The sequence below is a fragment of the Chelmon rostratus genome, chromosome 12, assembly GCF_017976325.1.
Source record: "Chelmon rostratus isolate fCheRos1 chromosome 12, fCheRos1.pri, whole genome shotgun sequence".
Classification (NCBI taxonomy): domain Eukaryota; kingdom Metazoa; phylum Chordata; class Actinopteri; order Chaetodontiformes; family Chaetodontidae; genus Chelmon; species Chelmon rostratus.
The window spans coordinates 25,479,056-25,623,234 of NC_055669.1; the positions used below are offsets into that span (position 1 = coordinate 25,479,056).

The 144,179-nt window shown below is 44.8% G+C and overlaps 2 protein-coding genes across 2 annotated transcripts in view; one reads left to right on the forward strand and one right to left on the reverse strand.

Annotated features, from left to right (window-relative positions):
- The first annotated feature begins 7,173 nt into the window (after nucleotides 1-7,173).
- On the forward strand, nucleotides 7,174-121,254 carry efr3a (EFR3 homolog A (S. cerevisiae)). Its single transcript, XM_041948763.1, has 24 exons — nucleotides 7,174-7,280; nucleotides 7,551-7,677; nucleotides 49,503-49,579; nucleotides 52,659-52,786; nucleotides 54,488-54,638; nucleotides 62,913-63,034; nucleotides 67,063-67,212; nucleotides 79,428-79,568; nucleotides 91,674-91,752; nucleotides 92,824-92,959; nucleotides 95,334-95,501; nucleotides 95,692-95,806; nucleotides 97,981-98,032; nucleotides 100,147-100,319; nucleotides 100,530-100,605; nucleotides 102,767-102,928; nucleotides 105,452-105,583; nucleotides 105,808-105,875; nucleotides 107,577-107,704; nucleotides 112,911-112,996; nucleotides 113,847-113,895; nucleotides 114,356-114,459; nucleotides 114,558-114,607; nucleotides 115,370-121,254. The coding sequence occupies exons 2-24, from the start codon at nucleotides 7,668-7,670 to the stop codon at nucleotides 115,473-115,475; spliced, it is 2,463 nt and encodes an 820-aa protein (XP_041804697.1). The 5' UTR covers nucleotides 7,174-7,280; nucleotides 7,551-7,667; the 3' UTR covers nucleotides 115,476-121,254.
- Nucleotides 121,255-141,686: 20,432 nt separating this feature from the next.
- LOC121615588 (HERV-H LTR-associating protein 1) overlaps nucleotides 141,687-144,179 on the reverse strand; it is a 16,056-nt gene continuing 13,563 nt past the window's right edge. The window contains exons 13-14 of the mRNA XM_041949975.1: nucleotides 144,135-144,179; nucleotides 141,687-141,730 (exon numbers count right to left, since the gene is read on the reverse strand). The exon at nucleotides 144,135-144,179 is cut by the window's right edge and continues 38 nt beyond it. Coding sequence (XP_041805909.1) covers nucleotides 141,687-141,730; nucleotides 144,135-144,179 — 89 coding nt within the window. The remainder of the gene's footprint in view (nucleotides 141,731-144,134) is intronic.

A 144,179-nucleotide genomic window follows, 5' to 3' on the forward strand; every position in this document is an offset into this window, starting at 1 on the left:
TCAACCCCCTCTGCTCTTCACACCCACTGTCTCCTCCATCTATTAAAACTGGGTGCAGCTTCACTCCTGAAGTGATGAAATAAGGACTGATCATTCATAGAGTTGATCTACAGGTTTGACCGGTCAAGTCTAGACAGCACTCTGCAGCGATGTCTGACGCCTCTCAACATACATCCATCCAAACACAAACAGCGGGGGGGGTTAGAGACTGAAGGCATAATCACAAACATGAAGTTCATAAGGTTGGCATTACTATCCATACTGTATATGTATATATAGCTGTATATTTTATATATTTATAACTTATACTTCAGCTTTTTTCAGTGGCCTTAAATCTGAAGATTTATCTCCCACCTGTGTCATTTTTAGGGTTTTTCTCTATTTTCTAACAGAGTCTTAACTTAACAAACTTCTTCTTTCTGAGTATTCCCCAGCCCTGAATCCACAAACTACAGCTACAGCTCTACACACACCCCCTTGTGCAAACACATAGAGGTTCAGAAACCTGCTGATTGTAACTGTGGGACCGCTGACCTGTCCATCCAAAGCACCCACCTCCTCCAGGCTGCATGTTAAACATCCATCAGGGCTGATCTGCTGTGTGTTGGAAGCTGAGGACGTTTCAGTGGAGGTTAAACTCCAGTCGTCGCTCCTTTCATGACTCCGCTGCAGGCGTCTGCCTTCCGCCCACACAACCCTTTGAAGTGCAAGCCGAGGCTTTCGACAGCACTTTTCACCTCCACCTCTGGGCGCTGCAGGGAGGACTGCGTGGAGGTGAGAAGGATGCACAAAGTGAGAGCTTGATTGCATCTTATGTGTGCACTTGCAATAAAATACTCGTGTTCCCTTTTATGTGAGGGAGCTGTTTCACAGGTAAACATTCGAAGCAAATATGTGTGCCTGCTTCAGTTTGGATTGTGCAGCACAGGAAGTGTTTTTTCAAAACATGGATGTGCAAAGCACTTTAATAAAAGAGTGAATTGCGGCTCATCAAGTCCTCTCTCTTTCACAACAGTGTAAAGGCAGTTTTATTTACCTGTGCTCTGATTTATGCTCTTTCACAGAGCTTTTCATCCAGTTGAGTGTATTGATATCACAATGACGAGACTGCACATTTCACAGTATTGAACACAGTAACAGATCGATTTTTTTTCAATCCAAAGCAGCTCTCTTATAAACAGATCTTTCTTCCAGCACTTCCAGGCAGTTTTCAGTTTGAAATCTTTCTTCATAACCAAGAATCAGTGTGCAGCTTCAACATTCAGTGAGTGATGAACGCATGAACTGTGTCGCTTAATTACTGGACGCCTGCTTCTGGTCTCCCACTTACAGGAGGTTATAAACCATGTGACCTGAACTGCAGAATGCAAACCTGTTTGTGCTGTAAGTCCAAGCCATTCATTGGCTCCAAACAGCTTTCACTTCCTGTTTTGTGGTTTGCTGCACATAACCTTGACTTTTCTATTAGCTTGTTTGATTTTCTTTCCTTTGTACTGCTTCAACAGGGGGGTTTGTCCACAGTCCTTCCAGAGGCTGTGATTTCCTCTTCTCACCATTGATTTCTTCCTCCTCATTGATTATTTGTGCTTGGCAACGATGCCTCCAGCGAGATGACAACACAGGTTGATCGCTGTTGCCTTCCAGAACCGTCTGGCAGACGTCAGACATTGTTTGACAGCACGCTCCAAAACCACTGCATGTTACATATGGGAGTGTTTTCTGATCTGCTATCACTATAGGCAGGGTTTAATTAAATTTAGGCACAGTACTTAGATATGTTCACAATTACATTATGCAAAGTGTCTGACTATGACATGGGAGATCGCTGCAACACAACACTTTTAATTCTTCTATTATGCTATTTTTACTTCTTATATTTCTTATGACTTGTTCTTAGTTATGCACTTTATCAGTATTACATCTTAAAATCTTATTACTTTTATTTATTACTTACTATTTATTAGTTATTTATTTGTTTATTTTTCCTCTACATTTTTAACTTTCTTAAAGCTTCTAATTCTTATGCATTATACCTGCTTTTATCTTTAATTTATTTGCTTATTTATCTATTTATTTATTTTTTCTGTAGTCTTTTATTTTCTAGCTTCAGTGTTTCCTCATGTGGGGGCCTCCACACTGGGGTGTATGCCCGGTCTGCCCACGGGGGCCGTTGCTTGGAGGCCTCCTGCACCCGAGGGACTTGGGTGGCTCTGCATTAAGTGCGGAGTCTGCCCCTGTCCATCGGCGTCTGGGTGGTCTCTGTGGCGGCGCTCCCGGTGGCCGCAGGCTGTGGTGCTTCCCGGTGTGGATGGCTCCCATAGGTGTTTCCTCACATGGTTCCTCAGTGCCCTGCCATGTCTCAGCACTGTGTGTGTGTGTGTGTGTGTGTGTGAGTGTTTGTGTGAGCGCATGTGTGTATATCTGGAAGTGGGATATTGTCTGTCATATTATGCTTTTATTCTCTCTGTTGTTGTATTCTTTTATCTTGTGAAGCACTTTGTGTTGCATTTTAAATGGATGAAAAGTGCTATATAAATAAAGTTTGATTTGATTTGATTTGAACACTCACACCAACAAGGTCTCTCTTAACCAAACCACAAGCTTCACAGAAGGTCGTTGTTTGTCTCTTGAAGACAGTCCCAGGTTTGGCTCTTGTTAAAACAGCTGTGTTGGGACAAGTCCGCTGCACAGATCACAATGGACAACATTATTAGCACCACATACTGTGAAACTACAGCAGAAATTAGCTTTAGCTCGAGAAGATTCTCCCCAAACTGAGCAAACACCAGTGGAAACAACAGCAGAGTCTGTCCCTGTGGCTAAATGTGACTCCACCTTTCATGAAGTTCCTGTACTGGAAAAGAGAAACGTGGGTTCAAGTGGAAACTCTTCTGTGTCGAGGGATGCTGTGTTGTTTAATTTGCAGATTTCGCTCTTGATCCAAGGGAAGAGAAGCCGTTGGACACCGCTGACACCCTCAGTTTAACTTTGATTTCTGCTCAAACTGCTCATAGCAGCCGATCATCCATAGCCATGAGAAATCTGCGACTGAACGTTTCGTTGGCTTCGCCTGTTGGCTGATTACGCCTGTCAATGTTCTGCCGAGGATCAGCGCACACCGCTGCCTCCTCAAGTGAATGAACATGAGAGCGTTTGCCTTTTCGGTGAGTCAGCAGAATCTCATCTCGAGTCTCAGATGACCAGATGTGAGCTGACGTGATGCGGAGCAGGGAAGCCTGGTTATGGATTTATGCATTTCCTACTCTGCTGTCGATATATCAAAGGAAGATTTCTACTCTTTCATTACATTGCCCGTAATTACCTTCCTGCTGAAAAAGGTTGTAGACCACTAATACCCCAGGATTACAGTCTGTTACTCATGCCCAGAAATAAACATACATACTGGAGGTGCAGAGGCATATTTGTAAAAAAAAAAAAAAAAGAAAAGATTATAAATAACTAATTATTATAAATAGCTATAAATTGGAAAACACTCGTCACAGACCCTTTAGCACTTGCTGCTGGAACGACTTCCCTTCAGACATAAAGGGAAAGGGAGGGGTGAGAAATGCTATAATGCTAATGCTACTGGAAATAGGCTCATTTCCTGTCTGACGAAGAGTTAGATGAGAAGATTAATACCAGTCTCCTTGTTGTGCTAAAATCAGAAAGTTAGCCTAGCTTAGCATAAAGACTGAAAACAGCTACCCTGAATCTCTTAAATAAACTGTAGCTACGTTCACTGTTGTCAGCCAAGAAACAGTTTCATCACATTTCTAAACCTCGAAAGCCCAGACCGTCATTTTCACCATTCTGTGCTAAACAAATGAGACCCAGCATGGTCGTTACTGAGCTTTAGCGGTGTTGGTTGGTGCATTTGTGAACTTTGGACATACCCAGGCTAGCTGTTTCCCCCTGTTTCCAGTCATTATGCTATGCTAAGCTAAATGTCAGCTGGCTCTAGCTTTGAGCACAGACATGAGAGCGTCGTTGATCGTCTGATGTAGCTCTCTCTCTCTCTCTCTCACCTGAGCTGACTTTGCTGTTGGATTTGATTGAATGCATTGATCCACCGACTCTGAGCAGATGTGTCGTACATCTGTCAGTTGTAATGACTCATGTGATGAGCGGATCACAAAATAGGTCCACTCACTGAAAAGGAGATGATTACTGAGCCTTTCTTAAACGCGCTACTGTCTGCGTGTTAGCTGATCACTGATGTTAGTGATGCTGTAAAAAACTAAAAACCTCACAGATTTTACATTCTGCCCCATCAGCCTATCAAACTGTCTGTCACTCCCTAACTCATCATCATCATCATAACACATTTCTACTTCAGCCAGTCAAACTTGGTCATTGGCAGTCACGCAACAGCAGCAAAACCTTTCAAACTGACATTATCTCATTGGTCTGAACTTTGAGTGATCCCTCCGTGTGTTCAGTCCAACCCCTTCATCCCGCTGCGACAGTGAACACATCACATTAGGCTGAGTAAAACACCTTCCTGCTTACATAATATTAATACTAAAAAAAGCCCCTGTGTTCCTGTCTGATGGTTGACTGTGAAGTGTTGCTCACTGCCGTCTGACTGCTAAATCTGTGGATGTTTGGTCGGGAAAGACAACTTGCCTCCCTCCCCTCCAGCTTTATTTTAAGCCTGCGTGCAGATCCACCTCTGTCACTGTACGGTTGTGACATGTGGACGTCCCTGCATTAGAGTAATTACACAAACAGGATCTTAATTTTTTTTAAATTTATTTTGTTGTCAGGCAGGGGTGCCTCTGGCTGCTGTCTGTCATCTGACTCTAACAGACGTTTGGCATGCCATCTGTGGGGCCAAAGCCTTTAATCACCTCTAAGTCCACTGGACGGCCCAGCAAAGGTCCTTAAGAGCTTAAAAAGCACAACCAGCACACTTTCACACACATTTACACACCAGCTCTGAGAGATAAATTTAGCTAAGTTCTGGATAATTATACCATCTGTTTTACACTTTCAGTCTCACTGGTGATCTTAATGACAACATGCTCTCTTGTGCCATCTTTAGTGATGTTGCAGGCCCATGTGTTTTCATCAGTGAACTAATAACTATGTGTACAAGTGTATGAGACAATCCTGTGGATCTAATGAGATTAAATACATCATGAGTGTACAGATTTAGTGTGAGTGGCCTAAACATGGCAGTCGTTTGGGTTTGATCAACCCACTGAACTAGACAGTGGTGAGACAGACAGCTTCCTAACTTCCTCAAATCTGCCATGAAAATCATAACGATGGACCTAATTACTGTATCACAGCAGATCAGTGTGGTAGCAAAGCTCTTTAAGGCAAACAAAGAGACAGCTTGGGTTATACAAAATGGCCAAAGGTATGTGGACAGTCCGCATACCTTAAAATACTTGTGGTCTGTGATGTTTTTTAATGGTTTGGTATGAACTGAATCATTTGGGATATTTTTAATTTTGTTCAAACAAAATGAACAATTGGAAGATGAAACACTGAGCTGTCTGTTTAATGCCTCATATTCTGTGGAAAAAAACAACAAAAATAGTATATAAGGAAAGAAAAGAAAGACCGGTGCACCCAAAAAAAAAAAACCCAATATATTTACATAATAGTCCATCTCACTTGCAAAGATTTCTGCCTCCACCTAATACAATAGAAGTGAGTGGAATTTCCTCTGTACTACTTACAGCATTGAAAACTTACACTGTTCCTGTTATTCTGCATCACTTTCAGCCGTTTTCATTCAGACTTTTTCTCTTAAAGCTGCTGTCACATGAGCCCTGTGTTCAATGAAAGTGGCCCCTGCTCAGCCTTGGGAAAGGATTTCACGGTTCTGATGTGACATCACGATTATAATCACGTCTTTATTTCCACACAGTGCATCAGTGTTTCCATTGGTTGTCGTTATGGAATCACAAAGCGGAACTCTGATCTGCGAGTTCACCACAACACGCCACGAGGCTGAACTAAAAGCAGGAAGTGCATCCTTGGATTTGTCAGCTGAGGGACCCGAGGCCTGATGCGCCAACCAGGACCATGACATCCGCAGTCTGGGTCCAGCCAGGAACCTTTGTTGCATGTCATTCCACACCTCTCTCTCTGTTCCTCACACCCCTCCACTATCACAATGATCCATCCATCCATCCATTTTCTTCCACTTATCCGGGGCCAGGTCGCGGGGGCAGCAGTCTAAGCAGGGATGCTTAGACTTCCTTCTCCCCAGACACTTCCTCCAGCTCTTCCGGGGGGACTGCGAAGCGTTCCCAGGCCAGCTGAGCGACATAGTCCCTCCAACGTGTCCTGGATCTTCCCCGGGGCCTCTTCCTGGTGGGGCATGCCTGGAACACCCTCCCAGGAAGGCGTCCAGGAGGCATCTGGTAAAGATGCCCGAGCCACCTCAGCTGGCTCCTCTCGACATCATCACGATGATGACAAAAGTTTTTTTTTGGTCATTTGGGTAAACTGAATAATAAGATAAGATAAACTTTATTTATCCCCAGCCAGGGAAATTTGGGCATTACAGCAGCATGTGATAGCAGTGGGAAGAAAAATAGCAGCAGAGGTAGAGAACATTAGAAAAAACAAAAAACAAAATAAAAAGTAGACTATATATATATATGTACGTATATATATATACATATATATACGTATATATATACATATATATGTATATACGTATACATATATACATATATATGTATATATATATATAACTATGTAAAAAGTGTGTATTACTTGATAAATGAACGAAAAGAAATACAATATAATCACTGCATATGTGGTTGAATAATAACAATAATCATCATCATCATCATCATCATAACACATTTCCACTTCAGCCAGTCAGACTTGGTCATTGGCAGTCACGCAACAGCAGCAAAACCTTTCAAACTGACATTAAATATAACATACGTGTTTTCACATGTGGAATTTATGAATATATTATATCACATCATGTGGATTTATCACATGAGGGGGTGTTAAACACGTGATAAATCCACACATACTTTAATAAAAATCCAAGTCATATGAAAGTGGATGTGGGTGAAGGTGTCCACTCTCTGCGCCGCACCGGCTCACGGCTCGCCTCGCGCACGCTGCTATAATTAGCGCTCTCGCGGCTCCTCCGGGGTCCCTGCACGTCGAGCGGCAGCGGGGGAGTTTTTGGAGCTGCTCCGCAGCACCACACACTTCCGTGTTGTCTGTCACCGTAAAGCAGGAAGCACTGTAGTAATGTGTAGGAGTTAATCTGCCCTGCTGCTGTTTACCTACAGGTATGTGCACCGGTTCATTCCTGAAATGTCTCACTAATGTCTCCGTGTGTCCCCCGTCAACCCGCCGCCGTGTTTGGACTTTACTGAGACGTTAAGTTAGCTTCTGCGGCTAATTCCTCCGGACAATCAGTGTTTAGCGCAGGGATTGTTCGTTAGAGACACAGCGGGCAGCTTTAGCCCGTTACTGAGGGTTAATACCTGTCTGTTCTGACTCAGACCGGCTGTTTAATGTGTCGTGTGGGCTCATAAACAGGTGACTTCATGTTACAGAGTCGTCATTCCGATGCCAGGTGAAGAGAAGCCGCAGGAGAAGCTACATGACGGCTAACTGACGCAGGACCAATCGGTGCTCAGCGTACGGAGGAACTGCGGTACATTAGCACCAGGATGCCAGCAGGTAAGTTGTGTGTGTGTGTGTGTGTGTGTGTGTGTGAGAGAGAGAGAGAGACAGTGATGTGCGTGTTTTGTTGAAGACATACACGTGAGTGCGCCAGTGTTGCGTTTACTGCCACAGTTCTGGCTAATTGAAACAGGAACACAAGGTTCAAGTTATGAAAAGTGCAGTGAGGCGTTCACTGTCAAAGCTAGTGTGGGGCATTTGTAGGCTTCTGTTGTCCCTGTGACACCTGTAGTCCTGCAACAAAGGGATCAATTAATCATAACAACAGTCTCTTGATCATTGTTTGGTCCTTGAAAATGCAATTACATATTAAAGAAATGTCCTTCATGGTTTAAAGTTAAATGACTTTTTTTGTCTGACTGAGTTCAAATCACAAACGTTCATTTTACTGTCAGAAGACCAAGCAAGCCAACATATGCAAACATCTATAACTCTTTTGACCGATCAGTTGGTCAACTACACCTTTGACCCCTTCATGTACGGTATTTTTCTGTATCTTTTCTGATGTTAAAGATTTTTAAAATGTTAAAGATTTGAATGAAATTAAAAGCAATAGTGCTTAAATGAATAATCTCATAATTGACTCACAGCTTTGATTAGTATTTGTTTGTTATTCATCAAGAAAAAGTGTGAGGATTTTCTTGTTTTATCACTGTTACATCACTGAACTGAATGTATGCCAGTTATTGACTGCTGATCGCACAAAACAACACGTCTGAAGTCATCATTTTAGGGTCTGGGAAATTGTGACGTGACATTCTTCACTCTTTCTGGTGTTTTATAGAGTGAACAATGAATTGATCAGTCAGAAAAATAACAAACTGATTAATGAAAATAATTGTTAAGTGCAGCTGTGGTGCAGCAGTCAGCTAGTTTGTGAAGATGCTGTTGCAGCACCAAGACCCCAAACCACATCAGACAATCCTGATGGAGCTCACTGCTGTGCTGCATTTAGGGGGCGTTGGTGATTTTGTAGTGCTCTACAACTGGGCACAAAACTGTATCGCACAAAAATACTTTCCTGACGCTTCTATTGATCGGTGCCACCGTTTATGAGGAACAAAAGGTCAGAGCTGGCTCAGTGCTTCACTGTCACTTGTCGTCAGACCAGAAGTGTGCAGGTGACATTTACTCACATGCCACGTCTGAGACAATAAAAAGCGTGGGCAGGGTTGTAAACATAAACTACAGGAGACGGCATGGCTAGCAGGCTAACAGCAGCACTTTATAAATTATACAGCTTGTAATCAAAAACTTTATTGTTGTTACGCTGTCCTGGCACCACCTTCACCGCAGCCAAGCTGCAGCCGTCGCTCTCTGCCTCTGTTACATAAACAGGTACATATGTATAAAAATCCCACTTTTGGACCCAGAGATCAGTCCTAACCCCTGTCTCTAATAAGCTGGACATTGGAAAGTCTTGTCTTTGGAAGAAAATTCAGGCGTCTGTACACAGGTGCATGTGCTGTGTACAGTGTCCAGCATTCAGGAGCTCAGTGCTGCGTTTAGGGTCAGCTGTTCAGTGACTGATTCAGAAGTTCTTTGTGAATTAGTAATCTATGTTTTGTCTCTAAATACTCGGTTGTTCTATATTTGTTGTAACCCACCATGCATCAAATCGAACACCTCGTATGAGCAAACGTACTTTTCCAAGAAGACCACATGTGAATTCTCCAGACAGAAACACGCTCTCTGCTCCAGCCCGCCCACCTGTGCAGCATTTCTTTACATTTGAAATCACAGGCGAACACATTTAAATTGACTTTTCATTGCTTTGGAGCAGCTGTTGACATTCTGCATGTACTGCAGCCCGACTGACCTTTCCTTTAATCCTGACCACACACACACACACACACACACACACACACACACACACACACACACACACACACACACACACACACACGTGTTAATGCGGTGTGGTCTGAAAGGCTCTGACTATAACCTGCGCTCAGGCAACATTACTAAAGCGTGGTTTCTCACAGCTCATGCCATTCGTGGGATGTCGTTGAATTTGTGGAGATCTTGTTATCAAATAGTTCTTGATTTAACTCGAGTATTTTCAAACCTGGCTCTTACTCTCTTACCGTTGTTCGTTTGGACTCTTTCTGCCTCCACCTCTGTTGTAAATTTTGGAAATGCGTTTCCAGTAAAACAGTGCGAGCCTCCTAAAGCTTTGTAAATAATCTTCAGTTTTACAGAAAATAATATAGGATGGTTGTGTCTGGGTCCGAATGAAAGGTAGCAGAAATTAGCCCCCAGATTAGCTTTGTAGCTAACTGCAAACATACAGAGATCTACTTTCCAGAGCAACTTGCTTTTATATTTATGTTAAGTATTATTCCAATTGCAGCAGCTCTTGACATTTTGCTTTTCTTGCATGTGTGACAGTGAAACTACTGAAGCCAGCTAGCCACACTAGCTGCGTCACATGCTAGCAACCTGTTGTATGTCTCTTATTTTCTGTCATTAGATAGCAGTTTCCTTTATTCCCATATTACCTGAACACAGCACTGGATGAAACGTCACAGTAGCATAAGAAGAGACAGCGTCATTGAGCAAAGTGACGAGTTTAGATCTTAAACGATCAGTCGGATAATCGATTAGCTGATCGCAGAATTCAGCTTCTGTCTCAGAGATCCCGTCTGACAGCAGTTTTCTTGTCTGTCAGGTGCAGGTGGAGTCAAACCTTTACCTCAATTGTTCATCTTCTCCAGTAATCTAGCACTTTTCCCGCTGTCTGGCTGTCTCTGCAGCGTTGTCAGCTGCGTTGCAGATCCTCTTAACACAATGCAACAGAAGCAGCCTTTCGACGATCAAACGTCGTCTCCATCAGTCCTTCTGTCTTTGTGAGTCCTCTGTCCTGACTCTAACCTCTTTAATCTCGAGCGCACGCCCAGTAGAGCGTAGCGTAAACAAGATGCGAGCCCTCAGAAAGTGTGTTTGTGTGTGTGCCGTCATGTCTGACACTGTTTCTATTTTGGGAGAGTTGGACTTTGGGCGCCCTCGGCGTGCTTCTCCTCCAGCAGCTGCTCTGGCAGGTAACCAGCTGCTGTTTATGGGGAACGATTCTCCCCTAAAAACCCAGTTGGCTGCTCAGACACACAAAGTCGGATGAGGAATCGGCGTCTGTGGCCCCAAAAGTCCCCCCGCGGCCGAGCTCGTTACGTTTCGGAGCAGTCGCTGGCGGTTTGACGTGGCGGTGGAGGAGGTGGAGGTGGTATTTCAGACTGCTGATGCGTCTGAATGTTTTCACTTCGGCATCTGCAGCTTCAAGGACTCTGCAGCCCTGCGGGCCTCGTGTCTGTAATTACTCCCAGTGGCAAACTGCTGATTACATTAGCGGTAATGTGACACCTTCAACATCGATCCCTGATGGGCCAATGCGACGGAGTGAGGCAGTGTGTGTGTGTGTGTGTGTGTGTTTGAATATGTTAGTGTTGTGGAGAGATACGCTGCAGAGAGTATGAATGATCTCCTCTTTGTCCTGCTGCTGGTCTTCACTTGAGTTTCTGATCAGGTCGGAAAAGTCTGGATTCAAATCTGTTTGATGAATATCACTGAATGTTTGTCCGTCGTGATGGAGATGATTACTCACTTCCTCCAGTTAATCAGATTTTTTAAAAAAAATACTTTATTTATAGTTTTTGATTTATAAACAAACATGCCCCGCCACCCCCAAAAATCAAGACTGAAAAAATAGACAATACAAACTGTATACTAACAAAATAATAATAACAATAACAATTATTGAATGAGTACATCTATAAATAAGTAAACATATGCAAACACCTAGGATTTATGTATTACACATATTTATGCCAAACATAGGAAAATAAATACATAAAAAAAAAAAGGGATATTACTCCATTACACATACACGGACAGGGAAACATTTTATGATAGATTCAGGTTTTCAACATATTCAATAAAAGGGCGCCAGGTCACACTAAATTTTCCACAGCAATTAGTCCGACTGTATCTCAGTTTTTCTAGCTGCAACAAAGAGAGCATTTCTTTAGTCCAATTAATCAAAGAGGGGGGTTTATCTGATTTCCACTGAAGGAGAATGAGTCTTCGGGCCATTAGTGAAGCGAAGGCGTTTGCCTTAGCTTGAGATGTAGAAACTGTAATTTCTGGAGGAGGGATCCCAAAGATCGAAATATGTGGGGGTGGGGCAATTGTTTTGCCACTTATACATGAAAGAACCTCAAAAACTTTTTGCCAGAAACTGCTCAAAGACTGACAGTGCCAAAACATACGACCTACAGTAGCTAAACTATGATGACATCTTAAACACAGTTAATCAGATTTTTAATCTGCCTTAGCTCCCTGAATGAAGGCGATTATACCCACCTGTCAGTACACACACTTCTTACACACTTTAAAAACACTTTTTTTTTCTCCAGATGTCACTGAAATGTACTTGAAGGACTTCTCACCTGTGAATGTTTTAACCTGCTGTTGTGTTCACTGTCACTGATACAGTAATGATATGTGAGGAATGGAATGGAATTGGACAAATACTGTCAGGTTTAATGCTGAATCAGGTGTTTCTGTCTGTGTGTGTGTGTCTCTGTGTCTCTGTGTGTGCGTGTTGACAAATGAACTGAACATGTGTCCACTTTCAGTGTTCAGTTATAATAGTTTGACGTTGACGAACCTGTGTTGATTTGGAGAGCTGCTGCTGCTGCTATTAATAATCAACACAGTGTGCGTGTGCGTGTGTGTGTGTGTGTGTATTTTCCATTTCGTAGCTCTCACTCCTGGGTCTGTTGTGGTCTAGAGGCTCTCATTATCCACAAAGTGTTAACCTCCTCAATTAAGTCATTATGTAGGACAGACCCTCACTCTCTCTCTGCTGCTGCTCTGAGCTGAACGAACAGTCAGATAAGCACATGGTTAGATATGCAGAGATAAATGGATGGATGGAAGGATGCCTGCTGGAAAACAGCCTAGGATTTGCAGAGAATAAAAAGCTGTACACTTTCCACTGAAGGTGGACAGAATTGTCTTCATTTTATCCTGAAAGCACTTCTCCATTTCCCAGTGGGACCCCCAGAGTGCACAACTGTATAATTGGCAGTTAAAGTGACACTTTCTGGAACAAAGTGTGAGCTTTTCGCAGCGATCACCCAACCCCTCTGTTTCAAAACAGCCGAGAAAAGCAGCGTTAACCGAGCACTCTCGTCGCCAGCAGTCACCTGAAGTGTGTTTGTTTTCCCCGGGAGTAATGAGGAAAAGGGCTGCGCTCGAGTAGTAATGACAAAATGGTAATTAAAAAGGCAATCAAGAAGTAGTCTTCTTATATGAGTTCAATCAGCAGCACAACAATTACACCGATGAGGACAAAGAGTGGGATATATTCAAGATCAGTGAAGCGTTCGCATCAGCTTACAGAAGTCCAGAAGAGGAAGAACGTTTTTTCTGAGAGGAATGTTTCTGATGTCAGTCACGAGTAAATGTCTGAAAATCTCAAGAAATTCTGAACTCATTGAAACTCTTTATAAATCCAGGAAAACTTGCCTGAGAAGTTTTCTTCAGTATCGCAGTGATGGTACATAGTACATCCACGAGTGCGCTAAGCTAGCTAAGAAGGCCACCGTAGGTTCTCGTAGCTGCGTGGGCTGGCTGTGAAAATAAAAATATGGAAATATGGTGACTGTTTAACAGTCTGCGTTTCCCCTCCTGTGGTTCAAACGAGCAGCTGGCTTTTGGATTTGATTTGCGGTGGTATTGAAGTACAGTTGTTATCTAGAATGCCATTTGGTTAGAAATTCATGGTTTTCCTGTTCCACCTGCTGCTAAAAACCCCTCCCTCAGAGGTTTATTTGCTTTACGTCACATGTGTTGGGATTGCTTTAGATTTCCAGTTTGCTGTGAATGTGATAAATGGATCCGGGCCCCCCGCAGGGAGGTCTCCGTGTCCGATGAGGACTCGGTCGTACAGCATGTGTCTGTATCTCAGATGGATCAGGAGCGTTCGGATGCAGAATGAATCAAAGTCAGTCAAACCCAGCGGGCCTGCATTGTTTTGATGCTCCGCCGCCTGATCGGTTCCTGCGCTCTCAGGACGGTTCCTCCCTCAGTTGTTGGCTGTGATTTGTATGCATAGTGGAAGACGGTTTGTTCTGCAAAGGAGGATTTGGCCTAAATATAACTTCAAAGGAGACGCGCCTCCCTCCGTCGCATCTTTGCAGAGAGAGAAGCTTTTATCTTTGTCTGCTTGTTGTGTGACGCTCGGCTTACTGCTTTTTTTTGCACTTTTTGAAGGATTTTAGTTTTCCTCTGGTCTGTTTTGCAGTCGGATGTTTGCTCGTGTCTCTCAGACAGGTGTCTGAACAGAGGTGTTGAGCAGCAGGACTGTAGCCGAGAAACGGCTGGGCAGGAAATGACAGCTTTACTTCAGTCGACACCCTCCTGTTTCTCACTCAGATGCTAGAAATGACTGTATGTTACAATTAAAAACACACCACCTGAGCAGGTTAACAATTTATTTGTATGCAAATGATGATGAACTCAATGAAAATGGAAGACTTTGATGTTGAAACAAACTAATTTGGGCTCACTGATATACTACATTTAAAGACCTCTTTGAAGAATAGTTAATATGATGCACATGTCACTCATGTTTTCAATATTTCAAAGTTCAATGATAAATACAAGTGTTTGCATGATATAAACAGTGAAATATTTCAATTGGAACATCTAATGTTTAGGAAATATTGATGGCTAAAAGAAGCTCAAGTGCTTCATGGCCAAATGTATCATGGGACCACATCAAAAGGTTCCACACAGATATATAATATCACTACATGTTCGTTTATCTGTGATTGTGAGACTTATGTTACTCCTGGAAATTGCTATCAGACAAAAAACATTCAAAATAACGTATTTTTGTTATAATAATAATAATAATAATAATAATAATAATAATAATAGTTATTATTATTGTTGAAGATTGAAAGTTCATTGTTGACCTGGGAGACAGTGTAGTTGACTAAACAGTTTCAGGCTTCAAGTAGTCGCTGTTCTGCAGCCCCTGAATGCATCACACACTCTTTCTCTCAGATGGACGTTGCCCAGCTGAAATTACAGATGTTCACATTTCCATTTTTCTCTAAGCACTTAAAAGACGTCTCATCCAAGACGAAATCCATTCTTCTCTTTCTCCTCAGCTGCGAAACGTGCATGTATTTCAGGAGGTGGATGACATTTAGCTGATATTCAGCATTTATTAGGAAGCGTGATGTGTCGGTCTAACCTGCTAACCTTTAACAACACTCTCTGAAAAATCATTTAAGAGGAGCAATACTTTGTTCACACTCTGCTTTCTTTAGCTGTTAGTATAAACTATACAACATCTTTGCTTCCTGATTGTGGTGCAGACTCATACATGCTCTCCCACTTCCACCTCTCTTTATAACTACAGCTCCCACAATGCCTTTCATCTCCGTATCATGCTTTAAATGTCTCTTCCTGCAGCTGAATTTTCATGTAGAGAAGCAGAGAGCGGCTGTCCATCTTTGGTGCGAATGTCAGGTCATCCTCCTCTCGCATCGCGGCTTTGTTTTTCAGCCCAGACGCTCGCCGTGCCGCCCCTCCGGCTCTGCGGTCTGGCCTTTTTTGGATGTGAGATGCTGTTTGCTAAGTCTGTGGAAAAGGAGGTCTGAACAGAAGGACCTGAGGGATTCCCACTGGCAGGACGGAGACCCTCAGCTTCTGTGAAAGTTGTTTTTTATTTCCTTTTTGTTCATTTATTGTTTAATTGGATAAAATAGCACCAAAAATATGAGACACAGATGAGGAGGGACTGTGATATTTGATGTTGATTGTCATTTTTCAAGCAAAAAATGCTCCCAAAAAAATGCTCAGCCCCCCATATTTTTATATTTGCTAAGATATTACATGCTTTTTTATATATATTATTGTAAATTACATGCCTTTTTGTCGGACAAACGAGATATTTGAAGAAGTTACCAGGACTCTGTATTTTTGTTGTCTTGACATTTTATAGATTAATGCAGAAAATAATGGGCAGACTGATCGATAAAACAATAGCGTGCAGTGATTATTGTCACTTTAGACTCTGAGTGCACCTCCGTCTCTAAACTGAGTGACCTGGCTGATCACCACAGTGAGCCAATCAAATTCAGCCATTAAAGAACGAAGGCTGCATGTTGCTGTTGTTATGTGGTCCATCCATCCATCCATCCATCCATCCATCCATCCATCCATCCATCTGCTGTTTTCTTTCCTGTGGAGAGTATCTACATTTAGAAATATGAGGTTCAACAGCTTCCATCAGATTTAGTTTAGTAGCCTGAACAATATTTTCTGTCCAGGGGACTAAAGTGCGACTTGTTTCCCTTCAGTTTTGTCAGTAATTGATTTGCGGAGGAAAAGCGAGGTCTTTCTAGATTAAATTCGATTGGCTTGGTGATTGATTGTCGCGTGCTGCTCTAACAGAATAAAAGGTGTAGTACCAGTGGTCTCCAACTCTTCTCAGTTGTGACCCCTTAAAATGAAGGAGTGTGTGGAGACGAGTCAATATTGTCTCATATCTAGTGTTTTTGGATGACAAGCACATGAATGAAATGGAATAAAGGTAACAGGACAGATCCTCAATCCTCAATACATTTCATTTAGCTAGAAAATTTAACAAATCGCAGATTTCACACAAAATATGGACGAGTGGAGGAAAAATATTTTCCTTTTTTGAGCATCCCTGTGATTTCTGTTTGTCCAATGTCTTTTCAGCTCAGACAGACTCTAAAATTAGCATCCGAGCTCTCTGACTAGCGTGTGGCATGATAGTATCTGCTGCAGCCATCTGTGGCCTGCACACACATGCACACGTTTGTATTCTACACTTATGAGGACCCTTTTCGGCACGTTGGTTTCTGCAGCCCCTATAGCTGCAACCACAACCTACGATTTAAAGGCTCTAAAACCAGGTCTTGACTTTTGAACAGCTCTTTGAAGAGGCCAGGATCCAATAAAATGTTCCTGCCTTCAAAACTGAATGTACTCAGTTTGTAAGGGAGCATGTCCCTTCCCCAGTTCAGTATTCTGTTAACACACACCAGCAAACTGTTGTGTTTGGGTCAAAACTGAAACCCTTACTCTGGAAACATAAGACACTGGGAGCATGGGACACTGGGAGCATAGGACACTGGGAGCATGGGACACCTGGAGTATAGGACACTGGGAGCATGGGACACTGGAAGCATGGGACACTAGGAGCATGGGACACCTGGAGCATGGGACACTGGGAGCATGGGACACCTGGAGTATAGGACACTGGGAGCATGGGACACTGGAAGCATGGGACACTAGGAGCATGGGACACCTGGAGCATGGGACACCTGGAGCATGGGACACTGGAAGCATAAGACACTTGGAGCATGGGATACCTGGAGCATGGGACACCTGGAGTATAGGACACTGGGAGCATGGGACACCTGGAGTATAGGACACTGGAAGCATGGGACACTGGAAGCATAAGACACTTGGAGCATGGGATACCTGGAGCATGGGACACCTGGAGTATAGGACACTGGAAGCATGGGACACTGGGAGCATGGGACACCTGGAGTATAGGACACTGGGAGCATGGGACACCTGGAGTATAGGACACTGGAAGCATAAGACCCTGGGAGCATGGGACACTGGGAGCATGGGACACCTGGAGTATAGGACACTGGGAGCATGGGACACCTGGAGTATGGGACACCTGGAGTATGGGACACCTGGAGCATGGGACACCTGGAGTATAGGACACTGGGAGCATGGGACACTGGGAGGGCCCAACTGGGAAACATAGGACCCTTTGTCATGATTCCATTATGTGCCATATACATCTGGGGAAAGCTGGACTCTGGGGACATTTCTAATGTCTCCCTTTCCAAGATTAGTCCTCATGTAGATGGAAGCACAAGTACAAGTACAAATGTACACACACTGAAAAAGATGCATACATAAAAAAAAGATGTTACACAACCACAGAGGCCCACACACATAGATGGAAATAGACACTGCACACACACACACACACACATTAAATTCCTCCAGCAGCAGTCCCTCTCAGTACATCTACATAATTCCTCTCCAATCAGGATGATTAAAACACCTTCAACCCAACACACACACATGAACCCAAACATTCACAGAAAACACTCATTCAAGTCTCTGCAGTTGTACGTGCATGTGTGTGTATCTTTATTTGTGTGTGTGAGTGCTGGGTGTTTTAAGTGTTCCCCCCCATCTCTCTGGGGAGTCTGTACTGAGGAGGTTCTGGGTGTTTTAGCTATTTGGACTCGTCTCTGCAGAGCTGCAGCTTCACCTGCAGCCTTCAGCAGATCTGCTGCAGCTGCTGCTGCTGCTGCTGCCGCCGCCAGCGGCGAGGGAAAACACAAACACTGCAAGGTCAGAGATGAGAGTCAGTGTATGAGGGGGGAGAGAGAGAGAGAGAGTTAGAGAGAGAGAGAGGGTGAAAACAGAGGAAGAGAGAGAGACGGAGGCATCGAGGTCCACCTGGCAGGCCGTCCCCTGCTTCGCCTCCACCAGGATGGATTCAGAAAACAACGAGTCGGGTAGGGTTGTTTTTTAATTTGTGACTGGTCTGCGTTTGTGTGTGCACAGCCTTGCAGGACCCCACTGTGTGTGTGTGTGTGTGTGTGTTTGAGAGGGAGAGAGAGACAGTGACAGAATAAGGGAGGCTAACAGAGTCCAGGTCTGTGTGTCGGTGAACAAGCCTGCATGGCGGCAGCCATTGATCTGTTCTCTCTGTGAACCGTCGAGCCCTCTCATCCCGACTGTCCAGTCAGCTGCCTGGATCTGTTTGACTGACACACCTGGAGACCAATCGCTGAGCCGGCACAGATTTCATGTCGGCATAGCAAGTGAGGGATGGGCCTCGGTGTGATGCTGCTGATTGATGATTTGTAGCCCTTATTATTGTTTTTATGAATTAAAGCTCGTGCTGATTCACTTCAGCTGCTGCGGTGTCTTCAAATCACACATCATTTTAGGCCCTGAAAGTTTCAAATGCCCCCAAATTCATATTGTTTATGATCTATATCTTGAAAAAAGCTTTTATTTTATCCATTTGTGCTTATAGGATGTGCAATATCACATATTTTGTGAGATCAGCCTGGCTGTGCTGCCTTAAGAGCTTTTAAAAATTGTAGGACTTGACTTGTTAACCTTGAGGTCAGGTAAAACACAGTGTTAAAGTTCAGGTGTAGGTGTTTTCTTCAAGTTTAAAGCTGAGATATGTCCTGTAGTGGGGACCAGGAATCAAACATTTGAGGTCTTCACAGGTCTTACCTCCTGTTCCTTTGCTGTGGGCCTCAGGCTGGTGTGTCAGTCTGTCTAGAACTGAAGTGGATCAAAGTGGACTCTGTCAGGTCTGATGCTCTGCTACAATATCTTTGTTTGAAATGACTGGATCCATGTGAACCTTAACCTGCGACATTGCGACAAGTTCTTATTTTTAAGTTCAGGAACTGATTATATTGAGGTTTATACTATACTGAGGTTTGCATCGTTTGATGATTTTTCATTAGAAACAACCAGCCTGAAGTCTCAGCTAACAGCGGTTGTTATAATGTTAACGTACAGCTCAGTCGGCTCCTCGCTGCGTCCTTGCTCCCCCTCATACGACTTTGCTCTGACTGCAAACTAGCAAGCCGACAAATAAAGTGCGGAATATGAAAATATTTCTGCATTTTTAACTGCAGCGTTCCTGAAGATCCTCCGTCAGCTGTTTTCTACATGCAGGCTGTCCACAGGTGAATCTGAGCATGAAGGACTGAGCGGGGCTGTTGGGCTGTTGGGCTGTTTGTGGTCGTCCTTGAGCCTCCGGCTGACAGATGTTTGAGTGGCGGCAGCGCTGATGCACTAGAGGTCGTCTGTTGTCTTTCACGCTCAGTTAAGTCCCTCCCACCCAACCTGCTACCTCACTGCTGTAGACACGCACACACACACACACACGCACACACACACTTCTGCACTTGAGTGGACCCTCATTTAAATGCATGTGTGGCGACTAAATCTAACCTGAGCTATTTTTAACCTGAGTTCTAGTCTTCTGAAGAAGTGAGGACGGGACATAATGTCCAAAAATCCTCACTCAGCATAGAGTTCCAGTTAAGAGCACATGTAGCACACTTACATTCATTTCCTGCAGACTTACCCCAACCTTAACCCGAGTCTTCACCCAGGTTAATGATTTGCATTATGTGGACCTGCGTTTTGTTCCCATCAGGACGGCGAGTGCCCACAATGTGACTGTACACAGATTTATGTCCCCACAACATGAGTAATACATGGCCATGCGCACACACACACATACACACACACACACACACACTCTGCTGCAGCAGCATGCATCCACTTTGACACACAAACACACTGCAGGCAGAGACGCACAAACACTGAGGTCAGAATATCAGCACAGATAAACGGACCCCAGCTGGACATGACAGAGCAGAACAATCAGAGTGATGTTATATCGGCTGAGAAAAAAGGAACATTTCCTCCTCCTCTGGTGGTACGTAGCCATGCAGACGGAGTTTTTATTAGTCCAGATTTAGAGGTACGTCTCGCAGGTCTTTGCCTGCGCCTCAGAGGATGCGGTTCGTTTCATTAACGGTGCTCCAAGCTTCGTCATGGAAAAGTGTTTTGTTTTAAGTTTGAATGAACTGGCCCTGTTTGCCAGGAAACCACCGCTGCACCTGCCTGACAGCTGCACTGTGTTTGACCCCCAACACGTGCACATGTAACCAGGTAGGACGGGGTGATTCTGCAGGATGAATAAACCGTCTCTAAAATGATCCACAGAGCAGCTTCTGTCTTTACCTTGGGGTTTTTGTTTGAGTGGGTCCTGAGGAGGAGACATCAGTGCTGAGAGTATGGCTCAGATGTGATGTTTCTGTCATCTATCAGCTTATCTTTCACCACACCTGCTCATCGATTGGACTTAACTTACTTTAGCTTTTCAGAATTGCTCTGATTGGCTGAGAGGTTCAGTCTGATCAAAGCTGCTTTATTTCTCACCAGCTCTCAGTTTAAATTTTAGCTTTGACGACTGATTCTGGATGTGTTCGTCTTCTAATTTAACCCACCGCTCGCGTGTTGGTGAGTCCTCTGTCCGACTGAAACTACAAACGAGAGCAAAAGTTTATTTCCTGATGAGCGTAGAAACATCATCAGCCCGAGAAATTAAGCCGAACTCAAGAGGGGAAATCACCAGATTGGTCAGTGCAGATGGGATCAAAATTAACAAGTAGCTCAAGTCATAATTACAATTAACCCACTTTCCATGGATAACATGTCCAAATTGGGCTCACCACTAGAATGACTTTCCTTCTTGACCTTTACAACGCAAATGATGCTACAACCACACAAACTCTTGTGCTTCAGGCTGCATTTTGCCTCAGATGTAGGTGAAAAGGGTGTAAGATGGGGTTTTTAAATGGGTTTCATTCAAATAGATAATGTGGCACATGAATAAACAAGTTCAGGTGAAGTTGCATCAAATGTCAATCAGATCGGAGATATTTTGAGTGTCAGACGGACATAATCTTGCTGGTGTTGTGCACTGAAGTGATTCAGGACTCTGCAGATAACAAACCTCGGTTAAAGATGAGCAGACGTTGGCATCGGATCGACCCGTCTTTCACTTTGGGTTTAGGTTTCTCTCTGTGATCTGATGAAATCTGACCCGTCCGAAACCTCTCGGCCAGAAAATGAAATCTGATTTTTGTCCGCAGTGTGAAGAGAGCCTTCTTCCTGCTCTTCTTCTTCTTCTTTCTCCCGGCCTGTGTTGTACATTAACATTTTCAGGCATTTTGCTGACAGTGAGCTTTGATTTATTAGTTTTATCTCAGGTGACTGCGGTAGGTCACATTCAGAGGTGGTAGCGGGACTTTTCGTACTTGTACTTTGAAAGTAATGTTCATGCAGCGTACTTTTCATTCAGTGCCAGTTTGTTTTGGAAGAAACCAGCAAACTGCTCTGTGGAATTTCTCTTGGAAATGTTAAACAGGCTGAAAATCTGTTTGAAAAAGTTGTTGTTGGTGAGACAAAGCTGTTTTTTTGTGCACATTTTGCTGCTTTTCTTCATTTTGCGTGATTGTAAATCAAATATTTTTGAGTTTTTGTGTCTCTGTGCCCTTCTGGCCACAGTCTCTCTTCTGTTTGACTGCTGTGACGTTGGAAATCTCTCTTTTTGACGCTGAACATTTTCACTATTTTTTTTTTTCTCCAGCGTGAGCTCAGTCCAGACCGCCAGAGCCACAAATTACTTTAACGAGATGGGTGGGTGGCCGTTTTGATCTCAGCTTTTTAATTATGAATATTTTAAATCACTGACTTACAGACTAGACTGGTTGAATCGATAATGGCTGACAGCTGCAGACAACGTGTGTGTGTGTGTGTGTGTGTGTGTGTGTGTGTGTGTGTGTGTGTGTGTGTGTGTGTGTGTGTGTGTGTGTGTGTGTGTGTGTGTGTGTGTGTGTGTGTGTGTGTGTGTCCCTCAGCTTCCTCGATGTGATTGGTGGAGCTGCACCATTCAAAATGCTTCCTGATTGGCTGGACTATTCTGAATTGAACTGAATATTAATAGTTTAATACTTTATGATTTCATGCAGTGACGGGTTTTTAACACTGTTAGGTTGGGTTTGATCATCAGGGATTAACTTCTAATATAATGCAATTTACCTATTGATTCTCTTAAAATGAGAAAGCAAGAATAAAATTAGAACATTTTGAGGCCTTTTTTTGAGGAAGTCTGTTTCTTGGCTGGGTGCGACTTCCTGGAGTGTCGCCGCTGGTTGCCTCGAAACCGCTCAGAGCCAACAAACAGAGAGCCAGTAGTTCTGCTTTCACCTTTCACCAAGTTACAGTGAAAAGTTGAAAAAATAGCGTAAGATGAGAGCTTTGGTAAGAACCTGCGCTGCAGCGTTTGTCATCTTCTGCAGTTTTTTGTGTGTTTGCACAGTAATCATTGTTTAATTTAGCAAAAATCCTGAAGGTTTGGGTTTCTTATAGCAGCTGTGGTAGCGGATGCTAATTAGTCTGATACAATAGAAAATAAACCTGAGGAACATGTTTAGTGTTTTCAGAAAGACAGATGAAAGAAATGCTGAATGAAAGATTGCACTGAGTCACAGGAGCTGGTGGAACAGAGGCTGGACAGGAAGTGGTCCAGTACTTAACCCCCTGTAAAAAGATAATTTGTCATTTTTTGTATTGATTAAGCAAGATTGAACATGTTAATTAATGAGCTGTTTCCCCCTGTTTTCTGTCTTTGTGCTAAGCTAAGCTAACCTTCATATTTAGCTCAGACACGTGAGAGGGGTGCCGGTCTTCTCGTCCAGCTCTCTGCCACAAAATGAATGAATTCCCAAAATCTCGCGCTATCTCTCCAACAGTTTGTTAAACCAGGACAGACACTGACGTAACCTTAGAAAGGCCTAAACAGAAGAAGAAAATGAACCCTAGCTATCATGATCAGAATCCACGTTAACCCCACACTTCCTGTGTGTGGACATTAAAGTGGATGGATAACAGGAAGATGAGAGAACCACGCTGACTTTGAGGTCAGATGTGTGTTTTATCATCTGCTCTGCGCTCCTGTTACCTGCTCGGTTTCACACTCTCAGCCTCACAGCGTAGCATATCAAGCCAGAGGCCTGATCTTCTCACATTTCCAAATGAAGTGGGGGTAAATTGAGACCGCCGTGCTTCCCAGAAGACCGAGTTCCTGGACTCTCTTTCTTCGCTGCAGGATTAATTGATACGCCCGTGGCTGAAGTCCTAACGTGATCAGTTTAATTCAGTCTCTGGCAGATCGAGAAGATTTTATTGCTGATAGAGGTTCATTCAGAGGCGGTCCCAGTTAATTGGATTTGCTCTCCGGCTTAAAAGACACAGGACTTCTTTTAAAAGGCTGTTTCTGACTCGAAAGCTGCTCTGCTCATAGACCTCACAGACACATGACTGCAGACGCTGTCAGAGCACCACAGACATGAACATACCATGTAAAGTCCCGTCAGGAAGTATGTCGCTGCTGCTGCTGCTCAGTTCGTTTCATCAGAAAATAACTTTAAAGCCGTTTGGTTGTTCTCAAATGAAAGTAAAAAAAAAAAACAACTAAAAAAGACTGAAATGAGACTACTGCATCGTTATTGATTCTTGTGTTCAATCCCTCATAGCTGCTTCATATATTCCTTCAATTCCAGCACAAACACACCTGATTAAACTTAATAAGGTATTGATCAGCCATTGATTGTGCATGCCAAGATCCTGCAAAGCCATGATAAACAATTGTGCTCATTCCACTAAACATCGATCGCTGATTTTATGATTTATGATACTTGTTTAGTTTGCAGTATTTAATGAGAATGTGTGTTTTTGGTACTTTGACCAGTTGTCACTTTTGAATAGATTCAATGGTGAGTTGTAGTTTTCCAGGGATTAGTCACATCCCTTTAAACAGTTCCTTGTTGTTGTTGTTTTAATAAGCAGGTTATTTTTTGTTAAATTTGCTTTTTTAAATTTTCAAGAGGTGACAACATGGACTTTGGGAACTGGTGATGGCCATTTTTCTCTTTCTTTTTGTCCTCACATTGGGGGGTGGGGGGGCAGACAGGAAGCCAGACACAGGGGGTGAGAAGAGATTGTAACGATCCCATGTGACAGTAAAGATTTTATAGTCGTCTTATAACAAATAATAATACAATAGCAGTAGAAACTGGGCAGATTTTTCCCCAATTCCTTCTTTTAAAATGTATTTATTGATTTATTTACTTTTAATATGTATATTCAGAAAACAAGAGGCCAGTTGTGATTGGCCTGTAGACACAATAACAGTAGGATGGGTGCTGGACCACAGCACACCTGGTCCGGTATAAACCGAGTAGAAGAGCTTGAGCTCCAGACGTCGCGCAGCAGCTAATTAAAGTCCTTCAAACAGGAGCCTTTAGTGCACGGACCTCTTTTCCTACACGGCCTGTGTGTGAATGTGCCAAGTGTCAGTGAATGTTTTTCTTTTCTTTTGTTCTTGAACTCATGTTGCAAAGCCTGAATACATTTTAATGGACCCAGACTGTCTTTTGTTTTGAGCCGTTTGGAGGCAGAAAATGAGCGTCTGTCTCTGGCCGGTCATCCAGAACCGGCTTCCACTAAGTCTACTTTCCATACATGGTCATCAGCTGCAGCTCCAGAGCGTTTGTCTATTAAACGTCACATGTTGGAGACTGATGTTTGCAGTGTTAAATCTGCCTGAGCCCTGAGGCACTTTATTAATCAATGTAAATGTGCAGTAAATCCACGGTTCTCTGATTTAGGCCAAAGGTTTGAATACAGTAGAACCCTGAAGGTGGTCTCCCTTTTTAAGTGTGATGTATGGCTGTTAACACATAAAGCTTGTTCCACAGTAGAGAGCTTTAACTTTTTTAGGCATAAGTAAGATAATTAATGCTTAATCCATCTTTAATTTGTCCATTAATCATTTATGGAAATATGCATGTTCATCCACCTTTTTTTGCTACATGTTCCCCACTTCCTGAACCTCTAGCTAATCACTGGTGCTAGCAAACTGTCATGATGTCAAACAAGCTCTTATAGACGTAGCTACAATCTTACCAAGCAGTAAACAGTTTTTAGGAAATGATCCCAGACTGCAGAGGACTGAGCTTCAGCGCTGACGGTGTGTCTCTGCTCCGTGATGCTCCGACCTGAAGGTACCTCACTGTGCTCGGTAAAGCTGCGTGGCAGGCCGTCATAAATTGTATGGTATATGGTAATTACATGGTCCGTTGCTTCAGTCTACTGCTGGACTTCTCTGCAGCTGCAGTCACGTGAAGTACGTCGTGATGTATGCAGTCTGCCGTCCTGCGCCGAGACGTCAGGTTGTCCTCACTCGCATGTCTCTTGATTTTGATTCTGATCTGTGGCATTTAATATTGATGCAGGCTTCCAATCCAATGCTAATATTATCAGTAGCATAATGAAGCTGCACTCTGCAGGCTTGATGTGCACTAATGTTATTACAGACAATCCAATTTACCTTCTTCGGATCTGCAGCGAGGAAAAAAAATGGCAGATTCGCCGTCAGATTTGCCTGAACATCCACAAGACGTTCACAGGAAGCAGCGCAGCATGTATCAGAGCTGGACTGTCTGCTCGTGCTAACCCAGCATTTCCTGCTCCTGCTTCACATCAATAGCACTTACCTACACCCAGGGAGGGGGCTGCTATTTGAAGCAGTCACAGAAAAACACAATCTGTTTTACACCAGCCAGATGCTGGCTGATGCACCAGATATTGATACCCCAGTTGTTGTTGTTCTGTTGTTTGTCTCAAGGATTTCTGCTCGAGGTGTGTTTGCTGCCCCCTGTTGTTGATACAGGTGTAATTCTGACCCTGCAGTAGTAAAACACACTGCTCTCTGTCACATGTAACCACAGGAGCCATCAGATCAACCACTGCAAGACGTTAGATTATAAATACTCGTGTCATTGCAGCCTAAACTCATTAAGACCCTGCAGATTGATTTCTGTTCAAACGAGTAATTTAGTCGAATGGTCTGAAACATGGGAAAATGCACAGTTGTCCCCCAGAGAGCAGCAAGAACAGGACACACTAGGATTAGATGTCACGGTGGTCTCCTGCAGTACATCCACGTCTGTAGATCAGTTAAACATTCAGAGTGTGCGCTCGCCTCAGTTCCTCCCGGCTTTGTTGCAGTTTCATCGCGAGCTGCTGTTTTCTATCTCCGTTGTGCACCTTTTCCCTCTGCACCTGGAGTGAAAACCGCATCAATCAGCTTCATCGTCAGCTGAACTGAGCATTTTGAACCAGGTTTCCCTCGTTGAATTTCTCCTTCAGACTGCAGCACGTTCGTGGGTGCAGAGCTCGCTCATCGTCACATGGCTGTCTGAGCAGATGTGTTTTTTCAGCACAAGCAAACTCAAGTGGTGTTGCGTAAACAGCACCATATGCCGGAGAACGCTGTAGATCCCTGCCCGCGGTGCCATTTGGCAGTCGGCTTGCTGCCTCATTGACACTTTGAGACTGTCTGTCAAAAGAGGAAGAAAATTCCCCGACTCAAACGTTATTAAACTGGAGTTTTGAGAATTCCTGGTTTCCTGGTGGACCAGAAGGTTTATCAGCTGCTGACGTGACTTTCTGCAAATATCTGTCATCACACTTGAAGATATTTCCGTCATCCACGATAGAATTAAATCTACAAGAAAAATAAAACTGGTCCCATTCAGTTGTTCAGCGATTTGATCCGATCGAGGATTGAATTCTCGCCGTGCTTCCCGGACTCGACGGCATCTCAGTTTTCCCGCTCTTACAGTAAAATCTGTTCATCGGGTCTGGCCTCTGCTTGTAAGAACCATCTCTATGAGTCATATTTCATTCTCAGGTTCTGGATTCAAACAGACTGAGGAGCCAGGAAACCTGCTTCACGGTGATTCTTCTTCTTTGACGGACGCATATCTCAGCACCGAGGGGGAAAGGAGAGCAGGGTTTTGATCCCTTTTCCTTTTGGGGTGTTTTTGATGATCGCAGTGTGGTGCGGCGCCTCCGTCGCTCAGCCTGAACTCCCGTTGTGAGCTGACATGAAATTGAAGGCTTGGCGGACAGACGATGGAAGTGGTCTGTTGATGCCTTTTTCCTGTCAGCGGGGGAGCGGCGGGGTCATCCCTGTTGACTTGGATTGTTTGGAACTGCTCAGACGAGGGACAGAGACGTGAATAAATGCCGGTGAGACTGGCATGGGTCCCCCCCGATCACCATCAGGTAGCTTTATGCAGGGACAGGGGGAAGGTGTCAAGGCGGACATGCTGTTTTCATTCATGCATAGATTGAGTTAGATGGAATATGAATTGAAGGCTGAGGTGATAAATCATCCTCCTCTCAGCCGGTCTCGCTGCTCGTCTCATTACTTGACGGGGGATGATGAAAAGGTGTGTGTAAATCAATACATGCACGACCGTGAATATGCAGCCAGAGGAAGGTGATGTAATTAATCTGAGCTATGCTAGTCACATGGCTCGGGATTGCGTCGCCCGTTGATTGGTCCACATGCTATATTACGACGGCTAACGTGGTAAATTTTGTACCTGCTAAACAGCAGCATGTTAGCATTGTTGCTGTGGGCATGTTAGCACACAGGTGTCAGCAGCCTCACAGAGCTGCTAGCATGGCTTCAGTCAGAACTGACAGCTGTATAAACCAGATAGGAATGATTGTTTTTAGGTAAATCCAGTGAATGAAATACCTGACCAATCAGCATAGTGATGCTTAAATAAATAAAAACAAGGAGATATTAAGTAGATGATGAACTCTGTAGGTGGTGCAGGTTTGCAGGTGTAGAACAGACCTGCTAAAGGTGAATGAGTGAGACGCAGGTCAGTCCCATCAGACGCTTCACATTAAAAATGTTGAGCTTCAGTTTTACTGTGCACCCAGACCACAGTGAAGTCTCTCATAGCTGCAGTCTGCATCACTGTCACTTGTGTCTGTTCTCTTCCTGAGAACCCCCCCCCTCAGCTTCCACAGCAAACACTTCAGAGCAGCTTCGTTATTAGACTGACACCTCTCATCACAGCCAGCGGACGGCACTCTGTCAGCCGGTGATATGAGAGGAGATGCCATTATTTCAGGCTACACACACACACACACACACACACACACACACACACACACACACACACACACACACAGTGGCTTCACAGTGAGTGTGTGAGTCAGATCTGAACTAAACGTGTGTGTGTGTAGGGCCTTAAATTGCTCATGTTGTGGGCATAAATCTGTTTACACAGTCACATTGTGGGGACTCATCTTCCTTATGGGACAAAATGCAGGCCCCCATAATGTAAGTCATTAAATGTTAGGGTGAGGTTCAGGTTAAGGTTAGGGTAAGGGTAAGGGGTAGGGCTAGGCAAGTCGTGGTCATGACGATGATTATTAAATGTAAACTGGTATGGTCAAAAACTTAAATAAAAAGACATGATTTATTAAAAGGCAAAGTAAGGGAAAATTGGAAAAATAGCAAAAAAAAAAAAACCAAACCATCAAACAAACAAAGTATTTTTTGAAAAATTACCAAACAAAAGAGTACAAGTACAAATAGTAAAAAAAAAACCTAAACAAACACTGTAGAAAAGAGTAAAATAGATTTGGTTAAAAAAGGAACTACATTGTGAGAACACACTGTAAAAAATGGTGAAAAACGGTAACATACAAACAGCATGAAAACAAGAACACTGTAAGAAAAGAAGGGTAGAACACAGCAGGATGTTACAGCAAATAAACAGCATGACACAAGATAGAAAAACAGAAATAACAGACACGTTTCTGAACTGAAACAATCAATTCTCCAAACATTTCCATGTTTATTCTTTAAAAATCCAGTGTACGGTATCAGCGGGGAGCTGGAAGTTTCCAGTGTGAGCTCAGAAATAGAGAGAAGCCACCGTGCAGCAGTGAACAGCGCTCCACCCTCCTCCACCCTCCTCCACCCTCCGCCAGGCTCTGATGTTTCCTGGTGAATTACACGGTGGAGCAGTGCTGGAAACTGACGCAGGGTTTGTACGACAGCGATTTAATTAGCAGAGGTCGAGAATCAAACGGCAGATAATCAGTTATTTTGTCTGGGTTATCGGAGACCCGTCAGATTTAATAACTGCGTCTGTGGAGCTCCGCTGCTCTTCGTCTCTTCTGCTCTCCGCTGCGGCGCCGCAATTATCTTTCCTTCAGAGCCGGGAAACTTTGTCGTCATGTCGGTGTCACCGGGTCTCCACAACACTCTGACGCTCTGTGATAGCTCAAGAACCAGGCTGAGTGACGCCGTCTGAGCATCCTGGTGATGTGGCGCCCCCTGTTGGCACACGTTTACCAGCTTCCATTAATGAGGGGTTGTTAATTGGAATGCTGCTAAGTGTATTTGCTCAGTACTGTGTGTAGTACAGTTTTGAGGTACCGGTACGTTCTACTCTTCCTCTCCATCAGTGCTTCCTTTGGGGACCCCTTTTCTGTTCCTGAGTAAACTGAGCACCCCCAACAAAGTGACATATTTTATGGATATTTCATATTAAATTCAAGGCATGAAGTAACAGTGCACGAGCACAGCGGGTGATTTGAAGGATTTTGCAGCAGATTATTTCCTGTGATTATTGCAGTTTTAGGAACTTTATAGACAATTCTCTGTATTATGTTTTCTTTATTTTAACAATCACAAATACTTAGTAGGATCCCTTATTGTTTTCTTCACAGAAATGAATGAAATACTGCTCCTGTATATTTTTATCCTAAACTCACACCAGCAGAAATATGAGGGTGTTCAGTGGGGGGTGGTCAGTCTGTGTCTTGAGAGGATGAAGTGAGATGCTTTGAGAGCAAACCTAAACTTGACGAAGAGGACTCTCCGGCTAAATCCCCTCCCTCCACCTCCCTCCATCGATAAAAGCCTGTGACAGGTAATAGTGTCTCGGCTCTGGATCGGACCACCTCCCCGCCCCCGGACGCCCACCGGCTTCAGTTTTATCAGCTGCCGTCTCTTCTAAGCCCCGCCCCTGAGGGATTGGGGATGGCGATGGGCGAAACACTTTCATTTCTCTTCCTGCTTTGGAAATTCGGGGGATGGTTGGCTCTTATTTGAGAAAATACCCAAGTGTCAATAAATACATGGTTGTTGGATGATGTGTCGTCGGTGGACTCCGGGTTTGTTTAAGGCATCAGACTGATGATCGATGTCCTCGACCTCAAAGATCTGGAGGTGGGGGCTGAACGGGAGGAAGAACAGACTGAATATTGGGCTCATTTGTCACCTTAAAGCCAAACCAGCCACCTTTCTCACCATCTTCATCCTCCCCTCCATCCATCCATCCTTTCCTGTTTCCCTTCCTCCCTTTTATGTCTCCCTACGGGGGATGTTTTCAACCTTCTCCCTTTTTTCTCCTCTCTTTCTCTTTCCTTTTCCCTCTCGCCTTATATTTTTTTCCTTTCCTTCATCACTTTCTTCCCTCCATCTCTTCCTCCTACACTTCATCTGTTCCCATCCTCCCCTCCCTCTCAACATTAATGCTCTCCCCTTTTCCTCCTCCTTTTCTATCCTCTCCACTTCTATGCCTCCTATCCTCCCTCCCATCTTTCCTCCTTGCTCTTTCTCTCCTCACCTCTCCCCTTCTTCCTCCTTCTTTCCGCGGTTGATTTCTCCCTGGCGGTGGCTGTAATTCGCTCAGAGATGGATGGGCCGGCGCTGCAATCATCCCCCTTCCCGCTGCTTTTGATGGATCTCCCGGCTCGGCCGTTGGAGTCGTTCTTCGAGCGCGTCGGTGTTAGCTATCCCTTGATGGCAGGCTGATGAAACAGCCGGCTTGAGAGGGAAGCTTCTGTTTTAATGTGCTTCTAAAGGCTCAATTGTCACTGGATGTGCTCTCGGGGTCCTCATTATAAGCTAGACCTCACTGGTACTGAGTAGGACCCCCGATGTGCAGCCTGAATTCTGAGGGGTTTAGACTCAACAGGTTGCCGGTCCCTGCTGAGTCGTCGTCTCGCCGCTGCTGCAGGTTTTTCGGAAATGCGCCACTTGGTGTTGTTGTGTCCTGATGGGGTTCTGTTGGGTTCGGGTCTGAGGGTCGTGTTGGTCATTCAGGTGGTCTGTGATGTTCTAGGTATCATGTTGAGCTAGTGATGTATTTCAGGCCGCTAGCATCCTTCTCAAAAATGGAGAAACCGTCAAGACCCGGTCGTTGATTTGAAGGTCAAAAGACATAATTTCTGTTCAAACTGAGCTCGATTCTTTCGTACAACCAACAGTCCAACACCGTAAGACTCTTCGTTTACTAGCAGAGAAAAGCATATTTGACATTTTTGCTTGAAAAATTAAAATGGAGCAATCGATTATAATAATAATCCTACAGTAATTTTCTTTTAATCAACTAATCGATTAATCGACTAATCATTGCAGCTCTTGTTTCAACGGCGTTTTAAATGTTCCTATTGCAGCATGAAGCAGATCTTGACCCACAGTGATTACAATGGTTCCCATACAGCAGCAGTAACAGCCCCCAGCTGTTGCGTCCGTCTGTGCTGTCTCATTGATGAGGTTGTCTTTACTGAGTCAGAATCAAGTTTGTCAGCACCCACGGGTCCATGTCGTAGTCGCTCTCAACACACACGCACAGACTGCCAAGAAGAAATACACAGGACATAATAAGGGGCTGGTTCATTGGTTCATTCACCGCCAGGTTCGGCTCCAGCAAACATGCAGCATCATGATCATGTAGTTCAGCTCTTACATATGTTACATATGTTCACCCAGCTGTGAGCGAGCACTCACCGCGTGTTACACCACGACACCACCTGCGCCTCACTTGATAATATTACCTGATATTTAGAGAATAAAAAGTCAAAACATTAACTGTGCTCGCCAAAACAGGATGTTTGAGTATTTTTTTTTTGTTTGTTTAAGTATGACGTGTCGATCTGCTGCTTGATAGGCCAGTTTCAGACAACGGCACAACAGGTGTGTGTTGTTGGTATTTAAATTGAGATGCCAGGCTGCAACAGGTACTCGAAGCAGATCGTCAATATATGTTCTACAGGAATCCTGTGCCTCTATTAAAGGATAAAAGTAAGTCCTTTATCACTGTCCCTAAGAGGTTTTGTCAATAATTTAGCTATAATTCAGCTGTTCTGATGGTCTGACGGGTCGGTGTGAGCACAGCTCATATAATGTATTTGAGCAGACGACTGATCCTGTTGTTTATTATCTAGTGAGGACGGCCTCTCGTCTGCAGAGCCTTCAACGACCTGCAGCGAAGCCAACAGGGACCCGAACGACTAACCAAACAGACCGAAACAGCACTTCTTCTGAACCGTGCGACGTTCACAGTAAAATCTGTGTGCTTTGATATTTTAGCTGTGGTTCAACAGCCATTGTTTTGTTTTTTGTCCAGATCCAGCTGTTTGCAGATCAGTGTCCATTCTTAAATATCTCATATATCACAGTGAACCCGTTCCAAGGCTGTCCAACAGCAAACACCCTAAAAAGCACAACTCCTTTCTGCTTTGGCCATGTTGGAGCTTTTGTCAGGCAGAAACACACTGAAATGCATGTCCAAATAAAAGGTTTTCAGTCTGCTGTTCGAAGAGTCTCCGTAAACTACTGTCCTTTAGTCCGAACTTGAATCCTTCAACTAAAACTGACATTTCCTCTCCCTCCTTTCTTTGAATGTTTAGGATTTCACACAATCTTTAGAAGAACAATGGTCCATTTTGTTTCTAATTAGTCTTTGTGCAGTTATTTTAATTCATTGTGCTCATGGTGGTTTTGAATGAACACAGCAGGTAAAAGAAAGAATCCTTTTGTCTGTTTACAAGATTTAAGATGTGCGTCAACATCTCATACCTTCCCACCTCAAGCATTTCCATGGAGCTTGAGTTTCTCGTGACACCCTCCTCCTCCTCCTCCTCCGCCGCCGCCGCCGCCTGCGTTCGCCTCCTCGCTCTCAGAAACGTGAACCCTGGGATTTCATCTGACTCAGTTTCCATTTCCTCCCTTTGTCTAACCACCATGAATATTTAAATGAGAAACACTGAGCCTCCATCGCCACCGCAACAAATCCGCTATCTACAGTTGGATCATAATTCAATTTGAACGTAAGACATTTATCACGAGGTGCGGAGTGTTTTCTGCTCGCTGGTTAAATGTTTATAAGGCGGTGCCACAGGGAAGGTGAATGTGCTCAAGACGATACAATCTGATGCCCTCTAATCCGTCTGAAATCGCACTTTTGTATGAATAATAGGGAATGTCAGTGAACAACCTCAGTCCAAGGCTCAAAGTGAAAGGGATATATATATATATATATATATATATATATATATATATATATATATATAGTTTCTATTATTAGTTTGTTATTCTGTACATTGCTGTAGCCTTTAAAAGCACACAACAGAGGACAACTCTTAAAAAAAGGAAAGAATGATTCAAACACAGATTTTTCCCTCCTTGGGACACCGGCTGTCCAAGAGGAGCCGTGGGTGGGAAAAGCAATTTACAAAAGGCAAGACAAACGTATGCATATAAATATACAGCACATGAAACATATGGAAGCAGTGATATAGCTGCATCGTGGCTCACTGCTTGACGTATCTATCGTATGTCATTTATCATATTGAGGTATCTGACATGTGTAGGTATTTTTCTAATGTAAAAAATAGTGTAGAAAGCTGATAACGTGTCCATCGCCTTTGGACGAAGCGTTTGGTTACCGCTGTAGGTAGTGAGCGAGGTTTCCAGACATCCTGACATTAAGATTCAAGATTTCTTTATTGTCATTGAGCATGACATGTCAATGAAATGTGCATTGCAACCCCCATGTTAGAAACAAGATTATAAAATAAAATTAAGATACTAGAATAAAATAAACCAACATGCAATAAAAATATTCCTAAATGCAATTAAAAATATACCAGAAATGAAAATATACTAAGACAATAAAAATATACAAGAAATTAAAATATACTAAGCAATAAACAACAGACAATAAAATATATCAGTGAAATGTGCCAACAATTAAAATATACCAGTGAAATGTACCGACAGCAGCTGAAATATACTAAAATGTATATAAACAGTAAACAATAAATTATACCAATGAAATGTACCAATATACTAAAATGTATATAATTTAGTTAAGCGTGTGTGTACTTAAATGTTAAGTACACAGAAGGTGGAGGTGAAGGTATGAAAGTACAAAGCAGAAAGACAAAGTGAAATCTATTCCTCACATGTTTGCTCGTGTTTCAGAAAGACTGCAAGAAAAAAAGCCCCCCCCTCCAAACTCCTGAGATGCCGAGCCTCCTGCACACCCCCTGAGCTTGACCTCATATGAGCGAGTTCTGCTCATCTGCGTTTGCCAGCTGAAGCTCTTATTATGTTTTTTTCCTAAAACTGCTTGGTCGAGGTTAAGAGTGTGTTCATGGTTGATGAAATACGAAGTTAACTCTTGGTGGGACGTTTGAGCTTTTCAAAAAGTAAAAGGAGCCTCGTCAGCTATGTTGTGTTTTTATTGGTGGGACTTTAATGTGTCCTGTACTAATGTCTGCATCCAAAACAGGACCAAGAAATGGGACCAATGAAAAGCTGGACTTATTCCAGTGGAATAACGGACGTCTAAAGCTAATGAATATGAACGCTGTGGCTGAGGACTGTGTTGTACTCCTGATGGATGGATGGACGGATGGATGGATGGATGGATGAGGCATTGTTTAATAGAAAAACACACAGACCAATAAAGCACACACACTAAACACTCCATGGTTTAGATTATGCTTTTATCAAACCCTGCAATCACACACACATGTATACACAGCATATGTGTGTTCTGGGGGCTCAGTCCCAGAGGAAGCTGAACGTCCTTGGCCCCAGCTGTTGTTGATCACCTGGTTAACAGGCAGCTGCTGTATGCCTCAGGTCTAAATGTAAAGCAACCTGACAGCTCACCTGGCTCGTGTAAACTGGCTGAGATGGTTTGATGGCGGCAGATGTTGATGTTGAGCAGACGATTGGATGAGGCCTCTGCCTGCAGAGTTATATCAGACGCCACGAGACTGGACTGGTTTTAGAGGAGCTGAGTCTTCTGCTGGGAGGTTTGAGGAGTGACCCCCAAACTGTGGCATATCAGATGTTGAATCTTGTGCATTGATGCTGGCAGATGCAGCGATGCATGTCTCCCTTTCTACCACAGCAAAACACCTTATTTACAGAATGATGCTCCCTCTAAAAAGACTTGTAATAAAGCTTTTAGCTTCTAGAGTTAATTAACTCAACTAATTATTCATATATTGTTGTTGTATTGATATGTGAAGCAGACCTCGAAACACTACAACCTCATGTGACCCTACACACGATACCGCCACCACCAATGATAATGATAATAATAATGATAATAATAATGATAATAATAATAATAATAATAATGATAATAATACCAATAATAATGATACCGAATGAATAAATAAACCTTGGTATCCGCAGATATCCATATTCAGGTATTGGTATCGTCTGATTGGTGGGTTGTTGCATCTCTAAAAACTTTCACAGTGATTTTAATCCATTGTAAGCAAGATTAATAAATCAGTTGACACTATCAGAGTAGAGAAACTAAAAGAATATTTTTACACCTGTTTGTTGTGTCTCTGGAGCTGCCAACATTAAAAAGGTGTTACTGTGGAGGAGCAGGAGCACAGCGAGTCAGCCTTCTGTGATTAAGGAGACCTTGAGGAGGTTTTTTTTTTTTTTCTGTTGTTTCCATGTTGTCCGGTCAGATAATCCTGCTGACAGCCTGATGAACCCGGCCAGAACTGCAGGCCGCAGAGCGAGAACAAAACCTGATTTTTAAGCAGTATAAATTTAGATATCGGTCTGGCCGGGGCTGAAGCGGAGCGACGGGGGGGCTGTAAATTTATGGGTCATCATCTGTTTTTGTGCACGCGCCCTTCAAGGTTCAAAAGCGGGATGCGGTAATGCAAGTCAATGAGCCCACCAGCCATTCAGAGCCATGATTTTCAAAGCATGCAAACACTTTGGCCCTTTGCACAACACGCATAAATAACAGTGAAGCAGATATTCATGCTTAAAATGCAAAAACATAACAGCCCTGTTATGAGACATGCTCAGCCATCACTCTGATAGTTTAACGTGTTGAAGGTAGACTTTCTTTTATAACTCTAGAGTCATGGTTCTCCATCTTTTCTGCTCCTCTCTGTGACTGATGTGGGATCATTTTTTAATTGTTAATTGTCCTGTGTGGGTTCAGTTTGAGAACTTCAGACTGGGTCAGACTAAATATCATATATATATATCTCAGTGGGCTTTCCTTTCCTAGATCCTAAAACTATCAGGTGACTCAGTTTATTCGTTGTATTATAATATTGTTCAGTATCGATCTGACTGTTTTGATGATCAGCTGTTTGTTTCAGTCATTCTTGAAGGAAAACTCCTGACTTTGTCCTTTTTCCAGCTCCTTGATTGTGATGATTTTCTGCTTTTCTGTTACATCATCATCGTAAACTGATCTTCGGGTTTTGGTCAGTGTTTTGAATGAAACAAGACATTTTGAAGACATAACCAGCAGATTAATTTATTTACACCTGACTGGATAATTAGCACCTCCGACTGTTTATCCCGATGAGCCAAATCCTAATATTTGCACAACAGTCGTTCATTTGCATTTCCTTTGGCAGATTTTCTGGAAAGTTGGTTAAAGTTTGTGCCACATTCAGGGGAAACCTGGCCAGTTTGTGGGGAGTGTCTGTGCTGCGTTCATGTCCGACTCCCAACCTCAGCCCTTCCTGTTATTTGAGGGGTGAACAAGGCATCTTCCAGTGGAACTGTATCAGCTTTAAACCTTTAAGTTCCCCGTCAGTGCCTCTGTGCTCACCTGTCGTCCTTTACGGGCACCGTTGTGTTGCTCTTTAGATTATCTTGCAGGTTTGCCTTCAAAAACTGGATCATTTTCTTTGACTCCGTGCTGCCATCGCCGTCCTCCAGGCTTCGCTCGCGGCTCATTGAAATCAAAGTTCTATCTTGTAACTTCACACACTTGACTTTATTGATTAATGTTTCTCGTCTCCAAGGGCGACGTCGCAACAGCGAGCAGCGTCACCGCGCCGCGGCGTGTCGACTATCTGCACGCTCGTCTCCAACCTCGAGAACTTGGAGGGCGCCGTGAGAGAGATGTTGTCAGGCGGCAGATTGACAGACGGACTGAGAACACCGTTACTGCTTTCATCTGTTTGTCAAAGACCGAGGAATTAATCAGCAGAGCCGAGGGCACGCTTTAATCTTCTAGATTACGCTCCTCACAGAAGGTTCAGGTGTAGATTAAAGTACTCAGAGCGGCTGGAGGTGAGATTAACTGTGTGTGTGTGTGTGGATACTTGTGGTTGAAAGAAGTTTCAGAGACAGAAAACATAACTATCAGATCAGCATGTAGACCGACTTAATGTAAATTCCCCGTATGAACTTGAATAATCTGTAGAAATACAATGTTTGCTTTCATTAAAGACATTTTCTGTCATTGAGGGTCTCAGAAGTAACTTTTAATTGTCAGGTTTTACTGTTAATGCAGAACTAAAAGTTGACTCTTTTCTCGATGTGACCTCTGGGAAAGTTCACAGGAATCCTTAAACCATGATCGACCTTAAAGGATAACTTTGGTTTTTTACAACCTGGACCTTATTTGTAGCATTAAATACGACCATTTACTCACCCAGACAACTTTGGTGGAATTTGGAGTCGTTTTGAAGAAATTAGCCCCAGAGGAGCGGCGCGTATATCCGTATAATGCGAGTACTCGGGGCATCCATGCAGCCTCTATGAACGCATAATCTGCAGAAACTCGTTCATATTCCAATATTTAGTTCTGATATGCTGGTGCTATTCCCCTCTGAGCCCGTGGTGGCATGTTATCAACATCCAGTGTCTCTAGACAACTACCTCTGACGTGGATGATGTCATTACCGAACGCCGGGCACTGCAAGCAGCCAGCCACAACACGGCTGACTCTGCGGAGGTCGGCTACGAATACGCAATAACGAACCACAGCTGTGCCAAACTACAGCTAAACTAGCCGACCGCCGGCTCAGAGGGGAATAGCACCAGCATATCAGAACTAAATATTGGAATATGAACGAGTTTCTGCAGATTATGCGTTATATAGAGGCTGCATGGATGCCCCGAGTACTCGCATTATACGGATATACGCGCCGCTCCTCTGGGGCTAATTTCTTCAAAACGACTCCAAATGCCACCAAAGTTGTCTGGGTGAGTAAATGGTCGTATTTAATACTACAAATGAGGTCCAGGTTGTAAAAAACTAAAGTTATCCCTTAAGAAGGAAAGGCTGCATCAGACACGTCTGTCAGGAAATATAACAGATTAGTGCTTTAAAACTGGGTTATTCCTGTCGCACTGGAGCAGACGTGTCGGGACTCATGTTTCCTCCTGAATTATTTTTTGTTGCTTTCACAATTTTTGCTCTCTTATACCTGAAGTTTGAATACCTAAAGGTTTATTCAAATGAAAAATGAGACTTTGCTCCATGCAGGGTTTCTGGGGAGGGGGAGGGAGTCGGCTCGCTTTCGGCAAATAGCAATTTTACCAATATTTGATCTCTAAAGCAGGTTTCTGCAGGAAACCAGGTTTCTCGTTCACACGATGTTGTGAGAGATGCAGTTGCTGCACAAAGCCGACTGTCCCGGCCTCTGACTGGATATGACCTCGCTGCATGTTACGATGAGACTGCAGTAAATGTCATTTTTCTGTTCCTCGGAGCTCATTGTCAGGGATTATCGATGTGTGAAATCTCAGAAACTTCCAGGTTTTTCTGGTTTCAGGTGTTGTCTTTGTCGGTCTGTTGGATCACGTTTTCCTCTGAACACAGAGGCCGGTAACCCGAGCCGCCGCTGATAGGCTCACATGAGACCCGGCGGCGTCTCGTTTTCTCTGTCAGAACGAAGGGTAATCCCAGTCGGTGACAGACACGCAGCTCGAGCTGACGTCCCATTGGCTAAACTTCATGATGATGTTTGTAAAAAACCTGTGGCAGAGTTGGGATGTTGTTGTTGTGGTTGAGTCTCTGGTTGGTCCGACCTGGTCGGGCACAGTGGAGACGAGAACTGCTTGAACTTTCTGAATGAAGTTATCGTCAGCCTGACTCACCGGTGGTGGATTTACTTTGTGAAGTTCTGGAGAACCTGTCGTACCTTTTTGACTCCATGTCCGAGCGCCGAAGCTGCTGACCTGCGAAAACGAAGCTTGGATTAAACAGGAAGTGACCCCAGCCATGCCCTCTTTTTGTGTCTACCTGAGACGGGGCATCCTGAGGAGGTACAGGCAGGTGCCTCGGACCGACGCTGACGGAGCCTTCAGCTACAGCCGAGCCTCGAACGGGCGAGGCCTGCTGAACTCTGGTAGGCTGGACGCCAAACCCTCAGTCAGATCAGCCCAGGTGTTCAGTTAGTGTGTAGTTGGTTTTATGTAGCGCCTTACAGGCGGCACATAGGGCAAAGAAATATATTGAATCATTTTAAATCAATAAGAAATTAATGAAAAAAGACAAAGAAGATGAGCTGTGACACCCGCTGCTCGATGTCAGGGCAGTTACAGCTCATTTAACAGTGAGGTGAGTTGCTTATTGAACTGTGACTCACAGATGTGTACAAATGAATTTAAATGTGTTTTTGGAGTTTCAGTTCCAGAGAAACAACTTTAAAGTCCTTTTCTTTTGTCTCCATAGTTGTTGTTGTTACTGTCGGAGTACTCCACCGTTCTGGGGTCTTATTTTGGCATCAAGTGAAATTGAACGGTTAGAGGAGACCAAACATGTGTCCAACCCTCTGCAGGCCCGGCTTCAAACCTCAGCAACCAAAATGTGTCAGTCATATGTCAGATTTGTATTCCTGTTATTTTTTGACTAATCAGATGTTTGCAAATTGAAATCCTAATTTAGACTGGATTTTATTTTGGCAACTTTTTTTTCTATTCTATCTAAACGAATAAACAAACTAACCTCACAAAATGTCAAAAAGGGAAATTCTTGCGCTTATTTTCCAAAGTAGACAGAAAAAAAAACAACCGCAAGCCTTCAAAGTGCAAGTTTCTCTCCTTCACTGCACTCAGACCAGCTGAACTGACTTGTTAACTCATCGTAGAAAACGCTCTTCACTGACTCTTAGGCTGAAATAAACCCTTAAATCAGTGAGTTAGCTGTGAGAATATTCTGGTTTCCCCTGCTGCCTCTCTGCTGGGTTAGCTCGCAACTTAAAAAATAAGGAATACCATTTTTCTTTTGGCGTTGGCATTATTGTAAATAAATAATCCAAATTTGCCCTGCCCTGTATTAAAAGAGCTCAGGAATAGTAGGACGTTCAGGGTCGGACAGAAAACAGCGTGATGCTGTGTGATGGTTTGAAACACTGAACTCAGTTTCCGCCCCCCGGCTTTGGCTCCACCCTTCACTTTCAGGGTGCGTGTGCCGGTTTCCACTCCGTCTTTTCAGCCGCTGTTCCGTGTGTTCGGTTGCTATCTGGATCTCCTCGGTGGGAATCGATAAAAGATAAAGATTATGCTAGCACTCTGCTCAGATGCTGGTCGGGGCAGAGCAGCAGTCTGCTCCGTGATGAAAAATCTCTACCCAGCATGCATCTCTGATGAAGACACGTGTTAACTAAACGTTAAGATCCACTGAAGATAGAAATGCGGTATATAGATTTAAACATCAAGTCAAACAGGTCGCTCATATTGGCTTAAACATCTGTGAAAACATGTTCAGGTCTGCGGATCTCCTGTTGTGATGCATATATCGGTGGCGTCTCAGTACATGTGACAGCGGGTGGCTGTCTGAGTGTTTATGTTTCATTATTTCTCTCTGCCTTTGTGCTGCGTCGCAGCAGGATGATGGATTTGATCCTCTGTAATCAGCCGGCTGAGTTAGTCGTGTTCGGATGTAATTCATCAGTGCGTGTGACCGCCAGGATCTCTGGATCTCGGGGGCGCTGTGCGCTCTGATTATGCAGCCCTCTCTGCAGATCTATAGCTGGACGCTCCAGTTGATGCATCGCCTCTATTACAGTGTTGAAGCCATGATGCTCTTAGCTAGAATGGGTTCTAGTGTAATTTGGAGCTGCTGTCATTCACTTCCTGACCAGGGTTAAACGCAATCAGCTCGTGATGTTTGTGATATATGTTTGTATTAACGTCTTCAAATGTCTGTTTTAGCCAACCAACAGTCCAAAACCCACAAAGAGAAACACACAAATCCTCACAGAGCTTTAAACAGCTGATCGATTATCAGGACAGGTGTCGACGGTTAATTGATAAATGATTTTCAGCACCAAACAGGGCACAGATGTTGTTTTGAGTGTCGGGAGGTTTTTAAAAATCTGTCTGAAAAATTCAATTTTTTCAAGTATGTGCTGTGAAAAGCAGCCTGTCATTATACCTGAAGGACTGAACAGGTGATTGTTACTGACTCCCAAAACAGCCAGTATGACTGCGCAGCGTCACGCGGTCAACACTGAAACTGTCGCAGGTTGGTTATGTTTATGCACCAGAACTACTTGGTCAGGTTTCAGAAAAAGTCATGATTTAGGTTAAAAAAGTACGTAACTGTTATGTACATAATATGATTTAATAACCATGACTGTTGGTTTCAGCTTCCTCCATATGAGGACTTTCTTTTTCTTTATACGACATTCCTCCTTTGCTCCTGTCATAATTACTGCAGCCACTAGAGGTCGCAGCCGAACAATAAACATATATATAATAGCCTAACTACATAGACGACGTGTACGGCCATTTTGCTGGTGAGGACGGGCTGATTGAAAGTTAGGAAAATATAGAAAAATAGAATTTGTGACATCTTTTATCATTACTTTTTTATTAGAATTAGCTTCTAGCATCAAGCTATTAGTCATTTGATCCATTGTTCAGATAAAATTATTGCTTACTCCACCTTTAATTTCTTCATTGAGCGTGAAAATTATTTTCTGATTCTGAAACAATATCTTGATGGAATAGATTTGAGGTAAAGGTCCACTTTTTCTGCTATCTTCTGGTACTTTTCAAACAGAACAATCCTAAACTGCATATTTAGATTTCTGACACATGGAGTCAAACTTGTGACTCTTTGTTTACCTGAATGTCGTCCTTGGCAGCACGTGGAGGCAGAAACCACCTCCAGGCATTAAATGCTATTATATCATAATCGCACATTCTCTCAGTGAGACGCTTGAACTAAACCCCCATCCGGGCCGAACTCCCGTTTTCCCCCCGAGTGGCTGTGAAGGAGCCAATCAGAGGCAGAATAATGAGGATGGAAATAAAAAGCTGTCACATCACCGCCGTCTCTGCGGCTCTGTCCTCGGGGCCGATCCATCTGCTGTCCCTGAACGCCCCACGCAGGAGGAGCCGCAGCCTCCCAGATGTTTTCATTTCATCTTCAGCTTCAACACGCACACATGCTGCGACGCTGCACGAGCCCTGTGTGTGTGCGTGTGTGCGTGCATGCGTGTGTGCGTGTGTGTGTGTGCGTGTGTCTTAAATGAGGTATTTTCAACGCAAAGCTGTTTTTTTGTTTCTGTAATTTACCTTTTTTTTTCTCTGAACCATCCATCAACTAATATAATGCCTTGACAGATTCCCGAAGCAGTCTTACTTCTTGCTTTTTCACATTTTCCTTGCTACAGTCCACTTCCTGTCACTGTAAGGAAAAAAGCATTTTTAACATACGTGCGTTTGTGCGGGCTGAAGAAGAGACCTTCACCAGATGAAGCCACCAACCACCCAAAAAGACAACACTGAAGCTGTGTTGAGTGTCCTTTCATGCTCACACACCCAAAAATTACAGATAAACAGTAACAACAAGTGTTTTCTAAAGAATGACCACCGTACAGTAGAAATAAAAAGACACTATTTTCTGATGAAGTATTTGCAGTCAGGCTGTGGTATATGGAAAATAAAGACGTGATATACAGGAAAGTGACTTTAAGGTAACCTGAGAAGACACAGTGTGCTCCTCTGCTGAGCAGGATTGGATCTGTAAGTAAAGGATGTTAATGTGTGACATCATGTGCTGAAAGAGCTGGAAGCTTTTCTTCAGTGTCATTTTCTCGGTTTCCACAGAGGATTCATCGGCTGTTGAGGCGATGAAGCAGATTGTCATAGAAACACAGTCCAGTGTCAGTTTTAGCATCGATCCGTCCACCAGGAATGTGCGCTTGCATGAGATTCGTGGCTGATGACGGCGCTGCGTTGTGTTGAAGCAGAGCTCGATCTTTGTTTTTGGTAGAGGCCCCTGCGTTGTTTTGCCGCCCCCCCCCCCGGCTTTGGCGCCCTGACTGCATCGACGGTCTGGCTCCTTTCGAACGAGCGAGAGGGCCCGGCTCTCGCGTGCGTTCTGAATATCAGTGGATCTCCTGGTTTCAGTTGTAGTCCTGCATTCAGAATTTAGTGCTGAAACAAAAAGCTGCAAACGGATCAAGGTCAGGTGATCTGGGCCGTGTTAAGTCGTTTGGTTTCTTTTGTGTGAGGCAGTTTTTTTTGTAAGTTCCAGATTAAAGAAGAAAATAATCAAATGTGATGAAGTTTTTTTTTTTTTTTTTTTTTAAACCATTTCTCATTTGAACTTACTGAACAATTCCTGTGCTGTGATATAAAATTACATCTGCCGTCTTGGAGGATTCTGGCCTCCCCGTCAGCATGTTTGCATCAGTAGTCGGGCGATGGTGGACCTGGTTTCGGCTGCTTCACATCAGCGACTCTGTGTCGCTGTCGTTTTCATGTAAAGTGACACCATGTTGTCAGCTGGGTCGCCTGCAGCTCGGCTCCTCACATTTCAGTCATTTCCTGTGAACGTTCCCTCATTTCAGCCACGTGGCAGCGCTTTACAGAGACACGGACTGACTCCAGGATCATTTGAACTGTGTGAGATCTAAAGGCCCGATCATTGCGTGAAGCGTTAGTCTCCATTCATGTACAAGAGCTCATCAGGGTTTATTTTCCATCTTCTGTTACGCATTCTCTCTATTCTTTTTCCATGTAAATAAAGCTGTTGTTATTATTATTATTAAATGTGGGAACCGTGGGCAGAGGAAGTGATGGAGATCTTCATAGTTTAACAAATGAATGAATGGACTCTAAAGCTTTGATGACTGGATTAGTCAGTGTGGTATTTAGACCAGTAACCCTGCATCATATACGGCGAGTCCATTAACTCTACACGGATCTTTTTGTTAGCGTCGCTGCTTTCCAGACGTGTTTTCCGCCAAGAAGAAAATGAACTGAATCACACTTGTGCTCATGGTGTTAACACAGCGGCATTTTCCCAAAACAGGACCAACAGAAATGTGGTAAAAACTCTTGGACTGAATTGTAAAACAGATAAAGCTGTGACAGCACTGGAGATGTTGTGTACACTGGACGAGAGCAGTACAGTACCAAGCTGATGTCTTCAAACATCCAAGTCCTGAACCCAAAAGATTTCAAGTTTCAAAGATTTAAAAGATTTATAACCACATCAAGTCACTTAGAAGCCCAGTCGCGTTTATTGATTTATGGCTTTTTTTCAGGAGTGTGGTCTTTCTGTTCTCATCGCCCTGTTCTGTATTTTAGCCTGCAGCTCAACATAAAATCACCCAGCAGAAGGTCAGTAGACCTTCGCGTTCACACCTGGCTGCTCACACTGATGCTAACACAGCGGCTCCCTCGCCGCTCTGCGCCCTAATGTGGCAGGTAATTGCAGGATCCATAATGAGCGCTTTAGAGCCAAAGCTCTGGAAGGCTCGCCTTGGTGACAAGATGTTGATACGGGCCTTAATGATGTTGATTAATCTCCAGACAGAAATAAACTCTGGTGTTAAGGTGACCTATTGTACCCTGGGAGCTCTGTAAACCGTCTGAGAGGGGAGCTTCTGGGAGGTGACGTGCCCCACCTCCCTGAACAGTCCAAGGCAGGAAAGGTGACTCTTAGAGGTGATGATGGTGGAATCTACGATCTAATCAGCTGGAAGACATGCTGCTTTCAAATGTTAGGAGGCAACATCTCTGTGTTTTTCCTGGTCTTGTCATGTGGCTCTTTGGTTGCATCTTCAGCACTGTGATCCAAACATCAAACCTTCAGGTCCTCTGTCAAGTCAGGCAAAGGTCCAAGATTTGTCAGGGAAAAGGAACAAAAGCCTGTTTGACGTGTTAGAATATTTGGATGGATGCATTTAAACGCTGCGTCCATGAAGGTTTGCTGACTGGTGATGTTGAAAAATGAACTTTCAAGGATGAAATAACCAAATATCCTGCATGCTGTCGATGTATTGTCCTCACTTTATTAAGTGTGTGGTGGAAATTGTCTGCAAACACTCGCCACTAAAGTAATACACAAAGCACGGTTAAGATACATAGGGGTGTGCATTGGCACTGGCCTCACGATTCGATTCGATTACGATTCTACGATGCATCGCGATGCATCAAAATTCTGCTGCACACAATAAGGCAATTTTTTCATCAATCATGAGCCAATACAAGCAGTAAGATTTAACAACAGATTTTATTGGCTGCTATGTGTGTATTCACTGTCCTGTATGTACTCTCCTGTATCTTTAACATACACGTCATAAAATAAAATGGTACAGGGTATTGAAGCATGCCACCGATCGTGTCATCCTCTTTGCTCTCTCCGAGTTGTGTGGCAACGTTGACCCTAGCGACTCGTCAGTTCTTGGCTGGGATGTGTCGACTTTTTGTGTTGTTGTTGTTGTTGAAGCCAACTCAGGATGCCAATGATCAACATGGTTCGTGAAGTTAGTTGTATTGCCAATGTGCTTGATTTGAGTGTGGCTGGTTTTACACACTGCGTAAGTCTTGTCTAGTTTCCCGTTAACTTCGTAGAATCCGAAATGTGCCCAGATGTCCGCTTTCCAAGCTTTGGGTGCGTTTTTAATTACCCGTCTCTCGCGGTCTTCTCCCTCGGCTTCAGCCATCCTGTTGTGCTAACCACTAGCGCTGCCGCTTAGCATGTAGCTACGTTGCTCCGGAAATGCCGCCGGAAGTAATTGAAACTTCACAACTTTATTGTCCGCTCGAGGCCTAAATAAACAAGGACATAATCGATTACAGCACGTTGCCGCATCGATGCTGAATCGTGCATGCCCCGCATTGCAATGCAGTGCTGAATCGATTATTGTTGGCACCCCTAGTAAATAATATGCATTGGAGACAGTATATTATCACAGCGATGTCAAAGTAAAGAAGAAGAACTCAGTGCTTCTGGTTTTCCGAGAACAAAGAAGTCACACTTGATTGGCCCTCTGCTGCTCATACGAGACAACAGAAAGCTTCCAGACTCAGAAGTTCATGTCAGTATGACCCTGCACTGTAAACGCAACAGACTCATAACGCTTTATGCTAACTTACTCTTATATTCCCACCTTTTCATCATTTTCAGCGTCTCCCACAAAAAGCATCCACCTTCATATGTTTCGTGAGCCCTGTCCCAGCTTTCCACGGGCCGTCGCAAAGACAGAGAGCGTCTCACTAAATGGGTAAAAGTGGTTTGTGAGCACATTGAACCAAACATTCTGCTCCCACGTGACAGGAGAAAATCAATATGTTGGAAAAATTCAGTATCGCTGAAGAAATAGGTAAAAGAGTTGCAGAGACTAACTCCTCTCCCTGTACAGTGCAAAAAGGAAAAAACCCAAAATGCACCTGATGTTCATCAATGTGTACGAGCGACTACTAAAAAGAGTGAATATACTAATTAGCTATAAAAAACCCACAATTGATCAAACTAGAAGATGAATCAAACAGATAAATGCAAATAGAATAAAACTGCAACAATTAAATTAACTAAATGTGCGAGGCGTCACACTTCTCATTACTCAGAGTATGACCCTTCATCGTCAAAGCATAAGGAAGCAAAAACACACAATGATCTAAGTGTTAAAACATAATATCAGTGGTGGGTTCTCCTCTCGCCTCCCCCTCACCTCCGACAAGCGTTACTCCCTCGAAGCCGAGCGGAACTGCAGGCTCGAGTGTGATGACAAAAGTTTCTGAAGCCATGAAACCAAACCAGCTGAAGAAGTGTCTCCCTCCCTCGCTCTCAAACATTCAGCCACCCCCGTAAACACTGCGCTGACGCGTCATGCTGTTGTGCTTCGACAAATGACAGGTGACCGACAGTGTGCACGATGTGTTTCTGTTCGCTCACTGCCAGTTTATGATCCAGTGGACTGTCCACGAAGGTGCAGACGGGCTTCATCTGGACCGCTAAACGTCCGCCCGCGTTGTTTCCAAACAGGAAAAGATGGCAGCCTACTCAGAAACTTTATAACTCAAACAGTTCACTAAAATATGTTCCTGAAAACATCTGAGGCGGGAAAAAAACGATGCAGTAACAGAATCTCCATTCATATTTAATGAGCAGTGTGTAGTTTGACAGATATGAGCCTGCTGCGCTGAGCTGGACGGACTCGCTGCGTTACGTGTTTATACAGGTAAGCATACGGCAAACAGTCTTTTACCTCGCCGCAGGGTATCCATCGCGCATCGCTCGGCCGGATCTCCTGCTCTCCATAAAAAATGAATAAGATCCTTCAGTGTGATTCACGTCGTTGCATCCGGTCTGTGCGCTCCTGAAGTTTTCCAAAGTGTGGAGAATAATGCTAAATTAGTTTCAAAGAGCAGAACTTCTTGTTAACTTGAACTTGTGAATAGCCTGGTGTCACACCTGGAAATGGATCAAGTCCCACATCTCCAGCGTTGTGGCCTTGATGGTTGTTTTCCCGCATTGAAAACACATGATCAGAGGATTCTGGAGAAATTTAATTTCTAAACCACCTTTTACTTTCACTGGGACACTGACCCATCATCAGTGAGCTTAAACAGTTCCTGACTTGGAAATTGTATCTATTCCAAGTAATTGATAACCCGGTTTATCGTCATTTTAACAGGATTTAATTAATCTGTAATTAGTTCCTCTCTCTGTTCGGAGTCCGATAGAACGGTGCTGTAAACCCATTGATCGTCTCCTGTGAACATTTCTGTCCGTTCAGTGTGCTCGCCTTCCTCCAGCTCAGTGCGTTTCTTCTGAAATGTTTATGTTGAGTTTGGTCTCTTTCCTTATTGATCGTCTGTCCGAGGAGCTGAACGCTGTCGTGACCTTTCGGCTGTGGTCTGCTGATCCTTCGGACGCAGAAGCACTGACATTTCACTAAAGACGCTCTGCTCCGACAGTCGCGCTCATTGATCAGGAAGGATCAGCACACACGAACAAGTTTGAGGATCTTTACTGGTTGTAAATGTACATTATGCTCTCCTTCTTTCATGAAGATGAAGATATGAAAGGTCCCAAACAAGTAAGATGACCTTGAGTTGAGCTTGTTTCGTCAAAAACAGCTGTTTACACTGAGGATAACAGCTTCCACTCGCGCTTTACTCCAACCTCAGTGCTGTCGGCTGCATGCTGTCCATCGCTTTTACAATTACAGCTCCAAATGAGAGATGCATGCAGTAAACATCCACGGCCTGATGGAGTCTTTCACCATCTTCAGTTCTGTTTTTGCGTCTTGCGTCAGATCACTTTGATTTCGCAGATTTGTTTGACTGGCGTTGGTGTTGTAAGAAGACTAAACTAAACTAGCTGAAAACACTGAAAAAAGAAAATCTCACTTTGAGTTTACCGAAGCACAGGTTTATTTAAATGTCACTGAACGCACCGGAGTCACACTCTCCTCGGACGAGTCTGCAGTTTCCTGATGGTTGACTGGTCGGCTGCTCTGTAATTGTCTGTGACTGTAACTTATTCGCCCCACGCCACCGAGCCACGACTCCGATGACTCATCACTTCTGTTGGACTCGGAGGCTGCTGCTGGTAATACTAATCCACAGCGGTCAATAGGAGATGACCTATCACAGACGCTTCTTGAATCCAGAGTAGATTTGTGTTGTCTTAGCTACTCGAAGAGCTCGACTAGAGTCAGAGGAGAATAGAGACATGTAGGGTTAGGGTCTATTGAGCTGCTCTGCAGGAGTTGGGGAGTAAAGCTGAAGTTTCTAACCTGTTCATATTTTCACTGTCAAGCGGTCTGGCTTCAAATTAAAGCTTTAAACATTTGAGAGTACAGTTTTCTCATCTCTGGGCTCCTGGGATCTCTTCTCAGATAAACATTTTCTCCACGGCAGTGGTCGTGAGGTCTAACAGTCCCGTCTCTGTTGTTTGTTGCAGGAGTCTGTGGCTGCTGTGGGCCGCTGAGGCCGAGGTACAAACGCCTGGTGGACAACATCTTCCCCGAGGACCCCAAAGTAAGTGACTGCAAACACCACATGACGTCAATTTAATGAGTGATCTTTCAGTGGAGATGCACGGTGATCTATGACGGCCATCAGGACCTCGGCAGCTCTGTGGCAGGGCCGACGCTGGCTGCTACTGCCCTCAGAGCTTCTTATTAACAATAGAGCTGCACCGACTAATCTTTTCATAACAACTGTTTTGATAACTGACTAATTAGAATTTTTCGAGGGAAAATGTCTTGTTGTTTCCAGCTTTTTAAGTGTCAGGATTTGCTGCGTTTCTTTGTCATTTCTGATTGGACAGCAGGAGCATCTTGAGGAGGTCGTCCCGTGTGGAGGACAAATGTGCTTCATAAATTTCACGTTTCGTTATACATTGAGAATATAAGAAAAACAACCTGCGTGCAAACATCCATCCATTTTCTTCCGCTTATCTGGGGCCGGGATGGGGGGCAGCAGTCTAAGCAGGGATGCCCAGACTTCCCTCTCCCCAAACACGTCCTCCAGCTCTTCCGGGAGGACCCCGAGGCGTTCCCAGGCCAGCCGAGCGACATAGTCCCCCCAGCGCGTCCTGGGTCTTCCCCGGGGCCTCTTCCCGGTGGGGCATGCCCGGAACACCCTCCCAGGAAGGTGTCCAGGAGGCATCTGGTAAAGATGCCCGAGCCACCTCAGCTGGCTCCTCTCGACATGGAGGAGCAGCGGCTCTACTCTGAGCTCCTCCTGAGTGACAGAGCTCCTCACCCTATCTCTAAAGGAGCACCCCGCCGACCTGCGGAGGAAACTCATTTCAGCCGCTTGTATCCGAGATCTCGTTCTTTCGGTCATGACCCAAAGTTCATGACCATAGGTGAGGGTAGGAACGTAGATTGACCAGTAAATCGAGAGCTTTGTCTTTCGGCTCAGCTCCTTCTTCACCACGACGGACCGGTACAACGACCGCATTACTGCTGCCGCCGCACCGATCCACCTGTCAATCTCACGCTCCATCCTTTCCTCACTCGTGAACAAGACCCCAAGATACTTGAGCTCCTCCACTTGAGGCAGGAGCTCTCCTCCTGCGTGCAAACATCCACTACGAAGTTCTTGCACAGCAGAAATTCTTACTGACAGAAAGGCCAGATTTGTCTGAGGACCAGAACGCCATTTCTCAAGTAAATTCAGCTGTGTAATATTATAAGAGAAAAAACGTGTTTTTAACTCATTTGTTGGTTGAGGGAAACTTGTCAGTCCTGCGTGAGGAAAGATCGAAAGAATCATTACAACCATACCCTGGCAGGCACCTACGGGAGATTACTTTATCAACGTTTGAGGCTTGGATGTGGTTTTAGACTGGCAGACTGGTTGTCCAGCTGGCTGATGTCTTCTTCATTGGGTCCTGAATCACATTTAAATTAACATTTTACCTGTAAAAAAAGCGATGGGAGGAGACAACTGTACAAACAGTCTATCCCAGTAAATGCCTGTTGCTACATTAAACGGCTAACGTCACAGTCACTGTGGGCCTTTAGCAGCGTATTAACACCAGTCATCATCAGTGTTGGGATTGCTGTGGAGACCCAGTGACACCTCCGCCGCAGCCACAACACACGAATAATTGGGCGACCACGTAGCTTCAGACTTTGATAAATCTGGCTATTAAACGTGACATGGCTTTGATAGCGGGACCGTGACAACTTGTTATCGCCCCGTTTGGTTGCTCGACCCCTGTTAATTAAAACGCTAAATGTGCACGCAGTTCGTCCCGTGGTCTTTTTTTTTAATCGCTCATCCTTCCCCCAATATCTTCTCAAGGGCCTTCGGTGTAAGCAAACAGGTGCAGTGGGAGAATTAACCGCTCGAATGGTCGAGACCTTGTCAAATTAATTATCGCTTGCTGAGAGCCCGAGGAGCTGAAAACACTCAGGGGACGGCCGGTGTCGAATTAACTCCCTCTTTATGTGTGACACCTGGCGGCGAGATATTTATATCGGCTGTCTGTTGTCATCTACAGCGTGATGCTAAAGTTCACACTGAGCCCTTAATAAGTTTCCCCAAATGCAGTTAATCAAAAAACGACTTTCGTTCTGAGAAAGAGTGAAATCTTGACCCAGCATGAGCTTTGTCGTTAGTTTTAATGAGCTAGAAGTGAAACCAGAGTGAAGTGACGACACTTTTTACTGCATTTCTCCATTTCCTGTAGTTTGAGTTTGGAGGTTTTTCTAATTACGTGCACTTTCAGTCTCTATGATACTCCTAAAACACTCTTCATGTACTGAGGAGGGATTTCAGGAAATGGAGTCTGAACATAATGAAGTTGACTTAATGATATGAGGAGAATTACTTGACTTGGACTTTGATAACTTGAGAACCTTCTGGCTCAATGACCTTTGAAAGTACATGTACTGAAGCTCAAACTGATAAAATATTGCCTGGAAAAGGAATTGGTCTACAGTATTAGATTTCTATATTTATTATGGATTTTATTAAAGATCCTGATCTTGATGCCCAAACCCAACCTGATCATAACCAGTCAGATGCAGTCTGCTTCTATATTTTTCGTATTGTCAGCGAAAATGCCACAAAAAGAACTAAACCAACCAAAAGTGTTAGTGCAAGTCTTACTCTCATTACTCTCTGACTTCCTGTCTGTGGCTCTCTGCTCCAATCCCATTGGTTCCAAATAGTTGTCATTTTTCAAAAACAAAAATACTATATACAAATATTTCATTTTAGAAGAAGTAATTTGCTCAAACAGCTGCTCACTGTAGTTTCCATCAGACAAACAGGAGGAAATAGAGCATCTGTTGGGACTATTTTCAGCAGCGGATGAATCCACATTTGGTGCTGTATGAGTGTTTGTGGCAGCTGGACGGTGTGTGTTTAGGTGTGTGTGTGTGTGTGTGTGTGTGACTGAGTCAGAATAAACTACAGTGTGTGTTCATGGTGATGAAGGAGCAACAGTGAGGCTCACTGATGTTTTTTCATGGAGCTCTGCGGCTCAAAAGGAAGCAGATCGATCAGGCAGTGATACAAACACAGAACTTGTTAGTAAGATGGTTTCAGTAAAGAATAAGAAGCTCAACAGAATTATTCTTTAAATCCTGTTTTTCAGGATGGCCTCAGTAAATCTGACATGGAGAAGCTGACCTTCTACGCCGTGTCGGCCCCAGAGAAGCTGGACAGGATCGGAGCTTACCTGGCCGAGAGGCTGAGCAGAGATGTGGTGCGACACCGCTATGGGTGAGTGACGTCTGGCCATTTGTTTTCTAATATTGCACTTAATATCAAGAAAGATTGAATATTTTGAGTTGCGCACTAACAGCTCGTTACAGACTGACACCCAGCTCAAACATCACTGATTCAAGATGCAGGTAAATGTTCAGCACCAGATTTGCGTAATCAGACACACGGTGATCGTACACACACTGCTGATGCAGCTTATGTGCTGCAGTGATGGCAGTTTTTCTGATGTCTGAGGAGATCCAGAGTATGTAAAAAGCCTCCTGTCTCACAATGATCAGAGCTCTTGTGTCAGTGTCAAAGTGATGCAGGTGGTCCATGCTCATGATGCAGACAGGAAGTGATGTAGCTCGACTGTCCAGGTTACACATTCAGCAGAAAATCACAAATGGGTGAATGTCTGAGCTGATTCGAAGAGGAAGAGGAGCCAGTTCCTGCAATGTGAACTGCAAATGTTTGTGGCTGTGACATGATGGAAACCATGTTGTCGAATATCAACACGCATTCATCCCAGCACAGTTTGTCGTGGTAGCGCCGCGTCTCATGGCGTGACCACACAGTAGGCGTCTCAGCGTCCGTCTCATGCAAATATGAGCCAGAGCCTATTTTTTATTGTGTGTTGGGCTTTGAACACCACCAGAACACAGGTGACCTACACTCAGTACTGTCCCTGAATGCATCCTGAAGCTGCTCTGCTAACTTGCTGCTCTCGCTGCACCTCCTGTGTCGTCTTTTTTATTTAATGAAAACTGTCCTTGAACATGTACTCTACACCTGGTTTGGCACTTGATGTCATTTCTGAGTAGTCGAACTTACACTTAACTTCTAACAAAATGTCTGAGACATATAATTATGCCATGGCCTGTAAATAAAAAGAATTTAAAGCAAGCACAGCCTTGTGTAAAGAGAGGGGTTTAGTGACATTTAACAATACAAAGTGAAGGAAGCTCTCAAAAAAAACATTTTAAATTAAACAATTAAACTCATCAGAGTGAGTTCTGTGCTTTTAAAAGTCTTCCCATTTACATTTCCCCGAAACCGTTTAGTGCTTTCTGCTCCTGGAAACTAATTCAAATGAGCCGAGAGACGAAAATATCCCAAAAGTATTTCTAAAAGAAGACTGGCAGCACCGAATCAGTGCAGTGATGAGAGCTGGTGTTTAACTGGCTGTGACTTTTATTCCCTGAAGCACTCACCTGTCTCTCTCTTCCACCTGATTGTCTTCATGTTGTTACAAACCTGGAAAACTCGGCCCAGGTTTTCCTTTTCTGTTTTCTTTTGGAAACACAAATGTGTCACCACTTTGGCAGCCGCCTGCTTCATCCTGCAGAGCTCCAGCGGCGGACAGACTTCCTCACGATGTCGCAGAATAAAACGATGAAAAAGGAACACTTGGCTCTCGCCTGGTTAAATGGTTTTTCAGCCAAAGACGATTTCCTGAGAAAGAAGCTTCGCTCTGAGCCTCTCTCCACACAAACAGCCAAGCTGATGCCATCACATCATCTTCAGACAGCTGTCAGCAGCTGCCTCATTAAATTAGATTATTAGAATTTAAATACCAGTCGCAGTGTTGGCCCGGAAACTCTATTAAATATTTCATTGGTCAGCCATTCATACACCAGATCTTTGACCTTTAACCCCTCTGACGTGTCTTTGTGAATCTGATACCCTGATGATGAACTCCCCCCGCCCTGTGTGCAGGTATGTGGTGATAGCCATGGAGGCTCTGGACCAGCTGCTGATGGCCTGTCACTCCCAGAGCATCAAACCTTTCGTGGAGAGTTTCCTGCACATGGTGGCTAAGCTGCTGGAGTCCAGAGAACCAGACCTGCAGGTCCTGGGAACCAACTCGGTAAGGCAGAAACCGCCTGGCTGAACTGGAAAACACAGCAAAACATTGAGACATTTCATCTGGTTTTTCATTCAGGAAAAACTTGCAGGAAGTTATTTTTGTGAGGACGCGTTCAAGGCCACACACACACACACACACACACACACACACACACGCACACACACAGCAGGCTCTTAGGCAGCAGATATGGTGCGATGAGGAGGAAGATGATAAGAGTGAAAAGGAAGGAAGGAGAAGAAACAGAAGAAGCTGCAGTAATAAGGATGTGGTGTTTCTGAAGAAGGTCACTCATGGCCTCGTTAGAGCCTCTTAGAGCCTCTTAGAGCCATTCACATATAAAATCTAAGTGAGGTGAAATGTAAAGACAGAATCAATCATTTGTAAACAAGTTAGCATCACCATGGCAACAAGTACACATTAAAACCACATTCATCTGCAAACACGATCGCTCTGAATGATCTGCAGCTCCACTGCATATTCAGTTTATTGATGATGGAAAATTTATTTTAAAACAGAAAACACTTCATAACTGGAGGCGGCAGGAATCCTCCACTGCATTTGTCCAGAGACAAAAAAATCATTTATTTAAACCTAATCGGCCTGTTGTTGTTTATTATTTCACTTTTTTATGAGTCTATATCACTGTGAGCGGACAATCCATAATAATAACTAGAAAAGACGTCAGCGCTCCATTCAAAACCCAAAGTTCAGCTACCAGTGAATGAGTCCACCGAAAGCTCCTCTTCAGGATCCAAGGTAACAAACAAATACTCAGTTTGAGACTCAATCCAGCAGTTGGCTGACAAGAATAAACCCAGTGACGCCTCTTCCATCTAATAGACCTCAGTGAGTCTCCAGGTCGGTCCTGTATCTGGACAGTGAGCTGCTTTCGGCTCCAGGGGCTGACCCGCCCGGAGCCCAGTGGTTTGATGGCGGCTCCACAGAGTAGAGGGGATGGAGGTGGAGAATAATCGGATTCTGTAGAAATTATGAGTTTTCTTTTATGATAAATGACTTTTTGGCTCATTGCCGGGGTTGACGGCCTCTTCTGAGTAACGTTAGATGTGCATATTTTCGGAATTCATTAATATTCCGCGGGTGGATGTTGCCTGCAGGCTGCCGGTTAACCATCACTGAGTTATGGGCCGGGTCATGTTGCTGCATCAAATTCAGAATAAGCAGATATTTACACAAATCTGTGAAGTCGATGAGGTCAAACATTAAATATATTGACGTGCTGTTTTCTATTTGGTCTATGTCACTTTATCACTTTTGTTTAATTTACGTTGTACACAGCGTCCCAGCTGTGTTAGAGTCGGGGTCGTATGTCTCATTAGAATCACCTTATAAGCAAATATTAAGAAAGTCACTTGCATTCACTCGTTAAACCTGTTTCAGTAGTTTGAAGGTTGAATTTGAAATTTCAGCTTCTGAGCTGCAAAAACGAAGTCAAAAATGATGAGACGAGCCAAAACATAAATGAATAGAGCAATAAAAGCTCCTGTCAGTTAGCTGTTAGCTTCCTGGAGTGTAAACAGGTTTAAAAGGCTCAGTCCTTTTCATTGAACGTCCATTGAAGCAAACAGTTTATACCCAATCAGGTGATGAAATAAATGAACACTTAATTCATCATGATGACATGCATGAACGCACACACTGCAGCACACAGTTTACTCATGAGGAAATATGGTGAGAAAACAGAAATGTTGTGCTGGAGAATAAATGGATGAAATTAAATGAGCTAATGAGAAATAAATAGATTATTAAAATATGTTTTATCAACTGATTGAAGGTTAAAGCATCACTTCAGATTTGTGTTTGCTCTCCATTTTAATGATTTAACGAACATCAACATTCACTGATGTATTCAGTTGTGTTTCCCGCTCTTTTTTTTACATTACGTCAGTTTTTTTGATCCCGTAAACTTTGCTTCCTTCGACCTTCGTGTCGTGTAAAAGACGAATCGACCTGGTAAATATCAAACTGGACTGGGCTCCTCCTGATCGTCACAGGTGAGCTGTCATACCTGAATTTCCATCATGAGCATTTTTAATAGAGCAGCTTCACATAACAAACTTCTCTTTTTCCTCATCGATCACCTGATCGTAGCTGCGCTGTTTACTTCTGAATGAATATGAATACCTGAAGGTTGATTTTATGTTTCTAGCATTATCATTACTTCCTCCTATAATGTGCTGAATAAAACCCTGAAGCCTGCACGGCCGTGTCCCTGCTTCCTGTTCATATTCTAACGCTGTACGTGTTGTTTATGAAAAGGTCTTGTGTGATAGAGTAGCTTTCTCTAAAGCAGCCTCTTACACTTGGATTTATTTGCTTATTATTTTCACCACATGTTAGATTTTGTTAGTTAAGATTCTGTATTTGTGCATGTTGCTCGTATAAAATGTTGCCTCGAAACGAGACCGTCTATCTTTTGTTTGCAGACAAACCAAGATTAGCATAAAGTCGCACTTCACGCTGCGCGCACACACAACAAACATCAGTCAGCTGCAGCCCAGAGGTTGAAGTCGGTGGTTAAATACCTAATTTAACTTTTACTCCGGCAGTGGAAATGGCCTTATATCATATCCTTTGAAAGACTCTAATTATTATTAGCCTCTATAAGCCGCCAGCAAATGTCAGCTCCGTTTCTCCTTCTCAGTCTGAAGGTTGAAGCCAAAGTTTTCCTCCTCTTCCCTCCTCGCGCCTCCTATTCTGAGCCCGTCGTCCTTGCCATTGTCGGCGGTTCATCTGAGCAGGAAACGGGGCTGAAGGTTTAGATGCAAAGCCGTTGCATTATTTATGTGTGGTATTTAGACTCTGACAGAGGAGAGCGGTGCACAGACAAGTGGGTTGAGTTGGGGGGTGGGTGTCCACAGGGGTGCAGACCGCCTTTGGGTGAGAGCCGCGTTAATTAAATTTTCCTCGTGCCGCCGCCTACGAAGCCGAGATGCGAGTTGCGTTCGGTTTTGCGCTTGTTCTGTCAGGTAATTATCAGTTTAATTAGTTTGTTTGAGATGTCTGCAGAACAACAGTGAGCTCAACAAATTACAGCAGTTTCCTTTGAAAGCGTCCGCGGCGATGACTAATTAGCTGCAGACATCACTCATTTGGCTTTCTGTGGATCGTCGTCTGCAGAGCTGCTTACTGTGGGCTGAAGAGTAGCATCAGCTTCTCATCACAAGCAAGCAAGAAAAGGAGTGTTTGGTCCCTTTGTCCATCGGTCCTATCAGGAATAATAACACTTTACTCGCCCAGTTAAAAGCTGAGAGGACGAGGCCATCGCTCAGACGGGTCGAAACAAACCTGCAGTTTATCCAGATGATCTGAACCGCTGACTGGCGGTCAAACTGACAGGGGCCTCACCTGAGATGTTGGTAATCGTCCTTCGTTGCTCAGGAAAACTGAGTTAGTGGAACTGAAGTTCGTACAGCAGGTAGCAGCAAGGCAGGAAGTGGGTGTGAAAATGTTAAGCATGGATGGATTTCTCTTTCAAATGAGTTTGTTAAAGTGGAAGGTTTGTTTTATTAAAGTTTGTAGAAGAATTAGTTTTTCTTAATTTTGTAAAATTCCTTTTTCAAAGTATTTTTAAATGATCTTCTTAATTTCCTGATTTGTTGTTGCTATAGCTTCACGTTATGTCCATCAGTGTCTGTCAGTTCAGTGTGGTGGACGGCTCCACGTTCGGTATCCGTGAGCCACAGTCAGAATCAGAGCTGCAGGGAATTCACAGCGCTTTGTTGTCGCCATGGTGACTGAATCTGAGAGTGAGCTGATTTAAGCTGCTGAATGTTTCATCATTCCTTCAAAGTGTCATCTTTGGCTTCAGATGGCTGTTAGCGGCACACACGACAGAGTTTTAATGTCTCTTACGGTGTGTTTCTTGCTGAAATGCACCATGGGACTCGTAGTTGACTTCTCACCTTTAGTTTTATGTCCACAGGTTGGTACCTTTACCTTTTCTTAAACACCCATCTGAGACTTGAAGAGCGCCAACTGTCGGTCAGAAAAAAAAGCAACACTGAGGCTCACTGTAAAGTGCTTTTTGAACGGCCACAAGGAGGCGCTGTCAGTTCCAGATCTACACCGAAAGTTAATTACGTGTTCTTTGGCTTGTACTTTGTACCAAATGTCGCTGAAGTCTGTGAAAAGAAAACCTCGTGGGTGGAGGCGATAAATCAGTCTGCACTGAAATTATACAAAGGTTTTCCAGCCAATCTCAGAATGACATATTCATTAGAAACATGCACATTTATTCCTTTCCCTCGTACAACGGCCCTGCCCAGCGTGTGTGTGTGTGTGTGTGCATCAATATAAATGTGTGTTTCTGTCTGAGCTGTCAGGCATTCGATGTCTCCAAATTTATCTGCCCGTTAACTTTGTCACGAGAAGTTGGCAGACTGCGACGGCGAGAAGTGCCTCTTCCTCCACTCCATCTCTGTAGAAGAGACGCTCATCAGTCCGCTCTCAGACACATGAAGCCACTGAGTCAGACACGGGGGGGTTTGAACAGCGCGGCGGGTATTTTTAGCCTGTGGAGCCGAGCGAGAGTTTGCCAAGAAAATCTTTATTTCTGTTTGTCTGTTCACATTTTCTGTCTTTGGCTCCCTTGATATATCCTTTCTAGGTAATAAAAAGTTCCTGGTCAGTGTTATCTGAGTTTAAATACTTTGGAATATAAACAAAATGCAAACAGCATCATCCTGATGTTCTGTTATTTCCCTCATGTGTCCAGCACCTTGCTGGTGAAGTGGACTCATCTCTGATCTGAACTCGGCCTGTAAACCGTCTGTCCTTTCGCTGAGGCCTCTGCTTCACTTGTGATTTCACACAACAGTAACAGTTAGTTCACAGATGGCCACTGAAGTGCCGGCCCCCCTCCGAACAGAGAGACCTTCATTAGTCCACAGTGAAGTCTTTGTTGTTTCAGGCCTTTTGTGTAAAGCTCAGACCCCAAACCAGAAACTCTTTATTGGCAGAAGCCAGCCAACGTGTCGGAATTTGTGGCACAAGAAGCAAAAACACAGGCCTTTATATGTTATACAATGAGAAGCGATATTATGTGCTTCATGTGAGGGCTAACGCCCGATGAAGTGTCCATTATCAGGACTTAATGGTCGACGGGGAGTCCATTAACTCCTGATAACAGACACCTCCTTTGTCTCGGTGGGAAAATGAACCTCCCACTCTGACCCGAGAGCAAAACCCAACTCACTTTCAAATCTAAACGTTTAAAGCGAAGGGTTTTAGCTCTGGGTTTGGTCTACACCCTCTCTCCTGAGAAAAATATCTGTTTGTATAGCAGCTACGTCAGCCGGTCTGACGGTGACGGCGTCTGGCTGCTGTCCGGCGGGAAGGTTGTGCACTGTGGGCTCACCTGAGCTTGTTTGATCAAAACAAATGGGGCCGATGGGAACAGAATTAGTGGGTATTACCTGAGTCAGGACTCAAGAGGAAGAAGCCTGTTAGGAAGACATCAACACTTTTCTGCGATAAACTGCACATATCAGGATTTCTGATAGCTGCTGTTAACTTCCTGTGCACCTTATCTCCGCAAACTGTCACCTGGCAGGTAGGCGGGCCCTCAGGTGAGACGTCTGGACTGCTTCACATGTGCGTATGTAATTCTTCAATCACTTCAAAACTCTCAAACGCCAAGGGAAAACTTATAAAGCCGCTTCAGACTGCGGTGTCAAACCTCAACAGGTCAGCAGTAAACCAGCAGCTAGACCAGAAAAACTCTTCATTGTTCAGAAATTGATAATTAAATCTCGTTTTCCACATTTCAGCTCGTTTCTTGTAGACACGCAGGGAAGTGGGATCGACATAATGGGCCAAAATATCCAGCAGCTTACCGTGAGAAGCTTGTGGAAGGCTACCTGAAACCAAACGCTAAGTGTGTGTTAGCTTCTGACCCTCTGGGAACGTGCTGAGAGAAATAAAAGCTGAAATAAATCATTCTCTCTGCTATTAGTGTGACATTTCACATTGTTAAGATAAAGTAGTGATTGTAAATGACCTAAAACAGGGAATGTTTACTTGGATTAAATGTCAGGAACTGTGAAAAACTTAAATGTATTTGGCTAAGGTGTTAGCCAAATACAGTGAAGCTGCAGATATCTTCCAGCCACAGTTCAAACCCAATTTCACTTTACATGAACTTCGTCTCTGACAACATAACTGGAAAAATGTGTGTTTTGTTTAATTGACTGCCGTGTTTCCGGATGCTCGCCGTGCTTCTGCTCTAAAGAGCGATGGATAATGAGCAACTTAACCAAAGTGCTTCACCGGTGATGAGCGTGGAAATGGATTTGACTCTTTCACCACTTGTTATGTGATCAGTATGCATAGATGAGTAAAATGGGTTGATTTCACAGGACTTTTTAATGGCACCCTTTTCAAATTGAGCTCTTTCTAAAATGGCCCGAGGGAAGCAAAACAAATAGTGCCGCTGTTTGTATCAGGCCCTCATTTACTCGTTGTTGAACTGCTTCGCCACGAGGCATCGGTGAGGCGTGAAGCCTGTCGCTTTTTGATTAGTCTTATTTACGTGCTGAAACCTTGACTCCAACCACAATTACCCCATCGTCACTGAAAGTACTTATCCCCTCGATGGGAGGCCTCCAGTCCTCTGTTCACTGGAAGTGAGATGGAAAACCCACAAGTGTTTTTTTCTTTTATAATTTAAAATGCTGAAAATGATGGAGACACACACATTAAACTCCAAAACTTTGCAAGACAAAATCAAGTTTTCATTCCTTTGGCTTTTTTTTGGAATTGGGTGTGTAAAAAGTATTTTTTCCTCTGAGGTTTTCTGTTCTTTTATTTCAAAAATAAAGAACCACAACTTGTTTTGCTATAAGCTAAATGCTGTAGCCAGCCTGCTAACGTGCTCGTGATGACGGTGCTAGCTTTCTGACGTTTAGCAGGTTAATTTTGACCACGTTCAACATTTTAGTTTATTAAGTTAGCATGCTGACATCTGCTGCTTTGAGCTACACCTGCACAGCCAGAGGATCCGTGAAGCTCATCCTGAAACTAAAGTTCTTGTCGTGATAACAATCCATCCGCTAGTTGTCGAGATATTTCAGCGCGGACCAAACGGACTGACGCTGCCGTGGAAACCAGCATAGCGGAAATGCTCCATTTAATCTGTGTCTTGTGTTTTGAGTGTTTGTCACTTTGTATGGGGTGTATTTTTGGATGGATGTGGTGTATATATTGTTTTACGGCTGAATAAAACCACATGAAATCCCTCCACACGTGATGTCCACCCTCTAGTCGTCACCAGAGTATCCGTTCAGCACCTCGTAAACACAGCCCCAGTAATTAGTCCCTTTTCAGTATGTGTCTAACAAGTGCAGCTCTCGTGTGCGCCGGCTGCCGGCGTACCTCCCTCCATCTGAGCCATTACCCCCGGGAAAGGTTAGGCACAAAATGGGAGGAAATTACCAGGTAGAGCGGCGGGCTTTTGGTCACCGGTGCCGAACGGTGCAGAGGCAATTTGCTGCAGTGGACAATGATAGGGTGGCGAGAAGCGCTACTCAAGGGCAGCTGAGAGAGAGGAGGCCTCTCCAGAGGACACTGGAGGGAGGAAATTACAGGCTGGACTAAAGGGGGTGGCTCTCTAATGCTTATTATCATTATCGCTTCCAGTTCATGCTGAGGCAAAGATATGACAGTGTTTTTACTGCCACACTGGAAAAGTTCTGCATGCCGTCGTCTTCTTAGTGCAGATCTCCAGTAAAGAGTGTGTTTCTGTTTTTGTCTCTCCACTGTTGAGAGATGAAGAGTCGCGCAATTAGCAGCTATTCAGGTGTGATGTGAGATGGACGAAGATCAGAGCCGGCTGTTAGAGGCCGACACTGAAGCTCTGAACATCTACCAATACGAATCCCATATTCAATCCTTTTATTTATTTGTCAAGCTGAGTATTTGTCTCATACTTAAAGGGCATAAGTGGGTCAAAATGTTAGAAGATCTCAGCGTTATTCAGTTTTAATACAGTTGCTACCTTTTATTGAGCTATAAAACTCAGGTTGGACAGGTGTTAGTTATTAGGCTGCAGTAAAGCTGCAGTTGGTCAGTTAAGTTCAGTTGAAACCTGTATTTTAAACCTCCAGACCAGAGTGAACATTGATGGAAATTTCAAGGAACATGAAAGTTTATCACGTAATTCATGACAAACCTAATTATCATCTCATCTTTGGCTCTCTGAAGCCACGAGACAAATGACTAATGGACGTCTCCCTCGTCTTCCTGTCCTCTCTCCAGTTTGTCAAGTTTGCCAACATTGAGGAGGACACGCCGTCCTACCACCGCCGCTACGATTTCTTCGTGTCCCAGTTCAGCGCCATGTGCCACTCTACTCACGAAGACACTGAGACCAGGACCAGGTAAGAAGACAGTCCCTTCTCACAGAGACAAACATTTCAGACACTTTTAATATTTAGACCTCCATCTTCCATAAGTGTTGTAGCTCATCACCAGAATCCAGCTTTTTCCAGCTCAGACTGATATTTATAATTAGACATTTTCTGTTCTCATCTGACTTAAAGAAACTTTTTTTGCATTAACGTCCTCCAGACTCGATCACTGAAGACCGTTGTATTTTGCACTTTGCCAGAGGGGTTTTTCCTGTGTCCAATTAGTGCAGAATACGCCTGGACAGACGTTGGTGCTTGACATTGAAGACAGCAGATTGTTTCTGCTGAGGTCATTTCTGAAGAGAGCTAGTGAGTGGACCTTGAGTTTTTGCTCAGTTAGACTCCTGTTCGGACGTTAAAACAGAGATTTTCTTGCACACTTCTTGTCTCTTTGCTCTGAGTTGCTAATGTTTGATCAAGTGTTGAGTCTCGCCGCTGCATTCCAGGACAATTCCTCTCATTTCAAAAACAAGATGACATATCGATTACTGATCAGACCCAGAGAGAGGCTGCATCACTAACACAGAAGAATTAGCGGAGACGGTTCCCTTCCTCCGACTGATTCTTTCATTATCTTCATTTTTTTGTACCAAAATGATCAATAGTTGAATTTCACTCTCCCTGGAGCAGTTGTTAGCGCCGCTCACATTCATGCAGAAAGGGCTGATTGATCGTTAACACTGCTCACACTTCCCTGATCAGCTCATGTGGCGAAGTTTAGCTCGAGTCTTGCAAATCATCTGCTTCAGTTCCGCTGCATCTTTGGATAAAATAAAAACCTGCATCCACATTACCTGCATTAATTTTCACTTCTAAAAACCGATGCTGTACTCCAGCTGTCCACTGTCGCGTCCTTTTTGATATGGTATGAAGACATCGTGCCACCTTTCTTCTGTTAATGCACATCCAGCTGGAGGAGGGTCTGCGACACAACCAGTGCAGGTCTCATCCCGCTTGAATCCAGCGAATACAAAATTGAATATATCTCCTCTTGATCTATATTATCTGACCGTCTCTTCCCACTGAGACCACACGGCCCCCCTACCAGCACCAGAGCAGAGCCTCGCTGCACTCGCAGACACGTTGATGAGGAAACGAGGATGAGAATAGCTTTGCTATGATGGGAAACCTTGAAGTGATTTACAGAGAACTGGGTTAACCTGCCTTTAATGTCTCTTTGTGTAATCAGGTGAAAGTTAAAGGTATTTTCTGGTTTATTACTGTGGCAGAACTTGACAATCATTTCTGTTGTTTTGGCATTATTTCCATAAGGAATACAAATATTGAACTTACGAACTAACAAGAGATCAGGGAGTGTTGCAACGTCAGTAAAACAAAGTCTGATACCATTTATCAGGATCTGAAAAGATTCATCCTCAATCAGCTGGAGCAGAAGATGCTGTTTTATACATGCAGTACTTTATCGGCCGGCGAGGTCTTCAGAGGAAATGAAAACGGAGCCGGCACCAATCTGAGGCTGAGGGAAGAAGCTCATTTGAGAATAATGACTAGTGCACCCCAGTCTTTGCAGACAAGACTGTAATACATTGAAAAGCATTTGAAGTAGAGGAGAATAACAAGTGGAAAAACATTCCTGGAAACCTCGTGTATCTCTAGAGCGACGCAAAGTCGTGACGAAAACCTCCGAGTAGAACCTGGAAGCAAAGGATGGACGCACGATAAATGAGATGGAACGTTTTCCCAGTCCACCACAAACGGCAAACTGTTTCTTCATCATACGTGCTCTTCTCTCTTCTCAATGAGGGTAGACAAAATATTAGAAACATCTCTCAGAACAAGTCAACATCATCTCAACAAAATTTCAATATTAGAAGTGTCATGTTTTATTGTGGATGGATGCATAAGAGTGCATTCGTTATGGCTGAATAAACTGAACACCGAGTGTATCAGCTCAATAATCAATCCTAATTAATGAAGGGCCCGTCATTAAAGTAAAACAGGCTCATTTGTAAAGCTACTGATTTCCTCCACATGCTCTGTTATTCACCTGGTGTGTGGAGCAATTTCAAATGAGCAGTGTGCGTTAAGTGTTTTTAAAAAGGAAAAACTGTCTTTGGCTGCTTTGAAGACGGAAGACGGACGGAAAATGCCCACCAGGCCGACTGTCAGGCTGGTGAACGCAGCTTGTTGGTGGTGGTCGTGGCGGCGGTGACGCTCAGGTGTGACACAGTACAGCAGTTTACATGAAGACTCTCACTCTGCTACAGATCAGCAGTGGATTAAAACAAACTTCTCTCTGTCTTCCTGCGGTTGTTTGCAAACGTATCACAGCAGCAGCTGAGACCCTGTGCAGGGGTGTGTGAGCTTCTTTGTGCATAGAAATGCACTTTTCTCTTCATTAGTATGCATGAGTGAGAGTGCACATGCTGGCGTTATTTTCGAGTTGGCTTGGTGCTACCGCGTTGTAGACAGCGTGGCCTCTCACTTTGCTTTTTTCCCCTGTTTTCCATTAGTCCGTTCAGCGGCGTCTCGCTGCAGGTGGAGAGGAATTCCCAAATAGAATTTCTCTGGTGGTTATTGGATTAGGCCTGAAGCGAGGTCACCCGCCCCGCCTTTCATATTATTACTCCTGCTGTTGTTTATGTCGGAAAAAGACAGGAGAGACAGAAGTAGTAAATAGTGAAGTCCGACTCGCCAAGCTCTGATTGGTCCTGAGACCAGACCAAGCTATACTGAGTCGAGGCCTTTCTGTCTGCCACTGGAGGGTGTGTGTGTGTGTGTGTGTGTGTGTGTGTGTGTGTGTTCGTGCGTGTGCTGCGTGTTACTCCATTGAGTTCTTTGGAAGCTGAAGAAACTGTCAGACTGCACTCAGTCATAAAACAGACACGAGCAGAAAGCCAGATTACTAATATTCATTCAAGTAGTTTCAGGCTTCCAGTTGTTTTTATTTTCAACATGTTGGTAGCACGGCTGGAGAAATGTCCACGTCAGCTGGTCGTTTGGTCCATGTGTTTTGGGTTCAACAACATGTCCAGAGAGAAATATGTATATGTATATCTGATTAGCATGCTAACATGTGTGGTAGCATCCTAACATTTCCATAATAAACTTTCCAAACGGTCATGTATAGACGTTCATCCTGAACGCTACATGACAACATGCTAACATGTATGGTAACATGCTAACTTGAGTATATTGATTTGCCAACAGTCACTATGGTAACATGCTAAAAGGAACTGTTTCGTGAGACAGGAGCGTGCTTATGTTTAGCATTTTGCAAAAAGGCTCCTGCACACTGTCTACCAATAACACATTCATTTCCTTTGTGCCGCTTGGGTGCTAGACCTTCATCATAAAAAAAAAAATAAAACTACTGATGAAGATCTGGCACTGAAACGTTGCAGATAGACGGTGTGCAGGAGCTTGTTTGGAATATGCTTAACACGAGCATTCTACCATCACTGCACACATTACTATGCTACATGACAGATACATGACAATATTTTAATGCTACGCTAACATGTCTGCGGCTACTAACACTTTAGTGAATGAGCAAGGTCACATTTATATGTTGAAGTGCAAACATTTACTGTAGCATGCTAATTTTAACTTTTTTTTTCCTGCGTGGCTACAGTGTGTTAGCATCTTTAGCATCACGTTCCATTTGCTCTTTCAAAATGACTCATAGGAGCATTTACACAACTTGATTAGGTTTGAACATTGAATGACTAAATGAAATTTTAACTATTGTTTTGTGCATCTACAGTGGGCCTGCATGGACCTGCAGGACACCATGAATTCATATGAACTAGAACCAGAGTGCTGCTTACACATTCAAACAATAAAAAAACATCCAAAAAAGGAAAATACAATCAAATCTTTCACTGTTAAAAGCGTTTACTGTGTAGCACTGGAGAACTGAACAGCATCCAGATTATACTGTATTTGTGTGTGTGTAATTCCATCCTGAACCAGCTTTAGCGTTCGTTTAGCGTTAGCTCTTTTCATATCTAACAGTTACCGTGTGTCCCTGTCAGGATCCGAGTGGCCGGGATCAAAGGTCTGCAGGGCGTGGTGAGGAAGACGGTGAACGATGAGCTGCAGGCCATCATCTGGGAGCCTCAGCACATGGACAAACTGATCCCGTCCATGCTGTTCAACATGCAGGACAGCGAAGACCTGGACAGGTGCGGCGCACACACAGAACACGACACACCAAAGCTAACGCGTAGAGTTCAGTTTCCGGCTGCAACCAAAGTCTTTCTGTTCGTATTGTTTGTTTTTTTGCTGAATTTGGAACCGGAGTGGAGGCAAATATTAGATTCTCTGAGGTGAGAGCTATTCTAGTTTGGAGGTGACCTCAATAATGTGCCAAACCTCAACACACAAAAATTCTCAGTCAATCAATTATACATGCAGTGCTGGTGCGTTTCTGTCCCGGGGCGATCGGGAAAGTGAACCACTTCTCCTGCAACATCAAACTTTTCTCCACCCTCGAGAATAAGAGTCATTTTACCAGGGCAGCTCTCGGTGCTTCAGATATCCCAGAATTCACCTTCACTGTTTATCACAGAGTTCACAATCCAACAAGATCTACAAGTAAATGCTGGTTACTCTGACTTCTATTGGTTCGGCGTTTGCTGCTGTAGTGACGCTCACTGTTTAGTGTTTTTTCCCCTTAAAAACACCCAGATTAAAGAATTTCCAGTCAGAGTCGTTCTGTCAGTATTGTGCAGTAATGTGCAATATTTAACACTGAGAGGGAAGAAAGCAAAGCTCGCTCCACTGTCCTTCAGTTTCACCTGATCCAGACTCAAGACTTTCTCTTATCATCTCTGAGCAGTGTTCCAGGGGCAGCAGGAGATTTATTGCTCGTATTGTCTTGGCTTTGTGTTTTTTTTTTTTTACCTCCTTATTGTGAGAGAAGCTGCTCAGACTGTTGAGTCCAGCAGCTGTTCAAGGTTAATGCAGCAAACCACAAAGCTGTGATGGTGTGACGGATGCCGGGTAGCTCGTGTGAGGACGGTTTAGGACGCCGTTTTGATGTCAGATGTATGTCTGGAACATCCAGCCTGCTGGTTTGCGTGTTCTCTCGTCTCTCTGTTTGACCTTTTACCTCTTCAGCATCCGCCGCCTGCAGCGCGAGTCGAGTCAGGATATAAAGTAAATCCTGCCCCTGGATCTGATGTAAGTCTTCTGGATCGGAGCGTCGGCCGAAGGAATACAAACCTTCGCCTGAACTCGATCCTGGGAATTAAAGCCTTCGCTCTCCTCACGCCTCCGCACACCTCAGACCTCATTATATGCGTTCAATCCTCAAACCCGGGGCCGTGGGCCAGGTGAAGCAGGAAATCCCTGCAATGTGTCACGCTGAGGAGTTTTCTGCGCCTCCTCGTCCCCTCCTGGGACCGAGAAAGCTGTTCTGCTTTCTCCGGAAAGATTTATGGCAAAGATCAGCGAGGAGGAGGGGGAGCTTAACGCTGGTCTGTCGGCGCCTCACCTGTCGGCTCACCTTTACTCCTCTTCTGTTTTTATTTGTTCTTGATTTTATCTCTGTTCTTCTTTCCGTCGTTGTTTCCCAGTTTACTCTTCTATCTGTCATCCTCATCTCTGCATTTCCTTCCTCTCATCTCTCATATCTCACATCTCATCTTCCCCTCTCTTCCTCGTTCCCTCCCTTCCAGTGTTCCCTCTCCTCTTGCCTTCCCCCTTTTTTCAGCACATTAATGATTCAGAACAGATCTTGAGCAACATTCCTTGACAACAAGACTCACCATTTATCGCTTAAGAGCCAGAAACAGGAAAAATAATTCCAAAAGGTGCAAAAAATAGAGTAAAAATACATATTTATACGAACGTTTGACAAACTTTAACCTCGCTGCCAGGCAAAAAAAAAAAATAAAACAAGTCCATTTTATGCTTTTTGTTTTAAATCAAATTTTAGTAGACACTTTGTTGTTTTTCTTTTCTTCTCCTTTTTGATTTTCTTTTCCAGTTGATATGCCTCAAAGAAACGAGTGTTTAGCAAATATAAGCTGACAGCTCCAACATCCTCCACCTATCAGAGGGTGCGTGCGTGCGTGCGTGCGTGCGTGCGTGCGTGCGTGTGTGTGTGTGTGGCCTGATGGGCAAAACCCAGGGCAAAGAAGGCACATGGTTGTCCTTACACATACCTGCAGAGCTTGTATTTTAATGTATTTTTAAGCAGGAAAGTCCCATTGAGATCAGAAACCTCTGTCACAAGGGAGATCTGGCCAAGATGGCGGCTTAAAAAGATGAAGATTTCCAAAAGAAATCGCTTATTTATGTTTCCTCCTCATCCTCCCCTCCCCTCCTCCTTCCCTCTCCTCCTCCTGTGTTTTGTTTCCTCTCTCCTCTCACTTTACTCCACCTTCTTTCCTTCCACCTCTCTTCATTTTTCCCTTCTCTTCTCTACTCTTCTAGCTCCCCTTCTCTCTCCTTATCTCTTTACTCTCCTCTTTTTTAATCACCTCTTCTTCCTTCCTCTCTCTCGCCGTGGCTTCCTCTCTCCTCTCCGTCTCACTCGGGTGGTTTCCATGTGAACAAAAAGCTATTTTTGGACCCTGTTTTTTCCTTTTTTTGTATCCCGCCTGTGTTCCTTCTTCTCCTTCTTCTACTTGCTTTCTTAAGCTCTACAAGTACCATCAGCTTCCCTCCTTCACATGGGGAGGAATTAAGCGTTTAGGATGTGATCTGACCCCGACCGGCTCCTCTGTGGTGGAGTTTCTGTCGTCTGAGAAGAATTTATCTGGATGGGAATTATTCATCAGCAACTTTATCATTAAAGAATTAAACAAATACCAAAATAATAGCAGCCTTAGTTGACTGATTAATCTATTAATTGTTTTAAGTCTTATTAGGATCAAATGCAAAGCTTGACACATTTTCTCTTCCTCATCACTCAACCTGTGTTTGTCATCAGATTATAAAATAAAGCCTGATGTGAAATAAGTTTAAGACTAAAATCACCAAAAAATATTTTGGCTCGATGAGATTGACTGAAATGTTCAGTAAAACTATGAAAGATTCATTTTCAACAGTTTTCATTGTTGAAATAGTTTCCTTTGTCTAAGACAAAACTAGAAGACTTAAAGCTTCATTAAAAACAGGATGACGTTGACTAAATATGATAAGAACTAGCAGGGACATGGCGGATATGCGGAGAAAATTTGAGCCTTAAAGGATAACTTTGGTTTTTTACAACCTGGACCTTATTTGTAGCATTAAATACGACCATTTACTCACCCAGACAACTTTGGTGGCATTTGGAGTCGTTTTGAAGAAATTAGCCCCAGAGGAGCGGCGCGTATATCCGTATAATGCGAGTACTCGGGGCATCCATGCGCAGCCTCTATATAATGCATATAATGCATATATGCATAATCTGCTGAAACTCGTTCATATTCCAATATTTAGTTCTGATATGCTGGTGCTATTCCCCTCTGAGCCGGCGGTCGGCTAGTTTAGCTGTAGTTTTGCACAGCTATGGTTCGTTATTGCGTATTCGTGGCCAGTAATGACATCATCCACGTCAGAGGTAGTTGTCTGGAGATGATGATAACATGCCACCACGGCATGTAATGTAAATCTAAATATTGGTTCAGCAAAAACAAACTTGAGCTCTTGTTTTTCTCCTTTTTAACCTCCTCTCTTTGGTGAAAAGTGTCAGATGACTATACATCAACGAAACCACCTTGAGATCAACCTTCACCAGCTGTGGACGTTATTAGCACATGAAAAAGATGATGCCATCGCAGCCTGTGAGCTTTTCTTTCTTGGCTGACTGACACGTGTGAGCCCACACATGTCTTCCTTCAGAAGACCTGAAGGTCAGACCCGAACCTGTTTCTCCTCCTCCAATGAGATGCTGCGACCTCACAGAGAACAGCCAGTCCTCAGTTACCAAAACAAAGCGTTTGTCAGCATCCTTCCAAAGGATTCAGACGAGTGAGAGCGATCCTCCACCTCTACTGTTAAGGTTTAGGCAACTAAAAGGACTCGGGGAAAGATTGCCTTCATGGTTCAAAGAAGCTGACAGTTTGTTGTTGACTGTCAGGTGTTTGCCTTGACCGCCTCTCTGAAGCCCCTCTCACACTGGACGACAAACCCACTAACATCCGGTTTCTGGCCATTGAAATAAAACAGGCTTTGTCGGACCATTATTCAAGAAGTATGGACCACCAAGGAGCAGCTCGTCCCTGTGGTTGTAGACTCTGACCTCTTTCTATGTGTTTCTTAAGAGGAAACAGAAAAGACCATGTCCTCATAGACACAGCAGTTAAAAATCCCGGCATCATATTCACCGTTTCTCTCTTTTTGAGCCTACAGTTTTGCTGCTTCCCTCTTCTCCTGCTCCAGTCCAATCAACACATCTAATCTTCCGTGATTTAAATGGAAATATATCCTTCACGTAATTCATATACAATTACGATGCATATATTCCTTCAGCTGCGGTGCGTTCATCACCTCGGGGATCATCTCTGCGATAATGGCAACACTCCAGCCATTTCTAATGGTCTCCCTGCAACTTAATGAGCAGGTCCTCCAGTGAGAGGCTGGAAGAGGGCTCTTTGAAGGAGGAGAGGCAGGATGTGTGAGGTTAAACAGGAAGGACACGGCGTTAAATATTAAAATCTGACTTCAGTTCTTCTTTGTCTGTATTTCCTAATTTGATCTGATTCATTGAACCACTAGTTTTGGCAGCCCATGATGATTCTTCATACAGTTCTTTTCTACGTTCAGGTTTTCAGCATTTTATTTATGAAGGGGAGGAAATAGAGAATAATGATGATGCAAAATAGCAGCTGCACAGGTTTGTGACTGAAAAATAACTCAACTTCAATCGCTGTAACAAGCTCTTGGTTACTCTTGGTCACTGCTGATTGGTTAGTACAAAATAAAATAACCCTTTTGGTCTAATTATCAGCCCACACAGCTAATAAAACCACACTCTCTGCTTGTGTAGACACACTGAGGCTAGAACTAGAAACTGCCTTTTGTAATTTAGGTGAACTGATCCTGTCAAGCTTTAAGACAACACTGTGTTGGTGGTTCTTGTGCTTCAGCTACTGAACGCTAAAGGTGCTTGTCAGGTAAAACTCACTGGTGTTTGGCATTTGACCAACCTACCAGTGCCAGTGTTGTCCTGGAGACGGTCACATGGATGAGCGCATCTCTCAAAGGGAATCAAAGCTTTCCTCCGTGCCACAGAAAACCACTGATGAGCAGTGGGAGGAGCTTATTCAGCTGCATTCACGCAGACGGTTGGTGGCAAACCGACAACACCTTCTAGACGGTACATCGAGACGGCAAAACACATCCAGATCACCTGTTTTCTCCTTGTGTATGAGGGCTACGTAACACCTGGATGCAGATTCCATTGTGCAGGACAGCAACAAGATAAAGTGTTTTAACTTGGGATGGCAGCGCTGTCTACTGTCACCGTCTGCAGCGTTCTCTGCCTGCCTCACCCAGTTCTACCATCCTGCCCTCGTCTGCTGAGGTGATATCCGGTTTGAAGTCTACCATCTGCCTGAGTCCATGTGATCCTGGCCGCATTCCAGCTAGATGTCTTTGAAAACGTGGGAAAAGAGTTGGCACCCTGCTGAAGAAATGCATCACCAGAGTCCAAACTGCTGCAAAGAGACTGTCGAGGGTCTGCGCTAAGATGCCATCACTTTTATTTTAACCCAAGAGACACTAAAACTTTCACTCAAGAAGTGTGTTATGACTTAATCCCGACCTTTTTCATAACAGAACACCTAAAAAACATCTCTTCAGTGTTCTGGAGCACTTTGTCATGTTGTCTGACGTGGAAGCAAACAATGAGTTTAAAGCTACAGCTGTTTTTGTTGTTACAAGACAAATGGTTTAAACTTTGTTTAATGTGCTAAATCAACCCAGCAGGGTCTGATCTGATGAAGGCTGGAGGCTGACCATCTTTATTTGTAATATTCATTATTTCAAACTTGTCTGGACATTTAATAAATACCAACAGAAGGCAAGTGGAGAGCAACAATCTTTAGTTAGACAATATTTTGTTATTTATTAATTGGAATTATTTTTGATTTACTGCTTAAATAACACATTTTTATGTAGTTATGGGTGATGCCAGTAGTTAAAAAACACTTACTGTGGGAAAATGTTGGCTTTGTGTTGCTTAGATTTTAGTGATTCATTACTGATGGTAACCATGTCCGATAATCGGTTAAGGATTTTTGTGTTCCCTACTACCATTTGCTGTCGGTTTTCTTAGAGCTTCTTCGATGAGAACAGCTGCTGCTGCAGCACTGAGACTGAACCAGACAGGAAGCCGAAGCTATAGGAGCTAAAAGAGGCCAAAAAGTTCTGTAGATCTGCAGAGTTGGTGCGCACAGTTTCTCAAAAATCTTTCCCCAACGTGCCGTTCAGTTCATCTGCGCAGCTCTTTGAGTAGAAACATCCTGTAAATGGCAGGCAGACATTATTTCTGATGACGTTGCCACCGGTTTGTGCCCGTTCAGAGGCCGACCCCCCTCCTTCAGCAGCTCAGCATCGCTGCAGTCCAGCAGCACCCCGTCAAACAAAGTGTCCGTCAGCAGACTTTATGTTTGTCAGTTTAACAGTGTGACTCAGCTCAGAAACACGACGTCGGCCTCTGAGGACGGAGCTGCTCCGGAGGAAGAATCGCGTTCTGTTGTGTTCAGGTTTGTTTTTTCTGAACCAACACAATCTGCTTCAGATAATGTTGTTCCCAAACACGGACGTGGTCAGTTTGCTCCGCGGCGGGGTGTTCGGGGCTTTCTAATCAAGCCTCGGCAGACCCGGTTGAGAAGCTGCGGTCAAGGACGTTTGATTCCGTTAATTGCTTCTCGGGGAGGGCGGACGTGGGTAGTGTGCAGAAACCGGAGGTGGAGGCTCGAAGAATGAAGAAAAGCTCCTCTTGTCTCACAATTAAATGGCTGCTTGTGTTGTTCCACAGCATGTGCACACACACGCACACACACACACACACACACACTGTGCTGTTTCCAGGCCGCCACCTTGAAAACGACTTTGACCTCCAACTGTTTTTTTTTTCCACTTCCCTTCATCAGTGCCGTCGCAGCTCCTCGGCTCCTGCGCTTCTTTCTTCCTCTGAATGGCTGATTAAATACACGCACGTGAAACACGATGATGATGATGATGATGATGATGATGATGAAATAACCTCAACAGTCCTGAACTCATTTTGAGAGTGGAGACATGTCAGGAACTGAGGGAGAGAAAGCGGAGACGTTGTGTCTCACGGTCGGCATCCACACCACTGATTCATGGGGGCAACAGCCTCTCTCATTAACCACGGAGGAGCCCTGTTCATCTCATAAGTAAGGCCGATCCACGTGGCTGCAAGGGTTCATGGGAGGTATATTTTGTTAGCTAGTTATGCCCATGAGCGTCCTCAGTCCATCAAAGCCGGAGGTTCGGTGCCTTGCTCAAGTGCATGTCATTAGTGGTAATGAGGGAGTGTGTGGTGCTGCTCCCTGCATCCAGCTCAGATTTATTCTGTCGGCCCAGGACAATAACTGGATTGGCTCCCAGTTGACTTTATCTGTTATAGCCTGTCTACACATAAAGCCTCTCACGTCTCACGAACGTCTGATGGAACAGATTTGCTTCAGTTTCAATCATCGCTCGTGTTTTCCTCGTGGGTAATCTGCTACCTGAGGCAGAAAACAGTGATTGTGTATTGTGCTCTGAACACTGACAAAATGCAGGTAGCCTGCGTGTCGCTCTGTACCTGCAGGCGTCCTGTGTAGAAAGTGACGCAGCACTGAAACTGCTGCTGCTGCTCTGCGTTCATCCAGTGTCGACATGATGTTACGATTAAAACCCTCCTTGCTCCAGTTTCCATTTTTTAGCTTTAGAGCTCACATGTACCAGCACTAAACACTAGACTCTGCGACAGAGCTCTACCAGCAGCCCCCCAGCACACACTTAAAGCTCCCAGTGGTTACTGTCTATCTGCTGCTGTTTCAGCCCCCCCCCTGTGGAATACAAGCTCTTTTAAAATCACATCCTTCAAAACTTGAATTTCCTTTTCACGTTTTTTGAGCTTCTGTTTTTCATTTGGTTTGTCTTATTGGAGCACGAGCTTGGCTCTCTTATTGCTCTGGCATGTGTTTAGTCTTATCATACGAATAAAGGTTATTATTACTAATATTTAGCCATATATTCAAAACCATGGCAACATTTTTTTCACAGCTGCCCCATTACATTAAATTGAAAATTTCTAAATGTCCTAAATATCCCATCCTTCCTACACATTTCCTTTGATTCATTATAACATGGGGTAAATGAAGCGTGCAGGAGCCCGTCTCTAGAATTTAAATTAGACGTGTGTCTGTTTGAATCATCTTCTTTAGCCCTCAGAAGAAGCTTAGCATCGACTGTATATTTCTGCAAAAACCAATCATCTGAAGCAATCTCCACCTTTACCGAGTTTGTTCTGGCCACTTCATTAAACAACACCAACCCACTGTCTATTACAGGAGAGATTTTCATTTTTTATCTCTCGTGTCCCTGCCTCTAACAAGCAATAAGCATTTAATTTCCCTTGAACCGCCTGTGTGGGTCGACAGTAATTGCATTGTTTCCCTCCTGAGACCCGGCTGCCTACAGTCCATCTGTGACCGGGCTTATTGCCGCGGAACTGATTTACTATTGCATTATTTTATCAATATGAGACATGACTGGAGGTCTGCTTGGCCTCCTGCGAGCACTGTGGATTTGTGGCAACTCTGCAGGAGATGACAAACTTGCAGAGAAGAAGTTTTATCTTGCGTGAAGAGCTGCAGGATCAACAAGGTGGCACAGAAAAATAACAGCACGGTGGCTTATTGAACTCGCTGAAAGGAGGCCTGTGTTTACGTTTTGTCGACCGGTGACCTCTTGTGGTCTTGTGAATAATGACCGTCCTCCCTCAGTAGCAGCGGTGGATGTTGTGTTAATGTGTTGTTTTGGAAGGAGGCTGGAGTGGATGGTCGAGATGGCTCAGTGCTCGTTAGCTAAAGAGACGACGGACATACTTTGACGTACTTGAACTCCGGGGGATGTTCAGTGCCTTGGAATTTTTTTTGTAACCATCCCCTGAATTGTACTTCTCGATAACCCTTTCCCTGAGTTGCTTAGAGTGTTCTTCGTCTTCATGGTGTAATGTTAGCCAGGAATACTGATCAGCCACTCTCTGGACCCTTCAGACACAGGTGTTTTACAACTCAATCACCTGAAACACACCCACCCCACTCAGGCGATCTTCATTTCACTAATTGTGAGACTATTGGCAACAGTTTGATGGACCTCTATTGAATTAGACCATTAAATTAAAAAGGGACTGAATAATTATGCAAACAATTATTTTTATTTAGATAATTTTCTTTCATTGACATTACTTTATAGAAATCTGTTTTCACTTCGACATTAAAGAGTTTTTTCCGATAAATTTTTGTGTTAAGAGAGCCAAATTTTATTGACCATGATTGATTTATGAAAGCAATAAAAGGGTAAAACATCAAAGGGGTGAATACTTATGATAGGCACTGTATATAATGTAATATCAGTTTATTGACGTTCAAACTAAACACCTGTGAGACGCCTTGAGTCGGTCCGCAGTGTGAATCGATGAAAGAAGTCGTAACACGATGAAATGCCGCCGCGAGGTTGTTTGAGAACATCCTGAGGTGTGACTGATGGATCTTGATTTGGGGTAAAATTGCGTTCTTTCTTTTCTGCTTCGTGCAGCTCTCTTCTCATCTGCTTCAGTCCATCAGGATGCTGATTTAATTTCCATTGACTGTCCACCCCCTCTTTCTCTCTCTCTCTCTCCTCCCTCCCAGGCTTTCTTTGTCTCCATCTCCCTCCTCCTGCTCCTCCATGGTCTTTCCTCTCCTCTGTCGTGTTCACCATTTCTTTCATTTTTGCGTTCGTTTTTCCGCCTCGTTGGCAGCATTCAGATGTTAAATTTCGTGAATTCGTCAAAGGAAGTGTTTCTGCAGGTGATGGAGGAGGGTTTTTTTTACAGGATTCAGAAGCCAATCAGCAGTAAAGGAGATCTTTGAACTGCAACACCAGGACACAGTCAGTTATTAATGATAAAAACATCAGAAGCAGGAAGCTTTTATCTTCTGTCCAGTTTTATTGTGAGCCATCACAGATCTGTGTCCTGACACACTGTTCCCATTAAAACCTGTCCTGAAAACCGAGGACAGAATGAAAGGACAGAACGAGCGTCCCTTATCTCTCAGGTGGAGGTAAACTGCTGAGTCTTGACCTCCAACTGAAAGATAAGGGACGCTCATTCAAGGACAGTCACCTGCATATTTTGGACAGATGGTTGGAAAGAGGAGTGAAGGAGGCTGTTTATGTAAAAACAGAGAAATCGTCCCTCAGCAGCTACGATGCCGTCCTTTCACCGCTTCCCAGGAGATTTAACTGTCTTTTCACAGCTGGCCTCATTTGACAACCTTAACGAAGTGATATCAACGACCGTGAGAGCGAGCCCACGGAGGTTAAAGGCGAAAAGCGTTGTCGACTTTCTTCAAGTCCAAGTTCAAGTCCCAGGACGACTGAGAATCTTCACAGACGTCTGAAAAGTGTTCTCTTCGTCGGGTTGGGTACTTACGTTATCGCAAATGTTTCGACCGGTGTTCAAACCCGGAGAAATCTCTCATTTTATTCACGGTGCGTCACATTTGGCCGCCTGTCAGTGTGGTTATATATCATTCTGCCTCCTGTAGTCGCTGTAACTTCCAGGAAATCAAGTCGTGAACTAGCTAGCTAGCCTCTCTGTTGTTTACTGTTGTTTGTATTGCTGACTCGGCTTTACTCATTTTCATCAGCAATGGAGGATGTTTAACAAAAAGACAGCCGCTCCCATGATCCCATGATCCCATGATCCCATGATCCCATGCTACTTCACCTTTTATTGTTGTTGCCGTGAATGAGAGACCCCTAGTGGCAGAAATGATATACGGGGCTGTAAATTTCATGATAAATGCAGTTTTTGTGAGAATGTTGAATCTCAGATTAGCCACGAGAGTGAAGTTTTGTCAGATATCCTCCACCTCGCTGTCAGAGACAAACTCACATGGATCATGTTTGTAGCATTTGACTGATCGCGGCGTTTTATGGCCACAGGAGATGAGCACAGCTAGCATGTCGGAGGTCATATGCAACACAACCCATACATCGTTCTCCCAGGCCGAATCCTCCAGCTCTCCTTTGGTTTTGGACATGTCTGAAAACGTCCGCAGGGAGGCCTCCAGGAACCACGTCATGAAGAACCAGCAGGTCTACCTGGAGTTCTCACACACACCAGTTTGCTTCAGCTCAAGTGTTTGTCCGATGTTCGGTGTCTGAACCTTTCAGAAGTCAGAACTGGGACAACCGCGTCCGTCCAACAAACATGTCCTCATCGTTCAGGGACTCGCTGTGTGGAGAAGAGACAATAAGCAGGACTGGAACCTCACCCTCAAGCTTTCGTCTTTCATTCTTTGGCTTTTCATGTGAACAGCGAGTGCAACACAATGAACATCTTCAAAGGAGAAACATGCGTCCGGCAGACAGCAGAGCTTCTCTACATTACTCACTACCTCATTCCCTCATTTTAGAAATGTGTCTCTGCTGCTCAGGGACCAATATATCTGGATGTAAAGCATCGGGACAGACACATTCATGTTGAATGTGTCTGTCTTAAGGAAAATTAAGGAAAGTTGCGGCATGCAGTTCTGTGCAGTTCGTTGTAGAGAAACGAAATCTTTAACAGACTTAAACAGGATTTGTTGGCAGTTTTATTCATTCAGGAATCAAGAAAAAGCTTCACAGCTTCTCTGATGTGCAACAATAAAAACTGCTTAATGCTAAATAAAATTTCTTGCACAAGCATTTTTTTTTTGCAGTGTTTGACTCAACACACACACACACACACACACACACACACACACACACACACACACACACACACTGATTGAGGCTGTTCGATAAGCCTTCATTTGATTTCCCTCTTTTTTCAGCTGCTCTGATTGATTTCTTTTCAGTCTCTCGTCCATCTTTAGTCTTCATTCTTCACTCATTTTCTGTCTCTGTCTCTCTCTATATCCCCCCCCTCCCTCTAAATGTTATAGCTGTCTGCTTTCTCTCTCTTGACAGATTCTTTGTGCGATATGAAGCATTGATTCTCGTCTGTCACGCAGATTCATTGAGCGTCTTCAGGGTTTTTTGTTTCTGTCTCTCAGTGTGGTGAAAATAATTTAAATTTTCTGGACGTGGCGTTTCTCACACATGCTAACGCAGCTAACGCTCACTGTCGGGTTTCTCTGCGAGGATGAGCCTCACGGCTTCTAACCTGTCCGTCTCTCTCTGACAGGGCGGGGCACCCCAGCACACCTTCGGTGGTGGGTCAGGATGGCGAGGAGAACCCGGCGGCGCTGGCGGAGAGCTGCTTCAGAGAGCTGCTGGGCAGGGCGGCTTACGGCAACATGAACAACGCCGTCCGACCCGTGTTGGTGTGAGTACCTGAGCGTTGTGTCTGTTCATTTCTGTCACAGTGTTCGGAGGTAGTGCCGTGCAGAAACATCAGACTGCACTGCAGACTGGAGGTTTCACTGTGATTTATTATTTGCTGTGTTTGGCGACAGTACAGATGATTCAAGCATCTTGGTCCTGATTGGTTAACCATGACCTTTCATGACATTCAGTGTCATGCTCTAGCTCTGCTAGCTCTGCTAGCCTACTGTGTGTTTTAGCAGCTGATCCAATGCTAACTAACTAAATTATCAGGACAATGATGCAGGTAATGAAGTTGTTAACATGTTGAAAAGTTGTTTGTTCCCACTTAAATAATGTAATTTAGAATGATTAGCTTGTTACACAAGACTAATCCCATCATGAACAGCTGGACTGTCTCCACTGAGGACTTCATCACAATCGTAGCCACAAAGGTGCATTTTCTCACCCTGCATGCTGGTTTTTAATTATTCAGCTTGATGTGCGGCTCTCTGTTCTAACTTCCCTCTCCTTCTTGTGGGTCGGTAAAAATTGTGACTCCGTGTTTAATTCTCTTAACAGAAGAAATAATTTCCAGTTTTTGCAGCTGCAGAAAGCAGTTTTGCTCTTTTGATTGGACGTCTTTGGAGCGCCGTTATGTTGTTTGTTTGTCGTGGCACAGCGCGAGGTGACAAATAAAGATGCTGTGAATAGCTAGGACCCATCCCTTCTTTTATTGTGACCAGTCACAGGCTGTATGAGCATGTGGAGCTGCTTCTGCCCCTGTGATGTCACTTCCTGCAGTGGGCTGTCCTGTTAGAGGAGCACGATTAATTTTCAGCAATCTCAAGTCTCTTTGTTTAAACCTAAACAGAGAAAATAAAGGAGGAAACAGAAGCAGATCTGCTGCTTCCTCTCACTTTGCAGACACGCTGCAGCCTTCAGATTCATAACCTGCTTATTTATATGTTGGAGTCATGACACGGACAGCAGGAGAGGTGTGAGGACAGGGCCTCATGCATTCATTTCCTCACACACACACACACACCTGCTGTGACTCACTCTACGTCTCAAACACACATATAGATACACACAGATAAGCTACCTCCCAGCACACAGAGGAAATTAAATGAGCTCTTTTACCGTGCGGGCGGCCGCCATGTGAGCGCGGCACACCGCCGCCGCCCGGTTACCGCCTCTCTCTCCTGGGATTTAAAAATCCTCGTCGCTGCTCCTATTGGCCGCTTCCCCGCCACTCAGCGCGGCTCACATAAATTGGACGATTACCGAGAGAACAGCTGAGCCCCGCTGAGGTTTTCTTTGTCACAGTCTGTTTTCTGCTTCGCTGAGCCGCTCTGAGTCTTGAGCCTTCACCTCGCTCCTCTTCTCCTCAGCAGCTTCAGGAGGAAAAGCTCGCGCAGATATTTTTTATGTTCAGTGTTTTTAGCCTAGCAGTGTGGCTCCAGCGATGATCACACAAGGTCACGCGACCCGAAAATCTAGTCTTACCAGACTTCAGCTTATGATCTTGTGGCTGGACCACAGTGTTTTGAACCAATCAGAGGAAGAGGAGCTCCTGGCAGCTGCAGGTGTGGTTTCCATGTGACGTTGACTCCAAAACTGAACGCTTCAGTCCCTCTGATGTTTTTTTTACACGTCAGCATTCGCATGTTAAGAGGATAACATGCTAAATGTTATACTGAACTTAATATGTGAGCATTCTAGTATGCTTAGAGTATCACCTGCCGAATGTGAACAAAGTAATTACAGGTGTACGCATGTTCACACGTTTACTAAATCTCGACCTAAATGCTGCAAATGAACAAACGTGCTAAACATTATAGGAACCTTAATTTGTTCATATACAAAACTCTGGGCATGCTAAAAGCTAAATGTTGAGCAATGCATGCCCAAATGTTCAAATGCATACTCACATCTGGACTGTAGCTGTTACCAGGCTAACTTATTTAGCATATTTGCAAAAAGAGAGAAGCCTTTTCATGCACTCTTGTCGTGGATTTTAACTGTAGTTACATGCACCATCTGTCTTTTTATGAATCTGTCCGTATCATAGCTGCATAGCTCCCTCATATTGCTAACATATCATGTTTAGCATGTTTTGGCATTCAGGACTGATTTCCTGCTCTAACATACCTGGTCGATAAGAGCGCTGATATCTCTATCGTGTGATGCTGCTCCTGAGTCAGTGTAAAGAAGAGGCCGTCCCTCGTGTCCAGCTGCTAACAGTGATGGTTGTTGTCCGGCTAATTTATAAGCTATCAGTTCTCATCCAGTCCTGGGCAGCGCTGTGAGTTGCAGCAGGAATGGTGAAAGGAGTGACAGTCGTAATATCCAGTGTGAAAAGTCAGAGGATGGTGGTGCCACTGGGGGCCATTTGAGTTGAGGAGTCATTATCAGTGTGAACATCATGGGCTCCCGGGGGCCTTTTCCTGGTAACACTGCAAAGATTTAATGTTAGTACATAGTCCAGAACACACACACACACACACACACACACACACACACGCTCAGGATGGCTCAACTCACTTTTAATGACTCTATCACTGCTAGTCAGCCATAAAGGACTCGCAGTCCTTTAAGGCTGAAGGACTGGCATGTCAGCGGTATGACCGGATGATGACGATGATGATGCACAGAAACTGGATAATTTACTGCATGATTAGCTGTCAATCATTCTGCGATCACATCAGCTCTCCAGTCAGAAAAAAATGAAAGTAAAGAATTACGATGGGACAACTTTGAATGAAAAACCATGAACAACGGACCCGTTAACTGGTGAAAGTGTCAGTCACGAGGAGGAAAATCACAGCAATTAACAGCCAGATGATGAAGAGGAGCAGCTCAATAGCACCTATAATAAGATGTTAAAAAATCTCCAGTCAGGACAAACTAGTCTGTGTTTTCCTGCTGATTGACTTTTACTGTTCATCAAGCTACAGGTATGTAAACACCTGACGGAGAACACCTAGGGGTCTTGGCTGACGCTCAGTAAACAGGACTCGTATTGACTGCAAAGGTATAATCAGCTGATTTCCTACATCACTTTACACGTTACGATCAATAGTAAGGTGCCCGAAGGCCACAAAGGGCTGACAGTTTACCCAGCATCCTTCACAACAGAGCGATACGAATCACAGAGAGAGAAGAGGAATGAAATAAAGCCGCAAGAGGAAAGTGAAGCGCTCGTGTTTTCCCGTGTTTTCCTGCTTGTTGTGTCCAGCTGGGAGTTAACTGAGCGGTGTCTCTCATGTCTGCCGCTGTCTATGTTCAGCATAGTTCACGTTCGTCCATCGATGCGCCTTCTACCAGAAGACGTGAAGCAACAGGAGGTGATGCGAAGCCGCTGCAGTCACGCTTCATTGTTGTTCAGGAAGAAAGCTTGTTTTGTCAGGCTCTTACTGTGAAACGCTATCAGGTGACTGTGTGTCCAACAAGTGGTGTAGTGATGGAAAGACCAAATTCAGAAGCCTCTTTATTGATTTTAGCTTTGTGTGGACGGACTTTCACTTTTTGATTCAGTGCTTTGGAGAAAATATTAGTAGTGATAGTCTCTGCAACACATGAGATGTTGTACTGAAGTCCTGTTAGTGAGTACAGTTATTAACTCCGGGAATATGCAGATGCACAAAATGAAATGTTGCCGCCGTTGCTTCCACCATGTGTGGAGGTCGCTGGATTTGGGGTCGAAGTTGAATTTATTTCGAGCAGCACGGCGTGCTGGGAAATCATCCTGCCGCTGCTGTGGTCTGCACAGCTGCTGAGGAGAGCAGCTGGAAATAAAACTTGAATGTGTGCTTTTGGGGTGAAAGCTATGTGTCCCCACCAGTTTCCAGGAACAAAGTTTTGTGTGGATTTCAGTCCATCCTGATCTGATCATCCCAAACACTCTGCAGAATAGCTTTACGCTGGTGTGAGCCGCTGTGTTCTGGTGGAGAGAGTGGAACTAAACGTTGCTGCAGGGCTAAAGTGAGAGAAAGAAAGACTGCGCTGTAGCTGCCAGTGTGAAAAGGCAGCTAGGCAACATGCAGGTCTGCACAGCTCATACAGCTGATCCCAGATCACCGAATGAGGCCTGATGTGTCCCTCAGCTGTGTGACGCTGTCTGTGCAGAGACTAACGCGGTGTGTCAGGGTGCCATACTGGTGCTTTCTGGTTTCATTTGTTTAGCCTTGCTGTTAGACTGAAGCAGCAGCCTCTCATCCCATGAATGGAATTACTTCATGGTGTTTCTGGTTTCATTGATGGTAATTTAGACCTGCAGTCCTGTTGTCTGCGATTGCTGCCACTAATTAAATCTCTGGAGTCTTCCCAGAAACCAAAGACACTTTGATCGATGCGATTTCAACCGCTGATTGGGGGAAAACGCTGAAAATCTGCACCTCATTATCCGAGTTTGACGTAACATTTCAGACAGTTGCAGAGTTGAAATCAAAAGGTTCCAGTAAGAATATAAAAAGACACTCTGGGTTTATTTTGTTGGAGCTTTCTTTGTATTTGAGCCTTTTTCCGTTAGTTTTCCTCTTTTCTCCTTCCTGAAAAGTCACGTTCACACGACTCTCTCGTTAGTGCTGGACTTTTCCACCTTGCATCAACAGGTAGACTGAAGTCGGGACATGGTTAGCATAGCATAGTTTAGCATGAAGCCTGTTAGCCTAGCCTGTTATTTGCTAGCTTGTAAGATTTTGGCTCGTATTCTTCACTTTTGTGGTTTCAGCTCTGAGGTTTCGGGGATGTGTCAGCTGGCTTTTCTGGGTTTCTGGTGAGTTGAAAACACGAAACAGACAAGCTGAGTTGGTCTTTTTTGAAAATAAATGTGGATACTAGAACTTTTTCAACAGGCTTCACATGTGAAACACTGCGTCCCTGCTGAATCCTCGTCTCTTTCTTCCATCCAGGGCTTATTGAAGAGACTCTGCCTGTCCCTCAATCACCAGGAGGAGGGAATGTTTTAAATGAACAACCTCCATCTTTATTTTGGTCTGAATCCCGGAGCTGCACCTGTAGAAAGAACATCCTCCGTTCTATTGTAGCCAGCTGAGGATGGTGAGGTGACAGCAGCTTATTAATGAGGCTGCTGTCACTGTTTAGCTTTACTTTTTTTAAAATGTGTTTTAAACTGAGCATTTCCTCAGCTCTGCACAAGCATCACGTTAAAGGAAGATTAGTTGTCGTCATGGTGATTCATAATTTATGCTCTTTTCTGCCATCACTGTGGCTGGATTTCGAGGAACCTCCTCCTCGTACTCCTTTAAGCTCTGGTTCAGCTGGTCTCTAGCTGTGTCTGTCAGCCGTTCGGTGCTGGCCAGGAGCTGCACAGTGAGTTTATCAGGGCCTGATGGCGCAAACATCTGCTTGTTGCCGCTGGAAACACTGAGACTCAACTAAAACTGTAAATGTGCTTTAAAGCTAAGAGGCTGAAAAGCTGTAGAGCTGCAGAGCTGGTGACAACCCTCACCAACAACCGTTTCTGTGATTTACGTTAGTTAAATCCTTTGTGCTTTTAAATCTTCTCAGACATCACTGTGGTCTCTATGAGCTTGTGATGGGCATTAATCCATATTTTTAACATTTTTTCACCAGAATAATGAATTGCATTGAGTGTTGATTGCAGTTTGCAGCCGTGCGTATGCCAGCCCACCTGAACTGTAGTCAGATCTGTTCCTGCAGTCTGGGACAATCCACAGTCCTCTGCTTCACCCAGTGACACCGTCGCCTCTGCTTCACCCAGTCACTCCTCTCAGGTGTCGGGGACGTCTGCCGAGCACACACACCTGCCTCCAGCCTCCAGCCATCAGCGTTAAAGCCTGCAGGTGTGCTGAGTGTCATCCTCACTCTCCCGGCCCGTCACCGTCGATGAGTGTGTGTTTGTGTTTAGGCAGCATCTTCCCAGTGTCTGCTCCAGCTCTGAACAGTGACTCGCTGGCATCATGCGCCCCCTACAGGTCAGGCGGTGCAGTGACAGACAAAAACCAGCTGTGACCTGCTGTTTGATATCTTTCTGTGTAAACCAGAGAGTTAAGAAAGTGTCTGAAGGTTTGAATGTGGTGGAAGACGTCTGATAGAAGCTTTGTGACCTGGTCAACACCAGTCATTTCATGACTGAATCAAGTTTTATTCAGCACATTTTATTTTCTAATGCAGGATTCCAAATATCTCACTGTGCTGGGTCATGGATATGTACTCAGTTTTCTAGTGAATACAGCAGTTAGTCACACTTCCTCTGAGCAGTTTGTGGCAAACCGGCATCAACATGCTGGACCTGATTGGATGAATCCCAGTTCTGTTGCAGTTATGGAGGACCAATCAGACCCACGTCCAGCTGCAATGTGTATTCTGGAATTCATCTGTAACCGCCACGGGAAAAGGAAATGGTGATTTTATAAATAAGATAAGATTCTGTTTTGTAGTTTTGTCCGTTTTTCTTTTCATCTCATGTTCACACCACTAAAACTTGAAAACATCATTATAGCAATAAAATGCTGCATAAATTACTTACAATTAATCAATGAAACGTCTTTATTTCATGCATTCTTCTTCATTGTCTGAGTCGGGTGCCTACATTACCCACAATGCAACCACTGACAGCTCAGTCAGAGATCGGGGTGTGTTATGCTGGCAGCAGCTAATGTCGCCTCTAGCCTGCAGCAGTAATGAAGAGCGTCTGCAGAAGCTCCAGATTTCTGTAGTTTTCAGAGTTCAGTCCCATCCGACTCAAGTGACATCACTTGAGGTACTTTGTCAGGCTTCACTCAGCTTTCTCTGGAGACACTAAACTCAAGGCTTTCTGGAACTTTTTCCACATCTGCAGTCGTACTCCCCAGCACCTGGAAACAGACTTTGATGGCCCCTGAAGTTTGTCTGATCCCACGATCGCCACAAAACAAACTTCCTCACAGAGAGACTGTTGAATAGTACTTAAAATGCTTTTCTGTGTTGTTCACTGTGCTTTCATACTTACAGTACAGTCATTAGGAAGGTCACAAGCTCATCCCCAATATGGTTCTTCTTAAGCACCCAACAGGCGGAGAACAGGTTGTCATTTAACTGGCATACATAATTTCAGGTGTAGCTTTTCCAGTATATAAGTGTGCAGTTTCATCAGAATCGCACATATATAGACGACCGCTGAGGCTTCTCCAGGCGATGAATACATTCATCACTGCAGTCCGCTCTTTAATTTTTCTCTCGATTAAACAGCCGCTGTGCTTCTCCTCTGTGTGTGAAACCAGTCCTGCTCCTGCAGAGCTCCTGCAGGAAGGAGGAGGAGGAGGAAGGGGGAGCGTCTTCAGACTATAAATAGCAGGGATTGGGGTTAACGGGCGGGAGGGTTTTGGGGGTTTGGATTGACGTCATGTTGCTGAACTGTCTCCTCCTTATCGCCGTCCTCTGCTTTTTCCTTTCCTTCTCCTTGTTCCCGTCTTCCTCTGCCTCGTCTTTCCACTCCGTCCCCCCGAATGCTGTCCTTCCCTCTGCCTTTCTTTCGCTGACGTTGTTTGTTCATGTCAGTCCTGCAGACTGTTTAAACGGCTGCTGTCACAGTCTGTTTGAACTGAATCGTCTCTGAACGGTTTGTCTAGGTGTGAGGGCTGTGGATCAGGACATATATGGTTGATCAGGCGGTTAACGCTGCGAAACAGTCGCAGTTTGGTTCAGTTTAGGTAACAGAACTGCTTGGTTAGGTTGAGGAAAGGATCATGGTTTGGGTTAAAAACGTTCTGCCTCTGTCACACGTGTAACAAAAAGAGCAAAGTTCTTAAATATTAAATCTTAAAACAGAAATAGCTTTCCAAGAACTGTGTCTACATGAAGTAGCATTTAAAATGGACTCAAAATGACTGAAAAGAGACTCAAAACTACCACAAATTTACACGAAGCTACCACAAATATGCACCTAACGATGTGCGTCTTGTCCTTTCACACGTCTGTGCTCAGGGTCTCGTTGTCCGTGGGTACAATAAAATATTACAAAACAATAAAGTATGGAAGCTGTCTAATTCCTGGGTATTATTACAATCATAAATAGCATCACAATAGTCAAATCATTATAGCTCATGGTAGATAACTGTCTCAAACTGTTACCTTTTCTGATACCTAACCTTTAATAGCTGCCATTACAGACGGACGTTTTAGCTCGCAGCTGTGACCGATGTGAAGCCCCGACAGTGCAAACAGAAAGCCCCAGTTTAATCAACCCATCGGTTAAATGGAGACAAACAATGCTGAAGGAACAGGGAGGAAGGGTTGACCTCATGTCCGGCAGCAGAAACGGAGCGTGAGAGGTGGAAACACTCTGAATGTTAGCGACACGCGGTCGGCGTCCGGTCAGAGGTGCTGGTTTCACATCGCGGTCGTGGACGAAGTGTTTGTGTGGATGAAAGGTTTCTAAAAGCTGCTGGAGGTCAGAGAGCAGGCAGATGAGATGGATGTTTGAAACGTTCCAGTTGACCTCCTGCTTTCCGCTGCAGCTCTCACCCGTATGAAGAAAAACAAGAACGCTCACGCTCCGGAAGAATGGAGTCAAATCATTGGTTATGATGTGTAGAAGCACACAATCTGTGTAGGTGTTCGACCTTTGACCTGCTGCCCGTTCTCATTCTAAAAGCTTCTGCAGAATCAGGAAACGTTCAAACAGCCGGTCTACTGGTAAAACCGTACGAGTCGATGTCGTCTTCTTTGAATTCTGTGAATATCAGCGTGTGAATCATCCTGCTTTGATGCAGCCTCACACAATATGTTGTGACAAGCCATCCCTGAGAGGCATCTGCCCAGGCTCTGCTGAAGGAGGCCGGTTTTTTGACTGAGGAGGCTGCTGTCGCTGGAAAAACTGTGTTTGACTCACGGGAGCGTCGTTGCTCTGTGACTGACAGTAAAGATCGGCTTGTTTCTGCTCAAAGTGGTTAGAGTACCTGGTGAAGGGTAGAGACAGATCAAGGAAACCAACGCTGCCTGTTGTTAGGAGGCAGGATGTTCTTGTCTCCTCGGTTCCTCTGATGGTTCCTCCACTGATGATCCTGACAGATTAGATCCCTCGACAATAAGACAGCACTACAGAACATCTTCTTGAGACAGAGTACGTTTATTTTTGCGGGCTCTTTTTGTATGAAATGTGTAGACGTGGTTGCTGAGGACTCGAACACCCTTGCACGCTATCTGCTCTCTTGGTCTCATCTTGAATGAGAAAACCGAGTTACAGTCTTTTTTTTAGTCATGTTTTTGTCCTTGGGAGCAGGTCCTTAACTTCAATCAAAAATGCTTGTGGAGATTTTTTTGCCTTTTTGGTCGAGACTGAAATAAGAGAGGGAGAGGAGGGGGAGTACAGGACACTGATAGACAACTTTGTTGAGTGGTCCGAACAAAACCACCTGAGGCTGAACATCAGCAAGACCAGAGAGATGGTGATCGACTTCAGGAGGAAGAAGACGCCTTCACAGCCACTACGGATCAAAGGGGAGGTGGTGGAGGAGGTGGAGGACTACAAATACCTTGGTGTGGTGATCGACAACAGACTGGACTGGAAATCCAACACGGAGACTGTGTCCAAGAAGGGGATGAGCAGACTCTACTTCCTGAGGAAACTGAGATCCTTCAACGTGTGCAGCAAAATGTTGGAGATCTTCTACCAGTCTGTGGTCTCCAGCGCCATCTTCTTTGCTGTTGTTTGTTGGGGCAGCAGCATCAGAGCCAGCGACACCGACAGACTTGATAAGATCATCAAGAAGGCCGGCTCTGTACTCGGACTCAGACTTGAGTCTTTTGAGACTGTGGTGGAGAGGAGGACGCTGAATAAACTGCTATCCATCATGGACAATGATCAGCAGCCTCTCCATCACACAGTGGACAGACAGCGGAGCACCTTCTCCCACAGGCTGCTACAGCTCCGCTGTCGAAGGGACAGATACAGGAAATCTTTCCTGCCACATGCCATCACACTGTACAATAACAGCTAAAAAAAAAACAATACTTTGTACCACTACTGTTTGCTACTTTTTATATTTTAATTATTATGTATATAATTTTTACTGCTCGCTATTTTGATATTTTATTATGTATAGTTTGTTCTTTATAGTCTTATTTCACAATTTTTCCCTTATTTCACTGTGTGTAATGCTGCTGCTGCACTGCAATTTCCCAGCTTGGGATAAATAAAGTCTATCTATCTCTCTCTCTCTCTCTCTCTCTCTCTCTCTATCTCTATCTCTATCTCTCTATTTCTCTATCTCTCTCCCAACAACGACATTACTGATTTTGTGCAGACGTTCATGTTTCCCAGATGATAAATTGTAATATCTTTGGTGATCCTCTGACTTTTCATCTAGCGCCATCATCAGGTCAGCATCTCCCCCTACACTTTGATTTATGACCAAATACCAAAAAACTACTGACGTTCCCATCACCAGCCTGAACTACGATGGTGAACATGGGAGACATTATACCTGTTAGCATGTTAGCATGCTGACCTGAGTATTTAGCAGGAAGCGCTGCTGAGTCTGTTAGCACAGCCTCACAGAGCTGCTAGCATACATTAGATCTTATCCCATCGGAAAATACAGATGTTTCGATGATTTCCTCCATGTATTCAGAAGCGATGCTATTAGACACTGCAAATGTGAGATAAGTTACTCTGGTTTACTGGCTGCTTTAAGATCAGACTTTATGTTAAGGTCAACATGTTGGTCAGACTGTGAAGTCAGGGATGTTGTCGAGGCTCCTCTCGTTGTAAGCGGGTGGTTGAATAAGTGTGTGTTCAGACAAAAATAGCAAATGTATGTAACAGATGAGTTTACCTTGAGGCTGCAGGTCGGCTCCTACACAGATGAGTAAATCCCTCGTCCTCCATCTGCCGCTCACACTCGTCTGCATGTGTTCTTCAACGCCTACATGATGACCTTTGACCTCATGCATGTCTCACCTCCGTGGCTTCAGCTGAATGTTCATGTTTAAATACACGGGTTCACAAGATCAGTGGTGGGATGCCTCAGGTTTTCCTGCATGATAGTATATCTGATCCTCCTCTGCATTATCTAATTATATGTGTGTAGCTTTATGTCAGAGCCTGCAGGCAGCTCCTCTTCAGTTAAACAGTTGGGCCACAGATTATGTTTTAGATGATGTTATGGAATTAATTTGGAATCAAACCTAAAACCTCAGTTTTTGTTAAGCCTGACATCCACAAGTGAAAGCCCCATCCGCATCCCCAGCATCATCTTCAGCTCCAGCTCCAGCTCCAGCCCCAGCCTCAGCCCCAGCCCCAGCCCCAGCCCCAGCCCCATCTGCATCCCCAGCCCCATCTGCATCCCCAGCCCCATCTGCATCCCCAGCCCCATCTGCATCCCCAGCCCCATCTGCAGCCCCAGCCCCAGCCCCAGCCCCAGCCTTAGCCTCAGCATCATCCCCAGCCCCAGCCCCAGCCCCAGCCCCAGCCTCAGCCTCAGCCTCAGCCTCAGCCTCATCCCCAGCCTCAACCCCGGCCTCAGCCCCAGCCTCAGCCCCAGCCTCAGCCCCAGCCCCAGGTCCAGCCCCAGCCCCAGGTCCAGCCCCAGCCCCAGCCCCAGCCCCAGCCCCAGGCCCAGCCACAGCCCCAGCCACAGCCACAGCCACAGCCCCAGCCCCAGCCTCAGTCTCAGCCTCAGTCCCAGTCCCAGTCCCAGCCCCAGCCCCAGCCCCAGGTCCAGGCCCAGCCCCAGGCCCAGTCCCAGCCTCAGTCCCACCCTCAGTCCCAGCCTCAGTCCCAGCCTCAGCCCCAGCCTCAGCCCCAGCCCCACTCTGGCTACTTGTGGTCCTCTTCAGGAGAGGGGTTGTTTAGGCATTTAAACAAAAGACATTTTCTTGTAAGGATGTCTCAGATTTGAAGTGTGCAGGTGTGTGTGTGTCTCAGTATTTGAAGACCTTTGACATAATTTGATGTGATGATAACAGATTCTTCAGCGAAATCAGTTCAGCCTTTAGATCTTTTATGTCCTTTAAAATAAAACAGACAAAAAACTGATGATATTGTCCATCAGGACTGAACACTGAACACTGTTTCTGTAGAAGAATCTGTGTCCACGTCTTAATGCTGCTGTTAATGAGGACAGTAGACTAATGATCTTCTCTGTTTTGTCCTCAGTCACCTGGACAACCACCACCTGTGGGACCCCAATGAGTTTGCTGTTTCCTGCTTCAGAATCATCATGTACTCCATCCAGGTACAGCTCACTCATGTTTGGAACAGAGTTAAAGTTACCAAGAAATTAAAATAGTTTTCAGTTTCTACTTTGTCGATACATCAGCGTGATGCTTTACGTCATGCAGCTTTTTACATCAGCAGTAGGTGTACCGTTAGCCCCGCCCTCCTCTTTCTCTTGGATCTCACCTGTCAATCATCTTGACGAGCTGTCATCCAGCCCCAGGCTTTTAGTCAGCGGCGTCTCTGACTCCTCCACAGGCAGATGGAGAACACAGCTGTTTCTGAGAGTCTCTCTCTTTCTAGTGTTTCCTGCTCCTCCATTGTTGTTGCTCTGAATCTTCTTCTCAGGAGGATGTTCATGTAGGCTCTGAAACTTCTCTGACTGAAATAATCAGACCAAATTCTGATGAAAATAGCATCTCAGTTAGTCGTCAGTGCAGCATTTGATACGATTGACCGTGATGTTGGACAGTTGGTTGGTCTTTCTGACTGTTTGACATCTGCCTTGGAGGTCATGTGTCTGAGAACATCTGTTCTGGGGTTGCAGGGAGCTGAGCTTCAGCCTTCATACACATACAGGAAACACCAAATAATACAATGAGGACATCAACTCCCATGATCCCACGCTACTCCATGATGTCATCAAACTATGCTTTTTGTTATTGGTTTGATTGATTGATTTGAAAGACCCATTGGAGGAAACGAATGAGCATATCGACACCACTCTCTTGTCCGTATGCTGAATACGTAGCAGGATTCAGCAGCCGGTTAGCTTAGCTTAGCATAAAGACTGTAAACAGAAGAAAACGGCTAGCCTGGCTCTGGTCAAAGGTAACCAAATCGACGTACCAACACCTCTAAAGTGCTCTAATTAGCATGTTTCTTTAGTTTAATTCATACTTAAAAAAACCTTTAAGATTCAAGGAAGTTATCTGTCAAATAACCAACATGTTGTGACTAGATGTAGTGAGCAGAGATGACCGACAGTGTGCTCAGATGTCTGAGCTGTCGGCCACGTTTCAGCTATGTTGAAACCATGATTAGCGCGAACTCAAAGCCTCTTCGTCTCTCTGCGTTTGTCATCGTCCAGGCTCAGCACTCGCACCACGTCATCCAGCAGGTTCTCAATCACCTGGACACTCACAACAGGAACACGCCGCGGGTCAGAGCCGGCATCGTCCAGGTCCTCCTGGAGACGGTGGCCATCGCTGCCAAAGGCTCAGTGGGTGAGTTGCAGCACCGCGCTGGTTCCCACAGCTGGACCAGTCACACCTGAGGTGGCAGAGAAGAAGACAAAACATCATTTTAACTTTTTATTCAAAAACGTTGTCACCTGATTGATTTCTCCTCAGAAAATGAATTCTGACTATCAATTGTTGATTCAAGTCGTTTATCAAGCAGAGTGTTCAGATAACTTGTCTGACTGTTGAACGGATGAGACGAGTAGTTTCAGGACGTCACTTTAAGCTCTGACAAACAGTTTTTCTGCTAGTGTGACGTTTTCTCGACAAACAGCAGCTGCTCTGTAGGTTCATGCAGGGTCTCTGAATCGCTCTTTGTGTGGCTCCTGGTCCACACGGGACCAGTTGGCCTACCAAGACAGGGAAGTACAAACCCCTCCTCCATGATAAGACGCCCATTTAAAGTTCATTTAAAGTCATTTGAAAAAAATGGAAATAACCTTAGAAGTTTAGATCATTCTGTTTTTTTGTGTAATTCCTCCTGTTTTTCTGCCTGTAAAAAAAAAAAAACCTCTCTTCTGGATAGGAATGATTCAAGAGACCAAAAGAAGTGACGTGTTCACCTTTGAAAGTGAAATCACGACTCCTCCCAATCTGTGGCTCGGTACAGTATGACAGTGTGCTCAGATTTACAGTGAATACGTCCATGTAGAGCAGCTTCTGCAGACCCCCCCCCACACTCGTGGCATTAACAAGCACCCTGGGTCATCACGGCGTAATTGTACTCGTGTATTTAGAGCAGAGTGTAATGATACAACAAACAGAATTATTTCGGCATGCTCAGATGTTTAATCTGACCTTTATTTTAATCAGGATCGTCTCCTTTCAACAGAGTCCCGCCCAAAATTTCAGCACTAAGATTAAAGCGTAAAGTTAAGAAAAATGTAAAAGGGACTGTTGAATGATAAATTACTTTGTTTTAGTTAAACTAAACACTTAACAATGCAGCAACTCCACAAATCATCATCGTTTGGGTGAACTGACCCTTTAAGTGTTTGGTTTTATTAGAGAAGAGCATCGGCTCTTCGGTGCACACTGTGCAGCTTCACTGCACTGAAAGCACCTGAAAACAGAGCCCAGTCCACACCTGCATTCTCCAGGACCTGCAGGTGTTTCTGTTTTTCTGCGTGTGTGGGGGAAGTTTCTGATCCACATCGAGTTGTGATCCTGTGTTGGTGCTGTAGAATAGCTCAGTATCCACTCCTGTGTGATGTTAGCTCAGTGGATTACAATAGATTCAGTGTTAAAGGATGTTTTTTTTTACATTTGCTGTGTTACAGATGAGCATCCTGGCTGTTCTTAGCATAGCTTAGCACAAAGACTGGAAGCAGTGGGAAACAGTTAGCCTCTGTCTGATGTTGTTTCTCTGTTTATTGAATGAAGCCGTTAGAAGGTCGACAGATCAAGTCGCTTAAATATTGATTTTTTTAAACTTTTTCCCCAGAATGAGAGATTATTTAACCCTCTGTGGGAAAACGATCTCTAGCAGCTGTTAGCAGATGTTTTTGTTTAGCAGCACAGGTTTCGTATTTGTAACTAGTGTTGCATTATAATTTAGTTCATTTTTTAAAAATCATGTTAGATCTCTATATCATATTGTAGAAAAATTACCCGAAAAAAGTCAGAATCCATAAAGAAGACCAAACAGTGTCGAAGTGATGAAATATTTTTGTTTCCGGAGTCTTTTTGGAAAGCTGCTGTCAGAGTTAATACCACGATGTTTTAAGCTGAATGTGCCAAAGGACGGGAGGGTGAGCCCGTCAGCACAGACTCGGTCACAATCTGAGGTGTTGCTTTTTGTGACAGAGTGAATTAAGACAGCTGGACCAGAGACGACCTGTGAACGTGACCAACAGCACACATACGACTCTGTTGATGCTCGCGGTTCTCTGGGAACCCCAGTGAATCCTTTAAATCCTCACTCCATCAACTGCTTAAGACTCACCAGTCTCCAAATACAGTGAGCATGTCGGGTTTGTAGGGAAAAACGTGTACGAAATGATGCACGAGACATTTTCGTTTGATGGGATTGTGCAGCCATGAAAAAGATGATGAGATTAATGTGACGTAAACATCAAACAGCCTCAATGAAGAACTGGAACAAGCTGATCCAGACTCAAGATTATTCTGTCAAAACTCAAACCTTAAAGCTGCTTCAGTGGAAATAAATGCAGAAAGTCAGATGTTAAAAGGTTAAATTTGACAAAAACACTGTGTGTGTGTGTGTGTGTGCGCGCGTTCGTGCGTGTCTGTGTGTGCGCGCGTTCGTGCGTGTCTGTGTGTGTGTGTGCGTGCGTGCGTGCGTGCGTGCGTGCGTGCGTGCGTGCGTGCGTGTGTGTGTTTGTGTGCGGGTGCGCAGGCCCCACAGTGCTGGAGGTGTTCAACACTCTGCTCAAACACCTGAGGATGAGCGTGGACTTCGAGCTTGGCGAGAGCTCGAGGAGGAACTCCAGCACCAGCGTCTCGTCCGGCCGCGGCAAAGAGAGCGAGGAGCGAATCGTCCAGAACGCCATCATCCAGACCATCGGTACGACAGAGTTTCTACTTCCTGTGTGTCCTAAAATAACACTCAGGTGCTCGCAGCAAGCTCAGACTGTTTGTGGTAGTAAAGATTAAATCCAGACAGACTGAACAGAGAACGTGTCTCAACCGCCCTGCAGCCGTTCAGGTCTTTGTGTTCGAGTGCTGACTCATCGTCTCCCGTGTTTTCCCGCCAGGCTTTTTCGGGGGAAACCTGCCCGACTACCAGCGAGCGGAGGTCATGATGTTCATCATGGGTAAAGTGCCAGTGTACGGGACCCCCTGCCACACCTTGGACACCGTCAAGATCGGGTGAGTCACACATTCATTATCCGGGGGCCCCGGGGTGCCCTCATTCTGCTGCTGCAGCCAATCAGCTCACAGCTCCCAAAAGCCCATTCTCCTGAATGTAGAGGCAGCGTGGCTCCAAACGTGTTGGCGCCGCTCCCTCTGTCCTTTCCCCGTTAACACAATCAACACAGACACGGAGCAAACTGAGCAGTTTTAGCTTCGTGATGGAAGCTGCTTTTACTGAAATCAAAGCGCTCACATGTGCTCTTTAAACATTTGTCCTGTGAGAAATAATTAGCGCCCAAAAAATCGTATTTTGTACTTCAAGTGTCCCTTTTTTGTCGAAATCGGTTGCCATGCCATCAATACTGGATGAGACACCAGCCAAACCTGCACATGTCAACACCGGCCCTCATCATCGTCCTTCAGTCCCACACAGTCAGGTCTTGGAAGCTACAGGTCACCACGTTCACCAGCCGGATTAGTTCGAGACTGAAGGAGCGTTTCTGATGTGACCTCAGAGACCTTTCAGTGGAAGAAAACTGCTTAAAAAAAAAAGTCAGAATGACTTTGCTGTGATTTTTCGCTGCAGTTAGACCATAAAGGAGCAGCCTGGCTCAGAAACTCCTCACCTGACTCCTCATCCCAGGTTGTTTTTGAGCTGTGAGGCGTTTGGGCAAAGAATGATTTCATCTTCTCTAAAATTGTTTTAACTGGATTATCTATAAATCGAAGTATTTCACAAGAACAAACCAACAAATGGAGAAAAAACATACCAGTATTGTCATCCCCATTGTGAAATAAACCTACAGACGGCCTGAAGCGCAGTGAACAGTCATTCATGGCCTTCATGGTGCATTCAGGTGCAATATTTAACTCTGGGGGGAAATCAGAAACCAGATATCTTAACTTCAATCTGATGCCATGAGAGAAAATCAGTGTTTCTTCGTTTCTGTAGGAGCAGCTTGTGAACTGTTTAAAACGGGGAAGTTTCCATTTTTAATTATCATTTTCCTTTGTTTAAGGCCTGCATATGTCATGACTTTCTTGTTCTTTCATTTCAACAGTTTCAATAATTAGATGCTAACAATTCATTTCTACAGAGGCAGATTTAAAATGTCAACTTTTATCAGCAAACTCGACCATATATGCTCACTTCAGTATTTATTTATTCTGAGCAAGTCATATTTTCATCGCAATATTGAACAATGTTATTGCACTTTGCAGATTTTTCTCATATCGTGCCGGCCCAACACGCACAAACACACGCACACACACGCACACACACGCACACACACACACACACACACACACACACACACACACACACTCTCCCTCTCATCCAAAGTGAATTGTGTCTTAATCTGTCCTCACTTCACCTCCTGGACGCCCTGCAGTGAGACGACGGCTGGCCTTCTCCTCTCCAATAAAAGAAAGAAAAACAAGCTAATCCCTCCGGCCTCAGGAGAGCAAGAACAGATAATCCCAAATCAAACGAGCACTGTCCTCCTCCTCCTCCTCCTCCATCACATTCACTCTCTCTCCTTTTTGGGTAATTGCTGGAGGAGAGAAATTTGACCGTGCAGCTAGTTGCTGTGACTGAGTGGAGAACTCTGTGGATGTTCTAGAGCTGCCGCCGCCGCCGCTGCTCTCAGGGCCTTTACTCTTCCTCCTTCCTTCCTCCATTGCTGGATTTTATGTATCTAATGAGTGTTTGAATGGTGTAGTTTAAAAAAAAAGGAGGAAGGAGAGTATAAAGGAGAAATGAGAGTATAAAAGTTGTTAGCTTCCCCTAAAGACAGTCAAGAGGCCCAAACAGACTAAACTTGTGGTGTTTAGACTAAAATTGCTGCAGCTCCAGATGAGAAGATCGAAATCCAAACCATGACGACCAGCACTCTGAACCCCTGTCCAGAGGTTTATAAAGCACAGGCGAGATTATACAACTTATCACGGTGATAATCAGACCATCAGTCAGGGCCATGTTTATATGGGCTCCAAGTACGAATCTGAAAAAATATGTAATTACTATATTTCAGAGCAGCTACCTGCAGCTGCTCTGCTCCCAGCTGAATGAACGCATACTGAAGGAATGGGAGATGTCGTTGGGTTCAGATTTGCCCTCTGGAAACAGTAAAGAGACGTATTGTGGCGTCGGTTCTGGTTTAACGTCCCCTCCCTCTCTGATCACTCAGGCATCAGGGTACCAAGCGGATCCAGACCATGCTGCTCAGCTCCCTCATCATGGTGAGTGCTTCTCTTTTTAACCCGTGTGACCCCAGCGCGACATGAACCACATGTGTTTTATACACATTTAATGAAGCCATGAAGCATAACTACCTGCTGTGTAGACACGCTGTATATCAGCCCGCACTGGATCACATCTGCTTTTAGTTGCAGCTGATTGGACATAATTGGTTGAGCTGAGGTTTTGTATCTGGCAGCAGATCTGACACAGGATCCACTATAATTCAGATCATCTCACTCTGAAAGAAACATCATGACGAGTGAAGGAAGCTCGGCTCCTGTCTGTCGCTCGTTTAATAGACCGATTACACTTCATCAAACCTTTTCTGTGAACATCCGTTGTCAGATAAAGCCACAGGAAGTGATGCTTTGAACGTGTCAGGTGTGTGAACGTGTCCGCTGTCACCGCCACCTGGCTTCTCAGTGCAGCTGGAGGAGGGGTGAGAGGTCAACAATAAAAGATGCTCCAGACTATTTAGAGAATAAATAATCTCAATAAATACAGTAGAATATACAGTACAATGAACCAGTAAATGGTGAAAGCAATATATAAATTATCAAAACAATTTTTTCTTTCGTTACAGAAAGTTTCATTTTCAAAATGTTCCTTTTCCCCCGCTCTAATTAAGTCTTAATTATTTATTAGATATTGGCTATTTTGTAGTTCTGGCTCTTCACATGAATCCTCCATAAAGACGTTTCCTTCTCCTTCATTATCTTCTTCTGTGAGAGACCCTCATCTCACTGAGACGAGGAGGCACAGGTGGCCCCAACACACCCAGCAGTGATGCACGCACACACACACACACACACACACTCCTGTTTTCCTGCAGCATCCTCGAACACTCTGAGAGCGATTAAATACAGCGTCCGTCTGTCCTCGACTCCCCTCCTCACCGCCACCTGGCTTCTCAGTGCAGCTGGAGGAGGGGTGAAAGGTCAAAATATTTATAACGCCATGCAGCTGCAGCTGCAGCTGGGACTGTGTGTGTGTGTGTGTGTGTGTGTGTGTGTGTGTGTGTGTGTGTGTGTGTGTGTGTGAGACAGAGAGAGAGATCTCCTGACTGTCCCACTGCCCAGATGTTTGAGGGCTGCTCTCTCCGTCGTCAAAACCTCAAAAGGTCCTAAAATCCAGTCTGGACCTGGATGAGACACACCTACATCAAGCTTGTCTCACCTAGAGCTGGAATCAAAGCTGGGCATCTTTGGTGACTGGACTCTTGGATTGTGGAGTGCACCAAACACCAAACACCAGCTGCATCGCAGCACTTGACACCTGAAGCAGGCAGAAAAGTTTTTCTGTTTGTTTGTTTTAAATTTTTTCATCAAGCGTGGCCTCATTTAAATTACAGCCTTTCTCTTTTTTATAACAAAGGCTTCTGGTGGCTTCACGCTTGGTGTCATGACTCATTTGTTCAGCTGCTTGTATTAACTTAGTGACCTGAAACAAATGTCTTGTTTCAATTAAAATAAGACGTAAAATAAAATAACTTATATATTATATTATAACTCATTTTATACTATAATAATAAATCCTAGCACAAGGTCCACTCATTTTCAGGCAGCGGATGGACATCAACAGAGCAGACGGTCCTCAGAAAGAAGACGTCAGTCAGAAATCAGCATGAAATTATTTAGAAGGTTTGTAAGGTATCTATTGCTATGATCAATATTTCAAACCAGAGGAACAAAAGTGTTTTTCAGGGCTGAAGCAAAGATAGGACGGCCTTTGTGTGTTTGTTTGTTTGTTTGTTTGTTTGTTTGTTTGTTGGGGGAGGAGCTCTTAAAGTTTTGAATAAAATGCTGCAGGCGGTCCAGGCAGTCCATCCCTCTGTCTCAGACACTCATGCAGCTAAAATACTTCTACTTCATGTGGATCTTCGGGAACCGTTTCTGAAGCACAAGCATTTGTTCCAAATGAGGTCCGAGACCCCCGTGTTGTCCACACGGACGAGAGAAAAGGTCACCATTTGGACACTTTCAGCAGCTTGTGAACGTAACCTTTAAGCTCTGTTGGACGGTGTTTCTCAGCGAGCTTCCCCGTGGATTAATCGCATCATGCTGTGATAATTCGGCTCACACCTTCCTCCCCGCCTCCCCCTCCTCTACCTCAGGTAACCTCTGGCTTTAAGTCCAAGTCCATGGCAGCCGCGTTGCCTCCTCCCTTCCTGGATCCGCTCTTCTCCATCTCTCTGATGGAGGACAGCGAGCTGAGGCAGCTGGTGCTGGAGATCCTGCACAACATCATCGATCGCCATGACAACCGTGCCAAGCTACGTGGCATCAGGTACCAAGTACACCTGTCAGACTGCATCTAGGCAGTGAACTTTGTCGCTGTACGCTGCTCATGTTAATTGATCTGTATTTGAATGTTTGAGAGTGTTTAGAGAATAAAGTGCTCGTTGTTGGTCCAATCAGCAGCTCTGATGCTGGTTGCGATGATCGGGTTCCCATCAATAGCTGCATAATTCTGATTTTGTGTTTGTTTCTGTTGCAGAATCATTCCTAATGTTGCAGCATTGAAGATTAAAAGAGAGAAGATTTCCAAGCAAGACGTTGCGTTCATGAAGAAGGTAGAAAATATGACGATGTAGTAACGATGATGCTGTTGTGCTGTTTGCAGAGGTCAGCTGACGTCTTAAAGGAACACTCCGCTGATGGACTCACGGCAGTTAAAATAGATTCGAATGCAACTGTGACAGGCTGACAGCAGAAAAACAATCAAAACTAAACGACGTGAACACAACATCTTTTCCACCGTCCAGCTGCGTGCTGCAGCACAGCTCGATACACGACGTAGCTGTCCCCTACAGACCACGTAGCTGCTGTCCATCCAAAATATGGATGTCAGCAGCAGTGATTGGTGAATTCATGGCTACATCCATGTATATTTATTTATGCAATATGTATTTTTGTAGATTCTTTTACATTTACCTTTGGAATAATAAGCCTAACAATATTAAAATGCAATACATGTACAACTCATATGGAAATAGTGGTTTATATCTAAAAAATATTCAACATTTGAAACATCTTTAGTCAGTATAATCTCTGCCCGCCACCCCTGTTTTCACTGAATAACAGCTTCCATCTCTTGCGTGTGCAATATCTGTTTGCATTCGTCATTCACGAGCAGCTAAAGCAAATGTGTAAACTCGTCACACAGTTAAACTAATAACTCCAGGCCAGGATGCGTTGGTCTTCACTTGTCTTTTGTTGGTCAGTCCTCATATTTCCAGACAGGTTTAAACCGCTGAGCTGGACCCTGAGAGACTGAAAACATCTCATCTCTCAAAAAGTGCAATGATGAGTAATCAAACCTGCTACTTAAAAAGCTCTAATGAACAAAAGATAAAACTCTCGTATAATAACAGCAGCAGCTGACATTAATGATATTTGTCTCATCAGAAAAATGTGTTTGCATCTTTAAAACTCCTTCAAGGAGACTTCAGAGCTCGCTGACCCTGACAGGAGAGGCCCGCTGCCCATCAGCACATGACATTTCCAGACGCTTTAGGTTGTTCACCTGTGAATCGCACCTGAGCTGCAACCTTTACCCACACGTCAAACACCTGAAAGAACAACCACAGGGCCGGAACCGTCGCTGGACGTTACCTCCACTCACTTTACCGGCATCGTCGCCAGCGTTCAGAGCAAACGAAGGCGCCTCGCCAGCTCTCGCTCGCTGTCAGAGGTCGTTAATAGAGCTGTATTCATTAGCGCTGAATAGAAGTCGTTGGCCTTCACTTTCCATTAGGCTCCACGTCAAGCATGTAAATGCAGGATCAAGGACGTGACTGTTTATAAGACCATCTCTTCAAGCCGAGGACTCACCAGGCTGCATTCAGGCTGATTCAGAGCTGAATGATGAGATGAATCCTTTCATTTTCACTTTCTAGGACAATAACATTTTCATGGGTATCATGCAGAGTGGAGCTGCTCTGGAGGGGCTGAGTCGAATATTATCTTTATTATCAATTAATCTGCTAATGCTTCTCTATCAATCCGTTGATATTTTGGTCTGTTGAAATGGTCGTCATGGTATTATCACAGAAGATGAAGAAAAGCAATGATTGAGGAGCCTTTTTAAAAAAATCAACCTGTATGCTGTGAGGTGTTTTTTAAAGATTTGCGTCTTTAGTAGGAACCAATGGGCTTTGGAGCCACAGACAGGAAGTCAACACACTGTTTGTTTGGAATCATCCTTTAAGCTGCCGGTCGCTCAGAAGTGCAGCCGCTGTCTGAACACCTCCGGCCACGTTTGGCAGACTGATCCGCATGGAGACGAGACCAGGTGATGAGTTAGAACAGGTGTTGAAGAGACATCAAACATGCAGAGAAGGTGAACGGGGAACGTATGGCAGCGCCCCCGGTCAGCAAAGCCTTCAACTCCCAGTCCTGGGAGGACGTTTTCTGGGTCATGTGAAGGGGTTGTGTTTGAAGCCTCATTGCTCGGAGCTGTGGTCAGGAGGTCAAAGTTGCTTGTCGATGGGACTACCCAAGATCCTGCTGGACCGCAGCGGTGAAGGAGCCATCAAGAAGAATAATGAGGAAATCAGAGGACAGGTTTTTCTTCCAGCAGGACAGAAAAACAAACCCTGTGGGAAGACTTTGACGTCAGACACGTCAGTCGCTGTGGAAATAGTCTGCACATGTTCACCGTTAAAGAGTGGATTGAGCAACATCTCCGTTTCTCTGTAATGTTTTTCTGATTCTTCCCTCGTTCCTCTCCAGCATGGCCAGCAGCTCTACCGTCACATCTATCTGGGCTGCAAAGAGGAAGACAACGTCCATAAAAACTTTGAGCTGCTCTTCACCACTCTGGCCATCCTGACCATCGAGCTGGCCAACGAGGAAGTGGTCATCGACCTCATTCGGCTTGCCATCGCTCTGCAGGTAACCGTGGTTATTAATCCCAGCAGATTTTAGCCGTGTGAGTTGGCGGCGTTTTATTGTGAATTATGCTGTTGTTGCATGCAGAAACCTGCAGTTTGACTCCTCAGAGGCAAAAACATTTTCTCTGATCTGAGCAAAAGCTTTCAGAAACACAGGAATATGTTGAACACCACTCTGTGATATGTACAAAGCCAACACATTTCAACAAGAAATGCAGCCGTGATAATGATAAAATAATAAAAGAAGAAGAAAACTGTGAACTCAGTGGAATGGTAAAGTCCCCAAAACCTTCACTTCAGTAAAAGCAGCAATGCAAAACACCTGATGACAAATAAACGCTCTTCATTCAGATGTAAAACTAAACAAGTGCTTTCAGTTTGCTCAGAGAAAGAAGAGCAGCAGAGTTTAGTTTGACTGTTCTGAGATTAACTGAAGGATACAAGGAAGGAAAGGAAGGAAGGAAGCAAAACTGAAAGGAAGGTGGAAGTTAAATGGTACAAAGACAAAATAGAAATACAAAATCAAGACAAACATTTTTTGTAGTTTTTATGAACTTTTCACTGGACAACCGTTCTGTTTGTGTCATGTTGGATGTAAAGTCTGTAAAACTTTCAGATGGATGCAGTCAAGAACAAAAAGTCCAATATTTCCCACTAAAATGCAGTAAACAAATGCAAAGACCACCTCTTTAAACTCTTCATCACCATTCCTCACGGTGCTTTGATCTCCTCGATGTGTTGATGTTGTATTTACGGCGTCAGGTGTCACATTTCCGTGGCTGATGAGTAGCTGTGCTGTCATCTTCAGCAGCAGAGTCCTTAATGTCAAGAGACTGGAGACCGCACGCCGGTCCAATAAAACCTCCCACATGTGAGACGGAAGGAAGGTGTGAAAAAGCCCTGCACACACACACACACACACACACACACACACACACACACACACACACACACCAGCTGCCGGTTTGTGTGTCACGCTGAGATCTTATCATCCCGAAATGCCACAGTGTCGTAGACAAGAGGCGCACGCACGCACGCACGCACACACACACACACACACACACACACACACACACACACACACACACACACACACACACACACACACACAATGGTAGTCCCATGTATGACATCACTGGGTCCAAATTCATATGAGATCCAGAAAGCAGATTTAAAGATCAAACACACACACACAGAGTAAATAAACAGGCTTTACGGCGAACGGGAAGATTTCCTCTGGATCCTCAGAGGTCACAGTTTGATTATGTCAGTTAAAAGGTCGTCGTCATGGTGACGACCCCAGGCTGAGCGCAATGAACTGCATGGCTTCAGTGCCTATAACGTGTTTCTGTGGTCATGTGTTAATTACAGTCATGAGCTGTACATTTAAATGTGTGATGTGTGAAGACCTCTGGCCTGCTGTGTTACACTCACAGCTGCAACTAATCATTGTTTTCATTATCAGTTAATCTGCAACTTTTTTATTCAATTAATCACTGAAAGGTCGAGTGTGTAGGATTTAGTCCATAAAATCTCCCTCGCTAGAGTCTGTGTGTAGTTCATTGTAAGGTAACAGAAACACGACTATTCTTATATTCAGATTCAGATGATTATACCACCACTGAAAACATACTTTTGAATATTATATCACATTTGAACCATACATGCTGGACCTTTAATGTATGAAATGTCAAAGAATTGGGGAAAAAAAAGATCATCCACCTTCTCACAGCCCAAAGTGGCATCAATAAATTTGTTTTTTTGCCAGTCAACGGTCTAAAACCCCTAAATATTCAGTGTAGAATAATTTATGACGAGAGACAAGCAGTGAATCCTCATGCTGGAGAAGCTGCAACCAGAAAATTAATAAATGATGAAAATGACTGCAATGATTAATTAATTAGCAAAATGGTTGGCGATTATTTTTCTGTTAATTACTTCATACTGAGTGGAGTCAGTAAAAAAGTAGTAATGTAGTAAAGGTGCTTTTTATTTTGTTGGTTTTTCAGACAGAAAATGAGACAAACGAATGCTGAACAGTTGCACGTAAAGTCAAAGAAAGACATGAAGACAAGTCAGTTTGGTGAAGGAACCACAAACTGAAAACTGGACCAAAGAACTTCACAATTCTGAATCTGAAAAACTGGAGGGAAATCCTAAAGAGATCCTAATAAGTTCTGGTTCAAGCACACAGGCAGCAGGCTTGTAGCTAGCTCAGAGGTTTTTGTTGCTGTTGTTTCCCATAGCGACAGGGATTTTGGCCAATTGCAGGTTCATACCCACAGTCTACATCTGGTGAGTATGACTGCTGTGACAGTGACAGGAAGTCCTCTCAGAGAGTTCTTGCTGGATGTCTTCAGTCTCTCTCCACTGTGATCTGTGTCATAAGGAAATATGTGAAAATGTATAAAAGATTAGTGACAACACTGAAGAGTTTTAATCAGTTTTTGAAGTCACACACTCTGCAGACATTGATACTGATGAAGATCTGAAGTGTTCGTCACTGTGTGGTTGGTCTGTGCAGGACATGGCTCTGGCTAATGAGGAGAACATGCCGATGTTTATCCGCTGTGGCATCATGGCGTTGGTGGCGGCGTACCTCAACTTCCTGAGCCAGATGATCGCAAACCCTCCCTTCTGTCAGCACGTCAGCAAGGTGCATCATTGACTCACCATTGTGTTACTGATGTCATGGATTCAAGTGTTGAGGAAGCTCTTGGTGCATGTTAGAAACCATGTTTGCAAAACTTTGTTAAACCTGCTTTTTCTTTCTCAGTACTATAAGTTTGTCAATATGCTGATGATGCACCGCTGTTTATTACATATTATATCATATTATATTATATATATCATTTGCTGCTTCTGTTGTTCTCTCTCCAGGTTATTGAGCTGAGGAACATGGATGCTCCGTACCTCCTCCCAGAGCACATCTTCAGAGACAAGTGTCCGTAAGTATCCACTACCGAGCAGCTTGGAGGTTTAGTTTCGTAAAAATTTCTAGAGACATAAAAACCTGAAGAGTTTAGGCTCAACAGAATTAGATCAGTTGTAGGAAATAATGGACTTGGCGACCATTATTACCATATGAGACTTATATAACCAAATCCAGAGTAAGAACCCCACAAACCACAGCCAGAAAAAGCATCACTTTGCTGGGGCTGGTAATCAATCTTCATCATATCAGTGTCAGCAGAACAAGTTTGAGTGTCAAGTACCAGAAGTTGACATTGAAACTAAAGAATTAGTAAACAAGACCCACAAAATGAGCAGACATTAATCCTAATTTAATCCTAATTTCAATCAAAATGTTGCCAATTTTAGATTTTTATTTTAAGATGTGTTCATCTGTTCAGACAGAACAACATTTATGAGAACTTTGGCTTCTTTTGTTTAGTAAAAAATGTTTTGTAACGTGTAAAAACCTGAATTTATTCATCAAAGTAAGACCCGAGACTCATGAAGGACATCAGCATTAGTACTGAAACTACACGGTATCATCTCACCAGCTGCAGTTTGTTTGAGTGACTTCAGCATCAGTAGGCATGTATGTTCTCACCACCCACAGATACACAGTAAATCACTTCAGATTAACTTTTGTCTCTCTTAAACTTCCTACCTTAAACACTCTGTTTAAACGTGCTTCATATATAATTGGCGGTTCGTTAACTGTTGCTGCTTTTAAACACCACGACACTCCGTTTTTTGGTGTTGTTTCTCAGAGAACAACACCTGGATCTTGTTTGTGAGAGAGCTCTTTATTCCAGATGTTCAGTTGCTTTTCACCCCCCAGATGTTCAGTTGCTTTTCACCCCACTGAAGAGAAATCTCTCTGATATAAAGCAGAGGTCCACTGGTCAATGTGCAGCATGCCTGAGGTGAGATCTTTGAAGATTAACAAGAAACAACAACCTAAAAATCTCATGAAAACACGACGGCTTAAAGCTAAAGGCGAGATAGAGATGCTGAGGATGCTCAGAACGTTCTGCTAAGCCCTGAAATCTCTTGTTTGTGTTTTAACCATTATTTGTCCATTATTTGTTTAACATTCACTCACCCAGAAACACGACCACCTTCTTCGTATGATCTAAAACTGTTTAGAGCAGCTGGACGATATCGGATGATATGATGAGACACACCGCTGGTTATCAGATGTGTCCTTCTGTCCTTTATTCCATGCAGTCTGGGACCATCTCCTGTACTGGTTTGGATTCTGGTTTGCTTGGGGGGGACAGAGTGTCAAATTTACCTCCAGCATGCAGATGTCCTGGAAACACAAGCAAACTGAAACAAACTCCGCAGTTCAGGCTGAACAGATCCTGCAGTCATACTCAGCTTCATCTGGAGCTCCAGAACTCACCAGGCCTCTGCTGATTAAACCTGATTATGAGATTATTAGAACCAGGATCTGTTCCTGATTCTAAATCCCCCTCTCCTGTCACCCTCTGCCGTGACAGATTCAGGGGTTTTAAATACTAAATTTGGACATGAGTGCTTCAGAGCTTCTGGACGGCTCAGTTCTGCTTCGTTTTCACCTCAAACTTTTGTCCAGACTCATCACTAAACTGTCCAAACACATTGTTGGAGGTGTGATTTCTTTGGAGAAGGTGGTCCGCGGTCTTGGTTTTCATCCCTCTCCTTGTTCTTCCCAGATTCCCTGAATCTTTGGACAAGGAGGACAGACCCCTGTACTTCCAGACAGCCGACATGGCGGAGTGTCTGGCTGGACCGGGATACAACGCAGAGAGACTCTCCATTCCGTACGTTCCCCAGGTCACAGGTACGCCCGGCCGGGTCACACTCTGCAGGCTGCATGAACCTTTACGGCCTCCTTTATGGGGCTCTGAGGGGTTTTAAGAAAGTCCTACATTTTAGCCTTTATTGATGTATATTATTATCACTGAAACCGGCAAAGAAGGTTTAGGGTGTCGCTGTTACCTGATTTCATCTTTGAACTCCTCCAATTGCAGTTTTTTGAAACATCTAACAGGAATGATTTTAACAGTTGGAATAAGTTGAACTCGTTTTGCCTCACTGGCAGATGTCTTTCTCTTGTTTAAGCCCTTTGAATCGGCGTGCTTCATCTTCACAGAAGACACAATTTTAAATGCTCACGCAGATCCCAAATTCTCCAAACATACCAGATATGTCAGGTTTTACAGGAATGTGCATAAAACAATGCTCACGACATCCAGAATATTTCCATCTGATGGAACGATGCAGCCATGAGAAGTCTGGAGTTAAGTGTCATCAGCTTTAATGAAACAAACTAAACTTTGAAGATGCTGTCGTACATCTGAAAGGGTATTAAAAACGAGTCAGATTAGAGGATTCAACGTGGAGATTGCTCTCCTTTGTTTCTCTGTATTATATTTTTATTTCCATTCGTTTGAAACTCACGTCGACTCCCAGCACTGCAGGCAAGATTCAGCTGAGAAGACTTTGAAGGATTAACGGTTTAATGAGCTGTTTAGTGAACAGAAAATAAATAAAAAAAACCCATTGTGTGATCAGCTTTATTACACAGGAGGTGTCACAGTCTGTGTTGTCCTCTCTGGCAGCTTTAAAGGATAATTCACATTACGTCTTTTAGGATTTTATGAAATAAAACAAACAAGTTGCTTCTCCAGGAATGATTAATCTTCAAGGTCCTTGAAGTCCTGAGTCCTGCATTTAGACTCAAAAGCCGTACAAACCCGAGACAAGGGAGGCGTTATTTCATGCTTTTCAAGGGATCTAATTTGCTCTTGTTCAAATGAAGTGATTAAATTAGAAAGTTATGAAAGGATCCAGAGTGCAGGTATCGGCTGCAGAAGCCTTAAAATTAGTTTGGTGAACCTACACTTGGATTTTCTCCAGATCAAGCAGGGACCAGGTTCAGAAATGCATCTGTTAGTCGGCTCGTCTTGCGTCTAACGAACAGTGTGCTTCTGTTTTCTTCCCTCTGACATGCTTTCATCAAACATCAGTGCTTTACACTGTAGGAAAAATCCTCCACAGGTGCAAGCAGACGTCCAGAGGTAACCAGCTAGAGTAGAGCTGTAGATCCCGCCTTGGAGCTCCCGCCATTATAGCTGGGTTTAGTTTAGCTGCACAGACTGCAGACAACTCTTTTGCAAAGCATTAACAAAGGCTTCAGCAGCTAAAACATCTTTGGTTCTTCATTACAGCTGTGACAGTTTTGTTTTTGCTTCATGCACTTTTGAGGAGCTTCAGGGTGTTTTTTAACCACTGGACATGAACCTCTGTGAAACAGGCCCTTTGAATCACCTTTAATATCACTGGTGTCCACTGAGAGGTGTCCAAACACCATCATCATCACCAGCCACGCTTTTAAAAACTGAAACGAATGTACGCTGTACCTAAAGATCCCTCCAGACTGGTGAAGAGACATGTAGAAATATTCTGCTTTGAATATCAATATGTGTCTCATGTGTTTGTTTAAAATTTATTGAAATCACAGCAACTCCTACATCCAACTCCACTGAAAACTGCAGAATCTATAAATAATGTTCAAAAGTTGAGCCGCAGGACACAAGATGTCTCCGGCTTCACTGTAAAGTCTCCTCTCAGCCTGCAGTATGTGCACATCACGCTTGTGTAAGTTGCATACTGGACTGTGATTGGCTCCAAACTAGTTGTGACATCACAAAATCCTGCTTGTCGGCCTTAAAACTCGACTTAACTTGAACTCAAAGATCAAATCTCCGAGTGAAGCAACATTTTTGAGTGGAGGGAGGCTTTAGATTCGTACTCCAGCTCTCAGTAAAGATGATGCTGCTGTAGCTGAACGCAGTCTGCTAATGACAGAGCCCTGCTACAATGTGTGCTGAGTGACAGTGGATGTGTACCCGCTGAGCTAGAGGAGGGCATAGAGCCCACCACCCAGCAGCGTAGAGGCCTTTTCACTGAGCTACACCCGATCCAACCACAGACAAACACTGGCAGGAAAACTGTCCCACACGCTTAGATGACTTTGGATCAATCCTGTAGCTCCGTGGTATTTCTTGTGGTGTGTAGCTGTAGACATCATACAGTATACACACATCGAATGGTCTGATCATTTGTACAACTGTTTTCCTTGCTCTGCATCTGGAAATGTCACGGTGAGTACGTGTGCTACATGTAGACGTCCTGCGTAGACTATGAATGAACAGTAGTTTGTGTTTGGTGTCGTGTTTAGTCCTGTTAGCGTCAGTCTTTATGATTAATCCAAAACAGAACGAGTAACGCCTGCCGCTGGGTGCTCGGTCTGCCTGTTTGGTGGAAGTGGCTGATGAGAGCCTGAAGGACTCAACGTGTAGTCTACGTGCAGCCGGAGAGCAGCAACGAGCCAAAGCTGCATGTAGAGCTGCAGAGCGGCCGAGCTCTGAAACACAGAGAACCGAGGAAGCGACCATGCTAGCTGTGCTATACTGTCACATAACCCCGCCCTGTCAGCCTATAGGCCGTTCCACAAAAGACATGATTTATAGTCATTTATGAGACACAGATACATTCCAGGAATCATTATTGTCATCACACAAGTTTCCAAGTGCAACGAAATTCTGTTCAGTTACACCGTCCCAGAGGACACAAAGGCACAAAAGACAGTACAAATAATTGACATGGGAAGACAGGGACAGGAGAACCACGATGCAACCAGCAGGGCGGCGCCTCGCTTACTTAGATGAAAAACAAATGAAAACAGGAGGGGAGGGAGAGGAGAAAAAAAAAGCTAATCTCAGACTGTGCCCTTTGGGGGGGGGGGCACAGTGTGGGCTTGGTAAAAAAAAAAAAAACACCTCAGCACAAGCAACATTTAAGACATCATAACAAGACTGTAACACCTGCACATGTGGGTGGGGGAAGGAAGTTCGGGGGGGGAGTCACAGCACAGTTGCCCGGGGGAGGGCTGCAGCTCTCCTACATCCTCAACCCTTGGCCTACTATGCCGCGCGGGGGAAGGAGGGGGGTGAGGAGCCAAAGAAGGCGTTGAATTGAGGGTAAGGGTGAATGTCCCAGAAGGAGGTGGGGGTCGGAGCATCTTGTCTGCAGAAACATCCAGGAGAGTGGAGAGATAAGCGTCCCAGTACTCTCGTCCCGAAAACGCCTTCCACAACCTACGTCACCGAGCTGCCAGCACCAGAGTTTGTGAGGGGGCTTTAATAAACGATGCTGTGCCATTTCAAATTGTGACAAATGTGTCAGTGGGAACAGATGATCTCTGTCCTGATTCTCCAGGTGTGTTTTTTACTTAACTAACCACTGTCAGCTCAGCGAGTCTCGTTATGTTATTAGAACAGGTCTGTTTTCACGCCGTCACTTTTCTGGCCTTTATCAGGTGACTTTGACGTTGTGTCGGTCCTCAGCTTGAGAAAGCAGCTGTGCCTGTGTGGTTTTTATTTTTACCAGTGCAGTGTGGATGAATACTGAAGTGCTTGAGGCGGTGGTACTAAGACGGGCCCCCCAGAGGACGAGGTACCTGACAAGTTTACCGCTCTGCAGGATCAGATGGATTTGTTCCTCGCCGTATTAAACCGGAACATCATAATAGAAGTGAAGTCTGGCTGTGTGGATAACAGAGTTTGCACTTAGGGAGCAGAGGAGTTGCTGCTGTTATCAACGTGTCAATAAGTCCTCACACCGACATGAAGAGATGGATGGCCAAGAAAGCTCTTGGTTCAGGTTCCGTAAAGAACTGTCTTCAGGGTTTAAAGAAGCCAACACTGACTGCTGGGAGGAGATGGGAGGTGACAGCAGTCCCTCCTGACCTTGACCCTTTCCTGAAGCCGGGCTCAGACTATGGGATGTTTGGGTTAATTCATCCCTGATTCACTTCACCTGACAATCAGAGGAGAAACATGGACTGGGACCCTGGTCGGTACTCATGTTTGGCCCGGATTATCTAGTGATGTGAGGGATTAACAGATCTGGTCTTAACCCTCCTGAACTGCTCGCAGACTCATCCGGTCTGGATGACGACAGTACTTTCCAAGCAGGACCACGATAGCTAATGATAGAGATACTGACGGTGTTGCCAAGCAACGGTAAACATTCTGGCCCCTGAGGCTAACATTAGCTAGCGTACTACAGTTGAGTTATATCAAAACTGACAGTTGAAGGTATACTACGCTTGCTGCTCACCTAGTCTCTACCTTTTTATTAAATCCTGACCTCACCTGCGCGCTCTTATTGGCTGGGAGCTACACGCCAACTGCTCAAAGTCCCAAACACACCAGAATAAGACTAAGAAAATCCAGGCGAGGGCAGAGTCCACCACACACTTCTAGTGCATCACAAGCGATGATTGCGAGGGACTGCTTTAATATCAGTCCATACGTTGTTCTTTAGGAAAAAATGCGTATTATAGCTTTAAGGTCTCACCTCCAGTCCCTGCTGAAGAATAGACAACCTGTGTCGACGCTTCTCTGCAACCATTTTCTCACCCAGACTCGTTCAGCCTTCTGCTTCTGTGTTTTCTCACTGCAAAGCATTGCTGCAGCAGGTTGTTGCAGCCCGTCAGTCTCTGGTTCGTTTAAATCTGCTTCCCCATGAACATCACATGAGGTGGCACACTGCTTCATCCTGCAGGTTGTGATGCACCTTTATTTTCTAATCTTGCTGCGTTTGCATGTTTGAGATTAGAGAGAAGAACAGGTGTGAACTTTCTCCTTCTGTGATGCAACCTGATTTCCAAATCAGTCAGTCAGTCTGAGCCCGGCTTCACAGTGTCACAGTACTTCCTCCTTTGCTTCTGGGAGAGGACGGTCAATATGATAATATAACCTAACAAGCGCTCGCTTCCGTGAAAATCAAAGATTGAGCTGAAAGTGCCAGAAAGGTTTTAAAAGTACGCTGGTTATTTTTTTATTTACTACCTCTACTTGAAACAGTTGACACAGTTTCCTGCTGAACAGACGGTAAAACTTGGACTTTATATTTTCCCACGTGGAAATGTGCTCCTGAAGTTTAAATCCCTGCTCGAACCGTCTCTCGTCCTGCAGATGAAGATCGTCTGACCAGGAGGAAGAGTTTTGTGGACACCATCTCTCTTCAAGTGGACATCATGTCCAACAGCCTTCCGGACAAGGTGAGTGTAGTTTAGAGGTCAGATTCAAAAACACTGTACTGAACTATAGACTTCACTCCAAACCTCAAAGCCCCAATATAGAGATACCTGGTACAGTCAGTGGTGGAGGAAGTATTCAGACACTTTACTTAAGTACTAATACACATTGTAAGAATCACTCCAGCCATTATCAGAAGAGTTCATTCATTTTCTGTCAATCCACTAATTGATTAAAGCACTAATCATTTAAGCTGTTAGTATCAACTGTTGGGTAGTTTCATTTAAAACAAAGCATCATATTTGATAAACTCTTCATGTGTTTTATGTGTAAAAATTATAATTCATAAAGTAACTAATTACCAGAACTGTCAGGTAAATGTAGTGGAGTAAAAATATTTCATGAAAAGAATAAAGCACAAGTACCTCAAATTTGTGCTTGTACTTGAGTAAATGTACTTTTACTCTACTTACTCTACTTCTACTTTAGAAAGGTTAAAGTCTTTACTAATATTTAACATTTTATAGTTCTTAGACTCAAAAATGTTAACGTTTAAATTATTACTCACATCACTGGTGTGTCAGGTGGTCTGATTGAAATGCTAAAGAAATAAAGATAAATCAAATAATACAGCAAATGATACAAATAGACGGAAGTTTGAGTTTTGAGCTGAACCTCTGCTCAGAAACAGTGACAGCAGTACTAACATAGTTTACCCCAACACACCTGGAGTTATTCTAATAACCATCAGCTCCATCAGTCCATGCTAACATGCCCTGCAGGTGACACCCTCACTCGCTCACCGCCACAGGTGTTCCTGACCGAGGCTTTGGGGAAAATGTTTGATCCCTTTGTGTTTTCATTTCTCTGCAGTCGCAGCTAGCTGAGGAGATCACGTTTGAGACCCTGAAGAAGGCCATCGGTGAGACAAAGACAGGTTTCTGAGGCTTTGTCCTCACCTTTCTGTGGATCCGTTGAAGCGTCTCCCTGAATTCAAATGAAATATGAGATTTGGCTTTTTGAGCGTTGACAGTAACGTCCTGTGAATTCTAAAGATGGGCCGACTGTCATGACGCGTCTGACAACATTACGTCGATATTAAAGTCAAAGTTGGCGTACAGCTCACATGTGGCTTTAGGAGCTGATTTTTTCTAACATGTCCAAACATGTTTTTACTGTTTCTGATGGGGAGAAAAACAGCTTCACGTTGACAGGAGCTGAGAAAAGTGATGCTAACAGTCTCTCAAATGTCTTTGACTGCTGAATATTAGCTCCTGAGCTCAGTGTTATCACCATGAAGTTAACTCAAAGTCTTCACTGAAGCGGAAGGTGAGGAACTGTTCACACTACCTGACACACACCTCTCCTGTTCCTGTGATCAGACACCACCGGTCTGGAGGAGCAGGAGCGAGAGAAGAGGCGTCAGGTGATGGAGAAGTTCCAGAAAGCTCCGTTTGAAGAGATCGCTGCCCACTGCGAGTCCAAGGTACGAAACGAATGAACAGAAGAGAAACGACCCAGACAGGGAGTCCAGCAGTGCATTTACTGTGACTGTGTGTTAAATAAACGCTTGTTGTTCTCCAGGCGAACATGCTGCATGACCGGCTGGCACAAATCTTCGAGCTTACGATTCGGTAAGTCACCTTTTTTTTAACAACTTTTGGAAACATTTTGTCTGAATTAAATTCTAAATTCATTCAAATGAAACAGAGTATCTGAGCGTCAGGCTTCATCGTCCATATCACACTAAACATTACATGTCAGCTGCTAACACATTGATACGCTAATTATGAGCATACAAAGATCCAGTGTGTAGGATTTAGAGCCATCTAGTGGTGAGATTGCAGATTGCGGCCAGCTGAACATTCACCCTCTTTAGAGCTGTGTTTGGTTTGTCCGCTCTGGGCTACTGTAGAAACATGGCTGACTCGAGGAACAGGACCTGCTCCGTCCAGCACAAACACACAACAGTTCTTATTTTCAGGTGATTATATGAATTGATAATGAAAACATGAGCATGAATATTATTTTCCATTTCTGCCCTGAATCCTCCACACTGGACCTTTAACATAACGTCGGCTTTACTGGTCAGATTTGCTTTTTTATTTATTTACTTTTTTCTGTATTGTGTCAGATTTTTTAGTTTTTCTTACATATGTAACTATGTTCATATTGGCTAACTTGTTGAGGGATCATGCCAGGATAGTTGTTAGCAATGCTAACAGTGCTATTTCTAATATTACACTTTGAATGCTAAATAAGGGTAAATTTTTTATTTCAGTTACGACTTGAACAACATTTTTTTTCTGCTCTTGTTAAAGTTCAAAGACTAAAAAAGTCACAACGTCTTTTATTCTCTCGTCCCCCTCCCGACCCAACTATCACCCCCCTCGCAGGCCTCCACCCAGCCCGTCCGGAGTGGTCTCCATCTCAGCAGGACACACCCAGCATCAGTCGGTCCCCGTCTACGAGATGAAGTTTCCAGACCTGTGTGTCTACTGATCACATAGACATCACAACACACACACACACACACACACACACACACACACACACACACACACACACACACACACATCTGAAACACAAAATGCAAAATTGAAAATGCTGAGCGAGAACTACACACAGTCACAATCTGCACTCCAGTTTCCTCCTTCCAGACCAGCACAGAGGCGTCAGGGATGCTTTCAGAAACACAAACTGCAGCAAAACAGTCCAAACATCAGTCCGACACAGAGAGGAGTCAAAAAACCAAACCTCCTCAACCCCACATAAAGGTCCTCTGTCTGGAAATCCAAACCTGGACAGAGACTCGAATTTAGTTCGAGAGCCTCGAAAGTTCTGAATCCACAAACGTGGTTTCATTATCACTAAAAGCTTTTTAAGATCTCTGCTCAAAGCAGACCTGTACTCATTCTGCAAACAAACCGATTTGCTGCACTTTGTCGCCTGACTCACCCCCCTGAAGCTAAACTAAACGTACGAGTCTCCGAGAACAAAAAGCAAAAAGAACATGAACACGAGATAAATGAATCTGACGTTGCTTCCCAGCACGACTCCGGTTCGGCCAAAGCTTCACACCTTGTACATACGCTGTAGTTTAAAGCTAAACTCACGTCAGAACGGCTAAAACCGGTTTAGGCTTAACATTAGAAGCTAGTTTTAGCCGCAACGCTGCTTCTTCAGAGCCAGCCTCTGCCTCGTAACGACTCTCTGTTCTCGTGTTGATCAGTAGGCGTCAGCGATCGCTGATTAGTAGAAACGTACGAAATCTTAGCTGTCAGCTGAAAAGCTGACGTGTCTGGTGGTAGAAGGCGGATTAGCTTTAGGCTCACTGCTGCACGGCTCTTACACTCACTGTTTTTAGGTAAAAGAGCATCAGAAACGGCTTCGACTACGAGCTCAGTTTGATGTGGAGAAACGAAATGAGAGCAGCGCTTCAGTTTTGTTTTCAGGCTCGCGGTTGGTGGTTTTTGGTTGTTCAGCTGCAGTTTAACGCTGTGAAACTTTGGTCCGACTTCTTAATCCTGAAGCGTTTCTTAAGCACGATTGTCTCTGTCAAAACACCTGTTTGACACATGGACGTCGCCTCACATTTAAATGAGAGAGTCAGACTTAAAGTTGATGTTATTGAGATACGATAGACTCATTTTGTCGGGAAGATGGCGCCCCGATGTTTAACCCTGCGTGCAAACCTTTGATTGGTTGATTATTTCTGCTAATAGCAGAAAAAGCCATCAGTGGGAGCTACGCTGGACACACAGGCAGCGATTTAGGCATCAGATTCAGCCCTGCTCTGCCCCCTAGTGGATACCCATAAACACAGAAAGGTGCGACAGCTGCTTATCAATGCACATGTATATTGCTAAATTAATAAATCTTAAAATAAATCTTTTTTTTTAGTTCTTAGTTTGTTAGTTTGAATATAAATGTAACTGTAGCTGTTTCTCCACCAGCGTTAACGTGGTGCGACGGCTTGGTTCAGTCCTCTCTGTTAGCAACATGCCAACATCTCCAGCTCAAGCAGCAGCTTTTCGCTGCTCACAGCTTTGCTGGCAGTGTCTAAAAAACCAAAACATGTTTCGGTGCCAAAGACAAGTCGTTTCCCTCCTGTTTCCTAAATTCAAAATATCTTAATCTAAAAAAAAAACCCTGGATGCTATCAGAGCGAGCGTCCTGCAGCCATATGGACCGTTTCACTCCAAATTAAGAGACGAGCAGCAGCAGCTGACGCCTCGTCAAAGCTAACCTCCCCACTGAATGGATTCATATCAATAGACGCCTTCAGCCACTCTGCTACAAGGCGGTGACATTTTGGAGGATTTAATCATCTGTACTTTTTCAACAGTCACCACACGTTTTGTTTCCAAAAGGGTGCAGGAGGCGTTTCTGGAAGAGTTCATATCCTTCATATCTGGTGGAGCTGCAGCTGTGATCTGTAATAACAGATGGCTATCAGTATTTCCTCTGATCTGAGCTCAGCGGAGAAAGAATCCCTCCAGTTGGAGGCAGATCCCCGCTGCCGCAGTCTGAGCAGCTGCGCAGAGCTCAGGTCGGTTTCCTCTCGCCGAGAGCCCAAAACATCAAACTACTATCAGTCGACTGGTTTGCAGAGAGGAGACGTTTTGTCCGGATCTGCTCCCGGTGCACAGTGTACAGAATGAGATGAAATCAGATGGAAGCTGAATGAAAGCGATGAAGAGGAAGTTGTTGAGGTGTTTGCGTTCTGCTGAGCAGGATGTGGCGGCTGTGTTGTACGTGGTCGTGAGCCTATCAGGAGGTTTGGTATGTTAAAGCTGTCGAGTGCAGGTCGCGGTCCCCGAACGAGAAAGTCGGCTAACGAGCTTTGTTAGAAATCACCGACATGAGCCTCAGAAGTCTTTGGCTGTTAATTTGTTTGACGGCTAAACAGCTCGCACCCCGTTTCCACCTGGTATGAACACAGTCTGTATCTGCGTGTCGCACCTGGACCAGCGAACAAACATGTGACCACGTGTGGAGGCGGGCTGATCGGCCAGGTGTGAATGACACCTGAACAGTTTCATGGAAAACAAGCAGCAAACAGCAGCATCGCTTCAGACTGAAACGGTGTGCAAGTCGAGGGTCATGTGATCAGCGGCGGCAGTTAGCATTATTGCTAGCCGAGTTAGCAAAGCTACCAAAAGCTGCGAAACAATCTTGTCTCAAGGTTCATTTAGTAGCTTTTCTGGAGCTTTCGATCATGTGTTCAGGCTCAGGTGTTATGGGTAACTGTAGGTCGCGCAAGCTGATTGGTTGTTTGATATGAGTATAGAAGAAACAGTCATGTGATCGTCTCAGACTGACACCTGTGCACTTTTACCTGCGCGCAGCCTGGAGGAGCATGTTTCCACCTTCCAAATCCAACTTGATCCACTTAGTAGCCTGACATGTCACCGGTTACATGACACTCGCCTTGCCCGTCCCGGTGGCCCCTGAGGACCGTCCCTTGCCTCCATGTTTCACTGTGGGCGCAGAGACCCTGGATGAGAAGGTATCATCCGGACACGGATCTTAACACCAGGTGTAAATGGAGTCTTCTGTTGACATGAGACGACACATGGCTGGTGATGTTTGGGATGTGAGCGTTGGCTAAAAGGTTAGCTCACTCGTAGCGTTTGTTCTCCACCGTTAAAGGCTCGATGTCCAGCGTTGGAAACCGAAAGGTTTACGAGCAAAACAGGATAAAACGACGAGAAATAAAAATCCCTTTGATGTTTCCCTCCGCCGAAGCGTTGACCTGATGCGTTATCGTCTGTGCTGCGTAACGTCTTAGCTTTAAACTTCATAGTGTCCTAGCTCTACTAAAAACATGCATTATATGAACTAACTGCATGATATCTTAATATGACGTCGTCGACCGCTGAGCCGGTGCTGGGAATATATGTTGAAATAAAAAAAATTCCATCTAAACAAGTAATTTTATCGACTGAATCCTAAAATCCGATTTGTCCTCAAACTGATGGAAAATGAGCCGACGCAGTGGAAGTCAGTCTGGAGGAAAGTCGGATTTTAACAGTCGGTGAATCGTTTGCTTAGATGTGGCTGGAATACACGATCACTTCCTCTATGAATGTGTCATTATAGCAGTATATCTTATATTTTTGTACATTTTATGCATCACGTGTCGTTGAATTGTTGCCTGGTAGAGATTTAGAGTTTGGGAGATTTATTCTTGTCGATCACGTTTATCAGGACAAGGACAAATGCTGATTTGTTTTTACTTTCATGGTAGATTTTTGTTTACTGACAAGTCGACGGTTCAGGGTTTCAAAGGGACTGTGGTCTCATTTCTGGAAGTGTTACTTGATTTCTTTCCGTATTGCAGAATCCATTCTATCATTTCAGATGTGCTGAAAAATGAATATTAGCTCTACAATCAGACGGCAGTTTATTTTTGCATATTACAGAGAAATGGAGTTAATCAGTGCAATCTGCTAATTTAAAATGTAAAATCCCTCCAGACGTCTGTGATGGGGGAGTCTGAGCTCCAGATTCACTTCAGTTCTTCTGCAGACAGTTTAAAGTTGCGTTCGCGGAGGCGTTTCAGAACTTCCTGCTCCGTCTGACGCGAAACAAGAAGCAACAGATCATCTGAGGTTTTCAGACTGACGGGCGCTCGCTTATCGACGCCGTCGGCAGCGGCACCAGCGGCTGCAGCTCGCGGAGGCAGGGGGGTTGTCTGAAACTTCCTCTTCTCTGGGCCTTAACTAACCGAGTGTGATCACACAGATGTGATGCACGCGTCTTTGGATTCAGCGAGACAGACGGTGTCTCTGATGTCCCTCGCAGAGAGACCTTCGTCCACGAAGCCTCTCAGAAATCCCAGAAAAGAGCTCATAATCCAGGACTTGTCTGAGGATCTTTCTCAGGTTTCTTCAGTATTAAAGTGATCAGATTCAGGCTTCAGGACAGTCAACAGTCAGTCAGGTTTGAACTTCAGGAAGTCTTTAAATTCAAACATCCGTGCATTAAAGTCCATTAAAGTTTCGCCCATCCATTAAATCATTGGCTTAATTGTGATAATTAGATCAACATTAGATCACATGTGATCTGGTGGCAGCTCGTTGGTGCCGACACGCTGCATTGGAACTACCTGAATCTGCTCAGAGCTGCGACCTCTTCCTCTCACTCATCACAGCTGACCGATCAATAATGTGTCGATCGGAGTCAGTGATGTGAGAACAGTCCGAAGCGTAGCTGGGTATTTATTCAAAGATGGAGCTCCATCACTTGTTTAAACAGGGGGCACATGTTGAAATGAAATGCTCAGCGGTTCATGAGAATAAGATAATAATAATAGAATAAGACGAATCAGCGCAGATTAGTTTGGTACGAGCTGATCGCTCCAGGTATTTTTGTGAAATGTTGATTTTAAGAATGACTCGGTGGGAGGCTGCAAAGACGTCCCTCTTGACTGGTGATTGAAGTCAGTATCAAGTCTTAAAATGCTGAACTGAAGTCAGTGAATGGGGTGAAATCACTTCAGCGCTGAGCCGCCTTACTTCAGAGTGCTGGACACAAAACCTGCTTTAAAAGGAAAAGCTTCTCGTCACCTTTCAGGATGGACTTTTTTCAGTTTATCCGCTGAATTCTGCAGAAGAATGAACAAAAACAAGCAGAGCTTCTGATGTTCTCTCATGTTTGTGACGTTTGTATTTTTTGTGCCAGTTTTAGAGATGAGAGGCGCCGCGTCCGCGTTCGGCCGCTAACGCTCGGCTTCGTTTCAGACACACCGATGATTTTAACCGCTCGACGGCGCCGAGCTTCTGCTGCCGCTGCCGGCTCGAATCTGATCAGAGATCTGAATGAACGTCCTAAATTTAGCATTTATCCTCAGTGTGATCAGATAAACTCAAACTCACTGACTCATTCACTGATGAAGACTATGAGATGTGTTTGGAAGCTTTTGACTTATATTAGCTTGTCACAATCTGTCCCTTGTTTTATAAATCCATTAATCAATCAATTGTTTAGTCAATAAAATATGTGAAATTATAGAAAATCTTCAGCCCAACTCCTCTAAAACCCAAACAGATTCAAGTTCAGAGTGATAGAAAACAGATGAGCTGCAAGTCCTCATTCATGTCCAATCAAACTAACGACTGATTGATTAACCGACTCGCGTGTTCAGTAAATCCTCCAGTTCAGCCTCGCGTGCAGCGGCGGCAGCGGAGCCTCAGCGTTTTATCACAGAGCCTCTATTTAATAGTGAGTAGCGTGTTGAGATTAATGTTGAGACTTAAATAAAATGTTTCTATCAGTCGTGGCTGCGGTCTCTTTATTTCAGGGCGAAGCAACAGACGGAGGTTTGTTCGTACTCCACATCGTTTTTATTAAGTTCACTTCTTCTGGTGATGAAGTGTTCCTTCCTGTTCTCAGATCTGTACAGAAAACCTGGAAATCAAACCAAACATCAGATTTTCTTTTCTATAAATTACGGTTTTCTGTTCGTGAGAACAAAGTTACCCGACAACAACCTCAAACCCCAAAGCTGCCACTGAAGCGCAGTTCCATCGCTTCTAGTTCCCCTTCTCCTCCTCTTCTCCTCCCCCCTCTTCCTCCTCTTCTTCACCTCCCCCCTCTTCCTCCTCTTCTTCACCTCCTCCTTCCTCCTCCTCTTTTTCCTCCTCTTCACCTCTCACCCCGGTGCCTCCTGGTCTCCCCCCTTGGCTCTGCCCTGCGCTCGGCCTGTGGCTGTGTGTCGACGGCTCTCTGCTCTCCTCACTGGACAGAGGAGGAGGAGGAGGAGGAGGAGGCGAGGAGCTGCCTGCAGGAGGACTTGACTCCTCTTCGTCCTTCAGGTCAGAGCTTTCATCACTGCAGAGAGAACGTGATTCTGTCAAAATGTGTGAAAATCTTCTAAAACACAGATTTTTGTTCTACTTTATGTTTCAGGCATCGAAGGCGTGAACTAGAATAAACACACCGACACTTTCAGGTGATGAAGTTTGAATCGTCGGCCTGAAGGAACGACGGAGGACGGAGTTTGTCTGTTCTGGGGGGGACCGTGAACAGGTCAGTACTGGAAACCAGATGTTTCCTCCGAGGTTTTTTATTCCTCATCTGACTGCGTGAGCTCTAAGATCACTCCTCGTTACAGATCAATAGATCAGATCTATCAGATCACTCCCGTTAGGAAAGTAAGTCTCTCAGACAGAATATAACCCCCCCCCCCCCCCCCACGTGATATATTTAATATATGTTCACAAACTGGCTGTGAAAGACGTTTTGTGGGTTTGGACAAAGCCTGAACGCTCTGCCTCGTCTCGCCTCACCTGCTCTGAACTCCACCTGGCGCAGGTGTGTTTGTTGGCTTCTCCTCGTCTGAGCTTCCTCCCTGTGGCTCCTCGCTCTCCTCGCTGGACTGGGGATTCAGCCGCGGTTTGGGGGGTCTGCTGGCCCGGCGGCAGGGGGGTCCGGGGCCGCGGCACTGCTGCGTCGGCAGGCTGTGGTTAAAGTGGGCCGCTGCCATACACTCCGCGGTCGTTTTATCACACACACACTGCAGCTTGTCACACACAGTGACGCCCTGACCTGAGGAGGGGGCAGGTGATGAGGCGAAAGGTTAGAGAGATAATCTCAAAGATTTCATGAACGAGTGAGCCTGTGGCCCACTGATGAAAGTACTGCAAGATTTTATCAGATTTATTAGGAACTGGACAACGTTAAACACAAGTTTATTATGAGGTACAATGAAGCAGGCTCCTGCTGTCTGCAGGCTCCTGCTGTCTGCAGGCTCCTGTTGTCTGCAGGCTCCTGTTGTCTGCAGACTCCTGCTGTCTGCAGGCTCCTGCTGTCTGCAGACTCCTGCTGTCTGCAGGTTCCTCCTGTCTGCAGACTCCTCCTGCAGGCATGCTGTCTGCAGACTCATGCTGTCTGCAGGCTCATGCTGTCTGCAGGCTCATGCTGTCTGCAGACTCATGCTGTCTGCAGGTTCCTCCTGTCTGCAGGTTCCTCCTGCCTGCAGGCATGCTGTCTGCAGACTCCTCCTGCCTGCAGACTCATGCTGTCTGCAGACTCCTCCTGTCTGCAGACTCATGCTGTCTGCAGGTTCCTCTTGTCTGCAGGCTCATGCTGCCTGCAGACTCCTCCTGTCTGCAGACTCCTCCTGTCTGCAGGCTCATGCTGTCTGCAGGCTCCTGCTGTCTGCAGACTCATGCTGTCTGCAGGCTCATGCTGTCTGCAGACTCCTCCTATCTGTAGCATAAACTCAGATCACGGTTGAACAAACATTCATGTTGCTGTCCTGTACTCACATCGTGGTTTCCCGCTCTCACAGGAGATCTGAGCGTTGAGTTTCCTCTCCGACCTGCAGCCCATGGAGCTGATCTGCATCAGGCAGCAGTGATGGAAGAAGCAACACCTGATGATGAGCAGCAGAGGTGATGAAGAATATTTAGGCACCTTATTAGCTTTATACAGGATGGACTTATCAGCTGAATGTTAAAGGTGGAGTTTCTGGTCACTGGTGGTGCTATAGGGAGATGTTTTATGAGCCTGTCCTGGTTTTGGTTGGCGGTCACCATTAAAACACAAGGATTATGTTTTTATCTCGGCTGGAAACATCTTTTTTATTTCCGCCCACTGTGATGTAAATGAAAATGGCAGCTTCCTCAAACACTGGCTGAAACGACCAATCCACGTAATAAATGTGAGTTTTTTCCTGATGCGAGGTCTCCACTGACAGCTGACGTCATGAAAAACAAACAACATGCCAGAAGACGACCGCTAGGAGCAAAGGAGGATTTAAACAATGCAGGTTTGAAAATAACACCGTCGAACACTTCATCGTGCTTCTTATCCTGCAGCTGCTGACCTGTCCAGCTGGTCCAGAGGTTGACCTCCGCCCTGCTGCCCACAGTAGCAGCCGTACATCTCGTACTCATGTGGGCATCGTCCCGTCAGGCAGTGGAGCATCTCCCCTAGGGCCGCCATCTCCCGCCTGGCTCGGCCATCGCCGCCGTACACGGTGAAGGAGCGACTGCATTCTGTTAACGGGAAGCACAGGTCAGCATTTACCTGAAATCAGCTTGAACGTGACTGTTTAAAGCCGGCAGGAGGACACTCCGGCAGGATGATCCAAAGCTCAGGGACACGGGACAGAATAATGGAATAGCAGCGGGGGAGGGGGAGATGCTTCATGTAGCAGAAAATGTCAGTTTCAGGATTCGTGACTGGACTGAGAAGAGGTTTTGTGCTTTTAATATCCTGTGACAGATTATCAGGAAAGAGAAACCCTCCCCAGAGGAATGGAGTTACTCTGGTTTACCTTTGCTGTCTGGCTGCAGCTGTATGTCCGTCAACCCCACAGACTCCAGCAGGGACCAGGCGAAGAACGGCACCGTCCTCTTCTGAGCCACGTCCCAGTCTGCCGACAGACAAACACCTCGTGTGAGACGCCACGGCGGCTTCAGAGAGCTTAACGAGCATCCTCAGAGAGAGACGGAGGTCATACTGAAGGTGTGTTTTCATGAGCAGCGTCCTGATGTTAAAGGCATGTGTGGTATTTTGACTGATTTCTAGCGAAATAAAACCAAACATGTGCAGCCACCGGATCTCGTTGTTAACGGGTGTGTCGTCGAAGCCTCATGAGGTCGCAGCTAATTTGTGTTTTTCATCAGGCTGAACCTCTGGTCTGAGCGTGAGGCAGGAGTCTGAGGCCGGACTCAGGTGCTGACACCTGGAGGGCCACTCCTGACGAGCTCTGTGTTCCTGAGCGATGCTTAAACGAAGCATGAAACAGACCCAGATTCACTGTCCTCTCAGACTTTGGTGCATCCTCATGCTAATCATCCAGCCATGCAGCGGTCTGGGGAGCCCCCCAGGAGGAGCATGTGAGCAACTATGCAGCAGCTACTGCCACCAGACGGCTGGACACTCTGTTCGCTCTGAGGCAACAGACCTGCAGGACCGTCTGTGATGAGCTGACTGCAGCTTTAACTCATCCAACACTGCCTGACGATCAGAGCTGAAGACCTGATGAGCTGCTTTATCTTACGTGAGAGTTTACCGAGGATCTTTGGGTTGTGGAGTGCTTTTTAACAGTTTAGGGGCCATCAATTATCAAAATAGTTGGCAGATTCATCGATAATGAAATAATTAAGTTGTAGCTGTAAATGTGATGATTAATGGCTGGTCTCATTTGTCTGGAGGACTGATGCCAGTGTTTCCTAACCTGGACCCCACATTTTCAACACCACCTGCTGCCTACATGCACCTGGTTTTGGTCTGAGTTTGGAGGGTCTGTGAATCTGGTGGCTTCTCTGCTCATTTAAATTTGCTTTAACTTGTCAAATCAAAGAGGAGCTCAGACAGGAAAGCAGCATGCTGTATGTTTACCGTCTTTCTCCTGCGAGCTGTCTGCCAGCTCTCCTTCCACACATGGAGTTTTCTCTGCCGCTTCGGACTTTTCCTGCAGCTGCTCCTCAGACTCGGCCTCAGTCGTCGCCGCCGTGCTCCGGGTGGAGGCGTCGATGGAGGTGACTCGGCCTCCGCGTGTCGTCTGAGAGTCGACTCTCGGCGAGGCTGTGGATCGTTGAGTCGCCTGGCCTGAAGCAGGAAGGTCAGAGAATCAGTCTGAGTCTTTAAATGTCCAGTTTTATTCACGTCCATCCACCTGCACACGAACAAACCTGAGCCGACGCACTGAAACTCAAACACAGATCCAAATATCACAAACGAGGTTCTAACAAGTTGACGAATCAATAAAAACGAGCTGAAACGTCACTCGTCTCTCCCCCTGCAGGGGTTTAATGGCCCCGGCTGGAGAATTAGATTGAATTTGGTTGGAAACTGCAGACTTAAGTCACAGTTAAGACGACGCACAGTTCTCATCAATAATCACTGAAATCAGTCCTGAGATGTATTTGCTTCTTGTTTTTCTGTCTCAGTCAGATAATGTATTTTCCTTTAAGTCCTTTTAGTTAACAGGTGTGAAAAGCTGAAACGTGTATCTGCTCTCATACTGAACAGGACATTTGGAACTGAGCTAAAACGATGATTATTTTTTCAGAATTCAGGAACTACATCTCCCATGAGCCTTTGTTAGCATGCCTGTGCAAAAATGGCTGCAGCAGCTGCTGCATGCTAACTGAATAAATTAGAGGCTCAGATGTTACTGTCCAGTACAATAAAACATGCTGAAACAGCTTTTTATGATGATGTATTTTCTGTCTGGACGAGCTGCTGCTGTGAGTTTGTGATGTTCCAGCACTTCATCACTTGTTGCTCCTGATTAGATTTTGATTCTGTGGAGGTGAATTAAGTTTCAGGCTCACAGGAACGTGTCTGTGCAGACTTGGTGTCCAGTTCGTCTGGATGATCCACTGCAGGCACACTAAAGCCACGTTTTAAAAATGTGATAAATCTCTCAGTAACTTTGTTTTATCACAAATAAAACCAGATGTACCTGCACAGGTAGGTGCTGCAGGAGAGGAAAGACACGGTTTTTTACAATTAGCATGATGACGGCCGGTTTCCTGCAAACGTTTGTGCAGATTAAAGTGACGCTTTCTGCAACAGATGCAAGTTTCCACGATGTTGCAAATGTTTAATTAATTCCACTCATGCAGTACGCTAATGCTATGCTAATTCATCCAAAGCTTTCTCCAGGAGAAGCGCCGCGGTGCCTGGAGCGGCCTCACCTCCGCTCGGGGGGCCGAGAGGTGCGGCGGCAGGTGTCGGCAGCCTCACGCCTTCCTCTCCGGAAGCGTCGGCGGCTGTGAGGGAGACGGCGGCGGTTCTGGCCCGGCTGCTCTCCGCCGGCGGGCTTGTTGGGGGTCTTCGTGTCACTGTGGTAACCGTCTCTGGGCCTGTGAATGATGACAGGTGACAGAGTGAGGAGAGGGATCCTGGTTCCAGAGAGCAGGTTTACTGAAAACTCATTTCTTCACTCATATCACACATCAGCTCAGGATTAGATTTCCCTCATCCTTTGCAGCGGTTTCTTAAAACTCGCGACTAAATGCATCCTATATTTATTTAGTGAGTTTATTATTAAATTTACTGCCAGTTTTCAGTCATTGAACGCTGCTGAGCAAAGACTAATACACAAAATTTTCTAAAAGAGCATTTACTTAGTTTTATCTTTGAGACCATCATTAATGAGTCAGCCAACGAGGTTACAGCCACAGGTGTTAAATTCAGGTTAAATTCATGCATGTTTATGTTGTTGGATTTTATCTTCAGTTCCTTCCAGTTTCCCCTGATTTCACAGCTGAATCAGTAAAAAGGTCAGACATGCAGTCAGATTTCACTGTGTCACCTGTGAATGAATACGCTGAGTAAAACTCGACCGGCGGTGCTTATTGACAGATTGATGTGTGTCGTCTGCATTCACGCACATTCATATCTGACTGGATTAAAGTGGGGGCTCGAACATTTATTCCTCTCGTGTGGCGCTGATGCTGGCTTTGTTCTGGTGGAGAGTGAGATGAGGAGATTGATGCCGTTCTCGTGTCTGTATGGTAAATATGTAGCTACAGCCAGCAGGTGATTAGTTTAGCTTAGCTTAGCTTAGCTTAGCATGAAGACTGGAAACAGCCCGGCTCTGTGCAAAGGTGACCGGACCTGCTGGTTGTCTGTCGGACAAACCCCCAAAATAAAACATCTGTTTCGGCTCAGATGAGGATGTAGCATGCTAATTAGCTTTACAGGGGCTGTGTTGTTACCTTTGAGGCAGGCTAGCTGTTTCCCCTTGTTTGCAGTCTTTATGCTAAGCTAAGTGAACCAGCTGCTGCCTGTAGCTACAGCTGCCTCACACCGGAAGTGTGTTTTGATGCTCATGAATCCTGATTTGCTGTTTACACTTGAAGGGTCACTCAGGTGGTACTCGAGGACCACTTGAGTGCACGTACGTGTACTTGAAGGTGACAACGATAGCACAAAGTAGAGTGTCCTCAGTACATTCTTGAAAACGTCTAATTTAAGTGGAAATATTTTGACCTGGGATAAGAAAAAAGAAAAGTCAGCGTCAACGTGCTGAGAGTTGACTGACCTCTGATCAGCTCACAGTAAAGTTAATGGAAGAAAGCTGACCTTCAGTTGCCCTGTCTCCGACGGCCTGCCCTCCTCCCTCCTCTGAAGCTGGAGGTGTTGCTGGTGTAGGTGTGAAGGTGACACCCCCTCCACCTGAGGACAGCAGAGCACAAAGACCTTCAGGAGTCAGACGTGAAGACTTTCTGCTCCATTAAACCAGACAGTGAAGAGGAAGCACTCACATTTTGTCCTGGAACTAAAGGTGTACATGGTAATTTATGTGTGCCCCCCCCCCCCAGGCCTCAGACACCTGTCAAAGCCTTAGCGTGTGATTACACACTCGAGAGGATAATGAGCAGTTACGTGTGTGTGTGTGTGGCCACGTATTGCTCCTGTTGTGGGGACATTAATCTGTTTACACAGTCACCTTGTGGGGGCTCGCCTTCCTTATGGGGACAAAACTCAAAGATGTAAATTGTTGGATTTTGGGATGAAGAGCTGAGTGAAGGTCAGGTTTAGGTTAAGGGTTGGTGAAGTAGTGCTTATGGTTTAGGTAGGTCTCCAGGACATGATGTAATGTTCTTCACACCGTCCTGCTGCCACAAACACTCTCTACAGCACCAAATGTGGATTAATCCGCCGCTGAAAATAGTCCCGACATAAGCTCTGTGTCCTGCTGTTTGTCTGATAGAAACTAGTGAGCAGCTGAAACTGGTAACACGTCGCTGTGTTTGTTTGGTTTTTTAACGGGATCCTGCAGGTGACAAGCCGACCTGATGGAGCAGCTGACGGTGTCGAGCTTCCTTTCACCTCCGCGGCTGCAGTCTGGGTCGTTAACACAGTGGTGATCGTATCCTTGACTGAGGAAGAATAAAAGGGTTTAGGTTTTAAAGTGTGACGGGATGAGAACAAGTCAAATCTGAACGCTGACGGAGAAACTGACGCAGCATGTTGACGTCTAGAAATCATCACCTGCTAACTCAGTAAATCCACGTGTTGTGAGCAGTTTCCTGTAGGAACTATTTTCTTTCTACGCTTTTCCTTCTGCGCAGTGATACGGTCGTTCCAACATAACTGCTCAGCTCAGAAAGTAGTTTACTTTATTAGAAAGACAATTTAATTATAGAAAAGTCATTAAAAGCACACTTTTACTGTTTGTGCTTGTATAATATGTACATATATATATAGTCTACTTTTTATTTTGTATTTTCTTTCTTTCAAATGTTTGTTTTTCTTCCTGCTGCTGTAATGCCCAAATTTCCCCGACTGGGGATCAATAAAGTTTTATCTTATCTTAAATTAAAGTATGTTTGACGTAAACTTTTTTAAAAGTGCACTTTATTGTAAGTGTGTTATAAATAAAATAAAGTGTACTTTTAAAAAGTGAACTTAATTACAAATACTTTTAATAGTTATAAAGTAAACTTATTTCCAAATCCTTTGTAAAACACTACTAGCAGCTTAGTTGAAGTGTACTTTCGTTTCCCTTCATTTGAAGTATATTTCAGTATATTTCCAGCACAGTGGTGATATAACACAGTTGTACTGCGACTTCAGTTCACTTAAAGTTTGGAAAAAGTTGTTTAGCAGCTGTTTACACCTGAAGTTGTTCTCCGTACGTTCTTCTAAAGGTCTAATTTCAGTGTGACGTTTGTTTTCCTGCGTGTGGATCATCGTGAGTTCAGGATTTGTGGAAACAGTTCTCAGATGTATTTTGTTGGCTGCATCTTATTAAACATGTTTACAGCAGACAGGAAGTCAAATGTTTGATGAAAGCTGCGTCTGTCTCAGATAATCTATAATAACCTGACTCCAGATCAGATCGAAAGCCTGTGGGAGATGCTAACTCACCATGCTCGTCTGACTCTCCCAGCTGCCCTTCATCATCAGCATCCTCCTCTTCTTCAGATGACTCTGAGGGCGTCGTGCTGGACGCGGTTGTTCTTTTCTCTGGCGGACTGTGTTTTGGTTTTGCTGAAGTTGTGATGACGACTGAACCTGCAGAGACATCCGATACAAATAAAAACTGGAAATAATTCCTGAAATTTTTCAACATCGACCATTAAAACACGTTTAAATAAAGTTAAGATGTAGCTCAACATCACTAAATCCCTCGTTCACTGTTAGCCTCCAAGAACACTGATCATTTATTGGAGGTTTCCAGAAACAGCTGATTCATTTTCTATCCCTGTGTTTATGTCTTAGTTTGGAGTCTCCTGCCACAGAAGCCTGATCGGTCTGAACGTAGAAAATCCTCTCTACAAACACATTATTTTGTGTGAAGGGTTTGCAAACAAGTCGTGTTTTTACATGCGGAACAAAACGCTGCAAAGAGATAAAGAACAGTAAGAACATAAGAAACCAGCCGTCATCTGTGAAAGAAACAGGAAGCTCAGCATCAAGATCAGATCTGTGCAGATCAAACATAAACTGCTTCCTGTTTCAGTGTAAAGTTCACAATGATTCCTCTGAAGCTGGAAAAAGTTCTGGAGACAGAAGGTTAGTCGAAGGTTAGCACTGTCGGAACTGCATCACAGAATATCAGCTGAACGTTATATGAATGAATCCAAGAATAAACTTATTCAGTGTAACCTGAGCTGTAAGTAATGACGCGACTGAGTTTTAATGATGTGAATAATACTGTTGGTGTCTGGATTATACTGTTTTTATCTGATTAAAGTACACTCCAAACAAACTGTTTGTCATTTGTTTCTGCTTTGTATCTTGTTTATTTGTGATGTTAAATGTAAAAAACAAATAATTAAATTTAAAAATGTGCCAATGTGAAACATTTTCCACATAAAAAAGTCTGAGAAACCGTCCAACAGCTGGACGCGCCTCATTTCTGAGTCACCTTCCTCAGATGACGACTCCTGACCAGCTGGTGTCAGCCCTCTGGGAGTTGTAGTCCTCAGGAAAGTTGTAGTCTGTGGCGACGGTGCGACGTTGGCGGGTGAAGTCGTGTCCGTGTTTCCATCTCCAAAGTTCAGTTTGATCGGCTCCGATTCGGCTTCGCTCAGCGTTTCTCCGCCGTGGTCGAACTGAACCGAACCTGCAGAGTTAGAAAAGTGAGCGATCAGACCACCAACGTCTTCCTCAGTTCAGGTGAAGAACAACTGAAACACCAGAGTTTTAGATTAAAGTTCATGTTTGCGACCTCAGTGTTGGAGGCGACATTTTAATCTCCACTTGCTGGAGTCTGGGCCGGCGAGCTAATCGATAATATGCCAACTAGCCAGGATCACTGTGGCGCCAGTCAGCCACTATAGCCCACTGAGCTAGCAAGCTAACCACCTTAGCCTCGCCAATGAGAGAACAAGTTATTAAACCCTAAAATAAACTCTAAATTTAGTGCTAACGTCTTGCTCCAGAGGTGTATTTGTACCACTGCGGTCAGCCAAAGTTGAACTTATTTTGGTGTTTTTATTGTAATAAATCTCGACCTGATGATGCTAACGTTAGCTTCCATGAGATGCTGGTCTGCCAGACCAGGTCAGACTACAGCAGCTGTGCTGAATTACAGAAAGGCGAGTTTTATTTCTTTTTAATCCAGCTGTTATTCCTTCCCTCAAGCAGGTCTCAGTTATTTTAATATTATGTTGTTCTGAACGTCGTAGAAGACCAGCGTGACTCAAATCGATCTTATTTCTGTTTGTTCCAACACTCATGCATCACTTCCTGTGTGAGGACATCAGGTGCTCAGTTACAGCGTTGTGCAGGAAGACCACGTCACCAAAATAAAAACCCCTCACCAACTGTTCCTTTTATATTAAAACTCAGTGCTGCCACCAGCTGCGCTGGAGACAGACCGGCTCACCAGGGCTGACGACTGAAGGATTGTGGGTCGTCCGGTTCGTGTTTGTCTCTCCGGGCTGAAGCCGCCCCTCCGTCTCGGCCTCGTTCAAATCTGAGAAAGCAGCGAAAAATAAAAGGTCTGAGCCAAGTGAGTCACGGAGCGGCGGGAGGCGAACGGCGGGGAAACGCTCGAGCCAAATTAACGCCGAGCAGCTCGGAAGAACAGTTCAGGTGGGAACAGGAGGGGGGAGTGAGGTAAACATCCTACCTGTAGAGACGACACTCGTCTGCGTCATCTCTTCCTCCTCTTCGCCACCCTCGCCTTCCTCAAACTCCTCTGAAGAGACAAACCAGAGAAAAGTCACGTTAACACACCTGGATGGTGATAAGCCTCCTGAGAATACAGCCAATCACCTGAAGTCTACTCCAGCTGTTTGAGGCTACGTAGACACAGCTCTGATTTCAGCTACATGCTAACGTGGGCATGCTAAAAACATCAGCACTTAACATGCTGATGCTAAGAGGGTACAACTATGTTCACAGTCACACTTTAGCTTTGCTAGCATGCTAATGCTCGCACGCTGGCTGTGCGATATGACCATGTGTAACGTTATCATGTGACGACAGCAGAACATCGTGTTCGACCGGCCGAGACCAGAGGTGGACGTGGAGACGCTCACTTTAAAGGCAGACGTTTTTATGTTGGGTTTTGATATTTTTGATCAGATCCACGTTTGCAATGAGAGCTGAGGAGTCAGGAGACTTACACCTGTACAGGAAACAGAGCTGACATGCAACCTGTGACCTTTGGGCCAATTAGAGAGCGTACCAGCGGGCGTCGGCAGGGGGGGCGTGGCCGGCGGTGGCGTGATGAGGTCACCGTCCGTCGCTGCAGTGTCACTCTGGTTATACGCGCCGGTGGTCGTTAGCGGGTCCGTCTCTGCTGGACAGAGAACAGCTCGGATTGAATCGTAGAATTATTAATCCATAGCAGGGCTTCATTCATTTTCTTTATGTTCATTATTAACAAATCAATCTTTTGATTTAATAATTCATGTTCAGCCATAAAATGTGAATTTATTAACTGTCTTGATTCACAGCTGAGAGTAAAGCTTTGTGAATGAATGTGAGTTTGAGCCTTTCAGTGTGAAGTTTTGTGAGATGGATGTCTGTTCACATTTCTGCAGAGGAAACACCGTTTCTGTTCGCCTCCCGGGACGCTGCGATGTGCAGAGTGTGAACAGAGAGCTACAAGGTGAGCTCAGCCACCAACAGGGCTTTTACCTGCAGACAGGAGGGAAGAGTTGGAGAGCTGGAAGCTGACGGACTCGTTTCCCGCTGAGAGAACATCTGGAAAGGAGGAGGACGGGATGAGACCGACAGGATGGACTCTATATGTAAACATGTTAATTAAAGATGCTCGTCTTTACGTCGTTTTCTCTCCGCTCAGTCTTCACAGTTTGAGAGTCGCATGTGACGAGGTATCAGCGAGGAGGTGAAACACTAAATCACTGGCTCGCTCTATGCATTTGAACAATAAGCCACATTTTCCGTTAGCTAATGCATGAAACCTGCGATCAGCGCTTCTCAGAGGGCCTGAGCACCGAGCAGCTGATCTCTGCTGCTCCTCCTGGTGGATACATAAAGCATTGCAGCTGGTTTCCACACATGCTGCTTTGGGACGATACGATGCTGCCGCATTCACTGGGTCATTGAGGGGGGTTCACATACCAGCTTATGGCAGAGCAGGGGGCTGCAGGAGGCAGCGTTTCCAACCTTCACCATGCTCTTTTTCCATCAGAATCAGAGCTGTCACTCGAACTGGACTTCCTGGATCTGATTTCACACAAAGGGAGCCCCTGAAAAGTCTCTGCTGTCGTCTCATTGCACGATGAAATAAAGTCTCTGGGTGATCCTGCTTGGCCTGAGCTCTGGTGGTGAGGTGGTGCACTGTGGTACCACGCTCCATCACAGCTGGGTGTGGTCACAGGTGAAACAGACTAACACCTGTAAACCAACAGAGGCCAGCGCAGCAAAACTTTTCCACCCGTAAGAGACCAGTGAGGAGCTACTGTCTGATCCCGATTGGTCCGGTTTGCCTGATCGTTCCGGTTCTGCACAGGGACTGTGTTGGACTTTACAGACATACAAGGCACGTCGTACCTGCAGCTCTTTAACACTGATCTAAGTTCAAACTGGGGGGGTTGAGATGTTTATTCAAACAGAAAAACATTCATTTCCCCAGCGTGCACTCAATAAAGTTATATCATCTCTTACGTCTCACAGACCTTCAGCAGGCTTTACACTTTTCCTCTGAAGTCGGCTTCTCCACTTTAATAAACTTCTCCCGGTTCTCTGCCCTGAGAACAGCTCAGCCGGGGCAGAACATCTATATTTGGACCAGACGGATCAAAGGCGCTCTGTACAACCTTTGATTTTTCCCCCCCGGCTGTGCGTGGGCAGGAAGCTGCAGGATTAAACGCCAGGAGGTCATTGTTTTAATTGGCTCAGAGCCACAGAGGTGTGACTCAGCCTTCTGCGTTTCTACCCGATCGATGGCCTCCTCGGGTCCGACATCGCTCAGAAACTGACGCGCTGTCTGGAGAACGCTGACGGCGACGCTTCGCCGGTCGCGTCCTCTCAAAGCCGCCTGACTCGGCGTCATTGGATCGGAGCTTCGGCTGACGTCGCTCGGACTCACCTGCTCCTCTGAAGGTGTCGCTGGTGCTGCTGAGCTCATCTGAAACAGAGTCAAACCAATGAGAGCTTCAGAACTTCAGACTGCCGCTAACAGCACAGCCACCGAGTTAATGTGATCAACACGGCTTGTCGTTCAGTATTTTTGTTTTTGTAGTATTTTGGGATTAAATATTAGGTTGTGGATTAGAGATTAGCAGTAGGAACAATACAATGGTTAAACACGTAGAGCTGTGTTTCTATTAATTTCACTCAGCAGTTAGACTGAAAGAATGGAAGGTTTTCAGAGATTTAAATGGTAATTCCAGTTGTTTTCTTTAAAACTCAGCATTATTTTTAGTCTAAATGTTTTGGAACTGGTCCAGTAGATCGGCTCACGGGTTGTCATGGCTGCGGTTGCACCGTCATCCCAGTAAAACAGTTTGTTTTTGCCACTGACAGGCTCAGGAAACTGATGTTTTCTGAAAGGTAAAATGACCTTGTTTTGTCACAGGAGTCTGGTGGACGGGCGATGCAACGGCTGTTTCTGGTTAAACAAAAAGGCCAATCTCAGTCTGATTTTAGGACTCGTTAATTCGTTGATTAGATTTTGTCTTATTAATCTGAATCTGGAAGTTAACTTGTAATTGCCATTTATTCCCTCTGAACTGTATTGCAGTAGAAGCATTCGGGAGCAGTAGATGCACTCAGCTACCTGTTTCCCCGGTGATGAAGTCACCTGTGTGATTGGTGGCGGAGCAGAACGAGTCTGCGACGCCTCTCAGGGTCGAGTTGTACGAACTCTGGGTCATGCAGTCGATGGCAGCCCGGTCACATTTACAAAAGCTCTGCTGACACCAATCACCAGCATCTCCAAGACAACAAAAACACCATTAACACACGTCAAGTCATAGCAGCAGGATGTCGTCGGCCCTAATTAACCTTTAGTTTCCTAAAAATCTACACATGCAGTAAATCTTTACTGAAAGCAACAATTATGGGAAACACACTAATTCGCTGTCTGGTCGACGGTTGGATTGATATCACTCTCATGTCTCTGAGCTAAATATGAGGCTACAGCCAGCAGCTGGTTAGCAGCTGGTTAGCAGCAAACAGCTAGCATGAGTCTGTCCACAGGAAACAAAACCTGCCCACCAGCATCTAAAGCTCACTGATTAACACGCTGCACCTCATTTGTTCAATCTGTGCTAAAACCGAAGTGAACGACGACTGTGTTCACGCTGGATGTCGTGACAGACTAGTTCCAGTTAACATGAGGAGGTGGAGCAGCGGGTGGAGACTCTCAGCCAGAAGCCTGAAACGTCAAAGGTTTCCTTCCGGTCTCACCACAGCTGCTGTTGGCTGCCGGGCAGGTGAAGTTGTCGGGGAGCAGAGGCGGCTCCTGCCTGCAGGGGGCAGCGTTCTGGTAGCACAGCCTGTGAGTGTCACAGCAGCTGCAGCGAAGAAGGAAGAAGAAGAGATACTTTGAGTGTTCAATTACAACACGTTCAAAATGAACAGTGAATGAAATGAAAAGAGAAAATAGAGGGAAGCCAGAGAAAATACACTTGTGTTGCAGAAACATGCTTGTTGTTATTTATCTGGCGAGCCTGTGAACTCCTGTGGTCCTCATCCCGAGGACAGCACTGAGGACTGCTGATGTAGCAGGACAGCAGGTAAAATCTGTACTCACTCACAGCATTAAATGAATAAATGTAATACATTTTCACATGTCTGCCTCCAGCCTCTGAATTCAATTAAACCACCACGCCGTATCTTTGATCCAACAGCTGCTGCGGCCGCTTCCTGCTGCGATCTGAGAGTCACTCACACGTCCAGAGGATCCACGGGGTTTCCAGCGGCCACGTGTCTGCAGGAGCACCCGTAATCTTCCAGGTGGCGTGGACAGAGCCCCGTCGCACAGCGCAGTTTCACGGCAAAACCCAGCAGCGCCGGGAAATTATCGAAGACGGCGTGGAGCCAGGTGAAGCGCGGGCCGAGACAATCTGCACGGAGAGGAGGAAAACAAGATGAAGAACAAAACCTAGACGACTGGATTTCCTCCACCCCGCAGGTGGAAAGCGCGGCGATGTAATCATAGATAATCCTGTTGTCGGGCTCCGGCGGCAGAGAATTACGGAGGCTGCCAGATGTGCCCACAGAGCTGCGAATCAGTCGACCCGGACGGCAGCAGCATCGGAGAGCGGCACGAAAAGGTCAGACGGCGACGAAGCAGCTGGACGAGTGTCAGTCTGAACAATTACTGTCTGACCTGGACGAGACGCCGCCGCGGTCTGAGCCAATCAAAATCAGTCGACTAACTGAAAACACAAGTTTCAAATGAACCTGCCTGTTCTTTGGATGAGCAGCTGCCCCCAAACACCGAGAGAGATCGATCCTTCCTTGGATTTTAACATGAAACCACTGACACATTTCTCCCAGCGAGGTCATAAATGAGTCCGTGTTAACGGTTAAAGAGGCTGAACGTCGATGTTTAGGATCGAGTGATATTAAATCTAAACTCTTTCTGAATGTCAAACATCTGGAGGCTCGAGTCACCTGAAGAAGAACTGCAGCTGTTTTCAGTTTGATTCAGGAAGTTACAACAGAGACCAGTGAGGACAGTACGTAATGAATGAAGTGGCCCCTCAATCAGAGCCTGATGACGCTGTACAGCAGCGTGGGATCATGGGAGTTGTTGTCTTCATTGTTAAACAAACAAAAAAAAGTTGCCGTGACTCAGGCAGAACCGTTCAGGGACGAGGTGAAGTCATAAAGTTTTATTCTAATGTTTGCCGACTTCTTTCCTCCTTCAAAGCGTCATCTGGTGTTTCCCCGTGCGTTCACCAGCAATCGTTGCTAACCGCATTTTAGCACAAGTCTTCCTCAGCAAACGCTCCCTCGCCTTCATCGGGCTGTTTGAGGACAAACTGAGAGTCAGTGTTAACATCGAGACGGCGAAACGAGATGAGATGAGATCACTGATTTACTGAAACACACACATGCAACATGAGTAGTGGGCTGCCACATCAGGCGCCCGGGGAGCATATGGGGGGGTTAAGTGCCTTGCTCAAGGGCACATCAGCCAGCTAATGGAGGGGGGGAGTAGATACTCCACCACACCTAGGTTTCTCTGCCAGTCCGGTGGGGGGAATCGAACCGGCGACCCGGTCACAAGCCGCTTCTCCAACCTCTAGGCCACGGCTGCCCCCCCTGTGAGTCTCCTCTCGTTTGTTTGGTCAAAGAATTTCCAACTTTTGCAAACTTAAACTCAAGCAAACATGAACAGACCAGCCGACATCCGACGACGGCGACGAGAATCTGAGGCATCGCCGTGTTTTCAGGACGGTCGTTTGACAAACTGTAGAGGAAACGATGACGTCTGCCGTCCAAAGACGACAAAGTACGAACTCCTCCTGCGTAATGAGGATCGGTTCACGGAGATTAAAAGACATTTCTTCGTTCATGTCACATGTTTGTATCACAAAGATCGTTCAGAAACGTTAGCTGATGTTTAGCTGCATGTGACCGTGAGCGCCGCCGCCAGCCTTCTGACCTTCAGTACGACTGTTCATCCCCTGCAGGCTTCGATGAACACGACATACTGCGGCGCCGATCTGAACTCAACGAACCAATAAATCACCAGATTCAATTCGCCGATTCACAAAGTAACAGTGATACGTGTCGTGCGACGGTTACATGGTTTTCATCCTCACCCATCATGCCGTCGGGGTTTTGGTCGCTGGCCTCCGGGTCCGGGCAGAAGACGGAGCCGGCGGAAAGCGCTGGAGTCAAAGACGAAGATGAGAAATTATTAGAACAGTGATTTAATATTTAACGTAAAACATGAAGCCGTCAGAGAAAAGAACTTTATGAGACGTCTGGTTCCACGTTCCTCTGACAAAACAGACTTTAAACACGTTGGAGAGGCTTCTGTCCATATTTCATGTTGCTACTTCAGTACAGAGAAGAAGACACGGAGCAGCTTGTAACAGTGGCGTCAATATAGTAATTGATTACTTGTAAATATTAATGTTATTAATTTTCATCAATGGCTTTTGGTTCAGCGTGTGATGCTCACCGTGTGGAAGAGCAGATAGCGTGAAAATCCATGTCAGGAACATGACGGCAGCCTGCAGTCAGAGGGAGGAGAGCGTTCAACCAGAGGGAACGAGAAGAAAACCTCACAACTCAAGTTAAACGTGGATTAATGCGCCGCTGAAAGTAGTCCCAACAAATCTTCTGTTTCTTCCTGTTTGAGCGATTCAAACTGCAGCAGAGGCCAGAAATGTTTTCTTGTGTTTTTCCATGTGTAACAGAGACCTGAACTGACTCCTCCGTCTCCTGCCCAGCTCCATAACCCCCCCTCCCCCTGTCGTCGCCAAGCGGACCACCTCCCCTGCTCGCCGGCTCGCATCGTTAATGGCTTCGAACAGCTCGGCCCACCTGCAGCTCAGAACGTATCATTAATGTTACTCGAGCCCCGAGCACATCTCACTAAGAGCGGGGACGTTATCGGCGCTTCTGATGGCGGCGCAGCGCGGAGGAGGCCGGCGGTCTCATTAACGCACTTACATTCAAGCTTTATTCATCTTTAATATCGCCTCAAAGGCCAGACAGGTGAACTCTGCACGTTAATGGATCCGAACGACAACCAGGTAATTTATGTGACACATGAAGGTTTATAAAGGAGCAACAAAGGCCACGTCGAGGAACCTTTGAGGAAGAAGCTATTAAAGAGAAATAAAAACAAACTCGAAGCACGTCGGAAAAGCAAGATAACGTTCTGATTCCAACTTATTAATTAATCCAGTCAGATTTACAGTATTTAAACAACATCGAGCTACTTCTGCTACATAGATTTGCCTGCTAGCTGCACAATTTATTGATTAGTTATTGTTAAAAACAGCTGCGGCTCGTTTCAAGGATTTGCTCTGAGTGAAGTTGCATGTCTCATATTTTGGCCACAGCTGGGACAGAGGACACGAACTGTGACAGCGAGTCCACATCCAGCAGACACGGAGCAACGCCGCCGTTCATTCGGAGTCGCGTTTGTGTCCACATTCGCTTTTCTCTTAGCTCTGTTTTTGGCCTCCACCAACGTCTGAGAGAAATCTGTAGCCGCTAAATGCTAATCCGGCAGCTGGTATCTGACCGTGTCTGCTGCTGCGCAGGAAGTGAACTGTGGCTTTATCAAAACATGCACAATACAACATTAGAGAGCAATGACACAACCATGAAATGAAGGAACAAGCGTGCGAACACTGTGCGACAGCGAACCAAACAAAACGTCTGATAAGCGGTGAAGAGGATCTTACCTTAGTTGTGACGTGGCGGCTGCAGACGCTTCTTCATTGACTGAAGGTTCGTGTCATTCTCTGGACTCGGACATGAGCAGCCAGTAGAGAAGGTGGAAGCCTTTTCGGTGCTTTTCTAGTTTTGTTTTCCGACAGAAGAAACTCTCAGCTCCACTAACTGTGTTTATCAGTCTGACCTGAGGAGGAGGGGGCACCTTTCCCCTCCAGTTCAGGTCTTATTGGCTATCAGGTGACACCTGAGCAGGAGCTTATCATGGTTTGGTTCCTGTGCAGGTATTTGAGGCTTTAACAGAGGTGAGGTCCTCACAGGGGGACCCACAGACTGGTCTTTGTCCCACAGGGGGCTGGATCGGTGACCCTGGGGTCAACCTGGTCTTATCTGATCCTCCCAGGAGTTCAGATCAATGACTACCAGCAGGGAGGGGGGGGGTCAGTGAAGAAGAGGAGCTGCGGGTTTAATGATGGGGGGCTGATAGTGGGGCATTGTTAGGGACAGGTGCTTCTGTGGGAGGGGGTGGTCCAGATGTTTAAATGTCAGGTTACAGACAGGAAGTGGATGAAATTACAGAAAGGCTCACAGTACAGAAGTGCTGCTGTGTGTTCTGTGTGTCAGAGGTGGTTTTCGTACTTTTCTGCAGTTTTTCGTCCCGCTGCAGAGCACCGAGCACGTCACATGTCCTACCTGCATGCACGAGGACAGACGTGGACGCCGTGAGGATGGACGTAGTGCAGTATACATCTCTGCAAACAGCACAGGTTGAAATGTGCTGCACCAGGAAGACGGAATAAGAAAGAGCGAACGCTAAGAACTCCTTTAAGGCTCCTGGAGGCTAACTTTAGACTTAGCTTTGATTTGTGGCCGGTTTCACTGAGATAAAGTGTTTGACGATGAAAGGAGAGGCTGTTTGTCTGTAACGCCACCGTTCACTGCTCCTTGCAGCAGGTGAGAAGTGACCTCTGAACTCTGGGAGGTTCACTCTCAAACACAGAAGCAGTCTGTAATGATGCGAATAGAAAAAGCCTCAAAAGCCACGAGGTAAAAAAAAGCATCTGAGACTCTGAATCTGCAAACAGAAACAACAGATGGAGCGATTTCACCACCTCTGACAGCTTCAACACAACACACGATTGTGAGCAGAGAGTGTAGTGAGGTATTATTCTGTCCATCTCTTCAAACGCTACATCTTCATCTGAAATAAGATTTCTATGTAAAGTCTAAGATTTAAGTGGCATTTAAAGGAGCAGTGGGCAGGATTTAGAGCCATCTAGTGGTGACGTTGCAGATTGCAGCCAACTGAACACCTCTCTCTAGAGCCAGTGTTTGGTTTGTCCACTCTGGGCTCCTGTAGAAACATGGTGGACTCTGGAAGAGGAGCTGCTCTCTCTGTAGAGATGAAGACTCGTTCTAAGGTAACGACAGCATAAAGATCCTTATTTTCAGGTGATCTTGAATCTTGAATCTGATTGACGAGGACTTTCACAGAGATGGAGAAGATTATTTTATTGAATAAACAAAAGAAAATTATTTCTACAGTTTGTTTTAAATGTACCATCTCCTGTCGATCTTAGGGTCTGGCATTAAATATGTCTTTCATAAATAGTCCAGCATGTTCAGTCGACAAGCTTCTACACAGCTTCAGCTCCAGAATCCCAGATTTCCTCCATCCTCAGATTTTGGTCACAGTCAGTATTCTTGGCCCTAATAACTACATTACATCGCTGTGTGGATGATTAGACTTTACAGGCACAGATATGAAACGTGTCTGATGCCAGAGGAGTAAAACTGTGGTGTTATCTGATCATTTTCAGATCCCGAACTCGTCCCAACCTGGAAACCAGCAGCTTGTCCGGATGTTCCGGAGGTGTGCTCAGCTGTCACTTCCTGTGATGATGACCAGCTCTTTGTTTCTCTCGGCTTCCTCCCCGGTCACAGCTTATTGCACATCTTCGTCAGGCATCTCTGTTTCAGGTCTGTGGAGGGAGGGGGGGGGGGTTAAACCAGGTGACTGACACAGGAGGCCGATTCATCTGGCAGCCGTCGGCTTCATTTGCTTTCTCGCTTCAATACTCGGGGAAAATAACTGACAACATGGCTTTAATTACTCAAATTCATCTTTTAATAAGCAGCTGCTGCAGCTCTCTGAGCTCAGACGTACGCCGAGGTTTTGATTGTTCAGACGTAAACCCAACAGCTCTTTGCTGCTGCATTCACTCTGTCAGGTGATCTGAAGGGTTTCCAGAAATAAACACCTGCAGAACCTCGTTTCCTCAAGGTGCTTCGGCTAAAAGCTGCTATATTTAACGTATGTAAGTGGCCACAGGTACATTAAGCTGCAGGTAACCATAGTAACCTCACTGAAGCGTCAGGCTCCGTTCACAGTTAACTGACAACACACTGTAAAAGGTGGAGGAGGATTTAAACCCACGCAGCCTTCGCTGCTTTGGTCAGTGGACGTACAGAAGAGACCGTGACCTCCAGCGTGAGGGGGCCCGGTGTAAAAAGATGGAGGAATGTAACGTCACGACCTCTGATGTGCTTTGCAAACAATTAACAAACAACCGAAAACTGCAAGAGAGCAGGAAGAACATCTAAACGCTCAGCGGTGATTACTGTCCTGTTTCCTGTCCACAACTGGTCACGTAACCTATCCGACATAACCTGCCACAACTCTTGATCCCGAGTTGATGATGCAGATGAAGCATGTCGGGCTGAAACTATTAATCCAACACTGATCACTGATCAATTATGAAATCATCTCCTAACCATAAGTGCGAACATGAACTGTTTCCAGGTTTTCAGATGTGTGGATTTGTTGGTTTTCTCAGTCTCTGTCTCTCCTAAAGACATCAAGCTGGGCTCCAGGAAATCACATGAAGTCTTTTTATAAACTACATGATTATTTAAAAAAAATAGTTGTTAATGAAAATAATTGTTAGTTGAAACTCTGGACAGATGTAATTATTAACACCTTTAAAAAAAAACTAATATTCCTGAGCTCTGTGCAGCGATCAATCAAATGAAGCTCCCAGTGTGTAAAAATACAGACCGGGGGCTAATTAGAGCCGGAGGGAGGACTGATATGAGCCCTCAGTCTGGCCTGGGATCAGCGTGTCAGAAGCTGTGAGAGCGGCGGCGCCCTCTGCGACCCCTTGAGCCCATTAGCTCAGAGGATTCATGGCGGCGGCTCGAGGCTCCTGCAGAGCCGCCGCTCTAATGAGCTCCGATGCCGCCTCCCGGCAACGCGGCCGACGCGTCCTCATCAGCACAGGTGAGGGACGACGTGCGCTCCCCAATTATTTCTGACTCGCACGCTCGACCAACAGGACTTCCACTTAAAATGGGCATCGTCGGTTACTTATGACGAGTTTCAAAGCGCCGAGCGACAAACGAGCCGATGTGTTCAATGCTGTGGGGAGCCTGCATCACCTGAGCAGGTTCTGTTCTCCGTCCTCTTCACGTGTCTGCAGACGTACAGTTTAAAGGAGCAGTTTGAGTGAGAGATCGAAGAAAAACATCGGTTCTAGTCTTGCGCCTCTCCAGTAAACATGCAAACAGCAGAGGTCTCCGCTGGGTGGCGGGCAGCTCCACGGTAACAACGAGACTTCAGGAAGTGACGCACCGCCAAGATATTTACACCTCAGGTTTTCTACGGATTAAACAAATAAGAAATAAAACCTTCATCAGTGAGCTTTAGGTGTTTCCTTTGGATGGAGCCAGGTGAGTCTTTATGCTAAGCTAAGCTAACTGACCTCCAATTCCAAAACATTGGCACACCGTGTAAATCTACTCGACTGAAAACAGCACAAAGACAATATCTTTAATGATCGAGCTCATCAGCTTCATTGATTTCTGTAAATATCTGCTGATTCTGAATCTGATGCAGCAACACGTTTCAAACACGTTGTGACAGGAGCAACTAAAGACTGGGAAAGACGTGGAACACTCCAAAAACACCTGTTTGGATCATTCCACAGGTAAACAGGCTGATTGGTAACAGGTGATAGTATCATGGAGCGAGGATGGAGCGAGGTTCAACACTTTGTCAACACGTGATTGGATAAAGAGATTAACACCTGGACTCAGGTACACTTCAGGAAACTGTTGTCACAGTGTATAGAAACAGTTTCTGACTGGAGGTCTGCGCTGCACTGGTGCAATGTTCTGACATTTTTACAGCAGATCATCTCTGAAGCTCTGACGCAGCTCGTTGATCTCTGAGGTCTCAATAAAGCTTCACTTCAAAAACCTGAGAGAGTCTAGTGAAGCAGAGGCCGGCAGGTGACGAGGATCAGCTCTGACAGCGCTTTCAGAGACGCTGCGTTCGTCACCCGGGCCGCCACCGTTCGACCGTACCTGCCTCCACCGTCCACTTACTTCTGGAGAAGGAGACTCTCCGGACCCGCCGACACACCTCAGACG

What these genes read in the sequence shown, in the direction of transcription:
- efr3a (XM_041948763.1), top strand. An exon ending in CGCTGCCAAAGGCTCAGTGG is followed by an intron (nt 92,960 to 95,333) that starts GTGAGTTGCAGC and finishes GCGGGTGCGCAG; the next exon opens with GCCCCACAGTGCTGGAGGTG. An exon ending in ATCTTCGAGCTTACGATTCG is followed by an intron (nt 114,608 to 115,369) that starts GTAAGTCACCTT and finishes CCCCCCTCGCAG; the next exon opens with GCCTCCACCCAGCCCGTCCG.